The following is a 115,593-nucleotide window of genomic DNA, read 5'->3' as shown; positions in this document are numbered from 1 at the left end:
AGGTGGGTCACAGAGACACAGAAGGGGGGGGGGAAATCCTTTTATGAGAAGTAGAGGTGTTAAGAAGGTGGGTGGAGAGTTGCAGAAACACCATTTCCCTCCCTCCCATTTTCTCTAAGGGTGTTTGTCTCTGAGCTTTTCTTCTCACTTCTCCTCCCCACAGCAAACAGCCAAGCTGGGAAGAAGAGATTGTCTCTGGACTCAGCAGAGTGTGTGGGCACAGAAGACTGATAGCAACCAAGTAAACAGAGTTCACAACTGTGGTAGCCACAGGAGCAAAGCCTGCCGGGGTGACAAGCATGAGCACTGTTCCACAGGTAAGGAAATGGGTCAGTCTTGTAATCTGCTGAGGGAGCTTCATTGCACACCTCTCTTTTCCTTCCCCTTTCATAGCTACACTGCTTATTGCCTTGGGAGACTGAGGTAGTTGAGTTTTTCACAGTTTGTATCCAGAAAGGTCTTGTCCGGGTCTCAGAATTAATGATTTGGGATATGGTGTGATGATTTAGGGGTTCTTGCCCTTCCTGTTAGTCACCCTAATGGCTGTTCTGAGCACTGTTTGAAGTACTGACCAACAAGTAATAATAGTAATAGTAAAACTATTAGTAGTAGTAATAATGATAACAACAACAACAATAATAATAAAAATTATAATGACATATTTTATTCTATCTCCATTTTTTCCAGCAAGGTTTTATAAGAAAGTACTTACATAGAAATGTGCAGTTTCCCCCCTATAAATAGTTGTGGATAAGCAAGGCATAGTTTTTGGAATGTGAGAATGACATGGTGAGCCTAATTGCTTCCCATGTAGCGTGGTGTCCTTTTTCTGCTTTGATGTCTTATATAAATAGCTAGCAAAGTCTTAATTGCATATTTACAGACAAATTGCATTGAACTGAACTGTTAGCTCAAGATTGCTGAAAAAGTACAAAACATTCGAGGGCAACAGAGATAAATGAAGTGTTCTGTGTTACTAAATAATACAAACACTGAAATGTGCATGTGTTCTTACATTGAGATCTGTTCAGTGTGACCGTGGCTATAATGCAAACAGTCACTTATATTTATCTTGTCTGCATTTTTATAGTTGAAGAATTTGCAGAAATGTTTGTTTTGTATATCCGTTCCAAAATTTCTGTGTGATGAAGATCAAACCATAATCATAATTTCAGTTGTTGGCCATGGTTTTGCTTCACAATTTTAGTACTCCAGAATACAATTCAGCAACCTTTCTGTTTCATATTTAATTTGAGCGATTTGAAACACAGGCTAAAATATTTCTCAAATGGCATTTAATGGGCTCAATTTATGTGCTTAAATAATTTGCTGACAAAAGATGAATTTAGAAAATGAAGGTTTTTGCGATATTGGGGTATTAGTCTGAAAATATGCCATCCATGTGAGTAATGTGATAAACAAGATTTGGGTAACAGCCAAAGTCAGTAATTCATGAATAATCTACTGGCTGAAAAACAATACTGCTACATTATCTGGTAAACAGTTATGAAAAATAACTTCATTTCTCTCTTCCTTTGATCTCTTTTTTAAAATTTACTTTATTTTCATGAAAGCTAGATGCTTATATTTCTGTAATAGCACTAAACACTGTGTAAATGCAAGGTGAGAAAGAATTAGGGAGAGTAACTTCAACCTCCCTTCAGAATTCAGGAACAGCTCACAAACAGAAAGAAGGAGATGCTCAAGGAAAATCAAATTCTTTGGCTGATTTAGTTGTATCAAACAGTTCTTGCTTTAGTGATAACAGTATTTGTCATGCTATCCCAAGTCATGCTTGCATTTGAGTCAGATAATACATATAGTACATTAATTTTAAGTCATAAATTTTTATAATTTACAGCTATTAGAATTAATCTTTTAATGATTTTATGGCCATTTGTTCTCACTTAGCCATAGTGAACACATTTAAATTTGAGCATTTGCACATGCTTAAAAACATGAAAGGACTGAAACTGTAGTGGAAATTGCATTCATCTTTATGCTAATACTGATTATTCTTCTCACCCATAACTGAGGCCTATAAGGGAAAACCCTGTCAGAGGTTGAAGTCTTTTTATCCTTTTCCACTGGCTTGTTCAAACCATTCACTTGTATCTTTATATGGTGCTTGCTGGATGAAGCAACCAGGTCTCAAAACATACCACAATAAAGTGCTGCTGCTTCCTGTAAGCTATGTAATGTTCCTGTATCCTGTGCCCTGGAAGTGTTGGTATGCCACCTCTGGGTCCATCTAGTTAAATTCACACATCTGCCTTGGCCAAGAATCACTGCCTAAGGTTTGTATTTCAGTGCCTGTGAACCACCTAATCCATTGTGGCATAAAAGTGAAATTCATTCTAGATCAAGAATCTGACAGGGATTTTGCTCTGGTCAGTATCTGTCTAAGAGCACTGAAAAAGCAGGTATTTGTCTGTCTAGATTTGTTTAAGCTGTTGGCATGAAAAAGACATAAAGGAGGACTAAATATGGCTGCCCTCCTCTTTTTTCTCTGTTTATGTAGGTCCACAGTTTCTCTCAAATCCCACCCCAGTTAGAGAGGCAAGATTAGAAAGGCATTTATTGTGGAAGGTGAAGTGTTTCAAGAACAGTTTTTATGCTTATAGTTCACATAACACAGACCATAATCCAGTTTCTACATAGAGGTCCACAACCAATTTCCACTACCCTGTCATTTGTTTTGTGCTGTGTTATTATTTTGGGCATGCTGCTCTCAGCCAGGTACTTCTCTAGTTGTTTCACAATGGAGATTTGAGGGGGGCAGTGCTGTTTCTCTTAGACATTTTTAAAACTCTCTTATTTGATGCATTTTGGATTTCAAAATAAACATCATGCATAGGCCTGAAATAGGCCAACTGTTAACCAAAAATTCATAAGAAATTCAACAGAGAGTCTTGAAATTCCAGTTGCTTGCTAGTATCTCCACAGTCATGCCATTTATGACTCAAAAGAGAGAAACAGATGTCTTCTGATAGCATGAAACCAAATAATTGCAAAATTGTTACTATTTCATTATAGGAATAGGCCAGATTTTCTATGTTAAAAACAAGAAGTTTATTGCAGCTGAGAAGTCAAGAGAATTGTGAATGTAAATCATTCAATCTTTCCTAAATGGTGAAAGATGAAGGCTTGCATGCCAAAGAGTGGTTTTTGTATTTCCTTTATCAGCTGAGCTAGTTTTCTTTCACTCAGTTGCCGTATGGTTACTCTCTTACTCCAGGAGTAAACCAAGTGTTTTGCTACAGGGACTTACGAAAGGAATTTGGATTTCGTCCTTTGTAGTTTGTACACTGTACTTTGCCAGTATGATCATGTTCTGTATCTAGCAACTTCTAATGTCACTTGTATGTACTTGCTCTCCATTTGATTATTCTGTATCTTTCCTGAAGAAGTCAGAAGAATAGGATTTTAAAGGAGAAAAGCATTAGGCACTCAACTCTTGTTAGTAATTTCCAGGAGTTGAAAGCCTTTGAAAGGTTTTTATTCAAGATTGAATAAAATTCACATTTGAAAGATTAGAAAATGATGAGGTCTGTTTTTCTATTGCTTTTTTTTGTTTTCCCTTCTATTAATGTTTTTGTGCAGAAGTCATAAATCGTATATTAGTCCAGATGATTAGCAGCAGACTCATTCATTTCCTTAACGTTCCCTTAGGAGAAGGGGCATATACTGTGACATACATACATTCCTGTAAAGATTTTGCTCCATTTCTTGTGATTTTTGTCAAGATCCATGTTTCCTGGTTTTGTGGCAAAGAACATAGATACTGAGAGTGGTGACAAATGCAGTTTAGCTGCTGCATGTAAGGGAGCAGCAAAGGCAGAAGAGAGGTGACAATCTGAAACCTGAGAGTCATGACAAGGCAGGCAAGAAGCAATGACTTAAAAAGCAAGGGCTGCACCCCTCAGTATGAGCATGAGGGGTGTAAGGTAGGACTGGTGACAGGGCCCAGGGTCAACCAAGAGTGCAGATTGCCAGGCAAGTCCCTTGTGAGGAGACAGGTCCAAGGGCAAACCTGCAGAATCAAGTCTGTAGGTGATGGTCAGGATCCAGATTGATGGCATGCCTGTCCAGACAAAGGCATGGCTGCCATTGCAGCAGAGCTCAGATGGAGACCACATGGGAGAGCTGCAGACAGCCAAGTGAAGAAGTGGGCATGTGCACTAAGTATGCTTTTTGCCTTTCCTCAAAGAGTTCCAAGGCCTGATAAGGTTTCTCAAACAGATTTCTTTTATCAAAGAATCAAGAGAGCTAAACTTGAGCGTGTAGGGACAGTACAGGCCAGGCCCTGTCAGTGACATGTTGGATTTTCCCAATAGCACTTCCAGCAGCTTTCACAGCTGTGAGATTTTCTCCTGTTTGCTACAGCTGAGGTTTTCCATTATCTTCTGGTTTTTCCCCCCTTCTGCCTCCCTTTTATCATTGTATACTCCTATTCAGTCATTTCACTTTTCATTTTTTTTCAGTTCTTCCCCTTTCCTTATGTATCACCAGTATGCATTCCAGTGTCTGTTCTTTTATAAACTGCTGTTCTCCAGTGTTATGTACATCAAAGTATGCAGAAGGAGACAAAATGTCCTACTATCTAACTATATCCAGGTAGATGTTAGGGGTATATTTTATGATAGTCATCTAGCTTCCTTTGCAGCCAACAGAGAAAAGGACAAATAACTCTGGAGAATGTTTCAGCTCGTCCTAAAACAGATATCTAAAACAGAAGGTGTACTCATTATGTCTCTAGCCTGTTCCACAGACAAAATGATACATCTAGATTATGAAGAAAACTAAATTTAAGTGACATAAAGCCTGTCTCTATATAAGATCTCAGCAATTTACAGTTTACTTCAGTTTGTAGAATAGAACAAATCTTTTCTCTCACTTGAATTGGACTAGAGGGCTTTGGATACAGTACTTTATTTCTTGAAGAGAGATCTGAAATTAGTGCTGAGATTACCAGAGTCTAGCAGAATAAAGAACTACCAGTCATAGCCATCCTATTATTAGCTTCATAGATTCAAAAAGGCTTTGATATCTTCAGGAAGTATATGCAAGGTGATTCCATAAACCAGAATAAACCATGGAGGGAGAAGTCTCCTCATAGCAAGCTGGATTGTCAATGAGTAATTCATAATTACTGTGCAACAGTTATAGCTTGAAAAAATGGGGAAGTGAAGAGAGAAAACCCATGGGAATACAGACATGAAGATGACTTGGATGACTATTGGTATTTCGGCACTAGTCGTGTGAATGATTTCCTAGTAGATTAGGTGGGAGATGGAGTATGTTATTAGTGCTAACCGTAATATGAATTTTTCTTTCTTGATTTTTTTCTGTCTCTTCAGACCTGTGACCAGGAGCTGAGAACAGGTGCAAAGAAAGAACGATGCCTTCAGGGGAAAGGCCTACTTCTGTGTGCACTTCTTGTCAGTACTCTCCTTGGCTTTACATTGCTAATCACCTACCTCGTGATGACTTGTGCTCTAGGTATAAATGAGATATCCTTTTCCATTCTTCCTCATCCACCCCATTTTTAAGATCCCTTTCTCTCTTACCTGCCTCCACTGAGTTTTAAGGTTAACATCAGTATTAAGAACCAGACTTTCAGAATCTCCAGGAATCATAGCACCTTTTGTTAAAAAGGTACATTTTTCTACCTCTTCCTTGAGTCACAGTGAGAAGAGATCCTCCATGTCTGTCCTCCTCTGCCTGCTATTTAATGTGCCTGAGCCCAGTTTTGAGGGTGAACAGCATTATATTGTATTGCACCTCATCAATGTGTTCTGCTCTCTCTGCAGTCAAGAAACTGAACTGAATCTGAGACTTGGAGCTCCTCTTTTGCCTTTCTATCTCTGACTTAAGTCCAGTCCTGGTTTTCTAGCCCAGATCTGTGCAGTCATAGAGTAAAAGCAAAAGTCAGAGTTTCTTGCTAATGGAGAAGCTGGGAGTATAGACCAGAAACATTAATTTGCCTTCCAAATTTGCTAAAGAACTATCTGCAGAGTGGTTCATGTGAATATCTCTGCATATAGAAAGCTCAATACAGAAGGTGCATTTATATTGGTGGATACAGACATTCTCTGCTCCAAAATAAGCACTGTTGAATCTTTACCTAGCTTTTTTCTTTAGCTCTTGTTATATGTTAAAGACTGCAGAGACCAAGGAAAATCTGTTTAGATCTAGTCCTTTTCCACTCTGCCTACCTTCTCCCATGTCAACTTTGAAACCATAGTATGAGAAGACTTACCTTGATTTACAGGTGGATTATTTCAGTAAATAATTGATCTGATCTGTTGTTGATATAAGATACTGAACTAAAATGACAATGCATAGCCAGCAATTTGAAGCAGTTTAGAAAAAGAAAATTACAGATCAAAGCAAGATATTCTAGAAATATCCTTGTCCTCTTTTGACAAATGTCATGCTGAAAAATATTTCCCATACTTGAAAAAACACATTTTGATCTGATCTCATTTCTTTCTCTGGGCTATGTCCTTCTCTTACATCATATATTGACACCATCAGTTGCTTTCTTGTTTATCATGTGGCCAAATTTGGCTGATTCAGAGGAAAGTCTTTGAGAAGGCAGAATAATCCAACCTATGGCTGCCTAGATAGTACAAACAGAGGACAATCTTCCTGGGATGTGAAAGAGAGAACACACTTCCTTTCTATTCAGCAATATCTTACAAAGAATTCAACACGGCATGCAAAGGAACTTGTACCAAAAATAAGTCTTTTGGGGTAAATGTCCCCTAAAAGATTTTTGTTTGGAGTAATTCTAACTCTCTGCTGTTACTTCTCAGTTCTCTCTTATTTACTTCCTCTTCAGGATCCTGTGATGCTGAGTCAGATCCTGCTCTGTTGGAAAGACTTCTGAATTCTAGGAATGACACTGTTAACCCCTGTGAGAACTTCTACAAATATGCCTGTGGCAGATGGGAAGGCAAACAGTCAAGTACAACCAGAGAAGAATCACTAAATGTATTTGATGTGTTGTTGGAAGAAAACCTGTTGATCCTGAAAAGGCTTTTAGGTAGGGTCAGATGATTGGTGTGTTACCTTCAGCATCTGCCTTGGTCAGATCTGACAATAGTAGTGACTGAGAGCAAAATCATTCCTAACAGGGACTGAGTCCCCTCTCTTCGTTCTTCTATCATTACAGGTACAGATTTATTTTTTGAGCATGTCATGTTACAGTAGCTGCATCTTAAACATTTTAGTTCCTCTTGCCAAGTGTAACAGATGAAAGTCACACTTTAAATCCTGACAGCAACCCAAGCCATTTTCCTGTTACCTTGTCAAAGTAGGCCATTGTTGCTGTGCTAGTCTGAATGTGCACTCTGGTGATGTGTCCTGCCTCCATGGGGGACTGAAGCCTAGATATGCACCACCTTCCTGTTGTGCTCCTGTTTCCATGCAAAAAATCTCACATAGTTGGCCTCAGGAAGAGTCATGGTGCTAGAAGGTCCCTTGCTTTGGGTCACTGTGGGAAACATGGATGCATTTGTAAAATGTTCTTAAAACTGTTCTCTGCTCCAATGCTGTCCCACCTTCTTTCTAAATTGCTTTTTAAAATTTTAAATCTACTTTTTTCTTCAGAAAGTCCACAGTTTGGGATAAGAGGCTCAGCCAAGGAGAAAGCAATACAATTTTATCGTTCCTGCATGGATACTGAACGAATAGAATCCCAAGGAGCTCAGCCATTGAAGGACCTCCTAAATGAGGTGAATGTTTGTGCTGTTCCCTCTCCCTCCAGAAGAGAATTTCTGCAAGGAGAAGGAAAGTGGGCAGGTGTGATCATATAGTCCTGTATGATGTAACTTTCATAGAATCTGACCCTAGTCATGGTTCACAGCACAACTTCCAAGTGATAAATCTTCTAGCTTTAAATGCTGTTTTAAGAACTGATTTTCTGGCATCAGGTACCTGAATCTCTCCTCATAACATTATATATTACTGAAGGATGGTAAAAAAACAAGTCTACAGAGAGGGGTTATGTTTCATCTCAGAAGTTTGGTTCAGTAGGATCTGACTCACAGATTGGGGAGCATCTTGCAAATGGATGAAATTTTTGTGTCTAAAATGAGATGATCATTCAGTAGTCCAGGCTGCCAGGAGAGCTTGTTTAAAGGAGAAAATCCTTCTCTTTCCATTCTGGGATACTCCTCTTGGTGCCAGGGAGGGCTGGGCATCTTCCTTCCAGCAAAGAGCACTTATGCCCTGTGTCCAATGTCCAAAGAGGGTGCAGAACCTTCCAGAAAAGGAACAGTGACTACAGACCCACCTGTGAATCTGCTTGTCAGGGAGGTGGGACCTGTAATCACTGATCCCTGTTTGTCCTTCCAGATGGCTTCAGAAAAATGAGACCTATTTCCTGTCTCCTGCTTATCCAGCATTTTTTTCCTGCACACCTTACTCTGTTGCTTATTACAATTCCTTTTCCTTGTCACTTTGCAGTTCATTGCTTTGCTTAAGGGAAAGTGTCAGGTCATTCTAAAGCCAGCAGGGTATGTAGAACACCTCATGAGTTTCCCCTGGTGCTTTTGCTCTGTTGCTTCTCAGTTATCAGAATGACTGAGCTTATAGGTGTAAAAGGAAAAAAAAATTTTAAGTCCAGATCCAACCAGTTTTTCTCACTTGCAGCATTTCTGTCTTTTTCTAGGTTGGTGGATGGCATAACACAGGTGTGGGGGAAACAAAAGATTTTAATGAAACTCTTCAGATTCTCATGAGCAGATACAGCACCTTTCCATTTTTTAGAGTACATGTGGGACCTACTCCTTTTGACCCCAAGACCAATATTATTCAGGTGAGCATGCTAAAGAAAGAGCATTATTAAGGAAGCATTGTGAGTAAAAAATTCAGACCAAGACTTGCTGAAGTTAAGCCTGTGTCCTTCTTTGAAGAACTGAGCAAGCATTTTCCAAAAGTAAAAGCAAGTTAATAGCATTTCAAATTCCATGATACAGAAAATGCCAAAATATCCTCACATTTGCATTTCTGAAAAAGTTTTTTCTTTACTCCTTTTTGCAGATTGACCATCCTGAGTTTGATATTCCACTTGAGAGTGAATTCAAAGAGAAAAATTATCTTGAGGTAACATATCAGAGGCTGAAGAAAGGTAAAAATAGCTATTTGATGTAGGGATCTCCTTGAATTGCCTCCTGGTTCAGAGTGGTCTGTTTCCATGGGTTACGGTCAGTGACCTCTGAAAATGCCTCCAGAAAGAATTCTTTACAAAACTCAACTTTTCCAAAGGATAGATTGTAAAATGTAACTCATTTTAGCTGCCAGGTTTAAAACTTCTAGTTTAGAATGTTATAATTACAATTTTTTTATAGTTTTTATAGTTACAATTTTTTCTGAACCTGGGCTTCCTTTTAGGTTTTGCCTTGAACGAATGTTTTTTAAAAAATGTTTTTGTCCAAAATACGGCTTTATAACAAAATTTGTGTATTGCAGGGAGGGATAGCTAGCATTTTTCAGCTTATTTTAAAGTGTTTGAACATATTTTGGGGGAACAAGTTCTTTGACCTTGGGACATTGTAACAAAATGAACTTTGTCATTTCTGAATTTCATAAAAACTGAGTTATGTCAGTTTCTCAATCTGAGCCTTTCAGAAAAATCATCCAAAAAACTCCTGAGTTGTCATAAGCATTCATCTGAAAGTTTATGAAAATAGAAATAAGAAGTTGACATTTTCTGTCCATTAAAATACTGGCTCATTGTATCAGTGAATTTCTCTCCTCTGACTCCAGAGATGGCAGGCCTACATCTCTAAAGTTATTCTAGTATTTGAAGTAATTGTGAGCTGTGATAAAAAGAATCATTAGGGAATTCACTGCTCTTCATTGAGAGAGGAGCTGTACTTGGCAAAGGGTATTCCACATGAACAATTACATAAGGATGTTGAAGCAAGAGGACAGTTTTAGGCATGGGGTGGGTCTGCAGTAGTTTTGAAAGACTGAAGTTTATGTGGTCAAGATGGATGGGTGGATGGATGGAGTGACTAATTTTTGGTCACGTATCTTCCATTGAAGATATCCTCTGTATTGCAGGTTCTCCGTGTGTATCTTTCGTATTTGAAGAAAGTGGGGGTCCTACTTGGAAGGACAGAGGATGGTCCTCCTGACTCCTTTTCCCTGACCTTGTCCTTCATCTCTAACCTCCAGCGATTTGTCACTCCACTGCAGAAAAGACAGCAGAGGGGGATGCTGTTCTTTCGCACTACCATTAGGGAGCTGCAGGTATCTGTGCCCTAAAGATTGAGCAACACAATTATATGTGACTTTCATGACTTCATTCTGAAGATCCAGATCAAAAGAGATATGAGATGCTTTTTTTAAATGCCATTGTCTTGCAAATTACACTTGGAGCCTGTTGAGCTTTAAATAACCCAGTAACTTATGTTCTTTTACTCACAGAGTTTTTTCAGGCCCACAACTCTCTCCCCTCCCCAGTGCTAATTCCCTTTCAAAAAAGTCAGTTCTCATCTTCAAGATGCACATCATAAAAACAATTTAACTTGTGGAAAGTATCTCTTGACATTATTGGGAAGACTATCCTGGTTTCCCTATTATTTCTCGTGAGCCAGTTTAGATTCATAGTTCAGCATGTAAGCTTTGTTTTACTTGCAGGAGAAGGCACCTGCTATCGACTGGCTGGCGTGTCTCAAGGCTGTGTTCCATCCTGCGCCAATGGACCTCTCTCAGCCAATTGCAGTGCATGACATGGATTACTTAAGCAACATGTCAAAGCTCATCGAGAAATGGCACAAGGGAAGGTAGGAGCCAATATCTATTGTTGCAGTTTTTCGTGCCCCAAGAAATATTTTCTTCAAATACCATAGGTTTAATAGATTAGAGGCTGCTGTGTTGGAGGCTGCTGAATCCAGTAGTCTAACAATTGCAAGGCTTATATCCACAGATTTGGCCAGTGCTATGGCTTAGCATATATTCCCAATAGGTTTGTATATGCTTGCCCCATGTATGAACACACATCTAAAATAATATATTAATGTGTGTCACACAGAGAGGGAACACAGTGTCTTGACTGGCACCCAAAGCACTCATACCAACATGAGCACAGAATTGATTCTATTCCGCAGCTCCAGCTGATCGGGATTGGTCAGTACTAGTGAAATATGTGTGTGCACATATTGGCTCACTCCAAGAGCTGGTCTTGGATATTTAGTCTTCTGTAGAGAAGCTGGCCAAGATCTCCTGGTGTTCACTTGGATATATCACATGAATATATGATCCCCTGAGTCTTGCAGCCCTACTTCAGTTGCTGGTACTCTGGTACCAGCACTTGTAACTTCCTGTTACAAGCACACCTATACTATCAGGTCTCTTCAGTACCTGCTCCCAACCACTAGCATTCCCAATAGCCAGCTCTCAGACTGCTGCTCTCTCCAGAAGCTAGCTGCATCCAAAGTCCCTCCAATAGTCAACTCTCAGACTTGTCATCTCTCCAGCATTCAGTTCCATCTTCATACACTAGAATGTTACTTAACAATAGCATTTAATAAGATACGAGGACAAATCCTGGTTTCCATGGGCAGAGCTTAGTCAGGCAGACACCCTGGCAAGCAGTTTACACTCAACCATTCCTTCTTATTGGCTTTCCTCTCCATTTTCCCACATATATTCTCCCAGTCCACTATGATCCTTCCCTTTCCCTGCCTTTGGTCCTTCCCATAAACATGTCATCATAAATCTTACATAATCCCACAGACCTCTCATAATACTCTATATGTTTCACCCAGTCCTAAAAAGTATCTTTCTCCAACTTCCCATAAAGAATCCTGTGCCCCAGAAGGAGTTACCCCTTAAGTCTCCACAGTGTTTTGGGGAGTTTCTGTATTCAACTCATGTCAATCATCCCTCTTTGATAGCCCCAGGTGTATTCCATTCAGAGTTCTTTGTTGTCATTGTTCAGGTTCCTAGGATTTCTCTGCCTCAAGTTATTCCTCTGACACTTGCCTCTCTTCTGTGTTTATGGTTACCAGCCTTCAATCTTCTGTCTACAGGGTCCTTCACATTTATATGATTGTTTGTCTGGTTGGGAATCTCTCCCCAGCCCTTGACAGTCAATTCCAAGATGCACGCCTGGAGCTGTATAAGATCCTTTATGGAAAAATGGGGTCTAGAATGGTAAGTTAGCCTTTTATCAGTTTCTTCAGCCTCCCCAACAACTGAACACTGTAGCTCATGCCTTCTGAATCTTCTCTTGATACCTTAGACGGATGGAGTTCTTAGATCTGGGGAGAAAAACTACTCTCTCATGGTCATAAAGAGCTTCTTTTTTCTCAAAAGAAATGTGTGAGTAGATATGGCCCTCAAAAGCTTAGAGAGCTGAGTGTCCTGTATCATAGAATAGGGAAAAATATATAGATGGTCACCTTTCTTCTGTGGCTTTTTCTCTGCTAATATACAAATACTTGAGGGAAAGTAAGTGGAGTAAATCGTAAGGAAATAAATATTTTACTAGAAATTTTTACTGTGGTAGCTTAAATAAAACTACATTACTTATTCAATTTTAGACAGTGCTACTGTCAATTTTAGACAGTGCTACTGTCCACATATCTACATATAATTTTAATTATTTCCTAGTTCTTTTTCCTCACTCTCATGTGTCTCTACTTCTTTGTTCCTACAGATCCCAGCTGAGCGCTGGAGGAAGTGCTTGACTGATACCAGCTCTTTCTTTGAGCCAGTTCTAGGGAAGATGATTGTGCAAGAAATTTTCCCTGAGCAGACCAAGAAATTTGTAGGTATTCATCATCTTCACCCCTAAACACAGTTCAGCTTCACCTTTCTTTTTTTAACACCACATTAAGGCAGCAAAATCATCTGTAGGTTTCCAACCTTTCAACCCTCTGCCTATGCACTTCCCTTCCTATTTTGGGAATATGTCAGAACAAGACATTGATGTCATTTTAAAATAATCAATGCTAAATACCAGCTATTATCTTTGTCTCAACTGTTAGAACAGTCCTATGTGCAGCACCAATAGCTATGATAGCCCTACAAATGCATGCAATCTCTGTAAACTCCCTAGAATAAGAGTATTAACAGTATTCATCACCAATGTGATATATCTCAATAAGATTTTCAATTGCAAAGATATTAAGCAATCATATGAAAATATTCTGGGTGATCCATGGTAAAAAGAGCACTTGCCTGCAGTGTGGAAAAGATTTCCTGTTTGAGAAGAATTGAATCAGATTGCCATAATTTTGGAAAGGGAGACACCAGCAAGAAATACTTTGGATACTGAATTTTTCATTTTGCTGAAGAGGGGAGGCAATTATTCAATATCAAATGAGAAGGACTTTTCTCCCTCTTACTTACTGTCACAGGCCAGATGAAATGGTGTGTGGGAGAGAATGGTGAGCCCTGTGAGGAAAAAGTGGATGCCAGATAACTTAAGGCTAAATCACTGTAGAAAATGAAATCTCTTTCATCACACACAAAATGGAATTTTCCCCCATTTATTCCGTGGTTGAATTACTAGAACATGGGAAGATGGTAGCTAAGAGTGAGCAATGTTTTTGTGCAATTGTGACCATGCCTTCTTTTCTCCATGGCAGGCTGAGCAGATGTTCTCTGTGATCCAAGATGCCCTCTGTGACCGCCTGGATCAGGTGGAGTGGATGGATGAACAGACTCGCCGAAACGCTAAAGCCTTGGTGCGTGCAGAAGACAGAAATTACTGAGGCCTTCCTTTCCCTGAAGCCTCTGGAGAAGGAATGGAAGAGACCTACACCTTTATGTATTCCTACCTGAATCTACAGGCATACAGTCTTAAACAGATGTCTTATTCATACTAAAAACTGAAGGTGGTTTTATATGTGCCAGCATGCATGGGGACATACGCTGATAGAGTGGCTCCATTTTTGTCTGTCCATGAATACTCTGAATAATTTTATTGAGATATAATTAAATTTTATACATCTAGTGAGGTTAAAAGCTAAAAAGCTGAATGGCAGAAGACAATACAAAGAAGAAGAATAGAACAACATTAGGTCTCAGATTGCAGAGTTGAGAAAGCAGAGCAGCAGGACAAGATGTCTTCTTGAAACAAGCTGTCCTTTTGAAGGGCTGACTCACAGATCATGCTCATGTTGGTTAGAAATAGCCTTTAAAAGGACTTGCAGAATGTGAAGCCTCCTATTGATAAAGTTTCTTTATGTTTGTTTGTTTGTTTGTTTTTTGTTTGTTATTATTTTAGGTATCCAAACTACACGTGGAGATTGGTTATCCAGCTCACATACTCCAGACTGACAAAGTGAACCTGGAATACCAGAAAGTGAGCTATATAATGTAAACATGCCTGCCTCATTATTGGCAGTTTACCTGTATCAACTGCTGTCTTGTCTGCTTACAAAAGAGGTTATGACCTCTGGAGCACATTTCCTACAGTTCATTTTTTGGGAACACATGGGACCACAGAACCATTATCTGTTGCTTCTGTATTGTTGCCTGTACTGTTTCCTATTTAGACCTGTTGGCCTGATAAAAGTAATTTTTTACCTGTTTGTATGTTCTGTTTGGCCTTCAGATAACATTCCTGTCATATTTTAAATTGAAGGTCTTTAGAAATGGAAGAGAAAAAAACTACAAGTATCCCATTGGTTTCTCTTCTGATTAACCCCTTTTTGATCCAGGGGACTTTTCTTTTTTTTAATTTTTCTTTTTGTCAATTGTTCAATTCATTCCTCACTTATGCCCTATGACAGTCACATCCCCTGTCTCTTCCCTCAGCTGGAGATAAATGAAGACACTTTTTTCCTCAATGTGGTGGCTTGCTTGAAAGTACTGAGGGAAAATTCCTACCTGAAGCTCCTTCAGCATAACCCACAGAAAAAGTAAGTCAGATAGTGATCTGAAAAATATAACAAAATCACATACTTGTGAACCAGCTGAGGTTGGAAAGGACCTGTGGAAGTCACCTAATTCAATCCTCCTGCTCAAAGCAGGATTAGTTACAGTAAGTCACTCAGAACTGTGATAACTGTATATCTCTCTTTTACTGTGGAAGAGGAGGAAGGGCAGGTGGGAGCCAGTGGGCAGAATTGGATTCAATACCTCTGAAAGTGGTTTCACCAGTTCTGAATGTTGCTGCAAGTCTGCATTGCTGCATCCTGCTTTAAAGAAACGTTGAATCTGGCAGGCTGTTCTTCATTGAGTCTGAGCAGTGCTACCAAAGTACCCATCACTGTGAAGAGAGCACCTATGAAAAAAACCCACTTTTTTGACCATGCACCCTTAATCAAGGGGGATAGCTGGTTGTCCTGGACTTCTTAACAAAGCCAACAGCAAGGCACCGTGATGACAGGAATGCTGGTGGAGTCACCTCAAAGGCAGGACATGGGATGCTTTAGAAGGAAGGCAGCGTTGACAGATGGGCTTAGGCCTTACACCTCCTGCACAGTATTCTATGCACAACTTCACAGGAGGTTACTAATCCTAATTTACTTGACAGAGAAATTATGAGGGAGAATGTCTATGAAAACTAAGCTATTAGTTCTGATCATCTGTAAACAACTGAAGATTTATTTCAAACAAATAAACTCTAGAGAATGTGAATTTCATCATTTGCTGGTGCTGTGTGAACAGCTGAGCTTTCTTTGCAAGCTCAGTGAAGGAAAGGATCAAAGTGTGAGATAAGGCATTAGTACATTCTCTAATTTCTCTTTTTATTTTGCTTCTAGCTGGCATGTGCACCCCTGGAGTGTGCATTCATACTATTCAATAAGCCACCACATGGTGGTCTTTCCGGCTGGAATGTTCCGCACTCCTTTTTTCCACATGGAGTTTCCCAGGTATGGAAGGGCTTCAGAGGTGCAAGTTGAATGTAGTCCCTGGGCTGCACCATGCTTCTAGGAGGAATCTTAGCAGGTGGTCTGTCCCTAATTTCTTTCTCTCACTGCATCCCAGAAAGACACAGGAAAGGGGGGAAGCCCGCCTTTTTCTAAAGCCACATGGATACTGCTTGATGCATTCTGAGAGAGAGAGTGATCATTGACTCTGCTGAAGTAAAATCAGAATCTAGGTGAAACTTAAGTGACACAAAGATATTACTCCAGAGCAAAGAGGCAGAAGTCACATGTAGGTTAACTGCAAAGATATTCCACCTTTGCCTCTCATTTTCTAAATTCCAAGGATTCCTGAAATCTAACCCAGAGAAAATAGGAGCCTCACAGAGCAACTTCTTGTCAGAAGTCTTTTTCAAATGTGTCACAGTTCTTCTATCTTTGTTTTAAAGAAACCCTTTCTAGTAAGCAAATAGACTTTTAACTCTGAGTCTTCCCCTCCAATAACACTTCTTGAGACCATACTCCTCTGGTTCTGTTCTTTCATCATATGGGGCAGATCTCTTAAGCAATATTTTTTCTGATAATAAAAGCACTCGAAACAGTTGAGTGTAAACATATAATTCTATGTTCTTTTTGCCTATAGTGGATAGATACTTGTTCTAGTACCATTGTACTGAAAAATAAGCTCACATTGTGGCAAGAGGCTGAAGTTCTAAAGAAATATGTTTCAGTTAAAACTAATCATTTTCTTGATGGTGATCTTCTAGTGCTTGCAGTATTTAATTAATTTATTATAGTATGAAGAAAAGGACATCTCAAAAGAATTGTAGAAAAGAAATTTTTTTTTTCCAGTGGCATGGGCTGTCACTACATTTCTCTGAAAAAGTGTCTAAGCCTTCTTATTCCTTTTGTATTCAGGTTGGTAAAGTACATTTTTCTCACTGTCACCTCATTTGAATGCACTGATAAGTAAAACTTTATCAGCTTTTGGTGAGTTGGTGCAATAGCATTTTCTCAAATGATGCTTCAGAGTTTAAACTTTACTGGCAAAAGCCAATTCAGTTGACTGTGAAGATAATTTTTAAAATAAGAACTGAGTAAAGCAGTACAATTGTTATAGAATCGTAAAATGTTTGGGTTGGAAGGAACCTTTAAAGATTGTCTAGTTCCTCCCCCCTGCCATGGGCAGGGACACCTTCCACTAGACCAGGTTGCTCAGAGCTCCATCCAGCCTGGCCCTGAACACTTCTGGGGGTGGGGCATCCACAGCTTCTCTGGGTAAAATTTATAAATTATCACCTATAGAGCTACTACTGATTCCCAGTGATGGAATAATGATCTAGTACAAAAATTTCATGCTTTAGCAGTGTTAACCAGTGCATGGGAAGAAAGAATAAGCCCACAATTTCATATAATGGAAATGCATTTTGAGTGTTCTCTACCTTGTGATAGTATTGGTAAATTCATTGCATAGAACCATAGAAATTCCATTTGGAGGTTTCTAGGACAACTTCTTGGTTGTAGCAAGATTGCCAATGCTAGACCAGAGTAACTGCAGTCAAAACATCATGATTTTAATTTGCCTTTCCAGTTTTATGTATCCTTTCTCACTGGACAAAAGTTGCGAGATTGCTTCTCCAAACATCCTGCTTTTGTGTAGTTACCGTTGTAGTTGCTGTTTGGGCAGCAGTTCAGACAGCAGAGGTTCCATAAGGACATATATCAACAACAACAACAACAACCTGTCATTACCAATGAGCTAATAAAGGCAGAATCTCATTCATAGACTCTTCATTGTTATGATGGCTTATTAGCAACAAATACTTTAAAGTAAGCCCATAGTACAGTTTTAAGCATACGTAGGATAATTCGCACTGGTCTTTGCACTTTTACACGCCTGAGTGACAATACATAGAAAGTGTTTCTGTGTGGTCCCAGAGTAGAACACTCCTGTGGAGCACACAGTTGTGCTCAGTATAAGAATGCTCCTCTCCCCTATTTTTCTTTCCAAAAGCACTCTTTTCATCTTTATTTTTCAGCGCTGTGAATTTTGGAGCCATCGGGGTCTTCATGGCACATGAAATTCTTCACTCATTCTATGGTTATGGTGGGTACTGGCTGTGGCGTCTTCATTTACTCTTCTAGCTCCCATTGGTACTTCCCCTTAGAGGATCTGAATTCCTAGTCCTTACATCAATATATACATATATTATTAAGTTAGATGAACTTAAGGAACACATAATTTCAGTCCATGCTGGCTACTAGGAATAATCAGTGATTAGTATGAGGAGCACAGGTGAATGCCATAAATAGCTTTACTTCTAGGACTTTTTTCCCCCACAGTGTTGCCTGAGGGCTGTCCTGCATGCAACAGGAGTGCACTACAAAGCTCCATAGACTGTTTGGTTGAGCAGTATGAAAGCTACAGCTCTAGCGTCAATGGCACCTTCACACTGTTGGAGAATACAGCTGACACTGGAGGGCTCGCTGTCGCTTACCAGGTATTGTGATTTACTTCTGCAATCTCATGGTCTGACTACATAACACACAAGATTGCCCTGCTGCTCCTTTCTCCCACGTTCCCCTCCAGTTCCAGATTTCTTGCACACCTGTGCCAGTGGAGCAAGAGCCCAGCATGTCCTCTGTTAGTTCGGAGAGAGGTTCCTCACAAAGCTTTGCTCATAGTCTCAATATGTCCATGTAAGACAACTTGTTCCCTTCACCACCTTTACTTCCCTGTTTAAATCATGCATACAAAAACATGCTATTGTATATATGTTTATGTTATACTTGAGGAAATAAGCTGAGATATGAAACAGAATTTTGTGTGATGGTGAAATGACTCCATAACAAGGTTTCCAGCAGTACCTTAGAGAGAATTTTTTTGTTTCTTCATGCAGTACTTCAGTTTACCTGCTGAGGGTGGTGTGAGATACCTAGGTCTAAAATAGTACTTGTTACATTCTTTCATGAAGAACATTGGGAAGCAGAAAGTCTTTAATTCATAATCAAATACTTGTGATTGTTTTTTAATAATTTTCATTCTCTCATATTATAATTGCCACATTCTATGACAATGTGTATATTGGTATCTGTGTAGCAGCATCTGAAATGGTAAGGAAAGTAATTATGTAGTATTCTTCCACTTTAGATTTATTAAGGGCATGGGCAGCAGCAGAGAGCCTCAGAATGAGGAGAGAGATACAAACTTGCTAATTTATTAAATATATATTAGATTGATAGATTTCATTGACAGAAGACATGAGCCTGTGATACTGTCTAAGGAAGATTTAAAATTATCCATTTTATCTCTCCACAGGCCTATAAGAATTGGCTGAAAAAGCACAAAGAAGAGGATTTACCTAAGATTGGACTTTCACACGATCAACTTTTCTACCTCAGTTTTGCTCATGTAATGAATTCTAGTCATGTGTCTTTTTCACTCTTCATTTCCTCCACACCCTTACAGTTTGTCTTTCTCAATATTCAATCACTTTCCCTCCTCTTCTCAGAACTGAAAATGACCAATGATTCTGTGAGATCCAGAATCTTATTTAGAAGCTAAAAATCATATTTACAGCTCCTAACCTGTTATAGATCTCAAAGCTAACAAAAGGCCTGTCTGCAAATATATCTTTTACAAAGCACTGAAATCCACCAAAATTAAGTTGTAGCAGACAACTGTGTCAAGGAAAGCAGGCTTCTTTGCCAGCCTCTGAGTACTTTTTTGCTGTTGTGAGCAATCTTTTGCATGGACAGTAAAATCTAACTGTAAAAGTCATGTTTCTGTCCCTCCCTTCCTTCATTCACTTCTCTGCCATGGTGCATAGCTGGATGTCACGTCACTCTGATTGACTGATAGTGAAAAAGTGTTTCAAATGTTATTTAGAGACAAAGAACTAGAAGTACATGCACCCGTAGTTTGCTGTTTCTGTGGGAAGCTGCAGTAAATTGCGCAGCTATGCACAGCTGTGCTGCCAAGTTCCCCATGATAGGGGGTGGGATTTCTGTGCTCAAAAAATCACATCCTTATAAGTCACTCTATTTATGCAAAGGGAGAAGTTTTGTGTATTTATTAAGTCAGAGCAGTGCATGAAAAAAACAGCTTATTGGGTCTTTTAGAGTCTAAATGGCAGCTGCATCCTTTTGTTGATAAAAAATGACGGAAATCTTGAGAACGAATACTTGGATTGCTAGTTTAACACCAGTAAAGTCACATAATCCTCCCCAAGTCTCTAGAGTAGTAATGGGATTTTGTGTAAGTGCACTCCTTTGTGGATGAGCACTCACTGATTTCACTTAAGAAGCTGAATCTAGATACTGAGACATCTTTACCACTTTTTAGATAGAGTCCAAGGTTGCATGAGCCTAGCCAGGGTGGTCTAAATTTTCTGTTTTCTGGACTATGCAGTATAGAAAAAGTGTAGATGACTTGTCAGAGAGTGAAATGGGGACAGAGAAGTTTAAGGAAAGAGAAAACAATCCGAAGAAAATCTTGTTGTCAGCCATGTATGCACATTTCCTTGTTTTCTCTAGTGCCCTCTGACACGTGCAGAGGCATGAGGAACCCTAAGTCTTGTTCACATGAGGACTTTCAGCCAAACTGACTTTTCTATTTTGCTTCCCTTCAGGCAATGTGTGGACACCAGGATCCAGAGAAGCTCCAGTCTTCCCTGAACACAGATCCACATAGTCCCTTGCCACTTCGTGTCTCTGGGCCTGTCAGCAATAGCCAGGACTTTTCCAAGAGCTTCCAGTGTCCCAGTGGAGCCCCAATGAACCCAGACAACAAATGTCGCATCTGGTAGCGTGCGTGGAAGAGGAGGAAGAGAGATGTGATCCCAGGGAGAGGAAGGCCTGACACATGGAAATATGACCATCTTCTCAGGGCCTCTAGGGTGGCATGGTGCTCTTATTCACTCCTTTGCCTTCCTTTTCTTGTTATCCTTTCCTCAGCATTTGATGGCAGGGAAATTCTTAAACTGATCTCACAAGGAAGGGATCTCCTCCAAGGCTCTCAGTGCTCTGTCCCAGATGTGTGACAAGTCCCAGGGCAGCAAGGTGACTGGGCAGTTTCCAGTAGGCAACAGCTTGTGAGGAGTTGTGAACAGAAAGACTGCTACATTAGTAGGCCCTCTGTTTACTGCATTTACCTGTCTGCTCCAGCAGCCCCACAGTCCTGTAGAAAGGGCAAGTCAATAAACAGGAGCTGTAAGACTTGTTCGTATCTTACAATAGCTCTTGGGGAAATCCTGTGGGTTACTGTGCAAACCACATGTAACTTACAAGAGAGAGAAGAATCCTCTTCTCTTCTCTTGCTAATAAATGGAGACAGGTGCTAGGAAAGACTCAGTGGCTACAGCTTGTAGGCTGAAAGGTAAGTAACTTAACAATGAAGTTTACTGGAGGCCTTCTCTGCTCTGTTTTTGTTTCATCAGCAAAACTCAGACATAAGAGGAAAGAGGAAGGCTCCCCCATTAATGGGAGGGTAACTGGGGAGCTGGGAACAGATTATATTTCTTTTCCAACAAAATCCTCTTTTTTAAAGTGTCTAGGGTTGAGGATATGGTAGAGGATGCAGTATGGGAGAGTCACAAAGATTTCTAGAAGTTTCTGAAGGTTGAACAACTAGAATTCTAAGAGCTTCTCTGCATCCTGAACCTGGTTCTCTTCCTACATTTGTAAATATTTACCATCCAAACAGAGGCATAGAATTGTTGCAGGGTTTTACTTTCTACTTGAAATTGAATGTTAGGTATTTTTTTAATTTGCTTTAGAGCAAAAACAGAGTAAGAAACAACATGATTTGGGGTAGCAGAAGTGCCTAAAGTACATTCTTAAGAGCAATGTAATAATTACATCTATTTCAGGCTCTCATAATTAGAAAATTTATACCAATGTTCTAAACTTTACTGATGTTAATAAGTATACAAAATACACCTTTTGCATACTCTTCAAACTGTTCTTGTTTATGGGAACATTTTTATTTTACTCATTATATTGGCAGCCAGGGATTGTTTGTGGAATAGATGATGGCAAGTGGAAACATCCCTTATCAATGTAAGCATTTTAAAAATAACTGTGTTAATCCTTTTCAAGTACTGACAAATACAGCAAAATGTTTCCCAAGAATGGACTGTTCAGAGATATTGTTTTCATTAACTAACAAAAATAGTAATAAAGTGTTTGCTTCTGAAAAAAAAAATTACTTTGATTGCAAATGCTTTATCATCCAGCCTTTATCTTTTTTCTGTATTTGTACTGTTCACAACTTGTCTGATGCTCTTAGTCGAACTTCACAAGTAATAAATGTAAATACTAAAATAATTTGAATTATTTACCATCATAAAAGTAACAAAATTAGGCTTGTACTTATCATTGCCATTTAAACAGTGTATAGTCTTCCTTCCCTTCACTCATTCAATTATTTTCTCCTAGCAGCATGTCCAGACAGGTTTTTTTTTAAGATGTTCAAAGCAAATAACATTGCATAACACTAAGTGTATAATATCGACATTATTTCAGTGTTCTGGGTCTACTTGGCTTCTGTGTTTATTGTGTTTAAAAAAAGCAAAAGGTACTGACAATATGCATTTCGAGGAGTATAACTTTTCTTGTATCTATCTTGTTAAGTATATGGGGAGGTACAGTTCCCTGGAATATGCTTTATTTTTTCTAGTTCTTTCAATATATGTTGGATTTAATAATATTCTGTTTAAAAGACAGGGTCACTGGTGAAATTGGTGAGTTGAATAATTCTTGTTATTAGTTATGATGTTTTTACGCAAAGAATGTATGGGAAGTGCAAGAAGGGAAGTCTGGCTTAGGAAAAATTACTGAGAATCTATTATTTATTTACTTGTTTGTTTGTTTGTTTCTCAAGAAGCAAGAAAGAAGAAAAGAAAAAACACTTTCAGTATATGCACAGGGTCCTTGCCCTTGTCTCCAGTGTTCTAGTTCAGTTCCCTGGGACATGGTTGGTGAAGAAAAGCTGTATTTTCCAGAAGGTGATCATGAAACACAGGTAGATGTTCAAATTGTCATCATTCATGATCACAGAAATTATTTCAAGCTCTAGCTCATGCATAAAAAAACCCAAAAAACAATCCTGAGGAGAAGAGCCAGATCCAGGAGCAGATCCTTCACCGCTGAATTGTTCAGTATCTCTGAGCCCTCATGCTCCACCATATCGATCACCTCCATTCCTTCCCCTGTTGATGAGGCCACAAATGACTCCTCCATTTCCTCCCAGACTGTAAATGAGGGGAAAGGGGAACAACATAAGCTTTCTTCTTGCTCACTTCTTTAATACTTGAAGGCTTTTTACCCCTGCGTCCCTCCTATTTTATTCTCCCTGCTTTCTGAACTTTCAAATTCTCTTCGCCTTCACTGTATGTTCATTTCCTCCTTCACCCCAAGCAGCTTTTCATTTGTACCTCTTTCCTCTCTCTGCTTCTTTTGTCCTTTTGTTTCTGTGATTCTGATTTTGAAATATTTTCTTTTAGTAATCCCTTTTTCTTCACTCCTCTTTGCATCTCATGTTTTTCTCCTTTCCTGTATTTTCCATTACAAAAGTTACCCCAGATACCTTCTTTTATCTTTTCAGGGCCATGAGCAGTAAACTGTAATAGCCCTTAAAAGACTTGGCTGGAGCCTTTACCTGAATTCCATGAGTCTGAGAGCTGCATTTAAGCTCTGGTCTGGGTCTCAGATCTCTATTTGAGGTCTGCTGTAAATATACTTATCTCCAGCTCCAACTCTATCACAGCTGTGCCTGGACTCTGCTATTGTGGATCCTGACCTGCAAATTGACTCCTGCTTTGACTTTGAATGTGCCTTGTCACTACAGACTTGCTTGGTAGTCATGGGACTGTGTCTGACGCCATTTTCTTTCATTATTTCACCCTGGTCTCCAGGAGTGTCCTGGACCTTTCCTTTCAGATCTCAGTAGGGTGTGAGGGGACAGCTGAGACAGGAGGCTGCAGTCAGGGCTGCAGGTGATCTAGGAGGCTTTAACAGCTATGACTGGCCTGAATTTGTGTGTCCCTCATGTCCTCTGCCCCGTGTGAGAGTAGGATTGGGCTCTCACTGGACCGTGTCTGACCCTGGTCATCATCACTGGGTTTGGTCCTCACACTGACTGGTATTCCTCCTTGAACTAGAACTTGTCTCAACATTATGGACCTCCCTGGTGACCTCTTATCTGACCCTGACTGGCATCCCCAGGCCTGTCCTGTTTAGGTCTGTGGGATGGCCTGGCTATCCCACTCCTTTGAAGGCTCCCTATTCCTTAGGGATCATCTGACCGCCACTTCCCCTTGACATATATCTTGTTGTTCCTCCTCTGATTTTCTTTTTACAAAAAGAATTTTTTTTCTTTGGTGTCCACACCTAATCTCATTTCCTGCCCTCAGCTGCTCTCCAAGCCCCTTATTTCTCATCTTCTCTCTTCAGCCCATCCTCTCACCTGCTGTTGGACTGCTTTCCTCTTCCTGTTCATTCTCGGCAGTGCGAATCATGCTCTGACTTTTCACTGGTACTGAGCAGTAAGTGCTCGGGAACAAACTCATCAGATAGATGGCAAACCCCAGGAAAATTATCAGCTTGGCATTAACCCCCATCTTATTTTGCTGTCTGGCACAAGACACTTTTCAGGTAATGGAGTCTGGACGTAGCTACCACCACAGTCTTGTTTGGGGCACATTGTGACATCATGACAGCATCTGACATACAAAGGTGTTGCATGTTTGTTAGGCATAAACACTGTGGACTTTCACCCTGTGTAGCTAAGAAGACCCCAAAGCAAGGAAAGAGGGTGAAAACTTTTGGGAATAATTGAAAAAAAAGTATGTCTCTGCTGAAAGGTAAAAAAGAGAATGAAGGAGATAGGATTATAACAATAGGACACTACCTAATGTGAAAAATTCACACCTAATCCTGAATATTTCTGTATCTGACAACTAACTTAAACTGAACAAGAAGTATCCTATAAAACTAGTAGAAGTGGAGTGGAAAATGTAGTGAATTTCCCACTTCAGTGCTTAAGCAATTACTAATAATTTGTGCTGTTTGGCTCAAACAGCCTTAGTAAATAGAAATAAAATTTTGTTTTAAATCCAGTTCGAATGACAAGCATGTGTTTTAAATGACCTCTAGATGGTGATCTAACAACATCAATGTGGAAACAGCTCATCTTGCAAAGCACCTATTCCAAGGAGGAAAAAACCCGTCTCATGTCTTATTAACCTTTGCCATTGACTTTGCCAGACAAAATGCCCACTCTAATTAAATCTCTGTCCAGACTGCATTTTAGAACTCTGATAATGAGTTTTCACCACATAGTGTAGAAGACAATTTTCTAGTTATTTTCAAACTCACATTTAAACCCAATTATTATTTGCTATACTAAATTTCTTTCATACTCCTGAAATTTACGTACAGATTTATGCTAAGATCCCTTAGATTTTACTTTCATTTTGTTTGATTTTGTGTTGATTTGCATTTGTGTTGGTTTTGTTTGGAGGGTTTTTTGGTGGTCTTGGGGGGTGGTTGTAATTTCTTGCTTGTGGGGTTTTTTCCCCTTTTCTACCATTAGCAATGGGCCTTACATTCAAGCTCTTCACGTTTATTTTCTAGATGCCCAAAAGCCAGGTGGGGAAATTTGCTCCTCAGATCAAGATAATAATTAGCCTGAGACTATGATGGCTACTACAGACTTAAGCACATGCAAGGATACATATATTCTGATTTATAGGCATTGAGATTTCTACACCAGGTCTTAGGTGAGCTTCAGCTTGCTGTCCAAGACATTCAGCCATCTTTTTTCCTGCTTTTCTTGAGAATATTTTACATTCAGCCCAGAAAGTACTCATTAGAAGTATACTTCAGGAAGTTAGAAGATCAATTTTTCAGAAATACTCACTGAGTGGAATTGTTGAATGTTATGTTCAACAAATAAATAATGTGTTTGGCTGTCAAATAAATTTCTGCTCTACTGGCTCCTACTGAATGGTGTAATAATCCCCAGTCCAATACACTGGGTGCCAGGAAGTATATGATTTAACACAGGACTAGGACTGAAGCTTCAACATATCTGCATCAGAAAGGGTAAGAGGGAGTGGGACTGGAAAGTGGAATTTTCAGTCCTGCAGAGCAATTAGTAAAGCAGCTTCAAGGGGCATATTCCCTACAGAGATCTCTGCATCTGAAGTAATCTGTACCCAAATCAGCATAAGATTGTACTTCAAAGGTGTTCTGCATTCCTCACAGGGAGTGTGGGATACTTTCAAGTCCTCACCTGCACCTCTGAAATTCTTTATTTCACTGAAGTAGGTAAGTAAATAGATGCTAGATGTGAAAACTCTTACTATGACTGAGGTCATGATGACATACTCATTCTGGCATAAGCTCACACTCTGCCTCAGCAAGGGTTCCTGCCACTAGATGTTTGCTCCTACATCTTTTCCTTTGCTGACACTAGTGCTGGTATGGCTCAGTTAGTGGGGTGTATTAGGTAACAAAATAATTTTAAGCATGCTTTTATTAGGTCACTTTTCTATTGAGTGAGTTTTCAATGCAGTTAACTGTGGAGTTACACAAATGCTACTCTGCAGTGAGCCAGCAGAAACAAAGGATTGGGGTGGGACAGAGGAAGGCTGGACTGCCCTTTACTGAGTGACAGATACTCCAAATTCAAAAGAAGCCATGGCCTTGAAAAGAAACAGTGACTATGCAATCCCTGCCCGAGTACAGAGAGTTCTGACTCCTGTTTTGCTTTGTTTGTGGTTATGTATGTTCCCTAGCAAAGTATATATAATTAAAATAGGAAAAGTGTGAAATGCAAAATGAGAAGATTTAAGCTTTGAAAAGAAATATTCAAGTTTTAAAAAAATATTTAAGCACTACTCTTTAAACATCACTCCGTCCCTGAAGAATTCTTAAAATCAAACTGCAAAAATTTTCTTAAAAAGAAAAATAAATATGGAAAACCACACTGTCTGCCTAATGTTTTTTTCCTCTGTGTGGCTGACAGTAATAGAATATTTATCTGACCATCTCAGACCTTGTATACATATTTCTCCGGCTGTTCTCTGTTTTGCATGTGTGAATGCAAGTATGTGTGAAAATTTCAATTTGTATGCATCTCGCACAATAGAGAAAAAAAGGTTGAAAGAATTAAATTAATAATTACTTTTTTCTCCCCTGCTTCATCTCTGTTTCTAGAATTAAATCACCCTTTGCTAGCATTACCACCCCATTGATTGTACTACACTTTTGAAATCTGTCCTCAATAAATTGTTTTGCTTTAAATGATGTTGGATATTGGGCCTAAGTTGGATGTATTTAAAACTCTTTCTTTGCTTTGGCTCTCCTGGCCTGCACATTATTAGGCTAACCTCACTTCTCACTTCTGAAGAGGAATGACCCCCTCTCTAAAACCTCACTTAACGTGGCCTGGTCCTTCCCTGGAATCCTCATGGTCCTTTCTGTTGATTGTCACACTGACTGCAGTGGAAAATTGATTCCTACCTAAGGCAGTGCTTTTCTAGCCAGACTAAGAGATACAGGCTCATTTCTGTAGGCAAGGGAGTGGATTTTAGTGTGGTCCAAAGGACTGCCCTTGGACTCGTTCTAAGCTGAGGCTCCAAGGTAGAAAAGAACAGTGGAAATGGATTTCCCTGTCCATACAATGGTGGAGAATGAGCAGGCTATGAGAAAGATGAATACACTGAAACACTTGGATAAACCAGTTAGAGCAATAATTTCTCTTTCTAGGGATTGTGACTCAGTATTTCACATATTCCTTCCTTAGCAAATTCTGCAACACAACTCAGTGTGGTGCAAAGACGATGAAAATACCCAAGGCAGAACAGCACATGGGCCACTGCTCTCAGGCTGGGCTGAGGGAGGGGGATAAAGCAGACTAGTTAATGTATGCTTTCTCCCTCATCAGGGTGAAAGAGCTGGTGCATGAAATCCAGTAAAAGCAGCTCTCCGGTCCAGTGAAGCTCGGGACAATTGGCAGCACCAGGAAGGTTATCACTGTCTGCATCAGATGACTCTCTTGTGTGAGGTCAAAACCCCATTGGATTTGTAATGAGGAGGTGGATGAGGCTGTAAAGTCATTCCCAAGATGGAGCAGTGAAGGCCTTGAGGCAAGAAGGAGCCAATGAAGGGAAGAAAGGAAATGGACCTAAAGATCATAATCAGTGAATTTCTGCATCCTACCCCAAGGCTGTATTCCTCAGAGAACGGGATAGTGCCAGGAAACTAAAGGCACTCCTACTGCCTGATTTTGATGCTGGGATCAGAAACTGATGGAGAATTTGGGGATACTGCAGTCTGTAATGGGGAACCTCAGAACATGACTGAGAGCAGATATCCTTGGGAGTGCCCAGGCCTACACAGGCCAGGCAACAGTGTAATGGGAATGGCACGAGCAGAACTTTGTGAAGATTCCAGAACAGAAGTAAGTGGAGAGATGCAGGACAGGACAGAGGGACCTGGCAGACAGTTTTGTGACTGTAGGTTGGAAATGACTCGGCAGGTACAAGACAGGAAAGATGGGTGTTGTGTTTGAGATGAATACTGTAGAGGTCTGTGGTGAAGGGACTGCAGGCAGTTCTGTGTTATGGCTACTGATCTGGTGTTGCAGGGAGTCATAAAGTGCACTTCAAATTCCGAGAAACTAGTTCCCTTCTGGGAAACCAGGCTTTTCATTTACCTGCCACGTATTATCATCAGAATGCTAACTAATCTGTGGAGTCCAGTTGCTTGTGACTATCCCAAAGCAGGTACTCTCTCTCTCTGCTTTCTCATGCAGAATTCACAACTTCTGAGGTCATCACTAGAAAGAAAACTTAGGAGGAGGGATCAAAAAGAGCAGAAGGGTTTTGAAATGCGGCCGTTTTTCATCACTAACACAGGATTCTGGAAATGGAAATATCTTACTTCTTCTAAGAGCAAATAGCAGCAGCTAGGTTGTGTCATCCCATGCAAGAGATGAGGATAACATCCTTCCCCCAAAGGTTTTGTCTATCTCACCATGACACAGAAAGGACAAATGAAAACTCCTCAGCTGGGAGTGATGGATGGTTATTTCAGAAAATAGTCCAAACTGGATTTCCACTGAGGCATGGGTTGTACAAACACTTTCTCTTCTCATTCTCTTTTTGTGCCATTTCTGTTTTCATTTGCTCTTATTTGGACTGCTATTATTTAGATAAAATATGAACAGTAGAATCACATGCAAGATACACAGTATGAATTAAACCTGTATTAAATCTAGTATTCTTTAAGAGTAAGAGTCACCTCCACAAGACAGTCCTTTCAAAACAGATCAAAGAGCTGTTCCTTTTTACACTTACTCAGACTTACCTAATTTTTAAAATATATCTAGATTTAAGTGAAATAAACAGCCCTGTCTGTAATTTTGAGAAAAGTGAATTCAGATAAAGGAGAAAGTTCACAGCTGGAAGCTTCTAAATCAGAACAACTCCACTGATTGCAGAACCTAATTGCTTAATCATCAATGGAGGAGTCAGAAGAAGCTTTAATTGTTGAGACACTGCTCTGTGTGGCCTGTTAATCCCCACATCATTTATCCAAACATCTTTATGTCTGTCATAAGCCATCTCCATATGCATTCAATAAATATTGAAATATCTTTTACAACAGCCTTACTATGCTCGTTTTAAAACACTTTTATGTTTTTTCTCTAATTTACTTCAGGCTGCCCCGACCAAATGTAGACGGAATGTAAGACATAAATTACTTGAAAAGCATTTCAGCTTCTTATTATTTCAGAAAATCACAATTATTTAAGCAAGTTCTTAAGAAAATTAATAAACTAACTAAGATTATAAGAAACACAATATGGCAATATTTTGTGTCTTCTGTTCTGAATATAGTTGCTTAATATTTTCTGAGTTCTTTTTTTAGCAATTAAATCTAGGAACAGATTTTTTAAAAGCTAAAAAAATCCAGAGACTCAGCCCAACATGCACTGTAGGCTTTCTGCAGAAGGCATTGCAGTGCTTGTACAATGCAAGTTATGTTCATTTCTCATGGAATCTTCATATATCTATACCTCTCTTTTTTATTCACTTTTTATGATGTAGACGCTAATTATTTTTCATTTGTGAAATGATTCAATGCCTATTCAGAAAAAGATACAATTTAATGACTAATTAAATTAATAACTATAATTAGTAGTTATAATTTAATAAATTAATGTATATATAATTATGGCAATAGAATGGGGCCTCCAAGTGGGTGGAGTCTACATATACCCAGGGTTCTTGAAAATGAGAATGTGAAGCAACTCTGCATTTGCTTATTGAAAATACAAAGAAGAGGAATGGTATAAGAACCGTGGGAATTCAAAAGTCATTAGGTGCATTGTCAGGGCCTTGGATCCCTTTCTCCCCAGGCAAAACATCAGTGACATTGTTCTGACATGCTTTCTTTATGAATGGGCAATTATACAAGGTTCTGTCTTAATTTCTCTTGAACCCTTTCCAGAGTTGACCACATGATGTAACTGTTCATCAGATAAAGTGCGCAAATCACCACTGCAGTCTCCTTCCAGGCTGTAATTTGGTTTGGGGTAAATGAGGGCAGTACAATGATAAGATGGAGATCCAAGATAATTAGGTAGTTGATAAGAAAGTCTGTGATAGTTCACTGCTATCAGAGGCGTTGCTCTGAACTGCCCCTGATGCTGCACAGTCTGTGTCATGCAGTATATCCCAGTCACTCATATCAGCAAGGAAAAATACATAGTATTAAAAAAACTAAAAAAATAATTCCATGTTTAGACAATTAAATACAATTATGAAGCAAATTTGTGTACTTTCATTCTTATTATTCTAATTGTGTTTTCTAAATAGCCATTGAACACTGCTTGTTAACCTTGGTGACTTTCACTTCTGAATTTCCCATGGGATAGATATCATTCCAGTTTCTCTCTTTCTCCAGCTCAGAGAAATTTTACTGTTCCAGTCTCACTGTTTCTTCCTTCAGTATCTATAAGCTGGGGTCTGTAATATTGACTTGCTGTAGTGGAATAGAACAATGAAAGATATTGCATTGTCCCTTTAAATGTAACTGCATCTGGATTTTGAAAAGAAGTCAGCTGCAAACCTGCAGTGTCTTCATTGGAGCCAAGATCTCACTCAGTGGTACCTGCATGATTGCTAGCTAAGTGGGAGCAAGACAAATAGTCTTCAAGGTGTCTGACACCTGGCAGTTGCACAATAAACACTCCAAAATTTTAGAGTGTCTGGGGGTTTTTTGCTTTCAGTTGACTGAAGCAAAACCAGTCAATCCAAAATGGAATATTTTAATGCTATTTCCTGGTAAATTATTTGAATTGTGTAAAACAGAGTTGTCTGTAGAGGGAGAGAGAAGTGTTTGTGTCCCATTGTGAAGCATTTGGACTGAGAACTGTGTCACAGGACAGACTGGACAGGTAATAGCTGCAGATGCAGAGATGTCTTAGATGCACTGCATTATCTATACCTTCTGTAATGTGCTTGAACTTCTCTTTTTCTATTGGATATAGCTCTTTGAAACCTGTGACTCTTTTAGAGATATTCCTTCCAAAATGGGAATACTGCCCACAAATTAATACTGCCAACAAATGACTTTTCCTGTTTCTAATGCAGGTGAACATGTTCTGAAAGCATAGCTGTGACAGGACTATCCCCCCGTATGATAATACTATCATGTATTTTCTCATTTCTCAGAATTGCAACAGAGGGCAGGAGTTGCCAGACTGTGCATTCTTCCCATCATACTCTTGATAATGTGATGCCCAATCTGCAATCTGATCTGTAATTTTTGGAATGTGAACCGTGCCCACTTCTGCGGCACCTGAGCTCAGGTTCTTCCTGGGTTCCTTTGTGCATGTCTGGCAGCCTGGCCCTAGGAAACAAATAGCAGGAGTTGTTTTGAAGATTTTTATGTTGGTGTTCCTCCTTCTTTCCAAATATAGCAGATTCATGAGGGTTTATATGAAGAAGAACCCCAAAGGTGGAGAAGTTCAAATGCCCTATATTTAGTAGCTTATGTGACTGCCTTTGAGATTCTTTTCATGTGAAATGACACAGTTAACCTGAAAAGTATACTCTTAGGGTTTTCTCCCTATGACTCCCTAGTCATGGCTTGGAATGTGTCCTATTTCTATGTAACAAAACCAATATGCTATTAATATAAGAAATATTTCCTATTTTGATTGGAAAGGATAATACTATACTGTGCGTAGGCAACATTAGAGAACTGACACAAAAGATAAAACATTAGAAATTACATTTGCTTTCTAGCAGTGAGAATCATTCTTAAAATGGCAAAATGATCTTTCATTAGCCCTGTGATAAGTTCCTTTGTCTTTTGAAGTCATCTGTTTGCTTGGGTATGGTTTCAATGTATATCACTCACATAGGGTAGACAGCTGTGGAAAAACTGACCATTTAAATCATTCAGTGTTAAATTACCTTATGATTTATTATCAGCTTATAATATCTCAGTTTATTATTACCAAGTTTATCTCCCACAGGTAATGCAACAAAATAAGAGAAGCTAAATGATTGCCCTACTTTAAAGTCATCACCAAGATATCTTTAACACTCATTGTAGGGTAGGACACCATGCAAACTAAAAATGCAGCCAAGAGTTTGTGTTCATCATCCCACGGCAAAGAAATCAGTATAGGTAGTGTCAGACATAGCTGCCATACCTGGAAGAATTACCAGTTCTGAGAAGAAATTCAGGAATATAGTTGAAATTTGTATTGCCAGTAGTTTTTTTCTTCCAATTTATTATATTTATTAAATTCTCCTTGACAAAAATGTAACCTTTTCAAAGGCGCTTTTAGCCAGAACTGTTTTGGAGTTAAAAGTGTCCATGAAATAACTGCACAGCTGCAGAGCACTCATGGGTCTGCAAATCGGCAGAGTTTTGTGAACTTTGGATATAGGTTGGCAGAGTAAGTCTGACAGGTTTTGTAAGAATTAGAGTATTGATGTGGGTGCTTCCCATACTCCAAGTTCTGAGCACATTATTCCTGAAAAATAAACAGATATCAGAGTTTTATTACTGAATGGTGGAAATGAAAATGTCTCAAAAGAGTTAGGAAAATGAAATTTCCAAACAAGGAATGATTTAAACTACCACATAGCCTAAATAAGAAAAGAGCAAGAGGTTACATGCCACTTTTTGAAAACTTGAACCAAAACACATAACTTGTGATCTGGTCTGTGATAGGGATAATCAGTTTTCAACTGAAATTTGTATATGGCATCACATGAAAGTAGATTGGGAGTCAATGTTTATAGCTGACGTCAGAAAAAACTTAAGATGCAATGAAGGCTTTAAGGCATAACTATTTTTCTTGGTAATTCAAAACAGGAGAAGCCAAATGGAATAAGTGTATTCAGTTACCTTTTTTTTTTCAATAAACTTGGTGACTCCAAAGGGCAAATTATGGAAAAATGCCGTGGGTGCACAGGAGATGTTCAGGCGGAAAAATACTTTGTGGTCTTTTCCCCAGGGTTTGGATGAAGGTCACCCGGATACAGTGTTCTTACAGCAGCCCTAGAGACGTGACCTCTGATCTTGCAGGCTTCAAATCAGAAGACGGACAAGGACTTGAGCACCAATGCTTGTTACTCTGCTGTATGAGTAGGAAATGGCTTTCTTAAGGGCTTCAGTTGATCTGACTTAGTGTTTGTGCAAGTCCCACTCTGAGTGATGCCACCATTTCATTTATTTGGAAATTGCTTTCCTTGAACATCCAGGAACTTGACATTGAAATCAGGAGGGGGAGATGAGACATAGATTCTTCCCAACTATAAACACAAAGATTGTACAGGTTTCAGGAGAAGTCAGGTTAAGAAGCAAGCTGGTTCACAGAGGACTCTGCTGTGCAGAGCTGGTTCACACAAAAACCCCTGCAGGACACAGTCACATTTTTTGGATAGTTGGTCACCTCCAGTAACTGCTTTGGCTAATGTTTGTAGGAGATGACAACATTGTAATTTTGATGACTGTATGGGTCTAGCATGCATTAACATCAGTGAATAAGTAATGACTAGATACAGAACATTCATATCTTAATAAAATACATTTTAAAGAGTTGCCAAATTTTTAGGTTTTAGAAGCACTTCTTTCATAGCCTTTAGAAAGGCTGTAGTCTCTCCTTGCCCAAAGCAATGCTGACATAAAAACTGGATCAGCTTGCTCAGAGTCTTCTTCAACTAAGTTTTGAAAAGCTCAAAGAACGGAGACATCACAGCCTCTCTTGACAACATATTGTATTGCTGAATCTTCTTCACTGCAGTGTTTGAAAGTTGTTGCTTTTTTTCCTTGGTACCTCTTAGAAGAGTCTGGTTCTGTCACCTCTGTGACCCTGCTGGACACAGCAATTAGTCCTGGACCTTCCCTTCCCTTCCCTTCCCTTCCCTTCCCTTCCCTTCCCTTCCCTTCCCTTCCCTTCCCTTCCCTTCCCTTCCCTTCCCTTCCCTTCCCTTCCACCAGTGTTTTGACCCTCTCTTTGATGTGCTCCTGTTTGCCAGTGCGGGGAGCCCAACCCTGGATTCAGTCTCTTATTAAACACAGCTTAACCCCTCTGAAATGGAAGGGGAAAATAATTTCTCTTGACGTTCTGCCTACAGTATTGCTAATGCAGTTTAGCATGTGGTTGACCTTCATTGCTGCAAGGACACCCTGCTGGCTTATGTTCAACTTGCAGACTCTTTTCTGCAGAGATGGTCCCAGCCAATCTTTCCCTGGCCTGTAGTTTTCCTACCCTAGATCCAAGACTGAGTTTTTGTCTTTGTTGAGCCCCATGAGATCCCTGTTGGACTCTACTTCATTTGATCAAGCAGTCTCTGAATGGCAGCCCTGCCTTCCAGTATAGTGAGCACACCCCACACTTTGGGGTCATCAATTCGCTGAAGGTGCCCTCTGTATTTGAATGCATTTGTGATGCCATCAACAGTGTGAACCAGCCCTGATTAATCCAGTAGAGGTCAGTCAGTCTCTCCTAATTAACACACAGGGCACGGAGACATGTCAAAGCTTCCACACCATCAGCTCTTGTTGTGTTTCACAGATAAATAGGTTAAAGTAGGGAAGTCACTATGGAGACTGTTGGAATAACTAAGATAAAATATGTGTTTTTGTTTGCTATTCAATTGTTGAGTGTTACACTGAGACTTGAGCTTGTGTTTAGTGGTAGTAGATCCACACTGAACACACTTTCACACTGGGACACTAGGGCTGAATCAAGGAGAAATGGTGTTAGTACTGAGTCACCTCCTGATGCTGTTTTATGACACCAAATTTGTGGCTCCTTGTTGTGATCTTTGTGTCACATCACCTATACTCCCTTCAGCAGCATGAGGGAAATTTTTGTTGGTTGTTCAAGGGAAAGGTGTCATTTTGGATCATCAAAACAAACAAAAAAATTCCTCAGTTAAGAGGCAGTTGAAGGAGTATTTAAACATATTTAATTGCTTGGTCCATGGCCAATGATAGTAAGAGACTTTAGGGAGGCTATAAATGAGCCTCTGCCTGGGAAAATTCATGAATCATACTTGCAAAGGGAATGGTAACTTTTTGTTTTAAATCTTTTTGTCAGAGTCTCTCATGAAGATAGAACACTTGCTCTGATAGTTTTTTTTCTAAATGTCAGTCCTACTCAGGGTTATGTAAGTCAATGCAACTTCTTTCCACTTAAGAAAGTAGTTAATTGTCACTGCAAATGTGCACTTCAAAATCTCCAGGACAGTCTTCACAACAGAAAGATTCAGCTGTGCCTGGAGTACTTACAAGTGGCCAAAGACCTGACTTCTCAGGATAATTTTGTTCTGTACTCAGTTTTAATCAGCGCACATCTGTTTCAGGGGACAGCTTTCTGGTATTTCCAACATTCTCAGGGGGAAGTGTGTGATGATTAATTTTGATCATTCATATGTCTTTAATTGCGTGGTTAGAACATACCTCTCTGCGGTGAAGTACAATTTCTCTCAAGTTCTTGGTGGAGGTGAGGGCAAAAATTCACTAATGCAAATACAGCTCACGTAGCTCTTTGGATGTGTTATATCAGGCTCAAAATTCATTAGCTGATACAATCTAATCAGATAACATGAATCTGAAGAAAAATCCTGCATTATTCAACAAGGTGAATACAACAGAATCTGAGGAAAAACAAAAATTCAAACAAAAAGATCCCAACCATCAAGTTTTCCACCAGAAGTATAACAAATTATTAATAACTAAACAAATTATGAACAAATTACTAAGCGAACAAATAAACAAATATTTTTGTTCTAGTAGTTACTTTAATAAATGCATTAAATAAAATGCAACTAATTCCATCTTACAGGAGATTAGTTATTTCCTTTCTCAGTGCTTATAAAATTTTATTTTAAGTTTAGTTCATTGCCATCTCCCTGGATCAGTTTCCCTTTGCGTACAACACTCCAGTTTCTGCCATAAAATTTTCCATGAGGTGTATAACAGTCCTTTTCCCAGAAGCTCAGGGCAATGGGTTCTGCAGCCCTTGAGTATCTTTCTTAACTACTGCAATACCATATCTGCACAAAACAAGCAGAATTACTCACACAGTAACACAACAACCTGAACCTTGCCTGGCTTACCTAACCAAAGCTGACTAATAGACGAATACTTCTCAATGGGCCATGACCTAGCAGTGAGTGTTCCTTCCCAGCAACAAGTACGTTGAAGAATATCCTTCAGGATATTCCCTTTGAGAGGAACTTATCTAGCTTTTGTGCTTTGTCTCAGAGGAGGCCATTTTAAACTCTGTTGGCTTGGGTTCTAGCTCTGATAAACTCAATCAAAGTAGTTCCAATAGTTAATGCAATAAACCACTGTCTTCTTTGTCACTTCTCTACCATAAAAATTCTGTAAGCAGCTCTTCAGGTACCATAAGTGGAATCTACTGTTTTCACTGATCATTCCTTTTCTGGTGTTGAAAGCAGCAAGTTCACATAGGCAGAGATATTTGTTTCTACTTTAGGACCTCTAAGCTAATTTTGCAGAACAACCAGTCAGATCTGACATCTGCCCATGACCTTCTGCTACTGCCAAAACTTTCTGAACAGGTCAAGACTTCACTGGGACAATCTTTAAGATTGCACTTTGAAGAGTAATAAGTGCAAAGATATTTATAGGACCTCTTAAATTGTGAGGGAAATGTTAGGAAGTTGCAAGGGCTGGCTGCACCCTAACAGATGGGACTTTACACCAAACAGGACAGGGGCCTCCCATCTGGGGCACCTGAGCAAGGTGAGTAGGCAGACCTGGAGATGGTCACTCAAGCAAGAGCCTAGACTTTCAAGCAATTTCATGGTGGTGAGGTAGGTCCAAGCTCAAGCCAGGAGATTAATCCGTTGATCAGAATGACCTCCAGGGATGGTGACAAGGCCTGCTTATCACAAACTACATATCCATGTTGACAAGGCAAGTGTGAAGTCAAGCTAGAAGTCATGGAGCCCATGGCCAAACACAAATACAAGCTGCAGGCAGGAACTGAAGACACAAGACGGACCTTAAACAGGGCTTCTATGCTTCTGGGCAATCATATGAGTGTGGGTGTGTGCAGCTTTTTTGAAGGCTCTTGGTTCGACTGAAAACCCATTAGTACACTCAGGAGCATGACAGTAAGAGACGCCTCCCAGCAGAAGTGTCCTCACATCTCTCAGGGTACTGGAGTCAGAAAGGACTGTAAGCAGAGTGGATAAGTTGTTGTGAGTTTCCACAGGACTTTTTCAGGGGGCACAATGCCAAGGACAGACTACTGAGAAAGAGAAGAAAGCATGGGAAAATTTGGGCTGGGCAGCAGAACTCAGAGTGCCTATGAGGCTCCTAAAGGCTAGGTGGGCTTGAGAGACAATAGGGGATGAGTGGGAAAATTCACTCCATCCTTGACAAGATTTGGGAATGGGGCAAGGCAGAGGAAGCAGGGGAAGGAAACCCTAGGGAGCAAGGGAGGAAACCTGGAAACCTCAGCTATGTGAGAGACCATACAGACTTTAAGGTGAAGAGTATGAGGCTGGAGATATCAGATGAGGGTGGTCAGGACCATTAAAGCCTTTTAGTACAACTCAGGGACCTGACCAAGGTGGGGCAGAGAAATGAAACCAAGGATTTTCAGTCTGCTCTGAGATTTCACAGGTTGCAGCAAGCAACCAGTGAAATTTGTAGCATTATTTGCAGGAAGCCCTGTAATCTGAGATGTACAGTTGAATGGCTTTACCAGGAATTGCTCTCAGGATATTCCTAAAGACAAACATTTAACAGGGCCCAGATTTCCCCTGTTTGTCAGGACCAAAGTTTAAACTCTGTCATCAGAACTTACCCACAAAATTCTTCCTCTTACACCAAAGAATATATTCAGGAGTTCCCCTAATGGTGCTTTGGACAACTCTGAGCTGTGCATTCCAAATGCTGTCACCTGTTGTCACAAAAAAACCCAGTCACAATCCAAATTTTATTTCCTGTCTGCTATCCTGATTTAGTAATACAGTTGCTATGGGCTAAGACCCCAAAAAACCTCAATTAAACCAGGATGTAATCATACTTCAGAGGTTTCAGCAAATCTTTCAAGTCTGATGCCAGCTATGAAATTGGGAGTCAATTTACTCACACCCAGTCTCAGATCAATGCTATAAGGCATGAAAACAAAGCAGCTGTTACATCAACTTCTTCCTTTCTCCAAACTGCAAAAATGTTGCTGGCCACAGATTTGAGGGTTAGCATTGCCATAGATGTATCCCAGAGCTATACTTTCATGTTTATGTGTATCTTTAGGATCAAGGAGAGTCTCTACAGAAAAAGCAGGATCTACTCACTCATGCACAGAACTTCACAATTGCTGAATGAAAGTCTTAGCTATTCTTGTGGCATTCCAGGCCACAAAATAAAACTAATTAGTGAGGTGCTTTTTTTGCTAATGGTTTTTCCCACTCTATTATAGGCTGGTTTGGAGATGTCTGGTAACAACCTTGGGCTACCTTTCAATCATAGACCTCCATTGAGGAAATCTGAATGAGAAGGCCCTCATGACTTGATACCTTATAAGGTTATAAAGTATCTTATAACCTTACCGTTGATGCCTTACATTTTAGCTTTCATATTTTCCAGATTCTGTACTGCATTAGTACATAACTCTAAACTTCATATGAAGTGTTAGCAACTTCTCTTCACAGTTTAGTCAGACAAAACAATCCTTTTCCAGCCCAAGAACCAAGGACACCATTGCAGCTTCAGGCCCAAAAAGTGTAAACAAAGTGAATGGACGAGAGCAGTCTGGGAGGATGGGAAGCTGTAATTGGACAATTAACTCCAATATGTAAATAAACTTATAAAAGAGTGAAAATGTGGGACCTGTCATCCATCTTGGGTGGGCTGTTGTACTGCCCACACTGTGTCCGTTGAAGGCCTTTAAATAAATACCTACTGTATTCCTTTGATACTGTTCAGCTCTATTCCAAGTAGCCTCTCAAGGCATCACTGACAATTTTAATGTCAGTCTAAGGTCCAGGTAGAGATCCAAGCCCTTTTTTCACTTTTTCTTTATTACCTGTTTTGGTGTTAGGACCCAATACCAGTTCCCTGTCTGCAGGAGTAGATTACTGGTTTCACATTTACTTAGTCCACCTTTATAAAGGAATATGCTTCCGTTTCTATTGAATACACGAGTCCCTGGGACACACTCCTTTGACAGGAGGCTGGGGGATTGTTCACTATATAAACCACCAGTAAATAAACTTCCCAACTCACTCAGAGAAAGTTTTCTGACTTGAGCTAGTACTTCAAATCATAACAGTAGGAAACCATCCAGGATCCTTGTCTGGGCTTCCCCAGTGAGGCAAATCCCACTGACTCCCTCAATCAAGGTTTTTTAGGAATTAGTAATATTCTTGGTGATCCTATTTCACTAACAGATCTCCTTCACATTGCCCATATGACTGCAGTTATCAGAGGTCTTCAATTTTCTTTTGGCTTGTCCTGGAAATGTTACAAAGTCTTCTGCAAATGTTGGGGGGGGGGGGGGGGGTAGGTGGGTGGGTTTTACAAAATCTGGTGATCTTTGTGCTGCTTTTCTGTAAAAGTCAGTGGTGCTATTGCTGATCCCTCACCCAACTGACCAGGACCTCAGGAATGCATCTTTCAAGGAAGTCTGTGCCACTGCTGTGATTCCTCAACATGAGGAGCTGCCCTTCCTTCTGCTAATCTGAGTCAAGAAGTAGAGACCATTTCCCTTTAACTTTCTTAATCAGGTTTACTACACACACATAGTCACATACAACAAGGCCATGCTATTAATTGAGGAAATTCAGTGTAAATATTTTATTTACAACCAGCTTCCCTCTAGCATTTTGCACTCCTCCAGGCCAGGAGATGGATTAATGGAATTATACATCAGAATCATTTGCATAATATGAAGTAAATCCTTCATGGACATGCCCTGATATAGTTTATAATGCATTGTTAAGTTATGTCTGTTGCTGAGTTACCTGTGGTTTACTGGTGGTGAAGTAATTAATATTTACACAACAGATGAGATTTTGTGAAGATAAGAGTTTCTCAAGAACTGGTGGAGATAACACCACTAGTATTCTGCTTCTGGAATATCTAGTTATTTTCCTCTCTTACTTTGTTTTGGTTTTTGATAGGTATCACCACTCAGCTGTGGGATATCAAAGCGTACATAACGCTGTGCATTTCCATACAATCATCCCCAGCTTTGTTTTCCTATGCTACACAAGCAAGATATATAACTTGAACAACTGGAAATATCACAGTCCAACAGGATTCCCTGACATATCTGTAATACATCAATCAGTTGCTGCCTAGTTATTATTACAATCCTCTCAGATGGAAGATTATCCATTGCAGACATGGAGAAACTACATCACTGTTTACTGCTGACTTGGTGAATTCTTGGCTTTCTGTTCAGTGCTCTCCCTATACTTTGACTCTCTCTGTCCTTGCTTTTTCCTGTACTTCCGCTGCTCTCATTCTTTTCTCTCACAACTTACATCTCCAGAGCTTTTATTAGATGTTGGGATTTCAGACAAAGAATTGCAGTACAATCAGACAAAGAAATGTAGAGGGGAAGTGTTGAAAGACTGGTCTAGTTGTAGGTTGCACTTCCAGTCTTGCTCTTAAGATGGTAGTGTAAACTTGGGAATGCAACCCATGCACTTTGTTTTTGCTGTTGCTGAAATGACAGAATTCCTCTTGTGATTTCCAAATTGGGAATTTTTAAGAGCTAATTTTTATAGCGAAATTCTTTTGTGAATTTGAGAAGAAAATAGAAAATATGTTTATTTTTAAGGTTTGAGCATATACGTGATAGAGAGATCATATGCAAAAAAGACATGGAAGAATAAGAGTTTCTGAATTGATTTGGTGGTCTGTGCTCTGGAAGAACAGGCAAATCCTTGTGTGAAAATTTGTCCAGGCAGATGTTTGGGAGCAATACTTATCTCTGACAGATAAAACTTGAATGTGCTCTAACCAAGATAACTTGGCTACTCAGTGGCTCTGAATGTGTTAAGCATCTAATGATGCTATTTTATTTGTCTACCAGATGCTTAACATGGATTGGGGGGAGGGGAGGGAGGTGCAAATTTGGAAGGTAAATGAAGATTTTCAATTTCTCATAATAAATGAGCTGACTTCCCTTTATTTCCTTTCTCTTCAAAATTAGTTTGTGTAAATTCTCCTGATACCACTCATTACATAATCTTGTGTGCTTAACAGAAACTTTAAAAAATGTTCAGAAGATCAAAATGAGGGATATCTACCATGTCCAGCCAATTTGGTTTCTCCATTAGATTCAATAGGTTTCCTTACTTTTACAATGCCTTTTATATTTTCCATTTCCTGCTACTCAGAGTTTGCATTCCTGTGGATTTTGTGAAAGACTATGGATTACACTTACATCTTTATAGTAACTTTGAAATATCATGCAGCTCTTGCAATTCCCCCTCCCCCCTAAAAATCCTGTAAGATAAAAACAGAAAGATTAAAAATAAAAAAGCACTCCCATCCTGATTTGTCACCAGACAAGCACATTGGATTTAATCGTACATACCTCCAGCACTCAAAATTTCCAGGAAGGTTAACAGGACTTTTGTAAGGACATGGAATGTAGGGGTCAGGAACATTCAGAAGGAAAGGAATCCATGTACTCTGCAAATTACGTCTGTCTCTACATTAGCACTGAAATTACTTTTATGGCAGGCCAGATAATAGCTGTGTTGATTTAATTTTGAAAAGAAGGCACTGAAAAGGTGGCTGGGAGGAAAACAAAACTGGAGATTATGTGAAAAATTCTCCTGTAGTGTTTTTCTCTAATTCTCCTGTTATATTTTTTCCTTTTCAAGTATGTTACTGGCAAATGCTAGCTTGAATTTCAGGTTCATCAAAGGTCACCTCATTCACACTCAACTATTCAGATTTGCTTTTTAAAAAAAAAATTAAAAATTAAAGGCTGACCTAAAAGGAATGCATTGTACTATAAAAAAGTGCAGAGTATTGTCTCTAGCAAGATAACAATCCCCAGTGACAAAAGTGGGGTTTTTTTCCTCCATTGTATTTATGGCAGGTATAGGAAAATAGGAATTGGTTGTTGCTGAAGTATCTCCACACACTGGCTTATTTGCACTTAGTTTCTATAGTCCTGCAAAGGGCAGCACATCCTAACTGTGCCTTATATGATATTGGTGGATACCCCAGAGCCATGGGGTGACTGAACTGCACAGAGCCACCATCGTTCCATCATTGCTGGTCTGTTTTAAATTTGTTTTCTGAGACACTGTGGTGTGAGAAACACATTTAGTCAGGTTCTGCTTTGCATTTCTTCATGCTCACATTGCTATGGATTGCCTATGGATATGGAAGGGAATTTGTGTGGAAGGAGATGTTGACATCTGCTGTCATATTTGTTAGAAGGGGTGAAGCTGGAATCAAGAGAGTCCAGGAACCAGGTCAGTCAGAATTACCCCATTTCAGAAACAAGAGAAGTCAAGGCAGACGCCAGTAAAGGGCATCACTGGCAGCCAGGATAAAGACACTATTTGCAGCGGGAGCTTGGAACAAGGAACAAGTACAGCCAAAATAATGTCAAGAGCTAAAGGGCTAGAAGCCAGGCACAACATGACTCGGGACCTGAGGAAAGGGTTTCAGAAACCTAAAAGCACCTATCAGGCATGTGGAAAACCACATATACCAAAACTGTATAGACCTACAATCCACGTCTCAACTGCAAGACCTTATCAGGTCCTTAGTTTTTGAATATAGCTATTTACAGCCTGCTAGACTGAAAGCCCAGCAGTGCTTAAGTGGTATGGTCATGATGTGCTAAAGAGGTTTCAGTCCCTATCATACACTTACATTCTTCATCCACCTCTCATCTCCTTCACCCACCTTTCATCTCCACATTTCTGCTGAAAATGCGCTCCACCATGAATTACAAGAAAACACTGCAACAACTCTTTTGCACTATTAGACTTCATGTTCATACAAATGGGCAAAGGAAAGCTATTGGGCCCGCTTCAGTGCAGTCTGAAGGGGTGATGGGAGCTGTGATGAGCCACCCACGGCCGTGTGGTGAGTCCACCTGAGACACAGGTTCGCAGCAGCTGGGACTGCCCTGGCTGCTGCAGCTGGTGCCTCCATGGGTAGCTAGGAACACACCTTCCTCAGCTGCTGTCTGCTGCTCCTCACCTCTTGTCCCCCAGAGCTGCCTGCCCAGAGGAGGCAGGAATAAATCTCTGCTCTCCTGCCCTGCTGATGCCTCTCTTCTAGGGCTTCCTTGGAGAGACAGTGGGAAGTGTTCTCTGCTTGGAGAAACAGAGATTCTATTCGTCTGTCAGGGGCTATTAACACCTCAGCGTCTAAATACCGTTCTCAACTTCAAGAGGAGTTGCTTCCCCCACTTCTCACAGTGTTAGGAGGGACTCATTATTGACATTCTTAAAAAACCTATTAAAACCACAACAATTGTTCCGCACATCTGACTGGTATAAACTCTAACCTCTCAAAGTAGCAATAAATATATTCTTCCCATGTATATATTTCTCATATAAAGTGTCAGCTAAACCTGACACTTCCTCCTAGATCAGGTCAACTCAGTGAATTTGACATTTCAGGGTATGATCCCTCAGGTTTGCCTTAAAGCATTGTTTATTGTGTGGCAATTTATGATTTTATAGGATAGGATGCATCATGAGTTTACGGAAGTTTGGATGTCAATCCTGGTTTTATAGTTCTAAGAAACCTCTAAATAAACCAGGAATTTCAAAGAGATGACTCAGTCCTTCTGCTGTATACACGTGTCTCTCTTACCTTCTGATTCTGTCACGGTCCAGGCACCCTAAACAGAATTCTTTTCCACTACAGCAGGCGTGATATTTCTGTTCATTCAAGGTGCAAAAATATTGGGACAAGTCTTTAGGGAAAGAAGATTAGAAACTAGATGCTTTCTCCTTTCCTTTTCTCTTCTCTCCTTTTTTTTTTTTTTTACTCTTTCTTTGTTTTTTTTTTTCCCTCATAGCTTCCAGTTTCTTCACACAAAGAAGGATGTCTCATCGCTTCATTTTCATATTTGGTCTACTGCTTTGCAGACAAATACTCTCTGATCCTGAAATATGTTTTTCTGCACCAAAATCAAGTTTTTGTTAAAAAAAAAAAAAATCAAAAAAAAAAACCAAAAAAAAAAACCAAAACCCCAAAAAAACCAGGTTATGTTCAATGGAAATTCTCATCCCTTTCCTAAATAAGATTTTTCTGGAAGAAATAAGGAGAGTTTGTAGAACATGAAATGAAAATGAAATATGTAAACTTTACACATTAATCTACATAAACTCTTCTTCCAGCCTGTGGAGTGAGGTGATTTTGTTTTACGTGGAGAAGGTGGAGTCTGTAAGGATAATTTCTTTAATGGGATTTGCAGACAGCTGAAGTGGGAGGTGTGTCCTCCTCTCTGCCACCTTCCCAGAGCCCTGTGTCTTTTAGGGCACGTTCCCACATGTTCACTCACCTTAAAGGTGTTTTGCCTGGCTTGCTCAGCTGTCTATTTCAAAATTGCTTACATGTTGCTTTCCAGAGGAATTCAGAGATACAAAAGGAGGATGATGGCTTCTAAAGCCTAGATTTCAGAATCAAAATAGTACAAGCCTAGGACCTTGATGCTGTATGGATTCTTCAGTTGCTGTGCAGGGTCTTTTTGAGGGGTAGGCTGCTGGCGAGCTACTTCCAAATCAGACACACCTTTGGGTTGGGCTATTTTGGAAACTAAGTAATTGATGAGGCTCAAGGTATGGTCTGCTAGGAACAAGTGATTTTATTGTGTGTTTTTACAGGGACTGTGATCAGCTGATGCAGCTGATTGACAGTCTCCTCTGTAAGTAACTGGGGGCGGAGGAGCGGTGACCTGCAGTGAGCCCTCCCTGACTTTTTCCCTAAGTGGGATTGCTGGCTTTCAGGCAAGAGAGGAAAGGGGACGGGATATGGGGGTACCTTTATTTGGGGAGAGCAATCCCTTCTATTCCCGGATATGGAATGGACTAAGTCAGAAGCTGCAAGGCAAGAAATCCTGGGATAAACATCTGGATGAAATCTACTTACTCCAGCAGAAAAGGTACGGTGCACTTCAGCCTTCTTGTCTTCTCTTTCTTCTGCTGCTCTCCCTGTAGCTGATTCTCACTCTTCCCCCTTAGGCTTTTCTGCCAGTAGATAAACTTTAAACAACCCTGGAGCACTTTTCTCTATCAGATTTCTTCTTTCAAGGTGGAATGCTTCTGGAGTTCCAATCTTATCTGCTTTCACAGGTAGATTTACCAGGTTGCAGCTGAATTACCCTGAGTGCAGGACATCAGTCACAAATTAATAATGTATTCTCTTGTCTTTCCTGCTTCATTGGTAAAGCTCACAGGAAAATCATGAAGGTTTGTTTTTAATTGTTATTATTATTGTCATCATTATCATTAACATTATTATTATTTTTAGGAGTGTGTGTGATGCATAGGCTGCAGTCAGCTGAAATAGTGGCGCTTTTTTTGTCAAGATTTTGCTTTCTGTCTCTCTAAAGGTTGCTCTTACTGCGGGATAGAGTAGGCTTAATGTTGTTGAACGTTTTGGGGGGTCAGTCAGCTCCTGGGTCAGACTGTGGTTTCTCCGATCTCTGACCTTAGTGTCAGCATGTACAGTGACTCCTCTTGGACCTTAGATTGTCCAGAAGATTGGCTGTGTCTTCCCATGTGAGCACTGAAGGCTGTTTGTTACTGCTGTGCAGGGCTGCTCCCTCCACACACAGAAATGTGGGGCTATTCATGGAAATGCAGCTGGATCTGCTTTTCATTGTCATTTCTGCATGCACAAATGCTGCAGTACTCAAATAACAAATTGCTTCCAGTTGCTTGTAAAATCTGTTTTTTCTTTCCATGCATAACTCTGAACATCTGTGGGGACAAAAAGGTGACTCTGTGGGACAAAATCTATCTATACATAAGTATATGTACATATATGTATAGAAATATGCAAAGAAGCAGATCAAGAGGGACAAAACTACACCTTTAGGGAAAGAATTGTATTGTTATCTAGCTTCTGACCAAGTAATAAAGCCTGTTTCAGTTTACTTCAGGGCAGTGGGACTTCAATACACTTAAAATGGGAGGGACAATGGGAACGACAGTGTTTCTGTGGAATGCTAAAGTGTTTACATTTTGACGTGTTCATGAAAAACATCACAGGTAACTGAAAAATAAGTTCTCAGCAGATTCTGTAAGATCCAAATGAATATAAAATAGAACCTTAAATATATTAATATATCAAATTAATTTTATTGATTACATACTAATAATTAATACAAATTAGCAATAAATTGTAATACATTAATTTTTATGATTAGAACATTACCTTCATATTTTTAAGTCAAACAGATTTGGAAGGAAGCTCTGCTGATCTCCATCTAACCTCCCACTTGAAGCTGAACTCTTGCCAGCAAGAGATCACATTGCTTAAGCTCTGTCTAGCTCAGTCTTGAAAGCTTCCCAGGACAGATTCCACCATATCTTTAGGTACCTGCTGCAGTGCTGTAGTAACCTCCTAGTGAAAGAGTTTGTTTGTTTGTTTCCCAAATATTCAACCTGATTTTGATTATATTCCTGTCCCTTGTTTACCATCTGCTGTTGCCAAGAGGGGTTTGGTCCCTTCCTTTTTGTTGCTCCCTTTCACAGGCTCCTGTTAGATTGCCATTTCTCTTTTCTTATTGGTCCTCATGAGTCATGTGCTACAGGCCCATGAACATCTTGTGTGTTAATGGAGGAAAACATAAAAAATGTTAGTCATACAAACTCTTCTGCATAAACTTATTTTAGATCACTGCAGTGCAATCCCACTGGCCACAAAGTAAACTTTTCTGTGCTTCTTTATAAAGCTCTCTGTAAAGCACATGCAGTGTGCACAATATTCCCTGTGAAATCAGGGTTGCATGGGGACACGATTGTTCCCTTCCCTTTTAGGTCTATATATTCCCCACAGCTTTTAACTAACACAAATTAGCCTCCTGCTATTTGGTCACAAATTATGTGGTGCCAAAATGTGAAAAAATCTTTTGCTGAAGAGGGACAGGACCAGCTCTTCCTCCTATTATCCTGCTCTTTCCTTTCTTGTCCCCAGGGATGCTCAGAGTTTGAGGAGAGGAAAAAAATGAACATTTTGTAGAGGATTGGTTTTATTGCTTTCACATTTTTACTTATGTACAGATAGAAAACACAGCAGGAAGATCTTTGGTGACTGGTGTGTGGGAACTATTCTTGTGAAACCTCTGCTTTTGTGGAAAAACTGTTGTAAGCCAAAAGGGCTTTTGCTGTGTCCTGTCATTTTGTGGTACAGAACTGCAGTGTTGTGGCTTCAGCTTGAGTTCTTCTTAGTGAAAATGGTGTTGGAATAAATACAGTAATTAGCAGTGATTGAATTCTACTATTGTCTTATTGAAAGCCAGTGGTAAATATGTTACTGTTTAACTGGCATTCTCTGATCACACACAGAAAGTCTGCAAGAGAAGAACAAGGCTTTTTTTTTTTCCTGTCTGAGGCTGGTGATAATACCTGAAAACTGATTGTTTTGGTAGTTGTCATCTTCCCTGGCATTGATGTTCATTCTCTTTCTTGGTGTGAAACAGTCCTTTGAATCTTACTAGCAGTAGATCTCAGCATTATTCACAGAAAGGGGTTAATATTGCACTCTATAATATTCCCCCAGGGGAATCCAGGTTCAGAAAATGCAATACAATCTCCTAACACTGAAGAGGACTTAAGAGTTTATTTGGCCTTAATCTTCTGGTTTCTCTCTCTTGAAGACTCTCCTTTTTAAACAGCTTGTAGCTCAATGTGGAGTCCCAGGGATAGTGGTCACATCTCATATGTGCTCTCTAGAATCCTCTGGAAGCAAACTCTGAGATCTGCAGAGCCTGAAGCATATGAGCATAATCCCTCAGGATAATTGATAATGATGGAGAACAGAAAGATGAATGCTTATGAAAATTTGGGCCTGATAGAGGTGAAGAAGGATCACATGTCTGTCACAGTGCAATAGATCCTCTAGAAATTATTTTCAGTGCAAGAGTTTCCAAGGAAATGTGAACAAATTCCTCCTACAATGTGATTGTAGACAATCCACCCAATGAGAATTGCACTGTATAAGCAATATATAAATTAGAACACGTGAGTACATGGTAACAGTACTTGTTAATGTATAACAATGGTGTAGTATTTTTTCTCTTCTGTTGTCTGTATTATAACTTTGATTGGTTAATAGCAAGTAAAGCACAATTTGCATAACTTGCAGAGAGCAATGGTCATTCCAAAGACGTCACAATAAAACCTTTGGTTTCCACATTCTTTAGTGGCTCTTTAGTGTCCCAGACATATTAGCAAGGTGTTCTGCTTACCCCGGAAACAAATGTGGCACAAATAAGGAAGCAGCTCAGCCTAATGCAGGTGAGCTGGTTTGTTTAAGAGCTGTGCAGGGACACAGAGAGCCTGCAGCTTCCACACAAACCATTCACTACCAAAAGCTGGTAGTGAATCAGATGTTCCCATAGTGTGGCTGTTCATTTGTCTAAACAACATTACTGAGTTGTCATCCCACAATTTAACGTAGGATTGTCCTGTCTTAAAATCCGCAATGCCTGTCAGTATTAATTGGTTTGTTTGCTCCCAAAAGTGACAGTCAAATAAGGGTGCCAGCTTTCAGTTCCAGCACTTAATTTATAGCTTGTTTCAACAACAGTGCTTCTGAGTAGTCAAGATGCAAAGAACAGTTGGCTGCTGTGCATGAAATAAAATCAAAAGCATCAATAGCAGGATTTCTGGTCTTTTATTCTACTGATACACCTTCATCCTAATGAAAGTTTTGAGACTAATAATGGAAAACAGTCTCCCTAATTTCACAAGTGTAAAGGTCCTTCAGAAGTCATGTTTCCCCAGCAATGCACAGACGTACACACACCCAATCTCAGCCTAAGATGCATCTCAGGCTCATAGACTTAGGAAGTTATTTGTAGATTTAGGAAGTTATTTGATTTCCCAAACTTGGCCATAGGTTTCCATGTAAAGAAGAAAACACGAAATTTTTGCCCTGAACCACCCCTCCAGCCCCCAAATTAAAAAGCTGTTAGAAAAAGAAATTATTAGACACAGGGTGAGGGACACAACCTGGAATAAAACTGCAAGAAAATCCCTCTTGAGGAGGGCTGGAAGTTTTGATGCAAAATGAAGTTATACATCAGAGAAAAAATTTCTTTTATGACTGCTTCAGTGATAATAAATAACAACTAACAACTTCTGAACCATTAAAACAGTTCTAGCATGAGATTATTCTTACGATGTTCACAGATGCAGAATTAGAATAAAACAGTATGTTAATGCAAGCAGAGTGCCCTGCTGGAAATGACAGATCAAGATTTCTATTGCTTTGTGTGGCAGATAGTTAAATATCTGACAGGATAAGAATTCCCTATCAGTTTCTTGTCTAGTAACATTGGCAATTATTAACCTGTTTAATTTATTTCCAGAGAAGCTCTGTTTACTCTCAGCTGAAGGGGCTTTGACATACATGAGCAAGAGGTCCCAGTTGCTGAGTCTTGTTGCTGATGCTGAAGAAATTTGCTGACCCTGTCGATTGTCCAAGCCCCTGTTATCTGGCTCCTTTTCACTTGAGGCAATTATTCCCTAACTCCTCCTTTGGCATCTTGCTAGGTGATTGCTTTGATCCTCTTTCAGCTGGTTGGCTTCCTCTGAGCAGCCCTGTGTGCTCCTGAAGGCTTTCTCACATTTACATGCACATGCTAGCAGAAGGGAGGGAGAAGATGAATCTCCTCTGGCAATTTCATGATTCATTCTGGGGCATGGGTATTCTGAGCACAACAGGGAAAGAAGAGAAAGCTAATATAATATTCTGATGATGAATTTATAGCTTAGGTTAAAATAACCACTTGAGAACCCCAGGAACTGACTCTCTATGGGCATAAAGCTTGAAGCTGGAACCAAACTTAAATTAGAGCAAAGAATGGGGAAATTCCATATAGTAAATGATTGAAGTTGTAGAATCTGATAAGGGAAGAACAGAAAGAGATGCTTCATTGCATTTCTGGTGAGTTCAGTCGTGAAATAGAATCTTCAGATTGGTTGTTGTCCAGACAGTTCACATACTGAACATATTTCCCTGTTCTGAAAGAATAATCATAGCAACCCAAATTCTTCTTTTTATAATGAAATTAGGACTTATTTACTAGTCTTTGCATTCTCTATCTCTCCATAAGTGAAATGAGCAGGCTGCACTCCAAAAGAAGTGCTTAAGAAGCTAAAAGGGTACATATTACCAGCAGAAAGTGCTTGTGAAATCTTTAACCTTGTTTAGAACTGCTTTACATGACTCCCTCAGTCAGAATCTGACCTACATTTTATCTTCTCTTTGTTTCACAATGGATTTTCGGGTGCTCCTGATTTTGCCCTCACCTGTATTGGAAAAACAGCTCACAGCTTCCCGAGCACCTCATGGAATCACCTGTGAAGAAAACTGGCTGATAGTAAGGCATGACCAAGGCTCACTAGTGCCTCCACACTGACACATTCCTTGGCTCAGCACGAAGAACCCAGGAGCACATCCAGGTGGATGCTCTTGTGGTTCTCCTTGCCCCTCAGAATTACTGGTTTGCTATCAAGCTGTGCTTAGCCTAAACTGGTCCTGTAAGGCAACATCCAGTCTGCCTGGTGTTACAAACTTCACTTAGCTGGGTAAATCAGGGGCTTAGTGTTCCTTGATTCCATAGCTGTTGAAGAGGATGAACAGCATTAGAAGAGGAGCTTAACTTAGATGTGTGCTGAACTATCTTCTTAAGGTGCCTGGAAAAGTCTGCTGAATCATTTTCTGAAAGCCAGCCTCACTGTTCAATGACATAATGGTACTTTCAGGAAGCTAAGCATCTACTGTAGGAAGCTCTGTTAAGAGACTTAAGTTACAGATTTTGCCAGCTGCTGCTTTGACACTCAAAGGGGCCCAAGTAGTAAAATGCAAAACTCAGTGCTGTGTTCAATCTGTCAGAAAGAAAGTTGGTTAAATATGCAGATGTTAAATAATTGAAAATGTTTTGAGGGTTCTAAGTTCAGGTGACTTCATTTAAATTTTTATATTAGCAAATTTGCTTCCTCTAGTTTTTGACATTTATATGCTCAGTACATTGCTGCAATGTATTAAAAATTAGTTGATAATTAGAATGGTATGTTTTAAATGAGGTTAAAATGTTTCCCCAATTATGAGACAGAAAATTAAATGAGAGTAAAAGCATATGCCAGGAACATCTAACTCACAAACCTTTGAGATTTCACATATCAAGTGAAGTGCCATGACATTTGCCAGCATTTCTGAATTCCTCTTCTGGTTTGCTCTTTGGCCTGAGATGTCTGGCATTTTAAGCCCAGTTGGAGGTTGCTGCAATAAGAAGAAATGTTTGACAATTTTGCCCTCAGTTTCCAAAAACTGAGCATAGTATTTTTTAGGTGCCTTCCTCATAGCAGTATCGGGATTGAATTAGTTGTTTACAAGAACTTTGGTAATTTTTGAGAGAAAGATACTGTGTTTGTGTCCTCCCGTGTCGTCTCTTGCCCAATCCTTCCTTCTGTCTGAGGTCATTTGAGGGATAAAGGCTTACCCAGTAAAGTATCAACACATTAATTGTAGCATTGTTTATACTATTGAAACCCCACCTCGTTCCCACTTCCTGCCTCTGAAACTTGTCTTTTCCAGAACCACAGAGTCTTTCTTAGCCAAAATAGTGGCAGAGGTGGCAAGCTGACTTCACTAATACTGAATCTTAAGACTTTTGCTTAGAGTGCCTCTTCATTTAGTTCCTGTTTGTTTGATCCTAGATGCAATCTCCTCATCAAATCATCTTGTCATTAGTTAGTAATGAAACTGACGCATGAGTAAGCTATAGAAGGAAGACTTCCCTAACTAGGAGTGTGAAGGACATATAAAAATATCTCAGAATGGCTCCCTGATTTGTTGAGGACGGTTCTTTTTATTCGGAGTGTTTTTATTTCTCCTCTGCTTTTCAGGGGTTTTCTAGTTTAGTTTCTAGTGACTTGGATAATGGGGTGTTTTTGGTGACAGGAAGTGCTCATTTTGTGGAATGATAAACATGATGTTGAGGTATGCTTCGATTACTTGTAGCCCATGTCCCTTAATTTGCACTTACTCAAATGATTTCTATTTATCTGTATAATTCTGATATTTTTTGTTTTGCTTTATCCCCCAAATTTTCTCAAGTATCTCCAGTTTCTTTCCACTATAAAGGAGAGCAGAACTGTCACATTTCAAGTGGATTAAATCCAGAGATAATAGCATACAAATTTCTTTTAGATTCAATATCTTGTTGTTCATAAGATAATTTAAAGCAAGAAATACATATTCCTGTGAGCCACAGAATTCATGTTACCTGCTTTCCTGTTGTTTTATTGTTAAACTGTCCTGTACTTAAGATGTCTGAGCTGCAAGAAGACATTTTTTGCAATGGGCCATTCATATTCTCTGTGTCTCTGATGTGGGTTTAATTGTGGCTTATAACAGAGTTATATTCACAGGTAATGTACTCTCACTTCAGTGTTACCACTTAATGCAAGGCACCTATTACTTTATGTAGGATTTATCCCCAAAATCTTGTAACTAAATAATGCCAGAATACATGGAACATCACCAGGAGGAAGCATTTACTGTATCTGCAGGTGTATGGTTTGACTAATGTATTTGTTCCACGTGGGTTTTTGGGAGGAGTGCTTAACACAATTATTGCCAGTTGCTAGGTTGTAGTAAAGGGACTGGATACCAGATAGAGGCTGGTAGAAAAACAAGGGCTGGTTCATATCAGCTTGAATTTGTCATTTTCTACTGTAATCCTTAGACTTATTCCACATCACACATTGCAGCCTGACCTGGGCCACGCTAGATAATTAAGATCAAATTAAACATCTGTACTAGAAAACAGCAGGGGTGAGATAGAAGCACAAAATTTTAATTTGAACAGAGATCTAAAACTGACCTTGTCTTTTTGGGAGAGAGGAATCTCTTTCATACTGAAAACTCATGAGATATAAATTTTTTCTTTTGGTGTGAGAGGCTTTCCTCCCCTTTAATCTTTATCTCCTGAAAAAGGATACTTATAATTCTTTATTTGTATTAAATCAAGAGATCTAAAAGCTCGCCTCAAACCATTTTTCGATTTATGATTTAAAAGACTGACCTGAAAATACTCAAGGATAACAGAAATATTTACCTTAATTTTGTAGATTTTGTTCTTTTTTAAATTTTGTGTGATCAGTTCATGATTTCGAACATTGGCAAACCTTGTTTGGATGCTGAACAAACACTGCAAGCTCTGTTCAGGTACTTACAGAAATTGATAGGGACACTACCAGGAGCCTTCTCTTTTCCAGGCTAAACAGTCACAGTTCTCTCAGCCTTTCCTCATCTGAGAGGATACTTTTTTGATTCTTATGATCATTTTTTGCCTTTTGCTGAACTCTCTCCAGTAACTCCATTTGTTTTTGTACTGAAGACCCTAAGACCTGGATACAGGGCTCTAGGTATGGCATTACCAGAGCTGAGTAGAGGGGGAGGATCACCTCCCTTGACCTGTTGTTTGCTTCCAAAGACCTTGCTGTAGTGAAGTTTGGTGCCTATACTTATAAATTCTTCATCCGGCCCAAAAGATTTACTCAAATAATCCAGATCCTCGTGGAAGACTCGAGGACATGCTTCAGCTATAAGTGAACCACTCTGTCTGGAACTTGTTTGAGCGCATGCTCTTTCCCAGGACATGAACATATTTCAGTTCTCAACAATTTCCTCAGTTCTCTCAGAGAAAAAAGAGAAAAAAGTAGTATAGCTAAGCTATCAAATTTTTCTCCATAACTTTGTATGTGGAAGAACTACATTTCAGAGCTCAGTCTCTTAATTATAGGAAGTGTTGCCAGGATACAGATGGAATTCCTGTTTTCCCTTTTCTGTCCACTATGGGAGCAATTCAGACAACAACCTTTTCTTAATTTATTGTGCTGTGTGAAGAAGCAACTGGCTTTTTCTGGCTCCTGAGATAATTCCTTGCAGAATGGCTTCAATGACCTATCATTCACTATTTCTGTGCATCAAAAAGTGGGATATAAAAACAATAAACATTTTGGTTTAGGCAGCTTTCCCTCTGCTGCCACCATATGGCTCAGCACCAGTAAGCCTAGAGATGATGAACTTCAGTGTGTTTTTAGAATTGCACTGCTCTGCTTTTTCCTGGGTTTTTTTTTGTTTGTGTTTTTTGGGGTTTTTTTTGTTTTTTTTTTTTTCTCTTTTGATGCATTCAAAGCATACCTCAGATGGTAGATGTGCATTGCTGATTTTTCAGTGAAAATGTTCAGGATACAAACTGTCTCGAGCAAAGGCCATGCTAGCTCTGGAGAGAGGCACCATGTGTTTGACTTTGTTCCTTATCAGCCACTTTTTTCTTGACTCCAGGATCTGGGAATCCCCACTCCTCCAGGCTGCCAAAGAGAACAACCTTGCTGCCATTAGGAAACTTCTCACTGACGGAACATGTGATATCTATCAGAGAGGTAACTGGGATTACTTGAAAAAAATGGTTTTCTGTGAAAGGCAAGAACTTCCTGCAGTGAGCAGCTTGTTAGTTTGCTAAAACATGTGCTTCAGCAGACTCAGATGACTTAACTCTATGTCAGCAGCCTTGCAACAAAGTGAGTTTTCTGAATTGGTTGTGCTTATTCACTTTATGCCTGAGGTCAGCTGTCCCTTACAGACACCTGAAGTTTCTGCTCAGTTTTCAGGTTTTGTTGAAGTGAAGGACAGAGACTGTCCTGAACCAGCCACTACTCAAGGGAGGACATGGTCCACCTGTAATACTCCACCTCAGTGAATCTATTTCTGCCTTTTTTTTTTCCTGTTTTCTGTACAGTTGAACGTTTTGACGATTCTCATGCTTTTCCTACCGTTTCTAGGCGCGGTGGGAGAGACTGCCCTTCATGTCGCTGCCATGTATGATAACTTGGAGGCAGCAGTGGCTCTGATGGAAGCAGCTCCTGAGCTTATCAATGAGAGGATGACATCAGAACTTTATGAAGGTAATGTCGCTGGGAATGAGGATGGGCAGGATTCCCTGCAGGAGGGGAGAGGAAGTACTGCTTGTACATTTGGGAAAATGGCTTATACGGTCCCTGGTTCAATATGTTGCTGAACTGTTACACAGCAAAACTAACATGCAAATGGCTTCTAACCTTTCTTAGAAGGTGGAATTATATTAAACATGAGTACACATGGACAAGCATGCAAAGGCCTTGACCAGGGAATTGCAAGGGATTGGAAAGGGATTGCAAGGATATATACAGTTTGCTTTCTGACATACTCATTTGTAAAAAAGGGATATCTGCCTGACCTCCCTTGAAAGGAGGAAAAGTAGTTATTTGGTTGAGAAAATGAGAAATGTGGCCACTGCTTTTGAAGCTAGACTCTTACCCAGATTTTTAAAGAATGCTTCTGGTTGAGTACACAGAAATTCCGGTCTGAATCTCAAAAACAACAAAATAATAATAATGGGATTTTTAAAACTCTAAAGCCTAGTTTGAAGGATTAGGGAAAGTCTTCTGGAGTTTCATCTTGACCTTATCTTCATTTCTTATGAAGGAAAACATAGTCAATCTCACGACTTTCTATTTGCCTCCCAGGAGACAGTGACATGTCTTGATTTTTCCTAGAAAAAAAAATCTAGAGAATGCCCCCTGTTGGGGTTTTTTGGCAATTTTAAAGTCAGTTTTAATAAATTAATGAAAATATATAATTAGAACGGAACCTCTGCAAAATCTCTAGCACAACCCTTTGCACACAACATGGATAACCTCAAAGCCAATTCCTGTAGCTGCTGTCCATTTACCATGACTAACACGTGAACTGCAGGCTGCTGATCAGCCTGAAGTTGCTTTCTTGAAAGGCATGTTTTTGTTTCTGTGTCTTGCAGGGCAGACAGCTCTCCACATTGCAGCAGCCAACCAGAACACCATGTTGGTGAAGGCTTTGCTGAAGAGAGGAGCCAATGCCAGCACAGCAAGGGCCACTGGGCACTTCTTCAGGCGCAGCTCCCAGAACCTTTTCTATTTTGGTACAGCCTTAACTTCTCCCCTTGCTGCTATAGGAGGGAACCAGGAGAGTGCTGAGGGGACATGGGGAGCCTTACTTTAGTCCCCATCTAAAGTGGATAAGCAGAGGCTTCTATCTCCAAGTGTCATCAGACATAAACCTTTTAGCAGAGAGCGAGACTTCCTCTGAGTGTGTGAATGTTCTGTGAATACAAACAATACACATTTTATAGATTGGCATGTCTGCAATTAAATACATATATTGTATAAAAATTGTAATTTAGTGTCTTCCTAGCAGCAAATTACTTGTCAACCTTCTTATGGAGGTAAACCATTGAAAAGAACATTTCTTCCTTTTAGTGTTGTGTTGGACGGGTCTTCTTTAACCTTTCTGATTAGGATGAGAAGTGGGGCAGGAAATTTACAAGTTACCTAAAGTAACTCCTCCTTTCATATCCTATGGCTTCATAGCATGGATAGCTTTCCCTCAGCATGCTTCAACCTCCCCTACCTCCTGGATCCCTAATGCTGTTTCTCCCCATTCCTTTCATTTCAGGAGAACATGTTTTATCATTTGCTGCCTGTGTGGGAAATGAGGAAATTGTGCAGCTGCTCATTGAAAATGGAGCTGACATTAAAGCTCAAGATTCTCTGGGTATGTGCTGTGGGGCTCAGAGAATTGCACAGAGTGGATCTGGACATTTTAATTCAGGCTGTCATCCATGCATGCAAATATTCTTCTCTCACTAGAAACAGCTGTGGGATGAGGGATATGAGGAAAATAAAAGCCATCAGTCCATTCTCAGTCTTTGCACAGGGCTGGGCTATTCCAGATGCTTCATCCAGTCTGCTTCCTCCATAGGTAACACTGTTCTTCACATCCTGGTTCTCCAGCCTAATAAGACGTTTGCCTGCCACATGTACAGCCTGATACTTTCCTATGACAGGAACAAAGAGGGACCAGGGTCACTTGAACTGATTCCTAACAATGAGGGGCTTAGTCCATTCAAACTGGCTGGAGTTGAGGGCAACACTGTGGTGAGTTTGTGTGACACTGGTACCTCTGTGCAAAAGAAATGGAGACCTTGAAATAACATCATTGAGAGCAAGGGTGTTTGTGCATGTTCCTAGTGGGTAGGAGACTTGTAACAAGATTTTTTTTCTAGAAGTCTTATGTAGGTCCCAAAAACCCTTATAAGAAATTTCTTTATCCTAATGAAAGAAATGAGTGCTTAAAGAATAGATATTTTCCCCAATTTTTGGAGCATTTGAGTTAAACAGGTGTTAACAGACACATTTAACCCAAGTAATTTTTTGAAAGGCTCACAGAAATTATTGTCTCGTTTGTCTAGATTTCATTACTTTAAATGTGACATATGAGAAACCTCTTTGGATACCCACAGGCATTTATTCACAGACAAAATCTTAGCATTTAATGCAAACTCTCATCCTTCCACTCACTGAGAAGTCAAAGTTGGTTAGTGTTTCTTCTGTAGATTCACAAGGGACAGGATCATTTCCCTTGTCACACCTCTTTTCTGATGTCTTGTAGAAGAGCATTAAAACATTTTTTTCCTAATCAACATGTAATTCCATCTGAAGTCTATTGTCAGGAACTATAACTGAGTCAAGTAACTTTAGTAGTTTGATTAGAATGTAGAGTAAAAATAACTCATCCTTTACGTCAAGCATGAACTAATAATCAAATGGGAATCAGAAAAATTTCTTCCACTTCTTAACCTGCTGTAATTGTTCCCAAGAGATATGAGAACCACAACAGCTACCAAGTTCAAGGAAAACACGTCATAATTGAGGGTTTTGAACAACTTTATTTGTTCTCATTGCAAATACACTATATACTGGAAAGCTTCTGATATCCTTGCCTCCGTTCTTTTCTCCTCAGATGTTTCAATACCTTATGCAGAAGCGGAAGCAGAATCTCTGGTCCTTTGGCCCCTTGAGCACTGTGCTGTATGATATCACAGAGATTGACTCCTGGGCTGAAGATCAGTCCTTCCTTGAGCTCATAGTATCCACCAAGAAGAGAGAGGTACTGCGCTGCATGCACTCTGTGTGCAGACCGTGGTGATTATAGAAGGGGAATAATGATGAGTTTGAGGGTTCAAGCTCCCTGATGCAATCCATAGAGCAAGGACTTTGTACCATGAGCTGCAGAGGACACATGAAGTATGGGGGTTTATTAATGGTCTGGCTACATCTGATGCTTTGCATACACTTTCTTCTGAGGTGTGAAAATTGAAGGTTATTGAAAGAACTAGACATGAACAAGCTACAGAAAAGGGTTTTCTCTCAGCAGGCTCAAAGATACACTAAGAACCTGTAGAGTAGCTCTAGCAAGTATCTTCCTGTACCTGTGATACTGATTAACTCTCAGAATATCCCTGTGAGACAGGAGTACATTCAGAAATCCTAAACTGGAGTGCATTTAAAAACCACTCGCTGTTATTATTCCCTTCATTTAATGACAGGTTATGACTCAAAACAAAGTGGGTGAATTATCTCTGCTGTAGGCTCAAAAGCTTGTAAAGGGATTAATAAGACAAAAATAGCTGAGTGTAATGGCAAGCTTTGACAGATCTCCCTAGTACTTCCAAGGTACACAACCCCATCAGCTGCAATGACCTTAAATAATCCTAACAGGACAGGAAATGAATCAGAAGACACTTCAATTAGCACAGTTCTGCCCATCCTGTATTATTTCCACCTATCAAAATTTTAGTGTAACCTTTCTGACTGAAGTTTGTGCTTCTGGAGAGCTTTGCTATGGAGCTGCTATGTCTATGGAGCTCCCATTTGCTCTTATGTGAAATCCTAAATTTCGGTGAGTGGGGATACATATGGAAATCCAAGGAAAAGCAGTCCTTGTCAAAAAATATAGCAGGCTAAGAAGTTGTCTGCTTTAGAAGACTAAACATTAATTCTAAAAAGAAAGCAGAATATTGGGCCTCTCTTATCCCAAAACATTCATACAGTGCATGCAGATCCAAGAATCCTAATTTCAGAGGATAAGATGTCCCCAAATATCAAGAGATATACTGATTTATTTTCCAGAATGCTCCTCCTTATATGCAGTTGCAATTTTTGATGCATAGCTACTAATTCTTTTTTGCAGTTGATATGTTTGGCCCAAAATGTTTGCTGTCTCTCTAGAAGAATGCCACATGTGACCCCATCCCATCTTCCTCTCCCAGTTCAATATTGGACTAGAGAAGCACCTTTGGCCCCCAGACAGAAGCAGGTTCCTCTTGTATTAAGGGGGATGCATACATATATAGGTACTAAGATGTATTTTCTGATCCTGAAGTGGTTGAAAAGTAAGAAAAAAAGATGGGAACAAGCTATGGGAAGATTATAATAAGCTTCAAACTTGTATTATTCCTTTGAAAATGAAATCTACTCTCCTATGCAAAGAATTCTGGAATGCTGACTTCTGCAGAAACCAGAACACCCATAGGTGGATTCTCTCTCATGCAGTTTTGATCCTTTACGATGTTTCATAGGCCATTCAAGAGTTTTGCTGGAGTCTTGTCCATTTATGGAAACATTCCCTGCACTTTGTACACTCAACAATTTTTGGCCGACTTAGAGGAAACAGGGCATTGTAGCAAAAGAAGAAAAACATCCAGAGTGCATTAAGTAGTTTTTCTTTAAAGTAATCCAGTCACAACAATTTTACTCACATTTTCTTCTCACTTACTGCAGTGGTCCCCTAAACAACAGAAAGTAAGCCTAGAAATATTTAATAAAGTGTGTGGCTCAAATTCATAAGTTGTAAAGTACACCTGTCTCTCCTAATTGTGCTCTGTCAGTCTTCTAGTGTAAGCTGAAGGCTTGATATAGGCAACTCAATTAATTATCATCCAGATAATAAGGCAGAAACTTAAAAGGCAGTATTTTTACATAAGCCATAGAGCATCAGAAAAGTACAAATATCTTTTAGGAGAATGTTTCAGTTTTCTTATTTTAAAATGCCTGATACAGAAACTTGTGTTATTGTACTAACAGGAATATTCTGTCATCCTCAGTTCTATGTTCCTACACAGAGGACGAATTTATTCCAGTATCTAATATGCTGGTAGTCAACAGCTGTTCTCTGCAGAATATATTTCTTTTTTCCAAAGCTCTTTATTGTCAGACTGAGAAAATCCAATGCCCACTAGATCATTCCACTTTTGCAAAGTAAATTCAGTTTCATAAGGCTGAATAGGGCAGATGAGAATAGTTTGTTAACACTCTCTCAGGAAAATTTGCGAATGCTATTTATGAAACAATGTGCTTTTGGCAATTAATTCCTCCTTTCTCTCTTCCTCAGGCACGCCAGATCTTGGACCTAACGCCTGTGAAGGAGCTGGTGAGCCTGAAGTGGAACATGTATGGTCGTCCCTATTTCTGTTTCCTGGCCTTGTTCTACATCCTCTACATGGTCTGCTTCACCATGTGCTGCGTCTACCGGCCCCTCAAGCCCCGCACAGACAACAGAACCAGCAGCAGGGACAACACAGTCTATGTCCAGAAAATGCTCCAGGTACTGTGGCTGTAGGAGTCAGAGCCCCATTGGGCAATTCCCATCTAACCTAGTTAACTGGAAAGGCCAATCCTTGCCCAGTCCTCAGCTACTGCAGCTGTCCTCCTCCCTTCTCTCAGCCAGCTGACCTTTGTCAGGGAGGACTAGGAGGTGTGCTCTGTGCTCCATTGCTGTGGCTGGGCTGGTTCCTCTGGCATTGCCAGATCTACTCATGTATATTATAAGTAACAACAGGCTTTCTCCTCCCCATCCTCTTTTAAAATTTACTTTCACTTTATTTAAAATTTAATTTTGCTTTTCATTAACTTTATTCTTCAGGAATCATATGTGGCATATGAGGATGAGCTAAGGCTGGTGGGGGAGCTGATCACAGTCATTGGAGCTGTAGTAATTTTGGTCCTTGAGGTAAGAGAAACAGCTATACAGTTTCAAGTTTCATCAAGGCAGATTTTATTTACTAGACAAACATGGATTTGTGCTCACTACTTGGTAGGGCTTATTTGCTTAGTCTGAGTGCTTCAGCATAGGTCTATGGCAATAGGCATTGCCAACAGTATCTATTAGATGAGACAGAGACTGTGGCAATGTCCTAGTAAGGCTCCAGGTGCGGAAGAAGCAATTAGAAGGATTGGTTGCACTCTCAAATACTGTCTGCAGGGTAATCCACAGTTCCTGTTAGCACCATCCATGGTCCAGCTGACTCCCAGACGTTGCTTCATCCAGCGCCCATAAATATTCCCTGTGTTTAGGGCTCCTGGGTAAAGTGATTTCTGTGCATAAACAGAAAAGTTTGTATTTAATTGGAGGTCAGTTACTCTACAGGCTTGTAACAGGAGCCTTTCTCAATTACCCCCCACTTGATTTTATTATAATAGGAAATAGAAGATCGAAACTTTTTTGAGAAAGCTCAAAAGATGATGGCAGGAAGAACTGAAAATAAAACAGGTCTTGTAAATAGCTTTCTGCCTGTATGGGGTGCATCAGGCACAGTGTAACCAGCTGGCCAAAGGAGGTGATTGCACCTCTCTGCTCTGCACTGGTGTGACCTCAGCTTGAGTGCAGTGTGCGGTTTTGATTCTATCGTAATTCTATGGTATGTTCCAGAAGGACAAGTCCTTCTTCCTGTGCTTAGTCAGGACTCTGGGGCTAAGTCTAGAACCAGCACAGTGTGAATTATAACAAACTCCTTTGATTCCCCAAGACGGTCTTTTTTTTCTTGTTACTGAGGCACCTCTCTGTGACAAGTCTCTCAATCTGCCCAAGCGTTCTTAGATTTTTCAGCAATCTCTGTCTCATCCCAAGAAGGGCCCACCTGGCTCAACCATACTGATTTTAAAGTACCATAGAAATTGATCCATCAAAGGAGATGGGGCTGACCTAAGAACCTGTGAATATTGGTGGTTGCTATGACATTAGTAATGTTGTGGAAACTGTCTGAGTCCTTAAGTTAACAGGATGTCTCTCTTAGATTCCAGATATCCTTAGAGTTGGAGCAGCAAAATACTTTGGACAAACAATCCTAGGAGGGCCTTTTCACATAATTGTGTAAGTATAGAACATTATAAGTTCAATAAATATATTGTCTATCATTTTCTCCACTGCTCTTTTGCCAGATGAGTCACTTTCTCCATTTTTTTAGAGTATTCTTTCTTTGGATTTATTTCTCTTAATGGCTCGGCTAATATTTCCTTTACTGAACTTCTTTTTGCTGTCTCCTCTTCCTTGCAGCATCACCTATGCTTGCATGATCCTGGTGACCATGGTGATGCGCCTCACCAGCACAACTGGGGAGGTGGTGCCCATGTCCTTCGCCCTGGTGCTGGGGTGGTGCAACGTCATGTACTTCGCTCGGGGCTTCCAGATGCTCGGACCTTTCACCATCATGATCCAGAAGGTGTGAGACACAAACAAGTGTGGGCTGTCCTGGCACCTCTTTGCAGATAGGGAGAACTGCAGGAATACTTTTTCCCTCCCTCGGGACTATTTGCTTAATTTTGCATTCATGCCAAACGGACAGGTTCTTGTCTGTACAGAGTGTTTTAGAACTTTCACGTTCTCTCTTTAGTGCAAAGGTTTCCCTTAGTGTGCTCATGGTCTTAGAATCTGGAAGAAGGTTTTCATGGGGTGGCACTGTGCCTTGGTGGAACAGCTGGGCCTCATGGTGGCTCTGTCTTTGCTCTACAGATGATATTTGGAGATCTCATGCGCTTTTGCTGGCTCATGGCTGTGGTGATATTGGGCTTTGCATCAGGTGAGTCTACAAAGAGAAAATAATCATATGCTACCCCTGCCAACTGCTTTGGTATGAATTAAGAATGTGGGTTTTGATTAAATATCTGATTGACTTCCGAATAGCTGGGAAAACTGGTGATGATGTTTAGCTTGTATTTCTCTGAGCATGGCCACTTTCCCAGTACTGAGTTCTGTTCTCAAACCATGAGTTTGATTTTCAATTCTTGCTCTTCCCAGGGTCGTAGAAACTAGGATAATTCATATAATTCCATATATTTTTAAGTCAAGATTTACGAACATACTGCACTTAGTATATTTTTCTCTGGAAAATTTGATTAACACACATTTATTATATTCTTGAGGATGAAAAAAATTACTACTTTGAGAAATAAATAAATAAATAATCAAAGTAATTTTGGGTCATTTTATCATGGAGACCAGTGATTCTAATCAGTGATTTTTCCTTGCGTAGAAGCACATGCAGGTCCTGCCCAGACCATGTTTTTGGTCAGAATCTCCTATAGGATTCTGTTATTCCTCCTGGAATGTGATGCCTATTGTTAAACTCTCTAATTTTTTTTCTCCTGATTTCTGCTCTTCCAGCTTTTTACATCATCTTCCAGACAGAGAACCCTGAAAATCTGGGGCAGTTCTACAATTATCCCATGTCCTTGTTCACTACTTTTGAGCTCTTCCTCACTATCATTGATGGCCCTGCAAACTACGATGTGGACCTGCCCTTTATGTACAGCGTGGTGTACTTTGCTTTTGCCATCATTGCCACCCTCCTTATGCTCAACTTGTTGATTGCCATGATGGGTGACACCCACTGGAGAGTGGCCCACGAGCAGGATGAGCTCTGGAGAGCCCAGGTAATCTAGTTAAGGTGGGCATTCCTACCTTATTTCAAATAGCAGCTAGAAGCTCATCAGTCTTTGTTGTTCATGCTCCCTAGAAGTTTGTTCCCTATGCGGGGAATCTCTTGTTAAATAGAATTGAAGTTGCCTCTTTTTTTTTGCAAATCACATTGCTGTGTAACTGAGAGTTAAATTATAATTATAGGGGTTGAATGAAGGGGGATTGAACACTAGGTAATGATTACAGGAAGGCCAGAAATGTCTTTTGATCCACTAAAAGAAGCTGGCCTGACTGTCTTGGTCAAAAGGCAAAGAAATTCAGACAGTTCTGTAGCTAATCAACAGGAAATCCATTTCCCCTGCTTTTCTGTGAGAAAGAAGTCAGACAAATGGTAAAATGTAGTCATGTGGCCGCAGTGGCAAGTTCTGATGACAATTAAAATGGGTATAGATACTGTCCTCTTCTCTAGCTTGCAATTAATTACCCTCATTGTTTCCATGAGGTATAAAAGGAAGAAAATGGAACAGGGTTTTAAGATCACCATTACTTCTTCAAAACATGTCACAGTTAAATCTAAATTAGTGACTGCCTTATTTGAAATGGAGTATAGACTCTATAATTGTTTATTCCCTTAAGGAGCTGTAATGAAGTGCAGTATGGGTCGGTGCTGATGAAACTGATATTTTTGAAAGAGAGTCTGATTTTTTTTTTCTAATTCATCTGAGCACTTTCTCGTTCCAAAGGTTGTTGCCACGACTGTGATGTTGGAGCGGAAGCTGCCACGCTGCCTCTGGCCCCGCTCGGGAATCTGTGGGCGGGAGTTTGGGCTGGGGGACCGATGGTATCTCAGGTGAGTTCCCTTACAGTGGGTGCATGTCAGGATCCAGAGAGAAGAACCCAATGTATGGATGTTAATAAAAAGTCTTTCCAGTGGTCTGGGGAGTGTTGGAAGTGCTGTCCTTACAGGATACAGACCCCAATCTGTTTTCTGTCTGTGACTGATAGATAGACAAGCACTGTCCCCCTCAGAAAGCTCTGCTGTGCATTTCCTTGTGAAATCAGCTGATGCCTTCAGTAGTCGCATTGGACAGACCCCCAGAAACTGCATGTGTTATAAGACCTGAATTTTTCTTTCAAACTTCTTGTAATGAGTATCACTGAACTTCGCTGCCGTGCTTGGTCGGCCGTCCCTGTCCCTTGGATACATGAAATGGCAAAGGCAGAATCAATCTATCAGACATTCAACAGCAATGAGCTGCCCTGTGAATGAGTCAAAATCAGAACAGGAATAATTAAAGTTAAAATTCCTTTCTTGAGTGAACTCAGTAAATATATTATACTTTGCAATTACTGTGTCAGGTGGCAAAGGCACAGGTCCAGGATTTCAGTTTAGGTAGTGAACTAAAATACTGTCTGTAGTCTGGATAACACTAAATTCCTCATTATTTCTGATTTTAATCAATATTTATGCTGAGTGAGAAAAGAAATAACTTTTGGGCATTTGTCTTTTCTAACTGTGCAAACTTTTGCTGAAAAAGCCAGAAGGGGGAGTGGTGGCTGTATGAATCATAGAATCATAGAGAATATCCTGAGGTGGAAGGGACCCACAAAGATCATCAAATTCCAACTCCTGGCCCAGCACAGGACTTTCTGCAGGCTTTGCAGACAAACTGAGCCTTGTGGATTTTCATATTTACTGGGCAGAACAAGCAGACTTAAAGTGGTGCCAATATGCAACACTTTCAGTCCAAGGCGTGGAATATAGAAATATATTGCATGAGCAATGTCCCAGAAATTCACGGGGAATAATTGGGAATGCCAGTTATTCACTGGATGCTGTGAGGAAAGAGTGCTGTGATTTAGTTCCGTCAAATCACGTGGTTGTTCATTACATATGTGTGAGATAGTAATTCAGAAGACAATCTGTAAGTAATGCAGAGGATTGGTGGAAGTGGAGCAGTTAAATAAAAGTTCAGCAAGAGATGAGTGACATCCTGACACTGGCAGCCATAGAGTATCAGAGGAGGAAAGACAAGAACAGAGAAAATAAATTAATATATGCATATATATGAATAAATGCATATATCAAGGTCTTCCAATTGCTTACAGCTGGGAAAATGGAAAGGGCAAATCACCATGGATTTGTGAAAGGACAGGAAACCATGGGCAGACAAAGGTACTGAAGTCAATGATGAGGACGAAGGTCTAGGAGATAACTGTGCTAGCAGCCTCTAGCGTCCTGCCTATAATCAATTTCCTGTGCAGATTTTTCTGGAATATCTATGTCAGTAGCCTTGCGTTGTGGAGGGGTTTTGTTGATGAACCGACACTTTTCTGCTTCATTCAGTTTATATTTTCTAATCCTCTTCCAGAATTGAAGACAGGGTTGATCCCAACAAGCACAAGATGATGCGGTACACAGAGGCATTTAAGGTTCAGGATAGGGATAACTATGACAAAGGTTCAGAAAAGCTGGAAACCAACGGGAACACCTTGTGCAAGAAGGAAATGTCTGCTCTGTCACTGTCACGGAGCACATCCAGAACCAGTTCTCACCGCGGCTGGGAGATCCTGAGGCGGAACACCTTCCGCCAGCTCTGTGGAGAGGTCGGTCCTGCCGTGGATGAGGAGGTCTATGATGTCTAAGAAGCCTCTATTTTCACTCTGCAATATGTGAAGTGGCCCTTTTGCCATGACAGTTGTCTTCTGCAGCTGTTCATGGACTCCCCATCATGCCACACGCACTCATCAGCCTTGGAGAACTGTGCTGGTGAAGATTTTGTGAGCAGTTCATGACATCTGTGCTATGACAAAAGAATGCAATTTTTTCTCTCCTACTTATACACGTCACTGCAATTGCACTGATATTTGCACCAAGCTGGTGGGCTTGTTGAGCTGTGTGATGCAAATGATCAAAAAAAGCCTGCAATGGGATTTCATCCATTTACAATGAAGTGATCACAGTAAGCCCTCTTCCAGACTGTTACATAGAGTATAATCTTCCCCTCCAAGTTTCACAAAATTGCAAGGCTCTCATAGCAAAGAATGACTGAAGTTCTGATTTATGATTTGACACAGAACAGAAAAAAAACCCCAAACTCCCGCAAATCCTGTAACGGATCTCAGGAATGAAGGTGGTTGTTGACACTGTGATGTTTGAAAAGGACTGTAACTACTCACCTGGCATTCAGGGCCTGACAGATTTTGCCCTCTGAAGAAAGGCAGTCTCCATTAACTGCAATTTCAACATTTCTGGCTTAGTAGGACTGTTTTGGTTTTGGTTTGGTTTGGTTGTTTGGATTTTTTATTGGTGATGGATGTTTTTGTTTGTTTTAAATTTTTGTCACATGAATGCACTTTAAGCTTTTGAAAAGATGTGATTGCTATTCCTGGGAGGATTCTGAAGTGGGAACTTCTTTTCCAATTGAGAGAGTGTATGACCTGGTTAGGTGACTTTCAGCAGTGTGAAATTTCAGCAGAGATATTTATCTCCCAAGTAAGCTAAAGCTGGTCTTTTGTTTTTTGTGGAAGAATAGGTTTCTGAACCAGAGTTCCCTGACTTATAACTGAGCTATCAAGGTTGAGTAGTGAGCTCCTATTTAACACGAACAGAAATGGTGAGGGGATGTTGGATAGATGAATAAGAGCTATTGCAGAGACAGTTCAGAAACTGGTGCTCACTCTGTCTCTCTCTGAAGGTCTAAAACCATCCAATGAACAACTTAAAGTCTAAAACTGTCCAATGAACAATTGATTTGAACAGTGAACCTGTTGGATGTATGTCTAAAACTGTCCAATGAACAACTATCAACAGTTCCCTTCCAGGCATGTGCCAGTCTATCATCTCCCTCAGGCCACATTAAGAAAAATGAAGAAATGTTCAGAGAAATGGACAGTCATTTCAGGGTTTCTTTTTGTATTCTCAGGAGTGTGGAGTTTCATTCCAGTAGCAGAAGTTAAGCAGAAAGCAATCCACGGTCTTAACATTTCCTTCCAATGGTACTAGTAACAGCAACGTTGTTCTTTAAGAAATTAAAGACTATTATCTAGCACTAGACTTTGAGCCAAATCACCCTGTGATAATCAAAGCAGACAATGAAAAAACTGAATCCAGTGGATTTCTGATTGTATTGAAATATCACTGCAAACCTCTCCTACACCTTCTGACTTGCAGGTGCTGTAAGGAGTATCATGATCTTTGCAATCCTGTGTATTTATTTAAATGCCCACTTTCTCTTACTTGAATGCTTTTTTTTTCCTTTGTCCTCCAATGGAAGACAGACAGAAGGATGTCATTCTGGAATTCAACTGTATGATTGTATGCTTTTGAGTTGACTGATGTTATTGAATTGAAGCTGTTGCCTGGTCTCAGTCACTGAAGTGCTGTCAGTCCTTCCCAAAACCTTTGGTTCTTCTCATTGGTGATCTATGGAAATGGGAGCAATGTGGTATGTTAACCAGAACTGTGAAATGTTGTTTTGATTGCAGATTAATTTTATTTCATGGTGAATAGGCAATAGCCAGAAGGGGAGAACTAAGGATTTCCATATCCTATCCCTGGCCCCAAATATAGTAGAATTTTTACTAGTTTGAAAACCACTGAAATACAGTTACGATGGAACCACATACTGTCATTTCTATGAAAGAACTCCCCCTTTTGACAAAATAATGATAATGATAATGATAATAATAATAATAATAGTAATAATAATGATTCTGATTGGTAATAGTAATAATAATGGTTCTGATTTTGCATTCTTCTTCATTGTAATAAACATTGAGTAATTTGATCTTAGATATTCTGCCTCCTGCCATGTCAAACAACACTTTGACATGGCAGGAGGCAGAACGTAACTTAGTTATCAGTGGTAAACCTTTTTTTAATTTTGGTCTGCTCTCCAAGTGCCTTCTTTCATAAAATTGCATCCTGTCATCCTTAGCTTTCAAAATTCCTGCATAGAACCTCTGCAAACAGCAGCATCAGAACTGTGTGATTGATTTTCTGACTTTGGAATTGCCTAATGTAAATAGGATAGAGAATCATAGAAGGAAGGGATCTTTAAAGGTCATGTAGCCCAGAAACTGAGCAGGCACATCTTCAACTGGATCAGGTTGCTCAAAGCCCTGTCCAACCAGACCTTGACTGTTTCCAGAGATGGTGCATCCATCATTTCTCTGGAAAACCTGTTCCAGTATTTCACCACCTTCATTGTAAAAACATTTCTTACTGGTTCCTATTGGAATTTGACTTCCAGTTTCCTAAAATGACTTACATATTTTTAAAAACCAAAACCCTGGAGAAAGACGCCCTTGTGCAAAAGGGGGCAGAATGTTTTACCAATAGTAAATTGATTCCCCAGTCTTTTGTTGATGATCAATGATGCAGACCATTTTTAGAATGATTTTATTTATCTGTAGGATAAACGGCTACAGAAGAAAACTAGAAGTGGGGAAAATTGGCAGATGTAATGGGCACACCAGTTGTTTGGAATGTTAAATTTAATACGTAAATGTGGACTACCTACCCTCTTGCATTTGGACATAGATACATGAAATGCACCCGTGTGAATCTCAGGTGATGAAGTAATAGGAGGCACTGGAATAACCTTTGAGCTGTTTCAATGCAATCTGGGTCTGACTCAGCAACAGCAGTGACTGCAGTCACACAGAGGCAAAGCACTTTCACTGTAATATTCTGCACGAATGTGCTGCTTCAAGATTTGCTTCAAGTTTTGTGCTTTTTGGTGTACCTATATCCTAAAATTTTGAAACAGTATTGCTGCTCCTTGCTGTTGCAAGGTGTCTTTCCTCTCCCTCCTAACAATATTGCAATGATTTCAAAGCAGACATTCCTCCCCTCTCTGGAAGTGCTAACCTCAGACTGTCTTTTATGTTACTGAAGTTTATGATAATGTGATGAATGAATGTTTTGATCCACTTGCTTGTAGTTAAATGAGATATATTTTGCTGACAATAAAAATATGGAGTGCCTTGATTACTTCTTTGTGTCTAAAATAACTATCAGGAGCCAATTTTTGTGCTTGCTTCTCTAGCAGCAGTAATAGGCATTAGCTGACCAATTGTTTGTATTGTCACATATGGGTCCACAGTAATTTTTTTATTAAATCTGTTGTTCCACAGCAATCCACTTCAGGTATTTCTTTATACAAAGTTTGTATATGCTCCAAATACTGATTTCTGGTTGAAACTATTAACTGTCAAAGCCCTGTTTTTTAAAGTCATTGAGAGTTTAGTGAAAACTGCAGGGCAGTTTTCTTCAGGGAAGAAGTTGTCCTTTCATGTTCATGGGATGATATATGTTGGGCAGTGAGGCAACAACTGTAATGAAATACACATTTATACAGAGTTTTCTCAGGAATGCACATGCAAAACAGATGCAGATAACTCAGTTTTAGAGTGTGCCAGTGTATAATCATGTTTCACTGAATTTGATGTTTACACCACTCCTTAAATTATTACTGTGATTCAAGTTAATTTTTTGAAAGCTTCCTAAATGGGACTGAACCGATTCAACAAATACTTGGTTCATAAAGGACTAGGGTAGTACTTAGAGCAATTAACTATTGATTTTAATAATAAGGTTAACTTTATCTCTGAAAGGACAGAATTTAAATCAAGCTCTCCACTGTGCACTGAGAATTCTCTGACAAGAGTTGTGTCCTGACCTGAGAAATCCACAATCCAAGACAAGAAACTAGTGAAGATGTAAGCAAGCATCTCTGAGATGGGCCATATGAAAACCCTCTGGTCTTGCTACTGTTTTATGCTCAGTTGATAATTGCAAATTTTTTCCTCTCTGCTGCTCCAAAAGAAACACACTCTACCGTCAACCCTCTGCACACATGAAAACCTTGTCCTTAGAACACCTTCCTACTCCTTAATCAAATGCATTGGTTGGCTGAAGTTCTCCTTTTATTGCAAAGAATTCACTGAGGCTGTATGTTGGAAATAATCAGGACTAGGAAAGAAAACACTGCTCTGTAAACTCAGCCAGCCCAAAGTATCAGAATAAATGATTCTTAATAATCTCTGAGAAGTTCTAAGTTAATCTAAGAACTTTAACATAAAACATCAATAAATTCAAGCTTCCAGGGTGGGGATATCTGCAACACATACTAATCAACTCTTTTACTGGTATAGTCAAACTGCTCTGACAGCCACTTGGCAACACCATACTCTGCATTGTTCTGTGTGGGTCATGGATGGAAAACTGAAGAGAAAGTGTTTGCTTCCTAGAATTCTCAAGGTCATAGCAGAGCAAATAATTAATTTCTTTTCACTTCAACTAAAAGATAATAAAATGACAAGAATAGATTTTAAGGAGGTACAAGGCAGGTGCAGCTGCATCAATGCTCCTGCACATGGATGTCCATAGTGCTTCCTCTTATTTTCTTTTATGACAAACATGAAACAGAATCCAATGAATTCAGATGAGGGTTAGGTCTTTTTTCAAGCTTATAGTCCTGTTAATTTGCTTGGTCTCCTGGGGAAAGTGTCGTGGGCTGCTAAAGCATTAGAGACTGGCTCATTCTAACATGATACTCTGGAAATACTGCTGAGATGCTTGAGAATGCTGGCATGCTTCTTCCTCCTGCAGCTCAACTGTTTGGGATGGGCCTTACCCACTCCCACTGGGAAGACTGTAGGATATTCCACATATGAAATAATCAGGAATGGATCCTAAATGTCAGTGTGCAAAAGGTCAGCTCCATAGCATTGTGTCAGCAGCTGGCATTGGCTGTGGACAGCCTGCACGCACATATCAGGGTATCGATCTTCCTTCCAAAGCAACTGACCTTTAACAAATACTGATCTCACTGGGGCAGGGCTGCTGGAAGGAGTGGCTCACCAAATAGCAGATGGTGATCCTAGCTGCTCTCCTGGGCTTAAAGCGCAATAGTTTCAACAGACTCATGGTCTGGAGGAACCTATGCTGAAAGGAGACATGTTGTCAGTCCAGGTTTTTGGTTGTGCTAAGATCTTTAGCCACCACCTTTTCACAACCAGCCTCAATGCTCTCCTCCTATTCTCTGTGAAGGGCAAGGATAGGATATTTTGAAATGCTTTTTACATATGGTACCAAATGCTTTTTACCAATTGTACCAATGGTACAATTTCCACCTCTCCTTTACTTCAAACAGGAGTTGCATTTATGTCTTTGTTCAACATTTTTCTCTTAAGATTGTTTGATGTATAGTGTTGAACACTGTTCAGGTAAAGCAAGAATTATTGAAAGTGATTTTTGAGCATTTATAAGATGACTTCCCAGAATCAGTAGCTGGTGAACAGGGTGCTGGGAGAATCTGAAGCAGCATTGCCTTGGCAAACTACAAAAGCAACCACCATGGTGCTTGTCTTCTTGAGCTATCAACACAAATGATCTAGTGTCAGAACTACCTCCTCATAATGCACAAGAGGTGATCTATTTAAAGACAAATATATATATATGAATTCTGAAAAGTTATGGCATTTTTGAACCATAGCACAACTGATAATTAAAGTGATATAGTCAGGAACTCTATCAGGGACAGTGTCTTCTTGGGAAGATCTATTCTTAAACTTTACCTCTCCAGTATTTTCCAAAGACCTGAGTCCAAAGATTCAGGCATATAATTGAATGACAAATTAATAAAATCTTTGTATTTATTTGTGCCTGCTTATCAGCCAACATCTCTCCTATTGACTGGTCAGAAGATATTGATAATATTAAATAATATTATCATATTTAATACTAACAATAACAGATATTTGTATCAATAACATATACTGATAATATTAAATATATTATTTTATTAGTATTAAATAATATTATTATTTATTATTAATAATATTAAACAGATCCTTTAGTTTACAACAGTTGTGTCTGTGTTATTGGTCATAAGTGGTTCTGACAGCCATTTTGATGATCTATGCTATTCAGTACTTCCTCTAGACGTGTATTTGTCTTAATATTTTAAATCTGGATTTTCTTTAGTAGGAAGGAAGAAATTTTCTGTTTCTGTCATTCTCATTCTTCACTACTTCAGCAGCTCCCTCCCTAATACTTTCATATAGTTCTTTGAGTATGAGATAATCTGCCAATTTTTCTTTTAAAACTCTTTAGTTTGGGGCCACTCCCTGACAGGAAAATATGCAATCAAAACCTTTCCTAGTTTTATTACATTATAGACCTGCACACTGCTTTTGGGACTTTTGCAGCTCTGCAACAAATAAGTTCCCTTCTCAGCGTCACATTGCAACCTAACACTGGAACTAATGTTCACAGACAGTTAGAAAATGAGACTTTAAAGAAAGATATTTTCCTGGGGCTAAAATACAGAAAAAATCTCAAACCTGTGAGATATTCCTCATAGCTTACAATTCAGAGAAGCCTAGAATTTACTTGTCTTCCTGGCATCTCCAGTCATGCCCTGAGCTCTGTGCAAAAGGTATGAAAACTAGTACAGTCAGTACAGGCCCATAACAAAAAGTAAAGGAATCCAATTAATATACCCTGAAATTAAGACAGACATTACCACCTGCTGTAGCACAGTAGCTCACTAAAATGGTGATGCCTGAGAGAACAAAGGCATAATCATTTTTCCCCACAGCACTGGGGAACAGCACTCTGTTATTCAGAGTGACATTGCTGAAGGTCAGAAATGAGATAGATCAACAATTTACAATACAGCTTTTCATTATCATCTTTGCAGACTCCTAACCACTGAAATCCACTTAAAGGTCCATGTGTATGTACCATCACTTTTTCAAGACACCTACACCCAAGGTCTCTTCTGTTTATGCAAAGCATATTTGCTTGTTTTTAAACTCAGGAACTGCAGAGTTTTATTCCTGGACTTACATTCAGGGTGAAGTGATGAAATGCTACATTATTATTAGAATCTTTGTTTTTAGTGGTAGTTGCCTAGCATATTCAAAAGCATTTTGAAAACTACAGAGTTCAGACTTGCAGGAAAGGTCAGACAATTTCCAGAGTATTTTCTACAGGCATGCATGAAGAGTATACAAACAGGATACAGAAATACATAAGATAACTGAGTACTTAATGCAGGTTGCTTTAAATAATTTTTTCCAGGGTTTCACATTATTTCATTTGACACCTGTGCTGAGTTCAGAAATTTGGGAGCTGAACTCTTGTTTCATATTATTACTGTGCCAACTAGTATGGGGATTTTTTCCACACTATCTTCTGTTGTTATTTAGTCATCTAGGCTTCCTGCACAATAATATATGCAGAAAATTAATTTAATATGCTGGTTTTGGTTGGGATAGAGTTAAGTTTCCTTCTCAATAGCTTGTATGGTGGTGTGTTTTAAAATTGTGATTAAAGGACTGTTGACAAGTCAGAGATGTTCTGGTTGTTGCTGAGCAGTTCTTGTGCAGTGTCAAGGTCTTTTCTTCTTCTCACAATGCCCCACCAGCAATGAGATTGAAGATGCACAAGAAGCTGGGCAGGGACACAGCTGGGACAGCTGATGCCAGTTGATGAAAAGGATATTCCAGGCAATATGATGCTGTGCTCAGCAATAAAACCTAGGGAAAGAAGTAGGAAGAGGGGCAGACATTTGTCTTTCCAGAAACACCCTGTTACATGTGGTTAGTGTATTTCTATTCATTTTGGTTACATCAAACACACACCCAACATACACAGAAGTGAGAATTGCTTGTTTGTAACCACTGAGCATTTTCTTCACTTGCCAAATTCAGTACGCACACAAGTAACCCTTCTCTGTTTGCATTTGCCACCTACGTGCATATTTTGCCTTTGAGACCTGGGAAAAACCCTGTGACACATAAAAAAAAAGTCAGCAATGGTGAGAGTCCTGTTTGACTAGTTCGGCATGCCAATAAATAAAACAAAATCTAGCAAGTACAGGAGAGTTTTAAAAAAGTTATTAAAAGGAAAGCAAATGCATGGAACAAATCCAAAAGTGACTAACCTCTGTTTCACTTTTCTGCAAGTGATGGTTTTGGCACTGAAAATTTAGAAGAAAAAAGCTAGAGATTTTTAGTATGGAATACGAAATTTCATTAGTGTTTTGTTATATAGAACATAAAGCCAGATGAGAAGAAGTTACTTAGTTTTCAAAGAAGACAAGTTTAGTTCTGTCACAAGTCTTGCAAGGGTTGCAGGATGAAGAGAGGCACGAGAATGTTGATTCCATGTTCAGAAGGCTTGATTTATTATTTTATGATATATATATTACATTATGACTATACTAAAAAGAATAGAAGGAAAAGTTCTCAGAAGGCTAGCTAAGCTAAGAATAGAAAAGGAATGAATAACAAAGGTCTGTGTCTCAGCAGAGAGTGAGACCCAGCTCTGCTGTGAGTGGTCAGTAAATCCAAACATTCACCCAAGACCAATCACGTATCCACCTGCTGCATTCCACTGCAGCAGATAACCATTGTTTACATTTTGTTGCTGAGGCCACAGCTTCTCAGAAGGGGGAAAAATCCTAAAGAAAGGATTTTTATGAAAAGATGTCTGTGACATAGTTCAACTTTTCTTTCCTTGTTGCTGTATGAGCCTAAGAACAGTTAGTGAAGGAAGCCCATGGACAGAACTGAGAATCTTTTCCCTAGCCATTTTTTCCTGTGTTTAGGAGGAGATACAGAGCATGGATAGAACAAGTTACAATCTGTTTTGTTTGACACAGTCCTTCTGAAGAGAAAACTAGGTCCTTAAGGGCATGAAATACTTCAGGTTGGAGGGGACATCTGGAGGTTGTTTTGTCCATGTTCCTTCTCAAAGCAGGGTCTCCTATGAGGTCTGACAAGTTTGCTCTGGGATTTCTCCAATCTGATCTTGAAAGCTTCTGAGGAAAGAAACTGCACAAGCCCTCCAAAATCTCTTCCAGTTCTGAACAGTCCTCATAATTAAAAGCCTTTTCCTTATGCCCATTCAGAACCCCTCTTGTTCTGACTTTTGTCTCTTGACCTCCCACCATGCACTGCTGAGTAGGTTGTCTGCAGATGTAACACTCATCTGAGCATCCACAGGAAAATTAAAGCAGTGAGAACCTCACTGAAAATAAGTATTTTTCCAAATGGTTTGAAGAAAGTTCAGGGGTTTTCCACATATTGCTCAGTGCAAAAAACATAAACACAGACAATGCAGTAGGTTACTGTGGCTTGCTACTAGCTCAGTTTTATGCAGTACCTGGAACAGAGCCCATGATGACTTCAGATCTTATTAATGGAGATGGTTTTACAGGGGGAAACACCACAAACTGCTATAATAAATATTTCTTAACAATGAACAGGAAGATGCCCAGGTCCTGTTACACTTGAAGCTGAAAAAGAACATGAAACTGATATCATTACATGTAGCTCTGCTGGAGAATGTAAAAAGAAGTATTCTGTGGCAGTTTACAAAGGGAGCAATGGAAATGTTGGTGATCTGTCATGTTGGGACCTAAACCCTTTCCACTTTATTCATGCAGATGACAGGAAGATTTCCAATATAACGTCAAAGTTACACTACACTTATCTTTAATTGACATGACATCTTGTCAATTCCTAAGTATGACTCAAAAAAACACCCCCAAACACAAACAACAAATAACCAAAACAAAAACAACCAAACAAAGGAATTTAAAAATTATGAGGAAAAAATATTATTTGGATCTGAAAATAGTACTAAAGAATTTGCACATTCTTCTGGCTGAATCGTTTGCAGAGGTCTTGTCTAATACTGAAGACTCCCAAAAAGTCTCGACCCTGTATATCCACCCATGGGACACCCTGATTTTCATCATTCTTCAACAACACATGCATGCAATTATCCAAAATCTGGCAGCATGGATTTTTAAATTATTTTAAACCTGGAGGGATTCTTAGATTCCCTTGGAAATCTCATGTGCAAAATGAGTGTCCAGATATATTCTTGGGTTGTGTTTATGGCCTTCACTTGGGGAGGTGCAGTGCTACAGCTCTTACTTTCCATGTCCTGTTTGAATTTGGAGTTATATTTTCTAGACTGGCACATAACTGAGCAGCTGTCAATTATTTAAAGCTTTTCTACTTAAAAAATTCCTTTGTGGCTCTCTCTCAAAACATAATGATAAAGAGATCTGTTACTGGGCCTCTAACATTACCCTAACTCTTCATTATGTCAGCTCAGTAAGTCAAAACATTTGCCTCTAGAAACTGGGAACTTATGCAAAATTTTGTTTGCCAAGTCTCATAATTTCGTTACATTTTTACATTTCAGCCAACTAGAAAAGTGTTTGAAAAAAAAAAACCAACCCAGAATTATAAGGAAAAAAAAGTTTTTAGAAATAACTTATAGCAAATAAATAAGGGGCATTTTTATCATCAAAACACCACAAATTTGTCAGACACTCCTCCATTTCACTTTTGTTCACTTAGTAAAAATGCAGTTTAAAATTGGTCCCCATGGTGTAGTTGTTTCATTCAGGCACCACTATATTTGAAAACTACCTTGTTCTCTGCAGTTGTAGTACCACCTGGGTATTTTCAGATGGCTTTGTGAATGTGAAACTGGAAATGCAATAATTTCAATTGTAAAGGAAAATTTTCTGTTGAGCTCAAATCTGCACTTGAGAAAACAAATTTGGGGCAATTAAGAAATTATTTTCATTCAATCAGTTCATTTCAGTGTGTTTCCAAAGATTGTTTTACAAAGTTAAAATTAAACCTAAGTAAACTTCCTGATGCTATCTTTTTCTAAAATCTATAAAGAAATGTCAAAAAAGTAGGCCGCTGAAAACCTGAAGATAAATCACTTTGGCCAGGAATTTTTATATCATTCCAGCAGTCTGCAAAACTGGATAACTGATCTCCAGGCCTTGAGCCTAGAAATTGGGCTCCAGATTGGAGGGTTAGATGAAAGACCGCAGAAATGTAATTTTTAACAGTAAGAGGACAACCGTAGGTTCAGAGAACTGCATGACTAGAACAACCAGAATTTCTCCATTCCATCTTTCTATTTTCTTGCATTCCACATTTCTAATAAATGTGCTGCTTCATGTGGGAGAAGATGAAGGGAGGGAAAAGAAATAATGATCAGACTAGAAATAGAGATATAGAAGACAGACAGAATTAAAACAGATAAAAAAGAGAAAAGAGAAAGTGATTCCCAAATAGTTTAGATCATGTCTGTATTTCACGCCAAAATGAAAAGAAGGAAAAGTTTCTGTACTATCATCACTGGTGGTGGTGAATCTTCTCCCTAAAACAGCTGGAACACTGTTTCCACAGTACAGGGGATCACAGACCTGCAGGGAGTGATAAATTCTTACACTGAACATGAAGGCATTGCCTCAGATTTCCATCTTTCATTTCACACACACAGGATGTATGAATTTGGTAACACATAACTAAAACAGGTAAAACATCACAGTCGGAGGCAGAAGAAAGGAAAGGCCTCCATGGCCCACAGTCCATTTTGCCTTAATCTCACCTTGAACAAGTGGAGTGTGTCATGGATAGGGAGTTGTGTTAGCCTTGGAGGAGTCATGAGTTTCACAGGGTATTTATGCATGAGCAAGTGAAGGTGTGTTCCACATCAGTGGCCCAACTGTTATTGGAATTGGTGATGAAGGACTTGAGTTATTGGAATATGGTGATGAAGGACTTGAGTTCATTCAGCCTTGACTTAACTATCACAAAAAGGAAAATAACTTCTGTAGACATGCCAACAGAGAGAGGATGAGCTCCTGCTACAGACAGCAGAGCATTGCTAACTCCCAGCATTCATTCTTTCTCATCAAAGCAATGAAGAACGTCTGAAATATTTTCTTTATTAGATGAAAGGACAGCTTGGAGGAATCTGTTTAGAGTCCCTTAAGCTTGCTCCAGAGCTGTGTACATGATTTATTTTTCATTTGAGAAAACACTAGAATCATCCATCTGAAGATGTGGTTTCAATTATTCCTATTCTTCTACTGCTATGCGGCTTCCTTTTTGCCAATTTTCCTTTCCAGAAACTTTCTTCTTTCTGTTTGTCAGACAATACACAAGACAATAGACATTGTTTCACATTGTCTATTGTCTAATAGAACAATGTTGGGGGCATTCCAGGCATTATCAAAAGTACCCAGTACTTAGAAAATCAAGTCACTCATTACTCTTTCAAGCTACAACTCAGTATAAGTAGGTGGAAAAGAAAGGAAAGAATCAATGATTTGTTAGGTCCAACATTTCTCATATTTACTAGAATAGAAGTGCAAATTATTTTCATTAATATATACTGAAATCCTGGCGCAGCAGAGATCGAAGTGAATGGGATTAAGAGACATTCTGAATTTTCCATTTGTGGCTGAGTTTTTCCTGATCAGCATCCTTGGCCAGCCCATGGCTAAAATGAGCAATGAAGCTGAATCTCACGATTCTCTCCCAGCTCAGACACTGCCAGTACATATGAGAGAAAAAGATGTTTCCCAGAGACATGTAGCAAATGTGACAGGAAACCCTAAAACATTGTGACATGACGATGGATCCAATACATTGCACACATCAGATTTTGCCAGGCCTTTTTCTTTTTGCTTTCTGCTTAAGGCATAAATAGAAGAAAACAACAGTCTTCAGTAACTGGTCTGCCAGACATGGTGTGAAGTATTGCTTTGCCTTAACCTTACAAATTCTTAAAGATAAAAGAAGAAGATAGCGGAGGATCAGAGGGGTTGAAGGCAGATACACTATTTATGTTTCTCCCTATGAACTCAGTGTCTCCAAAGAATGCAGAGATGAAAAAATCCTGCACACCTGAGGAAGGTAGAAGGAAGAAATAGTTCCGATTTCTCATTACAAACAGAGAAGTGGCCATGAGAACATGTAATGAAACAGAAAAATACAATCTAGAAAAGCTCTTGATCATTGAAAGGGGACAGTGAGTCCTAGCTATTCCCACAGTGCTTACTAGGAGCACCAATTTTCCTACAGAAGATCAGGAAAATAAATGTTGTCCTCTAAATAAGCATATAAAGGACTCGACTTTTGCCTCATTCATATCTGTGTGCCTGTCACTTTGTGAATATTCATGTGTGCACACTCGTGTATACGAACTCGCTTTCAGCTTCTGTAATAATATTTTCCTTTCAGCACTTATGAAAGGTATTCAGTCTGGTGGCAGTCTTTCAGGGATGCCTTTATATCTTGATGATGCTTTTAGCTGAGTGGTGTCAGATTAAAAGCTTTTTCTTATAATAGCTGCCTAATTTACTTCATATACTGTCAAATTATAGTTGACATTTCCAGTACCTGTTCATGTTGGGCCATGTTAGTATTCAGATCTCCCTGCTTCAAAGAGAAACAACATATGAATCAAGCTTCTACTCTGAGGAAAATATGAATGTTGCAGAATAATAATGAATAAGTTGAACTGGAAAAAAAAAGGAGAAATTAAATGCATTTAGTAAATTCAATAAATTAGGACTCAGAACTGCAAAGTTAACTTTGAAGTTAAGTGTGGGAAGAAAGAGAGAATAGAATTTGTGTTTACGTGTGTATATATAGGTGACTGCTGACTCTGCTTGGCTATTTAGAGGGTAATAGAAGAATGGAATAGAGAAGACAATGGGTTTACATTTCTGCTTTGATAGAAGTTGCTTTGTAAATGTAAAACATCTTGAAAACGTTGAGCTTTTTCTCTTAACACACAACTCTTCTTCAGCATCTGTCTCTAAAAGAACAATGTCCGAATGGGTGCTTTTAGGCAGCAGATGAAGCTCATCAAAAGTCCTGCACTACAGAGCTCCTATTCCCTGGCTGTTCTGGTAAAAGCTTTCCTCAATAAGTGAAAGAACATTCAGATGTAGGATGCTGGACATATGGTCCCAATTTGTGATTGCATCTTGGTCTGTAAGACCAAATCATGCAGTCAGTTCACCTGAAAACCTTCCTCACGTTTGGTTTCAGGAGTGTGCAATATGTAACAGGCTTTCATCCAGCTTCCTGTCTATTTATCTTGACTGTTGAGTTACCCATTAACATTTTACATTTCTATATCCTTAACCATGCAAAGATGTCAAAACACTTGACATATCCTATGGAGTGGGACATAATTATTCATCCTAGCAATAGTCAAATTCAAGGACTTGAAATGAAGATTCATTTAAAATTCCTGTACTTTTGAGGGAGCTTGCTTTCAAATCAGGCACACAAGTTTTGAAGACCCTTATGTGTTCAAATTAAATACTGTCCAAAATTGCATAAGAAAATACTACTGGACCTCAACACAGAAAATTGCACTTCCCTTTGTTCTTACATGTTCCAACCACAGAACTCTCTTCCCATCAAGACCTTCTGTAGCAATGTCATGTGGTCTAGTTTTACTGAGATTTTAGTTTGGCTCTTTGTGGAGAGTTAGCTGATCTAGAATAAGACTGACTGGAACACCCATTAGAAATGAGCATTTCCTGTACCACAGCATCTGACTGAATGCAGAAATTTGGCACTTTCCAGGAGCAGCAGGTAGGGTTAAGTTGTTTAGTGGCAATTTTCCATGTTGACAATGCTCTCTTCGTCCCATAAATATCCACATAATTTACAACTGCCTCTTTCTCAAGATTGTTTTTCCCATTGGACATACAAGCAATCAGTAGTGGTGTTGTTTCTCATTCAGACAACAACTGTCTGCATGGAATCTTCAGGCAATATGTCCTCTATTGTTTTCTATAGCCAGATCTTAAGTCTTAATAATAATTGTAAAATTACAGACGCCACTGATGGCTAGCAGCTTCCAGATGTATGAGGCAAATTATGCTAATGATGCTTAGCTAAGTGAATAAATTCCTCTGTTTAGAGCAGTGATGTCCTAACAATGTGCTTGTGAGGGGCTGTTTCCTCCAACAGATCCTTTGTATTTGCCTTGTCTAAAGGCTCTTTGTTCCGAAAAGTGATGCAATTGAAGAACATATTTAAATGGGTTTTTTTCATTTCTCATATACAGGTGATGTCAGTGTTTGCTAGTGGAATTATATTTAGAGCTTGTTTTCAAGCTGAGAGGTATGTTAGCCTTTTCTTTTGTCAGTGCAGAGAGGTGAAAGAGTCAGTGGTGCTAAATTATAGGTACTGTGTGCCAGGAAGGGTCGTGGAGGTTGATTCCTCACTGTAACTAGGCTACACTACCTTATAGTCCTGGTCACAAACTTATCAAACTTTAAATTAACCACACAAACAATAAAAAATAAAGACATCTCCTAAACAAATGCAGGATCATGGAAAACATACAAACAATGGCAATGGAAGCCAGGCATATTTCTGTTCATGAGGCCATCTGCTTGATTCCAGCTAAAACTTCTCAGTTAATTTCTGACATCAGCCGGTGGATTTCCCTTAACTTTCATCATGTAAGTATTAGGAAACTGCTCAATGTCAGGTTTTCTCAATGGTCCACAGTGGGAGACTGTTCCAGGTAGGAATTCAGCCTGCTTTGAGTGCCTCTCTCAGTCACAGAGTGAACTTGTTGGCTCTCTGACTGTAGTGACATACAGTGTATGTAGTGACATACAGATCTCTGCCACTGGTATTAGATGCCTGCCTCTGCAGTGTTATGGTTCAAGGAAATTTATTTTCTTAGCACTTGCTTAGCAGGACGTCCCTGTGATAAGATATTTCTTACTTTTTAAACATGCATGTGTCACTTGTCTGAATTAATAATGACTGCAGATTAGTGGTTTGTATGACCTCTGAAGGCAGAAATAGTTAGAGGTACCCATTTTGACATTGATTTCTCTGGAAGTAGTCTACTTTTGAACAGCAATTTCACCCACTTGGGAGCCTTTTCTATATTGTGGTAAATATTTAGACAGCTGCATTTGAATCAGAACTACAACAGCATTGAGATACTACATAAAACTTAACATTTCATGGTTTCCTTTCAACTTCCCTTTAAGAGAGGTTTATTGTATTTCCCCTTTTTAAATGGAAGAACACATTTGAACAGGTGACATCTTTGAGATTCCAGTGAAAGCGTCCATTTATTTCATATATGCACTCCAGATACATTGTAGTTACAGAAAACAAAATGAATTCAACCCCATTTCTTGCCTCAGTATCACTTTGGAGATCTGCCATCTTGCTTTGACCTCAGCATCCTCATTTGCAGCATGAACTGAATGCTTCCAGATCTCAGGGTTAGGGCTGCTTTCCAATCAGAAATCAAGAAGGGATTTTAAACATGTTAGGAACACTTACTGGAAACTGCTGGACCAGTGGTAGCTAAGTTCTAACTCTGAACATTATTCCACAAGTTTGAGGGTATTATTTACTGTAAGTAACCCCTCTCCAAATGAGATCTAATACTTTAAAACCAACTCCCTAAAGACTGAATGAGAGACTGTAGTTACATTGATTTTCAGGATTATTTCCTCTTAATATTCTTGGTTTGTTTGTTGGGTCTCCTTTCCTTTCCTTTCTCTTTTTCCTTTTCTTTCCTTTCTCTTTTTCCTTTCCTTTTCCTTTTCCTTTTCCTTTTCCTTTTCCTTTTCCTTTTCCTTTTCCTTTTCCTTTTCCTTTTCCTTTTCCTTTTCCCTTTCCTTTCCTTTCCTTTCCTTTCCTTTCCTTTCCTTTCCTTTCCTTTCCTTTCCTTTCCTTTCCTTTCCTTTTTCTTTCCTTTTTCTTTCCCTTTCCTTTTTCTTTCCCTTTCCCTTTTTTCTTTCTTCAGAATTTTGGATTTCTTCTACTTCTGATTTTTTTTCTGGTCTCTGTCTTCAGTTCTGTTTACTCTTTAAGCATTTTCCCCTTTCTGAAGGTCTTTTGCTTTCTTTCTTTCTTCCATAAAAATCCCTCCATCGCCCCTATATTTTTCATTATCCCAACTTTCATTCCTTATTCTCAGCCAACTATGAGAATGCTGCTTTAGGTTGTTCTCCCCACCTTCTACTTCAGAAAATAGCAGGAGTTGCAAAGGTAACCAGGGTCATCAATATGGCCAGGACTTCACATCTTTTGGTAACCTGGCCCCCTTCAGTGATGTGATTGTACTGGTGAATATGGTGTTGAGAAGGATTTGTGAATATCACCTTCATGACTACATTGTTATTCCTGGAATACTTTTTTCATCAAGAAGAGTTTGCTTACTTGAGGTATTTGTTATTTCCCTGCTTTAAAAATGTCAGCAGCCCTGTCAGGGAGGAGATCCATTATCATATAATTTTGAAAACCATTACAATTGAGTATATTTAATTGTTTTTGTATCTGTCATACTTTACAAGGCTTTATTTTATAGGATGAAGAACACGAAGCAAGATTTCTTGCCTCTTAAACCTCAGGTTAAATTTGTAAAATAACACTTAATGTGGAGCTAGACATTTCTAATTTTCAAATAAAAAGGTTGAGTCAGAGATCGTTCTACCAAAGAGTAGATTATAAGTAAAAAGTTCTGTGTATGTTCCTTATTTAGGGTTTGCTTCCCAAAGCTGAATTACACTTGAAAATGTCTGAACAAGAAAATAATAAAATCAATATCCTCAAATATTGTTAAAAGGGTCTGGGAGTAGGTTCACAAAAATGATCACAGGGATGGAACACCAGCACCTCTTCTATGAAAATGGGTTTAGAGAGCTGGGGGTGCTCAGCCTGGAGAAAAGAAAGCTCCAGAGAGACCTCATGACAGCCTTTTAGTACTTGAAACCTATAAAAAAGAGCATGAGTCATCTTCTACACAGGCAGATAATGACAGGACTGGGGGAATAGTTTTAAATTTAAAAAGAGAGACTTAGATTAAACATTAGGAAGAAATTCTTTACTATGAGGTGTTGAGGCACAGGAACATCCCAGAGGCATTGTGGATTCCCCATCCCTGGAAGCATTCAAGGCCAGGTTGAATGGAGTTTTGAGCACCTGTTCTAGTGAAAAGGTGTCCCTGCCCATGGCAGAGGTTTGGAACTGCACGATCTTTAGGTCTTTTCCAACCCAAACCACTCTATGACTTTATGATTCTATGAAATACCAAATTTTTTGCTCTTGGCTGTGTTATGAAGGGAAGAGAGAAAATGGGAATGCAGGAATGAATCTTCCTATAAAGTTAGCTAACTAATTATGAAATCCCAATTGAAAGTTCTTGTTAGCGTGTTAAGAGATAGGACCAAAGCCCACCTAGGCTTAAACATGCATTGCTAGAGCCAGGGCAAAGAGTAACCCCCTGCAACAGTTCGTCACAGCAAATTCTCTATGTAAATAATTCTCCTTCTTTGCTATGCACAATAACTCTGTAGCATTTCCTACCTCTCCTGCCTATGGAGAGTTGAAAATACTAAGAACATAAAGGTAATTTACCATAGTAGTATTTGTGATTATCATTGAAGATTGGGAGCTAATTGGTCACGCTAAGACAAATAAAATTTAGTGTTATTGCTCCCATTTTGTAGAAGATGGAATTGAGATATAGAGCTGAGCTGCCCAAGGAAATAACTGCACTTGGCAGCACAGCTGCTGTCACATTAATGTCACTTTAGTATACACCTGAGATAAATACAATAGTGTGGTAGGAAAAATAAACATCTTTTCCTCAGTCCATCCTACTGGATATATACTGTCTGCTCTGGACGGGCTCAGATCAACTTCAGGGCATGCAGCCATCCAGAGGAACCTCAGCAGGCTGGAGAAATGGGCTGCCAGGACCTTCATAAAGTCCAGCAAGGGGAAGTGCCAAGTCCTGCACCTGGAGAGAGGCAATCCCATGTACCAGCATGTCCTGGGAGCCACAGCTGGGAAGCAGCTCTGCAGAAAAGGACCTGGAGGTTCTGTTGGACACTAGGTTGTCTCTGAGCCAGCATTGTGCCCTTGCCACAAAAAAGGTTGCATTAGACTAAGTATCACCAGCAGGTCAAGGGAGATGATCTTTCCCCTCTACTCAGCTCTGGCAAGGCCACACTTGGAATTCTGTGCCCAGTTTCGGACTCTCCAGTACAAATGGACTTTCTGGAGAGAGTCCTGCAAAGGGACATGAAAATGATTAAGGGACAGGAGCATCTCTTGTACAAAGAGAGAATGAGATAGCTGAGACTTTTCTGGCTGGAGAAGAGAAGGTTCTGGAGGGGATCCATCAATCTGCACAAATATCTGAGGAAAGGATGCAAAGAGGACAGAGCCAGGGTCTTTCCAGCACTGTCCAACAACAGGACAAGAGGCAGTAGGCACAATCTGGAATACAGGAGGCTCTGATTGAACTTCAGGAAATGGACATTTCTGAGTAAAGATAATGGGCCAACTCTTCTAAGCACCTAAAGGATTGTTGGGAAGTGAGACAGTTTGTTCTGAGTGGGCAGGGCAGGATTTTACCACTTCTAGTCCTTTTCCTGGTCAAAAGTCAGACCCTTGATATTTAATCATTTTTCAAGGGACTATCCTTCAGCTAAGAGGACTAAACCAAATTGTGTTTGTCTGATATTTCTCTTAAGTGGTCCTGAGAACACAAGCATCCTTGCTTCCCTAAAGGAAAGGCTGGTCACAACCATCAACAGAACAGTGAAATATAAATTTGGTTTGCTTGTGTGAACACACATTCCTACCTACCCTGAACCTGAGTTTATCAAGACCCTCACATGAGGATCATGACAGGCAGCTATACAGTTCTGAGTTACAGAGGGTTCCCTTGCCCCTTCGTTCATCTCTTTTGACAAAGACAGACCTCTCATCCTGGCTGCCCCACATGCCCAGACGCAGCAGAGGTTTATGTTCCCAGTCACTGAGGTTCTCACACTTGTTCATGTACAGCTCCCTCCCACCAGGCAATTCCTTTGAGGGCAAAGAGTCAGTCTGTTGTCCACAGGGGTAGTGAGACTCTCTGAGTTCACAGGGTTTATCCTCATGCACTTCAGCAGACAGACTGTACCCAGAGACCTCACTGGAGCCAGCCTGCCAAACCTTCAGCAGATTACAATCATTCCAACTCATACTTTACAAATCGAAATTACTTCTCTTTGATTTCTGCTCAGGATTAGAGAATGAAGCTGCTGCCCTTGGTTTATGGTGACAGCCAGATGATGCTGTGTCTTTTTAGCAAGAGACCTGTAACCTAACTGAACTTCACACATCAGTTTTGGGTTGGAGTTCTTTGCATGCTCCTTCAGTTGAGCAGTATGAGGGACATGAAACAGCCTGGTTCCTGGGCCCTCACAGGTTTTTTTATTGCCAATATGGCATGATCAAATTTTCATTCAGGGATAGCAAGTACCTGCAAGGATTATTAAGCAGGCATAACAGAAATCAGCATTAAAGAGATCTTATGAAGATGGCTTCTTTTCAATCCCTCTGCTTATATACTTTGGTTTTGATGGCTCAAACAGGGGAAAAGAACATCTTAAGGTAGCTGAAGGCCATGGGCAGCTCTTACTCAGGGCTGGGTTTTAAGCACGTGCAGATGGGATGGCTATTGTCAGAAAAAGACACAAGAGAGAAGTTTGCCTAGAAACTTAAAGCAGCAGAGCTTCAAGCAAATCTTCACATTCTCCTGTCACTAATACTGTTCCTGCTTCTGCAGACAGGAGCAAAATATACCTGAAAGAGAGAGAAAGTGAAAAGATGTGGAGGTAAATTGGAGCCCCTGACAACATTTGGTACTCTTGTAAATCTGCTGTTTATCTTTGAAATCTACTGTTGCAAATATGTTCTGAAAGTCCTGTGTGGAATAAGTAAGACTATGGGAAGCACAGTAGATTTATTACAATCTCTGAAGAATGCTGCCTCTTTTAAAAAAAGAGGGAGTAGCTTGGGAAAGAGGTGTGTGCTTGCTGTCTTTCACTCATCAACTCTCCATCAGTCTGTCTGTCCCTGAAACTCAGCCAAGTTGCATCCTTAGTCAAGTGTTGCAACTCCCTGACACTGTTCTGCACCAACATTTCCTGCAGAAGCATGATTCCCACTTGGGTAGCCTTTCCTCAGGTGGGGTAGCCTTATCCCAGGTGATACAGGGGAAGTGCCATTCACACATGAGAGGGAAGAAGAGATGGAAATGGTGCTTTGAGTGCAGCTGAGGATGTCACAGAACCATGGAGATGGCCCTGCCTAAGTATCATGGGTTGCTCTGGAGCTCTATTTAGACACTTTACAGGGTGACAGGACTCAGGTCAGATGTCTGGATGAAATCAATCTACTGCAGCACAAAATGTATGTCCAAGGCTTGCAGTACCTTTCTGCATTTTGCTTCAACTTTTTGTGGGTTTTTGGGGTTTTTTTTCACCCTATGTTTACCTGTCTTCTGTCCCAAACTTGCTTCATTCAGACAGCTTGGAAACAGTTTTTTCCTTTCATATATCATTGGATACTAAGAAATGGGCATTCCAAAGATGCTAAAAGCAAACTAAAGGACACCACAGCTCAATGGCATTGGTGCTTTAACAACTGAGAATTCAGCAGCTCCAAATTGTGAGGGAAAGAGCAACAGAGATCACAGGAATCTCTTGTCATCATTAATAGTTTGTGGTCTTGAGGGAGCCATACTCTGATCTTTGGCCCAATTGCAACCAGAAATTTGGTGTGTCACACCCATGATTATCATATAACATCTCTTTCTCTTCTCTGCTGAAATGTTTATGGAGAGGGACAAATTTTTAAAGCATTTTAAAATTGTGTGACTGTCGAGAAGAGTAAAACAAAGATTACAGGAATGTTCCATCATGTCCATGTAAGGTCCTAGGGGAAGAAAGTCAGCCACTGGAAAGCTGTATTGGCTTTTCAGTGAGGCTGAATTTGTGTGGCCACAGTTAGATGACGTTATGTGCTTTCATTGTCACTGAGAGCGGAAGTCTTCTCCCTGTGTCCCAACCCACCTACACTCACTCATCACCTTCCTCGTGCCAGCACTAGTAATGCTGATGTTGCTGTGCTGCAAGCTGATGAAGAGATGTGAGCTTGTTGCAGAAAAGAAACCTGAGAAAAATATCTGTTTTCAGCTGGATGGGCTCTTGATGTGTTGTTGTGAGCTGAACATGAATTAACCTCAGCACAAGGAGGTACAGGTGGTTGCACACCTGGGGCACAGACAAGGGTGAGGCTGAGCCCTCCTGGTCTGCCCACCCGACCCCAGTGGTGTGCTGCTGCATCCCAAGACACAACATACCCACTGCTGATCCATCTGGCTCTGCTGCCAGGCTTTTGGCATCCTTCTTTTCTGGCAGTGGCATCCTGTGAGGGGGGGGATAGCCAAACAGTTTGAAATTAGGCTGGCAAAGGGACTAGCACTGCAGTCTGCTTGGCGAATGGGCACTAAACTTGTTCCTTTGAGCCTTAGCTATCTGAGAAGTATCTCACCCTTAATTGCAGGGAGCTACACATAACAATTATCATTGTGACTAATTTTCAGGATTCATAGCACAGGGGCCACAGTATCTGTGTTTCCAAAACAACATGTAGGGGAGAGAGGTGAGCTACTGGATTCTCAGAATACAACCAAATGAAAAAAAACTTCCAACTATTGTCAGGATAAAAAAAATTCACAATCCTAACATAGTACCTGCTGTGGACCCTGTTCTTGCAAGGTATTTGGGGAAACTGAGTACTGCAGTGTGGGTGATTATTTCCTGTGGGTGGCCAAACAAGTGAATCACAGGACTGGCTTGATCAGCTATTTATTCTATTAAGTCTTAGGGTGTGCATGCTGTAATTGTATCTGGCTTAATCATGATGAAGGCTTGCACCCAAGGAGCTCATGAACATGGAGGCAGTAAAACTTGGCTTGAGAACTGAAGTCCAGAGGGCCAGTAATTAGTAACTAGAAGGTTAGCAACTGGAAACCTTTCCTCTAAGCCCTCCTCCTCTATTACCAATTAATGCCACTGAATTAATGAACTGTTGAAAGCAAATAATGAAATTAATGGAATGTGTCTGAAAAAAGGAAAGGGTGGGATGTTAGAATACTTCCATTGTTAGCAACTTCATTTTTTAAATTTTGGCCTATTTAAGAGTAGGAAGGAAATAACAAAGGGAATATTGTAATGCTTAGGGCTGGAAGCGGCCACAAGCTGAATGAGAGAAGTGAACAGTTACAGAGCCAACATCCTCCAGAAAATTTTCTCCTCCCAGTCTGTAAAGGAGTTCATTCAGCCTTGGACATTATATCTTAATAAATGAGGTGAATGTAAGACTGGATACAAAATCTTAATTAAAGCATAAAGAAAATGTGATATGTGACAGTGTTTAAATTGTTTGGTTTAGGAAGATTAGAAGCTGGGTGTGTACATAGAGGGAACATTTTCTAAAACAATAAATGAGAAAGAAGAGGATGATCCTGTTCTTCACATAGTGGAAGAAATCAGAGAAGTTGTCAACAAAAACAAAATTTGCTTTACATAAGAAATGCAATTTGCTTCTAGAACAGTAAGTTTTCTACAATGAAAAAAATCAAAATGCAGGAAATCTAGACCTTGGGTTTTTACTTTGTTTTGTTCAGGGTGCTTTTTTTTTTTTTTTGTAAGGTAGATTATGTTCATACCAATGTCCAGCAGCATGAATCTCCTGTATGCAGTGGGAGATGCAAGAGACCTGTTGAACAGCATTCCCCAGGTGAAGCTCTGCCAGGAAAGGGACAGTTAAATGTCCTGCAGATTCTCCCATCCTCAGTGCTGTTATGTGCTGCTGCTCAGGGCACCACTCCCCAGCAAGGACACTTCACTGCCTCATTTATATTCTTTAGTGTATATGTAAGTTGTACCCACGAGTGCATCTGATCCTGATGTTGGCATTGAAGATGCCTCTGTCATCTTTCTGCACTGTGCATGTCACTGGGCATTCTCTGACAGGGCACTGAGTGAGCTGCCTTTGTGCCACAGCATGGCCAAGGACATGTTACCCCAGTTTCACAAAATAAGAAAGGAAAGCATCATGTAATTGAAATGTAATTGTAGTGAATGGCCTTGGATAACTTGTACTAACTATCCTTAATTTCAACCTTATAACCTGTAGGGTAGAGCTTCCCTTTTGGTTATCTCATATCCCCCAGCAGGTCTATGTTAATTGAAAACTTTGACTATATCTTAAGGAGTAATATATTATAATTCTTGTCTGCATTAAAATAGGACTAGGTTGATTTGCCCCAGGATTTTATTAATTTAAATTATCATATATATTTTGATTATTCCTGTTCAAATTATTAAGTACCATTAGATTATGTATATATCATCAGAACATGCATAATAATTTTTTCAACAATACCTGCATTCCTGGTGTAGGAAAGGCCAAGTGCTATCAGTTCATGTTTCACCAAAGTTGTTTATTCAGATATCTAAAAAGCACCCCACTGTCCAGCAGGAACTGGAATTTCATGTAGAACTGTCTGGGACATTCTTCTAGATGATTACATAGATAACAGGCCGAGGAATGCAGCACTGCTAATAGGGTATTAGGAAAGTAGTCATTACCATAAATTACTGTATTTTTAAGAGTGACTTTTTCTAACAGGTTTATCTAAAGAGTTATTATGTAACACAAACAGCCCACAGCCGTTGCATTTTTATGAGGTAAATCCTACTCTCAGTGACACTGTCCAAACTCATTGACCTCAGTTAGCCCGTTCAAGTGGCTCCAAGAACAGGTGACCTTTTGGCCAGCATTCACCTCCTCTTCTGTCGTCTCATGAGGCTACACAAACAGTTTAAAGGTTTCTTTCATGTTAGAAACACAGTTTGATTTTCTTTTAAAATTAGAATAGAATAATTCTTGTTGGAAGGTCCCTTTGGCAATCACCAAGTCCAGACTTAACCAGAAGTTAAAGGAGGTTATTGAGGGCATTGTCCAAATGCTTCTCAAACTCACAGGCTTGTGTCATTCACCCCCCTCTCTAGGAAGCCTGTCCAGAGGGATGCTGTGAGAAATAGCATGAAAGCTGTACTACAATCCAGAAAACCTTCATGTCTTCCCTTCACCCGCTAGGCAGCTGATGTTACAGCAGAAAGACATCAGATTGGTTAGACAGGACTTTCCCTTTAACTGTGCTGGATTATTTCATCATTTCATTGCTCTCTAAGTGCCTTTCAATAGCATCCAATATGATCTTCTCCATAATTTCCCAGGTGCTGAGGTTAGAGTAACAGTTCTGTAATTTCCTGCATTTTCATTTTTGTAAACTGGAATAATGTAGGCTAGCTTCCAGCTTCCAATCAGGAATGAATCCCCCAGATTTCCAAGGCCTGTGATAGATTATTTCAGCAGCTGAACAGACCTGTAAACTGAATTAAGTTTAGTACTATCTCTTTTTTGGAAGAGAACTCTGATCTTGGAAGAAAAGATCATGAATATTATTTGTCATTCTGCAAGATTTAAATTTTCATGACCATAGTAGAGGGAGATTTGGAATTGTTCCTTATAATTGGTTTAATCAAAGAGATCTAAAATTAGGTACAATAATTTTAGTGATTTTAAACTTAGACTGACCGTAGGGTTTTCTAATTCAGTGTACCATCTTTACTCATATCTGTGCTACATGGTTCTGAAGAAGGTAAAAGAGCACTCACAGTTAACACCTTGAAAAAGAATTTATTCACTGTTAGCTTTTATTTTGAAACAAAGGCTGTATTTTGAAGGTTTACTTGATTGTCCCTAAAGTATTGCCCCAGATTTATTATTTTTTTCAATAGTACACTGAATATAAGCTGTTGGCAATTCTGATTCTGTTAAAAAGCAAGCAGATATGATCTGCCTTGTTACTTGTTCCTTAGGAGAGGAAAGGATGAAGTAACAAGCTGTTCATGAAGCAAATTTGGCTAAAATAGCCACTATAGGATGCTCTATTTGATATTTATTCCTGAAAGTCTCCTGTTGATGTAATGCTACCTTTTCCTACAAAACTGTGTACACCTCCAAAACACAATATTTATTTATATCTGTGAAAAATATCCATCCTTTCCTGGGATAGAATGGCTGCTACATAAGAGTTTACTAAGACAGTAATTCTAATCAATGTGCTTCTTAAATTACATGTGTGTATGGGGAAGCAAGGCAAGGAAAGCAGCAAGAGGAGAAAGGGTGTAGACAGGTTTGCTTAATTTCATGCCAGCTGAGTCCCCACAGCATATTCAGAGTGATGAACAGAAAGGCTAACAGGAGACAATAATACATGAAGAGATTATGTGTTTTGATCAGAAACAGATGTGCTGAAATGAGACTTGAAAGGGGTGCTAGCATCTGCATCTTGGGTAAGGTACACTGACATCAGTCAGTATATGTTGGAACTGCTCCTGATTAGAAACTGTTCTGGACTTTGCAGGATCACTTTCCAGAGAACACCTACTACTGCAAACAATGGCAGTGTTAGACAGACACTTCTAGTCTTTTTTGTTATGAAAATGGTAAATGTCATTGCAACTGCAGAAACTATAGAGAGGCCTCTTTATTCATCTAGACCAACATAACAATTTTTGATGGAGGTCTTTATTTCACTTATAGGAAACTTCAGGTATGTATTTATATTTTATATATTTTACCTATGTATTACTGTTGTTAATACTGTGGACTCTGTAAGTTTTATAAAGTTCTGTTCTCTGAAAGGAAGTATAAATATAAAATTTTCTGTAATACAGACTTCTGTCTTCCTACTTTTGTTTTTGTTTTGTTGTGATTACCCATATGCAAGCTTTAACTTCCAGGAGAGTTGCAACTAGCTTGACATCTATGAGCAACCTATTCTCTGAATTCTTAGAAGTATCCACAGAAATTTCCTTTGAGTAGCAGCTGGGATGCATCCAAGGATTCTCTGCTAAACCCCCCCCCCCCCCCCCCCAGTGTTTTGGGAATTAGGTTATCAAGCAGTCGTGGCGTCACCAGTGATCTCAGTGGAGCACAGAACATTCCCCAGCAGCAGAAATATCTGATAGTGTGGCACTGCTGGTATGTTTAAGTATCCAGTAAGTTCTCTGAGGTAAGAGCCACATGATGCAGTGAAATTGCTCTTGAACCCTGTGACTGGCTGGTGACCATGAGGAGCACAGCAGGTGTGCCTGCAGCACACCAGAAATCCAGTTCTGTTCTGTGTGCAAGGCTCAACACAAACTGGAGGCTGTGGCTGTTTGTGTCATTCTGTTTGTGACACAAGATTACTGTCAGAAGGATTACTGTCAGAACACATTATTTCCACACTGTTTTTCACGTATGTTCTTTTCTGTATGAGTTTCCCCATGTGAAGATACTGTGATGCTGTGTAGAAGGGATATGTGTTCTATCTTGTCAAAATTATATTACAAACATACCACCAAAGCAGTGCCTATTCTAATAATCACTTTCCTGTCTTCTTTCTCCCTTTCTTTTTCTAAATAAGTTTTGCCACAGGCCTATGGAAATATTTTTGTATTGGCTACCTGAAAGGTCATCAATAAACTTGAGACACATCAGTTCCATTGGTTGCCATTTGCCTTGGGTGTCATTAAATAACTGAAATTACTCATGCTCAACAAATGCCACTGGGTTTGTGTGTGTTTAAACTTTTCCAGAAATTGTTTCCAAATCTCTGTAAAGGGGGAAGAAAAAAACCTTAAAATACAATTTAGTCTATAGAGACCTACCTAAAGTGGAAGGAATAAATCCAGTAATAATTTGCCACTTATGCACACAGATTACAGGGCTACAAATTGAGAGCAAACACTAACTGCTGGTTTTTAGAATTAAATGTTTTATTCCGGAGGGACACAGAACCCTTTCTACACTGGTTTCAGACAGTGCAGGGTGGTGAACAGGTGACATGGGAAAAGAGATAATTCTAGGCCCATGCTTGCTTGTAGGAGGATGTAAGGTAAGAAGGCAGCACATAGTATCTGTGGATAAACCTTTCAGGACCAGGGCATTGCTCCTGCTACTGTTTAGTCAGGCTGTGAGGAAGATGGGGGAATGGAAAATGAGACCAGATTCTTTTGCTCCTGGGCTCTCTTTCATGTTTCACTGGGAGCTTAGTGTAAAACTGGATAACAGAAAGATTAATGAAAAGAGAGAAGGAGCAGATCGCTGCTGTTCCCTCTGTCATCAGTGCTGCAACAATAAACAGAATAAAGATTAAAACAAAGGAGTTTTGCCAGACACTGGGGTTTTTTCCTTTGCAGTCCGGATTCATACTTAGAGATGTAAGTCTTGTGTGGGTTGTTTTTCTGTTTTTAATAGTATAGCTAAATAAACCAAGATTATCAAAGAAGAAAGTTACCTATAACAATGGACAAGGTGTGAGGGAGAGCAGAGAACTGAAAACCATTTTGGGGTAGTAGAGAACAAAGAAATTGACGCGCCACTCAGTGTGAAACTCTTGGCATGCATATTGAAAATATACAAGAGAAAGAATGTAAAATGTTAATTAATACACAGATTGTTAAAGCATCCTGAAAAGTTAAAAAACTTGCTGACAGGAACTCTAACAATGAATCAAGGATTGGATGTCTGACACTGAAAGCTTACAAAGTACAGTCCATACAAGTATTAAAATAAATAACAATGAGAAGTGGCATGTTATAAGTGTTAAGTATCTCCACAAGGAGAAAATGCCAGCCTGGCAACAGCTCTCTAAAGTACCTGAGAATGATGTAACAAGGAACAGTGGCTTGGAGCTTAAGCCAATGTTAATTTTAAACAAAAGGAGTGATATTATCTGTAACAGCAGCATTGATTAACTGAGGAACAAAATTCCGCAACAAATGGTAAATTTTTAATCCTCAACACTTTCTTGAAAACAAGCTCCATCCAGACACCTTTACCCAGAGCTCTGGTATGTGGAGATTTATAAGCGTCTAAGATGTATGGAAGGTCAGCCTGTGCGATTGTAGGGTTGCTTCTGGCCTTAAATTCTAATAATCCCCTTTATTTCAAAGAGGTAGTGAACACAAACTCTGTAAACATGGGAACAGGGGAGGAGAGGAAAGATAAGAAAAAAGCGAGGAACAGCTACACATAACCAAGTTCAGAATTTATTATGTACAAGCATCACCTTCTGCCAAAATGGTGATAAAGCACATTTTTGTCTTTGACCTTGTACTTGTCCTTCTACGCTGGCCAAAGCCAGAGGTGGAGAACACCCTGTATTCTGAGGAGGCTGTCAATGCTGTGCTAGTCAGCTGGAGAACTATTTAGTCAGTAGGAAAAATGCCTGCGCCTCATTAAACTGTTCCTTGTATGTTGCAGTTGAAATTGTTTTGGTCTTTGTGCTACCATTGCATTCTGTCCTCCCCTCTTTTATAAAATTGAGACGAATTCATGGAATCATAGAAAGTTAAGGGGCTGGAAGGGACCTTAAATGTCATTTAGTCCCAACCTCCCCTGCCATTGGCAGGGCCATCTCCACCAGCCCAGGTTACACAAAGGCCCATCCAGCCTGGCTTTGAACACAGCCAGGGTTGAGACATCGACGGCTTCTCTGGGCAGCCTATTCCAATGCCTCATCACCCTCAGAGTAAAAGGTTTCTTCCTAACACCTACCCTCTGCCATGGCCAGAGACTGTCAGTCACATGAGGAGTTTTGCTTATACTTTGAATCTTTGAAATACTTGTGTGCACCTTGCTGGGTTAATCATTGCATATGAAGTCACCTCTTATAAGATTGCATCAAATAGTGATAACCTACATATTTAAAAGATAATAAATCTAGTGAAGAATTTCCAGTCTCTGTTTAGACAGTGTATTGTGCTAGCAGTGGTTGCACAGTGCACAGCCAGCTGAAATACACATCATGACAGGCTTCTGTCCTGTTTCTGGATATTGGCAAATATAATACAGTCTTGAGTTTTAGTGACTGGGGTCAAGGCAATTAGTGGCTGCTGTCTCATAACTCTTACATGCTTCTTTACCTCACACATTAAAGGTACTTGCCTTGAAAATTACAATTCAGGATTCTAGGCACAGCTCTCTGTGACAGAGGCCATCCTGTATTTTATGGGAGAGTGCACTGACTAGAGCAAGGTCCATATATGAAATAACTATTAGGATAAGGTGAAAACTAATTTCAGATTTAAATTTCTAATTTATGGTGCATAATATTTGATGATCTTCCCTTTTCTAGCAGTGCTATTTTGATTGTGGCTGGGGTTGGGGTTCCCTAACTGTAGAGCACAAACCAAGAGAAGGCTCCAATGCCAGAGCCCTTTGGTGTCTTTTGTGCAAGAGCCCATAGACCCTGCATTGAGCTGGTCACTTTTCTGAGAGAAATTCTGTGCAAGTATATGAGTAGCAGCACTGGTGTAAGTGAAAAATGGTCTAAAGACAGACCAATATTCTTTTGTGCTGCTGTAGAATTTCTCAATCAGCTTATTTTTCTCAGTATTTTAAAATCCTTCAGACTGTTTTCACATTTGCAAAGGTAAAATCTCATCTTTTCCTTTCCGTGTTTCAAGATATATGTGCTGTCTTTCTGAGTGGTAATCTGATTCAGTGGCTTTTTTAAGCAAAGGACTAAATACTACAGTCTTGAGTGCCGTAGATCAAAAATTAGGAAGACAATAGAACAAGAAAGTGTGAAGAGAGAAAAAAATTAGGAAGACAATAGAACAAGAAAGTGTGAAGAGGGAATCTCTCGCAGTGAGAAAGATTTTAGGTAGGAATTTTTGTGGTAGGTTAGGTGTCTGGGATTAACTCGGCTTTTTGAGCAGCTGTAGTGATGCCTGTGCTGTCTTGGTTGCATTTAAAGCTTGCTCAGGTACATAAGCTGGAAGACACAGTTGTGACATCAGTTTAAAATCCCCAAGTAGGATAACATTTTCAGCTACTCAGAGAGAGAAACAGCTGTATTTGCTCTCAGCTTAATAGTTGAGCTGTTTGGAAGTGCAGCACACACAGAGCAGAGATGTGCAACTTGGGACTATGCAGCCTGTATTCAGAGCCATGATGCATTTTGAAAATCTTTTTGTTTGTATCCCCACTGAGAGGTGGAATGCAGTGGGTGCCAATTTTCTGGCATTGGTTTAAATACTTCTGCGGTGTGTAAGAAAGAGGGCTCATGCATCAACTCCCTTAAAAAAAATTGCTAAACCCATTTATTCCTGGCCTTTGGCATCTTAGACAGGTCCACACTCTCACTAAGGAAATACAAAAGCCTGCAATCACCCAGATCACAGCTGATTGGAAATAAGTATATATTCAGTGTCTAAAATAAGGGAAGCAGAATTCTGGCACAAATTAGTGTAACTAATCTCTGAGGGATTGGCCTAGATGAGGTTATTGTTTTGTGTAGAATCCAACTTAACTCTGTATCAGAAACACAACTCTAATTAGATAAATGTAAACTCTCTTAAAGAGGTCTCAGACATCTGATTTGAGCAGAATAGTTTTAATTTCAGAATTGCTGGAAATTTTCTAACTGTTGTTATTCAGAATAAATTGCCACACAATTATTAAAGAAAATGTCTAATAAAAAAGCAAAGTTTTATATTTGCTAACATGGAACCATCTTGGGTTAAAAAAAACCAGTTTATGTTTTGCTGTTATGGCTTCTGAACCAGAACTGCTTCAAGGGAAAATGTCATTTCAGCAGGTATGTAGGACACAGATACCAGAACTTTTCTATGTCCAAGTAGAGATTAAATAAATTTCTGTTTGACTAAGCATTTTCAGCTATGATTATCTTCACATTTGGCTGATCTGGTTTTCAGAAAAGCTAAACTCCTATAAATTCTGATGGAGTACTTAGCCATAGAGCAATAGAGATCACCCATATAGAAAACTTTTTGCTATTTACAAGGGGTGCATGTCTGCTAAACCCACTCACCCTACTGTGAGTCAGTGGAGAGAAATTATGCAGGAGCTGATGCTTATCATGATCCTATTGAATCACCTCTATCATTCCTTTCTGCTGCTGCCTGGAAAGTTCTATTGTGACTTTGGAATCTTGAGAACAAGCCCAAATCATCTGCTCATTCATGTAGGTGATTTTTCTTTTTTAGTTACAAAAGAATGTAATATGTTTTATTCAAAGATAGTAGGATTTTTGTCGGAAGAGAGGAATCTCACTGAAAACTCTTTTTAAGGGGTCTTCAGTGTCTCAGAATGCAAATAATTATGAACAGCAAGATATTATTTTCTTCTAAAAGATCTTTTGGGCAAATCTTGTTCTATAACTGCCCGCCCTCCTTCTGGGCAAATGTCTTCACTCAGAGCAGCATGCAGGAGTTTGTATTGAGGGGCTCAGGAGCCAGAAATGTGGCACAGCTGAAGAAAATGTAATTAAATCAGCCAGACAAAAAAATGCTACCTTTTTTAAAAAAATAAATTATTTCTATTACAAGAGCTCTGTTAGCTGATATAGCATTTTCAAATAAACCAAGAGAGACTCATTGTCTGAGCCAGGGTGCAGTCAAGCCTGGGAATGAGAACCAGGTGTATAGTTTTATGGACAAACTCCCTGACATTTAGAGGCAGCAGCTGCATTCCAATGTTGTAAATCTGGCCTCATAAAGCCTGTGCACTTTTTATACATGGGGTCTGATATACCCCCAGGTGTCAATGGTTCAGCCAAAGAACAGAGTTTATTGTGGGGGTAGCTTGGTGTTTGTAGCCCCTTGAACTAAAACCTAGTTCAAATGGCTTGTATTTAACTGGAGTTGGCAAATACATGGCTTCTCCAAACAGAGATAAGCTGAGCAAGTCTTTATATGTCAAGTTCAGGCAGAGATGAATTTCTTCAAGCCCTCCCTGTTCTCCACTCAAGTCTCTGCTGCAGCCTTGTGTTCATTTATTCTCACTGCAGCAGAATGGCTCCATCCTCAGCACGGCGTGCCTGTGGTCCTAGAGTGACCAGCAAGAATGAGAGTTCCAAGTTTATTTAAACATTTGAAGTAGTCTTTTAAAATAAGCCTTTTTGTGCTGGGTCGGGCAAGGCATCTCTCAGCTCAGCAAATTTTTTTCTAGTGTTAGAAAAATAAAATAAAAATAAATTATTGTTCCTGTCTCAGGCCAAATTCATCACATTTAATTTCAAAACCATAAATCACCACTATATGCCATCAGATCTACTGCCATTTCAATGCTGGGCTTGTTTTCTCAAGGACGGTATCACTCAGTTTTGGGGAAGGGAAGGGAAGGGAAGGGAAGGGAAGGGAAGGGAAGGGAAGGGAAGGGAAGGGAAGGGAAGGGAAGGGAAGGGAAGGGGAAGGGAGGGGAGAGGAGAAGAGAGGAGAAGAGAGGAGAAGAGAGGAGAAAGGAGAGGAGAAAGGAGAGGAGAGGAGAGGAGAAGAGAAGAGAAGAGAAGAGAAGAGAAGAGAAGAGAAGAGAAGAGAAGAGATGAGAAGAGAAGAGAAGAGAAGAGAAGAGAAGAGAAGAGAAGAGAAGAGAAGAGAAGAGAAGAGAAGAGAAGAGAAGAGAAGAGAAGAGAGCCTCTACAAAGTAAAGCACTGCAAAAATAAACTGGTCAATATATGGATCCTGCTGTTCTCCTTGAAAAATCCATGTTGCTCAGCTCTGTGTCCTGGACAAAATTACACGTCTATATTTTGCAGGCCACTAACACACCATGTCAGAACTGTTGTTACCTGAACTATCAGCCAAGCCAATCCTAGCTGGATATCACAAGGCAGCTACCAAAGGGAGCAGATGCTCCGTTTACTCAAATGAAAGCAAGTGAAGTTTTCTTCTTGGTTAAATACTGTGACACTGTTACAGTATTTAAACAAACATAAATGGAATGACAGCCTCGAAATCTGGAAAGGCTAAATGACAGTCAAACTGAAACCATAATTAGTGACCCACCATCAGGCTTTAAGGATTGCTTTAAGGATTAATAATTAAACAATAAAAAGATTTCATAATTGTATGAACTTCCAAGAAAAGTGAATCTCACTGCTTGAGTCATCTTAATATGAGTAATCAGTGAGTAACACAATCAAACACATCTGAGAAGAATAAGTCTAGTGAGGCATGAGCAGAGATTAATTCCTCTATTGAAAGGCAAGAAGGACAAAAAGGCAGGGAGCTTCTCCTTTTTCTCTTCCTTTGTTGAGGGACTTCATTACAGACTAGCAATAACATTTCAGACCATGGAACTACCAGTCAAGTGGTATTTTGATACTCTGCAATATAATTTTAATCAAAATATATTTAATGTTTCCTTAATAAAATCATCAGGCTTAAACCATTCTCAAAATTCGACTTTAGCTACCCAGTGGGGAAAAAAATTCTGTAACAAAAGAATGTAGTTTCTTGATTCCTGAATACTTTACAAGTAGTACATTGACACACACACTCTTCCACAGCCTTGTTACAGAGTTCATGAGATCTGTACAACTATCCAGTCTCATGTGGATACACATATTCAATCAGGTGATGAGCACCTATATTAAAAATCATTCCAAATAACACAGAATATACTTTACAGAAGTCTGATTAAAGTTTTAATTAAGGAGTATTGCATTTACTGCATCTTCACAAAATTTTAGTAGTAGAATTTTAAAATTCACTTTAGGCATTTTAACATAGTGAACATCCTGCTGAGAATAAAGACAGAGAACGTGTTAGGCACAGATGCAAACAATTTTAAGGCAAAGGTACAATTATACAGTGACTGATCTTATCCTTAAAGATAAAGCAATAGAATTGGTTAGAGTGGCTCAAAGAAAACACAGGGAACTTAAGAAAATAATTAGGCAAACCCAGAAGATTCAGGTAGAATTATAAGAGATCCTTCAGCACAAATGCAGTTCTGTAAACCTGTAAAACATTCCCCTCAAGCACAGAAGACCAAATGCTTGTAATCTAACAGATTTAGACTTCAGCAGTGGCAAAAAATGTGATTTTTTGACTACCCAGGGTAGATTACAATGAAATGACATTCCAGACTTTCACATATATTTTCTTCTGAGAAAAAATAAGTTTGACTTTTGTCCATATTTTAAATTTCCAGCAACTTCATATTTAAAATCTTAATTATTCTGTAATCAGCTCCCAGGGTGTTTTTTTTAAACCTATAAATAATTCAGACTTAATCTGATTTAACTCTTGACTCTCTCTAGGAGTAACAAGTGACAGGAAGACCTGATCAATTTTCCTGAGGAACCTGCTAAACTGAGGGACATTGCTGCCATCTAAATTTTGGCCCATTCCTAACACTGAGGACATCACAGTCTGCATGGATAGAGAGAAGCTGTAAAAATTCCAGAACAGCCTCCTTTTCTATGAAGTGCTCAGAAACCGTGCAGAAATACAGGAAGGGAGCTTAAAAGACTTGGCAGAAGGGTTTCTCTCATCTTTTTGTGGGAAACGAATGGAGGATCAGGACCTACTTTCCACAATGGGTTTAGGGTAAATGATGAGCCCTATATCCTCTTTCAATGTTTCTCTGGGACTAACATCTAAATACATGTGCACGATACCTCTGTTACCTTGAGCAGAAAGGCAGCAAAACAGAGGTCCTGGGCTGTGACTGCAGATGTTGATATTACCCACTGAACCATGAGGAACTATGAAAACCATTTACCTTATCTATCTTTTTAATAAATCAGGAATTGCAGTCCTGGTAAAGATGAGTAGTTGACAGCACTAACCTAGTGCTGTGCAGAGCCATTGAATGCTGAACAAGTGCTGACTCTATATTCAAGTATACTCCTGTCTCTTCATCCTTTTCAGCTCTTTTTTCTTTGGCTTCTGTATCACATTTTGGAGATGCAGGTCAGAGAGACACAGCTCTTTTCCTAATTTTGCTCTCCAGCCTTGTATATCTGTGGTGTGACACCTTGTTGGCAAGATCTGCTGTTACCCCAGTCTTGGCCTTTCAGCATGTTTGTCAGTAACTGCAGGCTTGACTTCTCAATTTCTTAAGCACAGCCCACCTCATTAAAAGCAGACAGAAGGGTTTTCATTCCCTCCTTATGAAAAGCATGATGCTGCATGTTGTTAGTACATTTTCTTAGCCTATCTCCTTATTTTACTTAAGTTAATAGAGAGATGAAGAAGTTTCTTTTTTTATTTTGATTTTTTTTTAATTTGGCAGATTAAGCTGGCTGGGACTTTACAGGCTGAACCCCTGTGGCTCTCAGTATCAGAGATAATTACAATGGGCATGCAGCCAACCTTTATGTTACTTAAAAATTATTTACTTCTCTTTACAATGACATCTTTATTTTCAAACTTTCCAGAGGGGTCATTATGTATTGTATTGAGCTGAAGCTCCCATGCTGGGATGGAGCAAGATGAAAGGTTTAAATCTTTAATTAGGATTCTTTTTTATCCGAATTTCCCGGTTAGAGCAGAAGGATGAGAATCAAAGAGACAGCTTTGTGTTCTGGCTGTGTATTTCCATCTGTCAGAAAGAAAGGATTTGGTTACTGAATTTTGTACTGTGGCAAGAATCAATGTTCCAGTCTACTTGAAACTGGTTGATGAATTTGAAATGGGAACAGAAATTCAGAAATAATGCCAGGAATATATGCAATATCTGCATGGATCTCAGATGTCATGTGCTGGAAAATGCTGAGGCCCGGCTGTGTAAGATTGGAAGGTAATTTGACACCTTGTGCAAAGTCTAGTCAAGTACAATAAATGTGCAATAACCCTGGAATGCTGAATTACCACTTGTGTCAGAATTATGTTTCCTTTGTGACATCTTCATCAGCTCCCTAGTCATGTAAAAGCTGAATTATAGATCTTCTGGTTATGCAAAATGTCTGATCTATAAAAGGTGGATCATTTATATGTGTGTCTTGAAAGTTCTCAACATGTTCACTACCTTGAGAACAAAAACCTCTAACCAAGTCTGGTTTGCTGATGCAACAAAACTAATTTCCTGTAACCAATGTATTTATTTTAAGACTATGAATGGGCAATTTTTATTGTTCCAGCTTTGAGAATCTCCCATGCTCCAGGCCTTGGAGGATAACGAGCTATTCAGAAACTTCTTGCTTGTAAAATCTGTCGTACTGGTGAGATGGGTGACGCCCCTTCTTGTGCCAGTCTAGGCTGCAATACTTTTTTAGAAGAAAACCACTGGGGCCTGCATGTTTGGGCAATGGGTACCAGACTGTAGCTGTAGCAGAAAATAAACTTGCCAGCATGAAGGGAAAATGGCTGAAGGGTGGGGACTCAGTACTGGGATGGTTAATTTGCTAAAATGTCCCTGCACGTATTCTTGGCATTATTTCTGGATTTCTGTTCCCATTTCAAGCTCATCAACCAGTTTCAAGTAGACTGGATCATTGATTCTTGCCACAGTACAAAATTCAGTAACCAAACCCTTTCTTTCTGACAGATGGAAATACACAACCAGAGGCAGCCCTTCCTGTGACTGCCTTGTAGGACAGTGTGGGCGCTGCTCAGCTGTGACAGACACAGCCCCAGAACTCGTCAATGAAACAATGACATGTGAGCTGTAAGCAGGTAAAAATATATGAAAGGACAGTATCAGGACATCCAAATGATCAAACATGGTCCAGTAATTGTCCAGAACCACGTAAGAGATTCACTCAGGATCCCAAAGAACTAGTGAAAATTACCTGCTCAAGGATGTTTTATTCTACTTACCCATGTCTCAGTTTCTTGATACCTCTGAATACTTTGCTTTCATTCCAAGAGGTGAACTGTGTACCTACACAGTCTAAAACACCCATGTCCCTAAACTGTGAATTTAGGATGACCTAAAAAGCCTGTAAATCAATTTTGTCCTGGGAATGTATCACATTCTCAGCCTTTTTTTTCTCCGTTTCTTTTTCCTATTTGATTTGTCTGGATTGATAATTGAGAAAGATCACATTGTGATCACCTCTGCAGACATATTTCAGTGCTGACAGAAGCAGTGTGGATCCAGATGATGCTTTTCCTATCTGAAGCTCATTCTCACAGATGTTGCTACACGGACCTTCCAGAGAAAGCAATGGAAACAGTCGTGGGGAGGAGCCTCCTCCCTGAACAAACACAATTCATGAGAGGACAATGCATCTGAAGTTCTTATAAGATCATGTAGCCCTCAGGAGCAGTAGTATTTATTTGTGGTTTTGCCTAAATTTCAGGGTGAACACTACATTCATACTGTGAACTTTTGGAGGAGTATGTCACTTTTTAAAATGCTTTCATAGCAACTCTGCATTGTGTGATAATTGCATCCACCTATTTCAGAAAAAGTCTAAAAAAAGGTAGGGAATTCGTGTGCGAAAGCTAGTTATGGTCAATTTCCTATCTATGAACAAAGATCTTCATTTCTCTGTGCCACAGCTTCTCCATCTCTAAGAGATCATTAATTATTTCAGAACCATAAACAGAAGCTACTTCACTGAAATCTGGTGAAGTAGCATTTCCAAGTGCTTGAGGTACTCACACTTAAGTGTTTAAAGAGTATAAAATTATGACTGGGAAGAGAACTGGAATAAACAAAGTGCTAAAACACTTAAATGAGAAATGCTGACAGTGAATTAGTTCACTCTGAGTGGCAATTCATTTCACAGATCTAATCTCTGCCTTTGCGTCCAAACAAATTGAATCCTGCACTGATGAGAAACTAGATTAGATCTTAGGTCCTTCCCACAGGACAAAACCCAGACTGTCTTCTAGAAGTCACTCCTAATATGAAAATGAGATGAGCCTTGAACTGACAATTTCCTGAGACTTGAAAGAAATCTTATGCTTCATCTCCCTAGCTCCATGGATATTCATCACTCATTGCCATGGAAATCTTTGAAAATCCTGTAGTTTCCTATTATCTCTGTTTTCCACTATTGAAATACCTGTGGCTGTGCTGTGGATTTCTAGATGTTGAAGTGTTTCTGGCACATTTGATATGGTGTGAGAGACAATAAGGAAATCGTGTGCTGCAGGAGAGATTGCTCTTCACAGTGCTGTGGTGAAAGAAACCATCAGTTTGGTGAAAGCGATAATGGAAAAGGGAGATGATGTCAAGAATCCTCAGGCCACTAAATAAATTTTCAGCCACAACTTTTACAATCTCATCTACTTTAGTATTCACCTGTGGGTTAAACTGCTTTTAAACTGTGTTTTCTTTATTTCTGACATGGGTGTCTCTGCAACTGTCCAACTTTTCTTCCTCTATCGACCTGTTGAATCAGTAGCATGTCTGTGTCTCTTCCACAAATCGTAACTTCAGAACTGCCAAGAAAGACAAATCTTGTCAGTGAACTTTTCTGCGGAAGTTTGGTCTTATAAAAGGAAGTAGTTTTTTGTCCCTGCATCCTAATGGAACTATATCTTGAGGAGAAATGCCTGCCTGAGCCTGCAGGCAGCCTGATACAGTGAAAAGAAGCAGCAAACTTTAATCCTGTAAGATAATGGTACTGACAAGAGCTGGCAATGACTTCACTGTCACGCATTACAAGACTAATACAACTAATATGAAACTTCATACCATGCTTTCGCTCTCATACCGTGCCCAAAACCATCAGCTCTTCATATGCAACTATGAAAATATTCTGCAATCTCAACTGTGAATAGAAATATGCAATATGAAGTTCTGATGTCTGTGGAACGTGATTCTAAACCAAAGTCATCATAAAAAAATATCTAAGGAACCCAAAAGGGCAGATTGTGCAAATGCATTCTCATTGTTAATAATGTATTCAAATTGAACTGTTGTTCTGGGGGTCCAGATGTATTGTAAGGTAACATTTGACATCAGACATGGCTTCATGGTTTGCCCCTTCAATTAATACAGATGGCTTTGAGAAAGTGATATTATTAATTTAAAATTTAGATGTCTGAACATATGTATATATGAAATATTCATATAATCTCTTATCTACCCTTCTGAAATTGAAAAGCATTGCTTCAGAGGGCACAGACTTGTGATTTTCTTTCCAAAGCTGTCTTTCCAATTTGTTCCTCATGTGGATGCATTTCCTTCTTCCATTCTCTCCTACAGTCTTGGTGTCATGTCACATCACAGCACGCCACATCATCTCTTCTCACCTAATCATATGCTTCAAAAAAGCATGCAACAGTCACAGACAGAAGATATTCAAAAAGGCCTCAAAAGTACAACAAAAAAGGGGTTGAAATTTGATAAGCAAAAGTGTGTGCTGAGTATCAGGAAATATTTGTGATAGTATGGAAGTGGGGATATTAAACATTAGGCACTTAGCAGACAAATTCCTGCTCACTTTAAATTAGAGTAGATAAAGAATTATTATTAATATGTTAACACTCAGTAAGTCTCTCTCTTGACACAAAACATCTGTCTATGATAAAAAAAACTCTCTTTGAAATACTGAAACACCTCTGCTGCCAGGATTTGGCAAGGCAGAGATGGAAGATCAGCATAGTGCCTTGTTGCAGGAGAGAATAATCTTTTCATTATACTGTTAATCTGAATCACACCTGAAGAGCAGAAAATCTCTGCAGGACAGGTGGAAAAGAATGCAAATCCAAACCAATTTTTTGTATTTCCATATTTCATTTTTGTTTTCATTTTTACAAATTCTGTAGCTTGCTTGTTGTATGGCCCCTTCCTAGAATGCTGAGTTTTCCCCTTAAGATACTACTGGGCTGAATTGTCATTTGATACAAACTGGAATAATGCAATAAATGCCAGTATTTAATTTATGATAGTCAACCAGCTGACCACTGTATTTAGTAACTGTCAATGCCACCAACTGTGAGTGTAAGGAAATAAGAGAAGAAATTTGCCATTACTTTTATACAGACACTTCAATTAATTTTTAAGCCAAACATCTGTGTGGTGTATACATGTATACACCTGTGGTGTGCACAGAAATATGTGTACTTTGTTCTTATACATGACTGTACTATGTGTGTATTGCATTTTTGCTTCCATCTCTTTCCTGGAAACTTCAAAATCTTCTCCTACTGAAACTAACATCGTAGATCTTTCCATCCCATTGATTTTTCAGTATTCTGCTTTAAAACTGTTACTGGTCCATTGTCTAAATTCCAGTTGAGAAAGCATGAAAAGTTCCAAGAGGGTCACTTATCTCTTCATGTAGATACTTAATAAAAGCAACTTTTCAGAGAGTTAGACATTTTTCAAATCAAATCTTCTACAGATGGTGGTCTAATCTTACTCTTGATTACTTCACTGTAAATATAGTGACATTTCATTGAAGTAAAGGCATCTCAAGTGAACTACTTTTATGAGGAAAAAAATTCTGTGTAAATAGAGCCATTATGAGGCTGATGAACTCCTTTACATCCCACTCACACTATAAAATAAGATTGAAGTGGGACGTAAGCCTTGCACTGTGCATGATGAACTTCTCTTGCATGATGAATGCCAAGTAGGAGCATCCACTCAGGTTCTGCCCTGCTAATAGAGACCATGAGTAAGAGCTCATTAACAGGAGATTATAAACAGGAGTGGTGATTAATATAAACAATTCCTTTCCCCTTTTGTTTGCCCTTTCTAATGTTTGCAAATAATTATTTTGTTATGCTTCCACTTGTATTTCATTATATGAATAGTTCTTTCTCTCCATCCCACAAAATCAAGGAGATATTTTTCTTTTAATTCCCACACTAAAATGAAGTGCTGAAAACAAACCCCCCTGTTATAAATCATGCCTCTGGCTGCATGGCTTTGCAGAAGTGAGCCTGGGGATACTGGTGGTCCACAGGTTGAACATGAGCGAAACAATATATCCTTGACACCAAGAAGGATAATCCTGGGCTGCATTAAACAGAATGCTTCCACCAGACCAAGAGAGGTGATCATTCTCCTCGGCTCAGCTCTGGTGAGGCACCACCTGGAGTCCTGCATCCAGATCTGGGCTTCCAAGTTAAGAGAGACACGTAGCTGCCACACAGAGCCCAACAAAAGGCCACTAAGACAGTTTAGGGAGTGGAGTTTCTCTCCTGTGAGGGGAGGCAGGGAGACCTGGGACTGTCCAACATGTACAGAAGTCTGAAGGGAGTGTTTGAAAAAGGCAGATCTGGACAGGCTCGTTCAGTGGTGTCCAGTGATAGGAAAAAAAAGCAATCAGCATGAAGGACAGCATGTTCCATCAGGAAATGTATTTTACTGGGAGGGTGATAAAGCACAGGAGCAGGTTGCCTGGAGATGTTGTAAAATCTAAATTTGCTGCATTTTCAGTCATTCTGAGGCTCTAAGCCCAAAGATGTTTCTTACTTTAAAATTCTTCAAGGGTTTGCTTGTTTGTGTCTTATGTATTTTCTCAGTCTGTAAGTTCTTATTCCCTTCATCTTCTCCTCTAAAGAACATAAATCTTTCATTTGCTGTGTCTTTACTCTCTGCTATGACTTAATTCTTGTCAAAATAATTTTCTTTCTCTTTCAGCCAATCCCCTCTAGATTCCTTTACTCTTTTTGCCTTCAGCAAATAATTCTGGAATGTTGTTGTGGGAATTTCAAATGAAGTGGTGGTGTGTAAATGGAGACATTTGTTGACACAGAGCTCTCCCTCTGGATCATTTGAATGGTATTTTTCAACCTCATGGTGAAAAATATTCAGTCTTAGGCACTGGTACACTACAAACTTGAAGAAAATGAAATTAGTTCTCTAGTTTACATTAATGGACTAGGCATAAACCTATACTTCTTTTTTACCTATGTCACCATCAAAGCAGATGATTAAACAAGACAGAGAAGATCCAGGAATGGATCCTTGACCTGACTTGGTAAGCCAAAAAATGAAAAAGCAGGGGAGATTGATGACTAGGACATCATGGATACAGTTGCTTAAGAACTTAAGAGTAGTTCAGTATTGTGGGATCTTGACTATGATGGATCAATTTGAAGAGAGGACTGGAAGGGGTGCATGTTATTTTTTATATCTATCATCAGCTTAAAAGACTTGGTAATTCACCTGCTCCATTCCTCTGTGAATGGCATCACAGATCCCAAGTGATGTATGGACAACCATCGGGTTGCTATGATGAAACACACACATCACAGCCCTGTGCAACCCAATAGCACAGTCAGTTTCATAACAAATGACAGGAGAATTTTACAGCATGGCCATCCAGATCCACTAAAAGATTTCAACACCTGAATGCCTGAGCCTGTGACCCATAGTTGCTCCAGCAAATCTATTTTGGTTTCAGAGAGGATGTAGTTTAAGAATTTCTTGACTGAGTTATTTTAGATCCTAGGATACTGCTGTAATGCTTACCCATAAGATCACATATATGTGACTTAGACATTATCTCATCTAGCTTGGCCCTGGCTGTATGTTGTAGGGGACCTATCTGATAGGTATTCTCTCAAAGCAGAAATGGAAAAAAGTGACAGGATACAAACCAGCAGTCATGAACCAACATTTGGCAGGTGAGGTGGTAAAGCCTATCTTTGATAGGGCCATTAGAGATTCAAAAGGTCTGGATCATTTTAATTTTTAGACATTTTGTGTTTGTAAATTCCTGGTTGTAATTAAAAAATGCTGTAACAATATGGCCCAAGATTTGTAACTTTTCTGACCTTGGAGTTTCACCAAATTTGAGTCACAGGTTCATTCCTTATTGTATTTAAGAAGGGCTTACAACCCAGGAACAGCTAGATGCTGGATTTTCTAATGAGGTGCTGAACAAGCAAGGGAAAACTGAGTCTATGGAGGAAGTGGCAGACACTGATATATTTTCCTTAATTCAGGCAGTTCTTACAAATACGTACTTTGAGATTTGGATAGCAAAGTTCCCATACAATTGATCTTAGGTAGTCCAGACTTGACTTATGGATAATTTTATGGTCTGTTAGATTGAAATACTGATTAAAAACTGCTTAGCATTGTAAAATGCCAATACAAAGATCTATTTTTTTTTAAACTCTCCTCTAAGAGTAGCGCTTGACAGCTGAGAAAAGGGTGCACTTTCTATCTATATAGAACGGGTTTCCTAAAAAAACATTTACGTCAGAAGGATCAGAGTGCCCTGATTGAGTCAAAGAACTCAGTTGTGAAAGGCTTACTGTGATCTGTGAGTGAACAAGCAGCAAGCAGTCAGTGTGAGAGGCTGGTTTCCTGTCCATGGAGAGTATTAGTGAGACTGGTTCTGTCTGTTCTTGATATTCTCTTCTTAGAAAGGAAGGCAGAAGATGAGATGAAGAAGAGAACCGTAACAAGGATGGGAGGACCAAACAAGATGTGTGACAGGGAAGGAGACAAGTAAATATTTCCTTTTTTAAGAATATAAAGAAGTGAGTATGTGACCCAAGGATGGTGGAAAAGGCAGAAGTATCAGATTACAAACAGCTCTTTATCCAAATTGGCTAGTAAACAAAAAGTGCCAGGGAATCTGCAATTAAAAATTATCACAGCCATGTGAAAAAATCAGTCCAAGATATCTTTTAGAATCATTATTCCTGACTTAACCAAGATTAGATGCCTTTCTAGCAAAAACTCTTCAGTCAAAAGTAAGTTAAACTCAACAGTGGGTCAAGAGGTGAAGTATACTGGGTAAAGATCAATGTTCCTTCTTCTACCTTAATAGTAGAGACAGTTAGGCATATAATAATTACTGTCTCTTCTAGCAGAACAACATAAATAGATCTATTTTTAAATAGCTTATTTCAGATAGTGCCTTCTCATTCTTATCTGTCCAACTAGATGACTTCTCTGAAAAACTCTGATTTTTTATTTTTAATGTCCTGTTCAATTGAAGAGTTAGTAGGGTTCAAAGAAGATAAGAGTCTGATCTCAGCAACAGAATTGCTTGTAAATGATCCATCTGCTCCAGCTGTTCAAAAGCATAGGCAGTAGTAGGTTTGGCTAAAAGTGTCCAAAATGCGATGAGATGTAACTCAAATTCCAGTTGTAGCCAGCAGCCAGTTTCTAGTGTCATATAAACTGGAAAAAAATCCAACCTTACTTAGCATGGCCTGAATTTAAAGGAATAAGTTTTCAGAAGCAAACAGCTTTAGCACTGTCAGCTAAGCACACTTGGTCTTGTATAAGACACATAGGTAACAGGACAAACTATTAACGATTTGGGGCACAGATGTTAACCCACTGCACTCATACTTGTGACTTGCTCTTGCAGCACTTGAGTAAAAGACCACGTTACTCTGTTTGTTTGAGGAAAAGAGGTCATGGAAGAAACCAGAAGGAAATCTCAGAATGTTTTCATGAATCCGCATGTTTCAGCTGAGAGTATTTCAGGAAGAGAGTTTTCTCAACACCCAGGAAAGGGAAATGAAATAGCTAAGCTCCAGGCTTTTTGAGGGCAGTTCTGTGCTACAGCACACTGGGACACTTAAGCTCTGCATTTAAGCACACCAGGGGGAGTGATTCCTATTTGATGAGGTCCTAGTTACAGCTCCACAAGATCTGGAAGACACAGTGGCTTTTCATCAGCTCAGTGCAGCTCTTTCAATAACACTGAAATGGAACAGCTTTACACAAAGAACACAATGACCTTGAATGCCACAACAAAATGTAAATTCTGAGAGAGGTGCCATTTTTTCCATATAAAGAGTGAAGGATTAGACTAGCTTTTAGGTAAAGCAATGAGGTTTGCTCTTCTATGCTGTCTTTTAATGATATCCAAAGATTCGAATTTATGTGTGATCTGCAATCTTCCAGATGCCTGGTACTCATGAATAGTTGCTAATGCACATCACATGTGATCAGCTGATTGCATTGCCCCTCTAGCATTACCTGGTTTCAGGAAGATAATTTAGCACTTTTGTCCTGAACCTAAATCTACTGCTTAGCTGCATCTCTAGGTGTAGAAGGCATGAACTGCACATAGAAGACATGAATTCTTCATGAAAAAGAATCGTGTAGCCAGCTGATGAGAAAATGTGCCAAAAGCAGGATGGATTCAAGCTGGTTACCTTCATTTGGAATTGCCCTCAGGTCGACGTGTTGGCTGGAATCATGATCAAGGAAGATCCAGTGGCAGGGACAGTTGTACCCTTGTTTGTTTAGTAAAGCCAAGTTCCTTGGTGGAACTTGTTTCCCACCACACCCATAGGTTTCATTCAGCTTCATAACATATGAATTGTCTAGGACTAGCTACAGTAGCTTCTCTCTTTCTACACAGCCCTAGGTGCTGAATATGTTTGTGCTAAACAGACAGACTCTTTCAGCATTTCTCTCCACGGAGCAACCTGTGCTCTCTCAATTAGCCCTAGTACAGTGTTGTTGAAGCATGGACTAAGATTACACCCTTCAATTAAAAAAAACCAAACAAGCAAACAAGAAACCAGGGACTTCAGCCATTTCACCCGCACATGCATTGAAGCTACTTGGGCACAAAGCACAGAAAACACTGCGTAAGTTATACCGTCATTGAGCCTTTCCTTAAAATCATTTCAGGCATGGAAGAAAAAATCTTAGCTTACGTGCTTGTCTTTGAACACTCTGGTGAGCAGGGCCTGCTTCTGGCAGAAACATGCCATGGCTTAGTGAGGCAGGAGTGCACAGGCATGTAGCTCCTGGCAGAGAATTTCACTTGGCTGCCAAAAGCAGCATAGGTGGGAACTTGCTTGCCCGACGCGCTCTCTGGCAGCACAGAACATTAACTGACACCCTGGTGCAGATCCAATTATCTGTCTGGGAGGCTGTCCAGCAACAGACACCAAAAAGACAGGTTCAAGGAACCTCATCAAGAATAATTACAAAACAGCTTGCCTTAAGGTGAAGTTTCTTCCTGTTTCCAGACAGTGAAAAGTTGGTGCTCAAGCACAAAAGACATTCATCTTTGAAATATACTCTTCCTAGCTATAGGCATGACTCTTCTGAGCTTTCTTACAAATGCCTAGCACTCTTAAGAAGGTCTGTCCACTGATCCCTATGCATTTAGTTTATTCATTATTCTTGTACACTGCCTGTTGCAGAAATCTTATGGAGTGAAGGTGGGCAGTAACTTCCCCCACTGCTTCCTTGGCAAAACTGCGAGACATTTTCAGCACTGTTTCTCACTCTTCTGGTGAAGGGCAGATACTAGGTGCCTAGATGAGCCCACTGCTTTCCCTCCTCATTTTCATGTCTACCTGTTAGGATTGCAGGACATCCCAAATGACTGTGGAAACAGAATATAGAATTTCTGTTTTCAGATGATTGAGAAAAGTAAGATCATGCTTTTGCCCTGACTGCCCTTCCTCCATGTTTGCACACTTAAAGAGTGACATGATGGCAAATGACACAAGTTGCATTGCAACTTGAGAACCTTTCCATCCCAAACTGTGTAAGAGAATAACTGCCTGAAAACTGGGAACACACTGGGAATAAAGAGAATGGAGACACTTCTTACAGAAAATAGTTATCTATTTGCACTCAAATGTGATGCCAAGCCTGCTCCTTGTGCAGTTCTAAGTCTCATTGTTAACACAACAGAATTCAGGCAAGGCTCCCATTTAATTTCCTATCACATGAAGAGAGCAAGAAAATGTTTTTCTGCATGTAAGTTTCTACTAGGCTGAAAAGAGGCCATAGAATTCTATCTAGATTGCTAATCTCTCCAGTAATCCTGACCACTCAAGGCATGGAAAAGAAAGGCTGCCTAGTTTCCCCAAATGGCACACAAACTTCTAGAATATGCTCATATATGAAGATGCATACATGCACTGTTGTCCTCTGGTGAATATATATGGAAGGTGCTAGAGACCACAGATTCCCCTCAACATCTTGTGCTCAATATGCTTTCTGAAGAGGACAACACTTGTTCTGTCTCAGATGCCGTGGGTGGAGCTGACAGTCAGTCAGCATACATGTGACTGGATGTGTGAGTATTACAAGTTTCCAGAAACCCCTTAAAAAGCACAGACTGAGATTTTCTGGGTTGGACTCTAGACGGATGTGATTTGGGTTTTTTTTTAATCTTCACACCCTCTTTGTACTGTCATGAATGTTTTATTCATGTTTCCTTTTATTGTTTTTGTATTGATTTTTTTATATCTTGAAAATGTGCTGCTGTTCTCTCTCTTCAGCTAAAAAAATTAAAATAATGTTACTCTAATGCTGCAGCAAAGAGTCTGAACTGCACTGGCTATTCCAGTGCAACTATTCTGGAGCACCTCCCATCATATTATTGGACTTTTCAACCACTCTTAAATGTGACTTCTTGGTCTTCAGTTGTTAGGTTGACTGGAGGAATCTTTAAATCCATACAGGAGTAGTAGGTGAAGAAGTTGTGATATACTTGACAGCTAGAGAAATACATGAGGTTCATGTCTAGTCCTCAGATGAGCACAGATCACAACAGTTGGGGCTGTTTCCTCTCTAGACACACAGAGGGTATCATAACTGGGGTCTTGTTTACCTTGGCCATTTCCCTTCCTATGTGTTGATGAGGTAGACAAGCATGTAGTTTATGAGTTTTCCTCTCAAGTTCAACTTCATGGGGATAGATAGACAGATACAGCCCCAAAGCTCTGCTCCTTGAAGCAGAGTTTCCCATAAACAGGTAATAGTCTGCCTGAAGGGATACATAAACTCTGCCATTCTGGTCACTCTCATGTGCCTTGGGATCAACATTGTTGAATCCAAGAACACTGTTAGCCCTTTTTTAAGGACTGAAATGACTTATGGGACTGCTACTATTCCCTGATCACTCTTGACAAAACCTTGGAAAGAGTTTCACCTCACTCATTCCAA

At 39.6% G+C, this 115,593-nt stretch overlaps 2 protein-coding genes across 2 annotated transcripts; both read left to right on the top strand.

Moving 5' to 3' along the window:
* Positions 1-234: 234 nt before the first annotated feature.
* KEL (Kell metallo-endopeptidase (Kell blood group)) lies at positions 235-21,158 on the top strand. Its single transcript, XM_054269922.1, has 18 exons — positions 235-317; positions 5,361-5,502; positions 6,848-7,051; positions 7,618-7,742; positions 8,681-8,827; positions 9,052-9,114; positions 10,078-10,266; positions 10,657-10,802; positions 12,051-12,174; positions 12,680-12,790; positions 13,614-13,712; positions 14,255-14,332; positions 14,788-14,891; positions 15,738-15,848; positions 17,882-17,949; positions 18,186-18,343; positions 19,162-19,254; positions 20,474-21,158. Exons 1-18 carry the CDS (start codon positions 300-302, stop codon positions 20,648-20,650), a joined length of 2,157 nt encoding a protein of 718 aa, XP_054125897.1. The 5' UTR covers positions 235-299; the 3' UTR covers positions 20,651-21,158.
* A 24,236-nt stretch (positions 21,159-45,394) lies between these two features.
* Positions 45,395-66,860, top strand: LOC128933065 (transient receptor potential cation channel subfamily V member 6-like). Its single transcript, XM_054269926.1, has 15 exons — positions 45,395-45,525; positions 54,951-55,048; positions 55,448-55,570; positions 56,461-56,601; positions 57,135-57,233; positions 57,441-57,616; positions 58,482-58,628; positions 60,912-61,124; positions 61,443-61,529; positions 62,593-62,669; positions 62,853-63,018; positions 63,309-63,375; positions 63,960-64,228; positions 64,958-65,064; positions 66,587-66,860. The coding sequence occupies exons 1-15, from the start codon at positions 45,395-45,397 to the stop codon at positions 66,858-66,860; spliced, it is 2,175 nt and encodes a 724-aa protein (XP_054125901.1).
* The last annotated feature ends 48,733 nt before the right edge of the window (positions 66,861-115,593 follow it).

This window comes from Melozone crissalis, unplaced genomic scaffold (genome assembly GCF_028551555.1).
Source record: "Melozone crissalis strain CALT ecotype California unplaced genomic scaffold, PUWL_Pcris_2 ptg000008l_1, whole genome shotgun sequence".
Classification (NCBI taxonomy): domain Eukaryota; kingdom Metazoa; phylum Chordata; class Aves; order Passeriformes; family Passerellidae; genus Melozone; species Melozone crissalis.
The sequence above is the reverse complement of the archived record's forward strand: the minus strand, read 5'-3'. Positions and strand labels throughout refer to the sequence as shown.

Bases quoted from the DNA above. Each gene is read 5' to 3' on its own strand.
- KEL (XM_054269922.1), top strand. The intron at 10,267-10,656 runs GTATCTGTGCCC...TTTTACTTGCAG, and splicing joins CTACCATTAGGGAGCTGCAG to GAGAAGGCACCTGCTATCGA. The intron at 15,849-17,881 runs GTATGGAAGGGC...TTTATTTTTCAG, and splicing joins TTCCACATGGAGTTTCCCAG to CGCTGTGAATTTTGGAGCCA.
- LOC128933065 (XM_054269926.1), top strand. From the start codon at position 45,395: ATGGGGGTACCTTTATTTGGGGAGAGCAATCCCTTCTATTCCCGGATA. The intron at 56,602-57,134 runs GTACAGCCTTAA...CTTTCATTTCAG, and splicing joins CCAGAACCTTTTCTATTTTG to GAGAACATGTTTTATCATTT. The intron at 61,125-61,442 runs GTACTGTGGCTG...TTTATTCTTCAG, and splicing joins ATGTCCAGAAAATGCTCCAG to GAATCATATGTGGCATATGA.